At 45.3% G+C, this 118,453-nt stretch overlaps 1 protein-coding gene across 2 annotated transcripts; it reads right to left on the reverse strand.

Moving 5' to 3' along the window:
- Window positions 1–40,827: 40,827 nt before the first annotated feature.
- Window positions 40,828–110,676, reverse strand: spop (speckle type BTB/POZ protein). 2 transcript variants are annotated; one of them, XM_076143290.1, is made up of 11 exons: window positions 110,611–110,676; window positions 94,723–94,858; window positions 75,558–75,805; window positions 74,243–74,364; window positions 72,352–72,503; window positions 65,147–65,274; window positions 53,323–53,500; window positions 48,406–48,461; window positions 45,926–46,048; window positions 44,752–44,894; window positions 40,828–41,840 (listed from the first exon to the last, which is right to left on the reverse strand). In XM_076143290.1, exons 3-11 carry the CDS (start codon window positions 75,633–75,635, stop codon window positions 41,696–41,698), a joined length of 1,125 nt encoding a protein of 374 aa, XP_075999405.1. In that variant the 5' UTR covers window positions 75,636–75,805; window positions 94,723–94,858; window positions 110,611–110,676; the 3' UTR covers window positions 40,828–41,695. The 2 variants fall into 2 exon arrangements, with proteins under 2 accessions (XP_075999405.1, XP_075999406.1); XM_076143291.1 differs by lacking the exon at window positions 94,723–94,858 and having other exon boundaries at window positions 110,611–110,665.
- Window positions 110,677–118,453: the final 7,777 nt, after the last annotated feature.

The following is a 118,453-nucleotide window of genomic DNA, read 5'->3' on the forward strand; positions in this document are numbered from 1 at the left end:
GTTACAGTTTCTCCTCTTCTCATGTAACTGAGAAGTGTTTATGCCAAACTCTTCAGAGGAGAGAGAGTGTGTGTGTTCTGCTCAGGGTATATATCAGGTGATAAACATGAGAGAGGGTAAGAGTAGGGGCGAGGGACCAAGAGAGAGGGAGAGAGACAGAGGGAGAGAGGGAGGGAGAGAGGGAGGGAGAGGGAGAGCAAGTGAGAGAGAGAGAGAGGGAGAGAGACAGAGAGGGGGGGTGAGAGAGAGAGAGAGCGAGAGAGAGAGAGAGAGAGAGAGAGAGGAAGAGAGAGAGAGAGAGAGAGAGAGAGAGAGAGAGAGAGAGGCACTGGAGACATTAAACAGGAGCTGGTAAAGGTTAGCTTTCTACCTCTCCATCACTGTCTCTCGGCAGCTTGTTCTCTGCTCTCGTGCATTTCTTTCCACCATAACCTTCATCCAAAATGGGTCTTGACATGATCTCCGTGAGCGAAGCTCTTCCTGCTGAGGCCAGACAGAGGCCCGGCCCGCCGCTTGATGGGATGAGACTCTCTCATTGGCAAACTGTCCTTCAAAAACTGCAGCCTGATGGATTTTCTGCCTGTAGTTTTGCTTCCATCTTTCTCAGCACATCCTCACTTCTTTCCTCTTTCTATCAAATCTCCGTCTCCCTCCTGCCTCTTCCCCCCCCCCCCCCCCCCCCCACACACACACACCAGCCTGGGCTTCTTCTTCTTCTTCTTCTGCAGGTTTGTTTCTGCTGACAGTCCTGTCCTTTCCCTCACAAGGCTGCTTGAGCGTCTTGATAAGGGGCGGGGAACCCTGATGCTTGTCATTATGTGCGGGGCTGTTCATACACACACCCCGCACACACACACACACACACCCATCCACCCACACACACAAACACAGACCAATCTTCCCTCCCCGTGCTCGTCACGGCCTGTGCGTTCTTCACATCGTTATCGCCGTTGCTAAATGACGAACCTGGCGATGTGCAGGCTCAGCTGCAGACGATGAGCAGCGCCTCAATCAATCTTCATTCGCTCCATCTTCTCCCTCGTCTCCTGCTCCGCCTCTCGTTGGGGCGCGAGGACGCAGCGATCTCGCCAGCGTGGAACTTTGTTTCGCTCCTTCTTTTCTCTTAGTTCACAGATTTTCGAGTTGATGGAGTTGAATTTTCACAGGAGGCAGATTGTGAGACTTGTCTGGGCTTTGTGTCCTGCTGGGCCCAGAGCTTCTGCAAAGCTACAAGCAAGCCTCAGGCACTGGAGGAGCAGCCACTGAAAATGGGACAAAAAGGAAAAACTAAACACTACATTTGCATTTGTTCCACCACAAAACGTTTCCACTACAGGTACAAACACAGGATCCCATCCCAGAGTTTCTATCAACGACCCCTGACCCCTGAAATACCAACTCCTCAATCAAATCATCTATCAAATATCGACAGTTTCAATCCAGCAATAATTACTACTTCAGTATTTGAGTGTTGGCTCCTAAGCTGGTACCTGCGGTGGACCCCACAGACCCCTACAGACCCCCACAGACCCCACAGACCCTATAGACCCTATAGACCCCACAGACCCCAACAGACCCCACAGACCCTATAGACCCTATAGACCCCACAGACCCCTACAGACCCCTACAGACCCCACAGACCCCACAGACCCTACAGTCCAGACCCCTACAAACCCCACAGACCCCACAGACCCCACAGACCCCTACAGACCCTACAGTCCAGACCCCTACAGACCCTACAGACCCCACAGACCCCTAGAGACCCTACAGACCCTACAGACCTCTACAGACCCTACAGACCTCTACAGACCCCACAGACCCCTACAGACCCCTAAAGACCCCTACAGACCCTACAGACCCCACAGACCCTACAGACCCCACAGGCCCCACAGACCCTACAGACCCCACAGACCCCTACAGACCTCTACAGAACCTACAGACCCCACAGACCCTACAGTCCAGACCCTTACAAACCCCACAGACCCTGAAGCTGATGTATCGGTATTCTGACTTCCTAATGCCACTCAGCTGAGCGCATCATTCACTGCTCTCTGACCCCCTAAGCGTGACCTGGACAGAAGCCTGCAGCAGAAGGTTTCCATGTTAGCGATGACATACAGTCATGAGGGAGTAACGGCCCGCCGGGGAGTTCCTGCCATTTGCCTTAGCGCTCCGTAATGTGCTGACCTTCACCTTAAAGACTTGAGCGCACCATTCTAACTTCTATTTTGGCTTTTAAATAATTGGATTATTGAGGTTGCATGGGCCAAGGGATTCTAATTCATCGCTGGATGCCTCCTGCATTATGATGATTAATGGCTGGATCTGCTCATTGGCTGCAGGTTTTCTTCTCTGACACAAAATACCGCCTCAAATATTATTTTCTATTGTGGGATTTTCAATTGAGGGGGAGTTTTGAGGGTCTAAATCATTCTCTCCGCCCCTCCTCCTCCACACACACACACACACACACACACACACACACACACACACACACACACATACAGCTGCTGGGGTAAGGCAATTCCTTTCACACTGAGGGATTTCTTTCTGCATCAAACAAGTCAGGCAATTGGAATTATGAGCAGGGTCAACGCTCCAGATGAAACGCTGCGACTCCCCACGCCTGCTTGATTCACTTTCCTCTGCACCCCCCACCCCCCTCCCCCGCCTGGCCACTGCCCTTGACTCCTCTTGACCCTTCCACCTTGGGAAGGGGGGTGGGTGTTAGAATTGAGTTATTCGCCGGTGCTGCTGTCACGGCGCGGTCGTAACTTTAAAAGCTGACCTCTCGCAAACATGACGGCCAGGACACCGGCTTATTAATGGAGGCTCTTTAACGTGCTTCTTCTGTCTCTGCCTCCGGCGCCAGGAAATAAATCAACTTTACCAGCATCTTCTTAATCTCCTGTTACATCTCTACAGCCCAGCAGGAGCTGACGGTTAACTGGGGTCAGGGGCGAGGGGCCGGGCTGTGGTCACTGTGTGTATATCCAGTGACGTGTCACTCTCCTTACCTGCGATACGGCCTGACCTATGGCTCACACACACACGTCTAATTAGGTTAGGAGGCAGCCCTGTGACTCCATCATTCACTGCCCTCGTGCACACAGGACGGATGCACCAGCCTCGATAAACGCCTACATATAGACATACACAAACACAAACACACACAAACACACACACACACACACACACACACACACACACCCCATCACACTCCCGCAAACAGACACTGAAGCACGTGGAAGTCGACGATAAGGCTCTGGAGATTTAGAGAAGGAGGGGGAGCAGCGGTGGTGAGGGAGGGAGGGAGGGAGGAAGGAAGGGAGGGAGGGAGGCGTGTGCGATGTGGGGGGAGGGCAGCATAGGACGAAGGCGGGGAAGTGGATGTTTTATGAGGCCCTTAACATTTACTTCGCTGGCGTTTCAATCCGCCGTGTCTATTAAGGACGGCTGCTCCTCCTACGTGTTCCCCATCCATCAAAGAGCGAGAGACACGCGGCCGCACACTGACGGACAGCTCGCTATGGGGGGGGGGGGGGGGGGGGGGGGGGGGGCAAGGAGGGAGGAGGGCAGGGGAGAAAGTGAAAATACATAGACGTGAGCCAAGGCGAGAAAGAGAAAGAGAGAGAGAGAGAAAGAGAGAGAGAGTCACAAAACCGAATAGAAATGGAAGTACAGTCGCAGCTCTGAAACGCTTTCCAGGACAAACAAAATGGTCGAGAATGAGCTGCACAAAGAGCTGAGGCAGCATTCCGCTTTGCTGGAAGGTGGTCCGCCGTCCGTTTGCAGGCGCAGCATGACACGACTCAGACTCGACGCACAATACAAGCAAACGCACAGTGCAGCATCACATTCAGAGGAGGAGGAGGAGGAGGAAGAGCGGGGAAGTCAAACAAGCTGTAAATAAAAACACACCCTGAGAAAATAGATGAGGTCTCTGCTCTCTTGCGACAGGGTGTGTGTGGAGTGTGTGTGTGTGTGTGTGTGGGGCCAGGCTTTAGTAATCTGTGTAACCCCTGCAGGTCACGGCTATTAATTACAAACTTAGCCAGCTACCTTTCCATTAATCTAAATTTAGAGTCTAGCCCGAGCACCGTCCTGCGTGACGCCGTGGCAACGGTGCTCTCTGCCAAACCAACCAATCACATTATGGATTTTCTGCCCTCTGGCCGCCCCAAAAAACCAGACCAGTATCTGCGAACTAATCATAGCCACAGTCTGACACCTTCAACCTGCTGGAGGCCAAGGTCAGGAGACCACAGAGGCCACCAGGACCAGGACCAGGACCAGGACCAAGACCAAGACCAAGACCAAGACCAGGACCAGGACCAGGACCAAGACCTGAGCGGGAGACCGAGGCAGCCAGAGCACCAATCACAGCTGGAGGAGGAAAGAAGTGCAACATCCAATCAATCCAGACGTTGTGTATTTCTGACCGTCCCGAACACACAACATCGGACCGGCTAATGAACACACGCAGCTAATGATGGTTCCAGTGATGAACAGCTGGTTTGCGTTGCTGTTAAGTCTGCCGTCGGCTTTTTATCTTAATTAAGCAGCGTGCATATGGGCAGCGATGCGCCTGGCGCCCGACGCTGCCCGGGCTCACCGGATGCACGTGTAGGTCAGGCGAAGAAGCGGATGGGGGATTTACTTTACAACGGATCAACAAGGAGAGCAGGCTGGGGAGGGGTTGAAGAGGGGGAGAGGGGGTAAATGAGACAGAGATGGAGAGAGGGGGAAGAGAGCAAGTTGCTGAAGGAGACAGAAAAAAAAGAGAGCGAGAGAGAGAGAAGGGAAGGGAAGGAGGAGGATGGCGAGTGAGGGTTATACCATCCTGTAACCTTGTGTTCCCCCACGGCCACACTGCCCCCTGGCTGCTGTACCCCCCTCCAGCAATTAATCATCTGATACTGAGCTTACTCAACCGACAACAACCGACACATCCTAATTAAGCGAGAGAGGAGAGGAGAGGAGAGGAGAGGAGAGGAGAGGAGAGGAGAATGGAGGAAACTAAAGTAAAAGACAATGGGGAGGAAACTGGAGAGGAGAGGAGAGGAGAGGAGAGGAGAGGAAAGGAGAGGAGAGGAGAGTGGAGGAAACTAAAGAAAAAGACAATAGATAAAGGAGAAGAATAGACACTGACAATGCAGAAAATGACCACTGGAGATATAACAAAGGGGAGGAGGGACAGTGGAAGAAAGGAGCAAATAAGAGAGAAGAGAAAAGAAGGAGGAAAAGAGAAAGAGAAAGAGAGAGAAAGTAAAAGAGAGGAGAAGAGAGCAATCCAGAGCGCAGGGCCGGCTCCTATGGATTGGCGGTGAACATAATGAAAAGCCGGTGCCAGCCTGCATGGAGGACCATCTATCTACCAGACTGGTGAAGCAGGCACCATGCTGCTGCCAAGGTTATTCCACCAGCTCAGAGCTCTGTGTGTTTGTGTGTGTGTGTGTGTGTGTGTGTGTGTGTGTGTGTGTGTGTGTGTGTGTGTGTGTGTGTGTGTGTGTGTGTGCAGACACGCGAGCGAGAGATAGAGAGAGAGAGAGAGAATGTGTGTGACAGACAAAAATAGAGAGAATGATGCATGTCTATATACTGAGAACCGTGTGTGTGTGTGTGTGTGTGTGTGTGTGTCTATGTGTGTGTGTGTAATGAAAAGAGGCTTAATCTGCATAAGAAAACACACAAACGTACATACTTGTATGTTACAGCAGTTGTTTAAGTGGTGTGTATGTGTGTGTGTGTGTGTGTGTGTGTGTGTGTGTGTGTGTGTGTGTGTGTGTGTGTGTGTGTGTGTGTGTGTGCATGACTTTTTTCATTCCAGTTTAAAAAAGCCATTTCATCTTTGGTTCCGGAACATCAGGAGACTTAAACGTCGTCGCTCTTCTTCTCTTCCTCCACTCTTGTCGTTCCTAGCCACCTGCCAGCCAATTAGCTTGAGCAGGCAGAGGCAGCTGTCCGCTCGCAGGTGGGACGTCCATCCCAACATGTCCACCACCTGGTCACGCTAATGGCTCTGATCTCAGCGCGTCGGACTGGACCGCCAGGAGTCAACTGTGGGTAGAGATCATCAAGAAGGAGCAGGAAAGAGCAATGTGGTTCCCTCTAGTGGTGGCATTGGGAAAAGAACGGAACGGGGGAAGAAAAGTGTCCGACACGCACGCTTACACTTTACTTAAGAGATATGGCTGATTTGTGTGAAAAGGTCACGAAAAAGAACAGAGTCTACTAAGAAGCCACCTCTGGATATCTACGTAAACATCTCCTACACGCAGTGAAGGGTGTGATGGGAAAATAAAGACTGCAAACACAAACCTCACAATCTGAACGAGGCATCATGCAGTGTAGCCTCACATCTCGCCCAAAATTGCGAGAGGCAGAAACCAGAGCGTTATCAAATCTTGCCTCTTCGTCTCTTACACTAATACAGAACATGATGCTGCCCCCTGGTGGACACGTAAACGTCTGCACCAACGAGAGCGACGCCTCGAGCACGTTGACGCGCAGACAGACTTTAACTCTGCGACTCTTTAAGCTCGTGTCTGGGATTGCACGCTTCAGTCTCTTGGCTCTCAACCCTGCCGCTCTCACTGGCTGCATAATTCATGAGAGCATATTGTTACATTAGCGCCTTAGCTGCCACAACACAGCAGCTATTCATCTGTGTTGTGTTTCTGTGAAATGCACAATTTGTGTACTTTTATTAATTTAAATGACCTCAGCTTTGTGTCCCAAGACCACGACACTGCAAGCGCTAATGAAGGAATGTTGTTGTTGTTGTTATGTGATGCCTTTTTTCATTTGGAGGTATCAACAGGCCGCAGATTGAGCCTCAAAGGAGTCACGTTGCTTCTCACTGTCAGCGGCGGCGTTCGCTCCGCTCAGCCTCGTACTTTCCATCGATCCCTTTTCACCTCCCGTCACGCCGCACCGTGAATAATTACCTCAGTCTACAGGTGGAGGCGGCGGGGAGATGCGGCGGATGCTGTGGCCGGACCCCGGCAAAAGGCCTTCTCCTCTCCTCTCATCTCCTCTCCTCTCGTAAAACACCTCAATCCTTTTCCACTTTTATAGACGGAGGGGTAATATATGGCTTTATTTACGAGGACAGAGCCTGACAGATTTAATATTTTAATTCGGTTTTATGACTTGAACATAGGGCCGCGCAGGACTCTTTATGAGCCTCGCTCTGCCACCAGCGTAGATGGACGGAGGAGCGCCGGGCGGAGACGGGAGGGCACGGAGTGACAGATACAGCCATCCCTCATGTATCTCTGCCTAAATACCAAGCATATCTCTGCCTGCTCTAACCTCTGCCCACAGCCCTCCTCCCCCGCATGTCTCTATCATCCGTCTACAGGCGGCCTCCTCCTCCTCCTCCTCCTCCTCCCATCTCCCCACAGCCCATAACTCCGGCGAGAAGACATGGCCATGGAGCAGACAGTGCAAGTCTAATAGAGGCGAGATTGATGGTTCAAACGATTCAGGGCTCGTACTGAGGGGAGATTCATGTCTCAGACAACTCAGAGCTATTGGTTTAGAGATTGATGAATCTGAAGATACAGCCCTAAACTTTCTAAGCTTTTCATGGCTTCAGCAATAACCTGCCAATACTTGCAGAGTTCAGGGTTCAGACTATTAGCAGCTGATTCTGTATGGAGCTATGGGGGGAGGGGCGTGGGGGGGTTCTGAGGTTTGATTGATGAATGTGATGATTCAAGCTCTTCTGTGCAGATTGGTGGTCATTTCAAAAGCAGAAGTCGAATAGTTTTTCACAGTGAAAAAAAAAATTCCCACACCAATCTAACGCCATGAAAAGTTTGATTACTTTTAATGGAAATCAATAGGGTTTCAGCGCTCTCTCTCTCTCTCGCTCGCTCTCTCTCTCTCTCGCTCTCTCTCTCTCTCTCTCTCGCTCGCTCTCTCTCTCGAAGAATTTTTAATCAAGAGAAATTCATTATTTTACCGTACCAATTGAGAAACCCCCTACCACACACACACACACACACACACACACACACACTATCCTCTGGGTTGCAAAAAAAAAAGCACCAATATATCAAAGATTCCCAATAAAGTGCCGACCAATTTTTGCTCTAACGTTTTTCGCCAATTAAGACATTTATCAAGACACACACACTAACCATCTTAAAGGTTAATTCCGTGAAACTTTTGAAAACGAAACTTTGAGAAAGACACTGTGGTCTTCAAAGCACCACATGCTGTGGGTTCCCATGGGAACTGGCAAATGAGCGTCTCCCCGGCCTCACCCTTACCGCCCAGTGTCGGGACAACACAGTGATTATCGATTTGTCTGAGGGGCGAACAGTTCAACCAATCAATGGCTCTTTGCGTCCCCAGAGGATTGTGGGTAAGGGGAGGAGCAGTGTGTGCACGGGCGGCTGTCAAAGTGGCAGTGCCAACACAAATCACCAGCTTAATTGACAGACCTCAAATTGGTTTAAAAGTTCTCGGTACCCCCTCGGAGGCCGGTGCCAAGGCGGTGTGTGCCTTTTATAGGTATTAGTGTCATTATCTCCCTGGGGAAGGAGGCGAGAAATCGGCCAGAGGCTGATCGGGCCGGGACAGCGGCAATCAAAACACTTCACAGCCCTCAGGTACATACATTTCACACTCACTGCCTTTTCCCCTGCACAAGCTATTACTGCTACTTATGAAACCACTGTTGAGTGCAAGTCAAACTACATACTGATTAACCTTACAGCACAAACCATCACAGTCAAATCAGAGCAGAATGCTGCCACTAAATATACCAATATATAAATTCTGCCTTCAATAAAAATATTCCACAGAAAATAAAGTTAATCGAAAACCAAGAGCCAAGCGTTTCAGGAACATTCAGATCACATCTAAATCACCAAACGGCACATAAAAGCGAGGCATGAACGGGGCCATATTGCTCTGACATGTGTGTGTTTGCTCTGTGGACAGTATAGGCAGACTGGCTCAGTGAGAATCTGATGTTTAGCTGTGGGCTTTCTTCAACACTCAACAAGTCACATGGTGATCAAACAGAAGGCCAAAGATGGGTTGGCCCCCTGCAGAGGAATAAATAATTAACAGGCCTTTAATTAAACCTATAAGCCAGCAAATGACCCCGGGACCCCAGAGAGCCGCGGGGGGTAGAGGGAGACATATTTGGAGATTGCAAGTGTGTGTGTGGGTGTGTGTTTGTGTCGGGAATATAAAATTACAGTAACAAACAAGGGGGAGACGGTGGCGTGACGAGACGGTGGCGTGATGAGCCGGCGCTGTAGCACAGCACTGGCCCGGCTCATTTACGCTGACATTTCAGCCGAGCCGTCGCCCCGGGAAGCGTGCATGGAAGGAGGAAGATAGAGAGGCACCTGACTGACCGTGGCGCCTGACACCTCCAGGTCCATCTGCACTCAGGTGGATGAGAGAGGAGAGAGAGGAATCGATAAGGCCGTGGCTTGATAGAGTGTTTGTGAGTGGCTGCATTTCCACCTATTGAGCTTTCGGGGGTTTCTAATAAAGGTCCAGATTTATAACGGCAGCTAACTAATGGCTGAACACTTGACATGGTGAGCTGACAACAAGACAACCGCAGTGTGTTAACTACTGTGATAAGTTACCACGCCGCACGGGGGGAAGATCAAGATTACATCCGTCCTCCAACTTTCTTTTAATGATATTTATAAATTCCACCTTGTGAAATCCCGTCTGTCACATTTTTCCAAATCTAATAACGGATTGTGATGGACTTAAAGATTTATTTTTCATTTGAAACAAGATGAAGAGACCCTCCTATATAATCCAATTACTTCCCCATTTCTGACATCTCCAATTAGGCTCATAGTAATGTCAGTCTTTTCAGCTGCAACTGCAGCAAATATTACGAGACACCGAGCATAAGATCTAAAAATGCCGTCGTTTTCATCAACCTAATACTGCGGAAATAGGAGTGAGATCATCATTCTCATTGGTTACGGTGACAGCACTCTCATTTAATCAAATTAAATCTAAAGAAGCGTGTCAAGCCACACACCGCCTTCATATTCTCGCACGCAACTACCCACCCACCGACACCAACACACATGCAAGCACACACACACTCACACATTTCCCTCTTCTTCTTCTTCACATGCCTGCACACGGTTATATCCAGGCTCTTTCTTTTGCTTCCCAGTGGCACAAACACTCCGAAATCTAATCAATCACACCCTCGCTCACTCACTCACACACACACACAAACACACAGGGCAAAAGGTGCTTAAGCGGTCTTGCTCTGAGTTCACTACCTGACCAATGACATCCATTCTCTTCTCCATCACTCCGTGGGCGTGAGCGTTTGAGCCATAGCACGGAGCAGCTCTCTCTCTCTCTTTCTCTCTCTCTCTCTCTCACTCTGTGACAGAAAGTGCGTGCCCTCCCCAACACACACGCGTCTCTTTTAAATGGTGGTAAAGAGGAAATTAATCTCTCCCTGGGCTGCCGTGGCAGGATATTAATCGAGCGGCTTCACTCATCTCCTCATCTTTTCTCCCTTGCTTGATAATCCCTGCCTCATCACCAGCATATGCAAACCACAGGTGGAGGAACAAAGTAATTGATTAGAAAATGAACCTCCCCTCTCCTCCTTTTTTTCCCAACTTTTTTTTCTTTTGTGGGCCTCTCTGTGCATTGTTGCAGTCATATAATTCCCCTGTCAGTCAGAATAATGAAGGCATTTAAGTGATTTAAGTATGTTGCCACTGAGAAGCAAAATCTGAACCTTAAATTGAGCCTTGGTGGGGCTTAGCTGTGGATAGTAACTCCATAATTACAGCCTCAATTTAACTAAATGATGTTTGAAATCAATTATAACATGTAAGGTTCTGTCATTACCTGATTTTACTTTGCTTTGTGATCAACACAGACGTGTAAAACAACACCAAGGCTAAAGTAAACCTGTGCCCAGAATGAGGCCATCGCCCCCATCTCGCTCCAATCGCTTTTATTTTGAAAGTGCCGCTACACAATAATGGGACACATCGTCTCAAGTGAGTGACATCCAAATCTGAGATATCATTGACAACAGCAAATAATCTGATACCAATATACTTACTTATATAATACATATACTTGTATACTTTAACAGATAATGCATTTACTCTGAATTCTTTACATTGTTTGAAATTCCCAGAACAGTATCAGTATAAAATAATGGCTACAAGACATTTAGGACAAAAACTAGAGGAACATTCATACTTCTGGCAAGGTCGAACAAGCCTGGACATCTGGATCTGGATCAAATTGCATCAACTGAGGGTCTATGGTTGGATAGATGTGTCTGTTACCATGACAATTATTACAGTGTTAGAATTCAGTCTGTAACTTTCTGAGATAACTTTGTGCAGCGCCTCCCACTGAGGGAATCTGATTTGCACAAAATCTCAGGTGCGAGTCGCTGCCTTGTTGTTCCCCTCCAGCATGAAAAAGGTGTAAGAATCTAAAACCTAAAGGAAGGACGGATCAACCTCAGCATGGACATTTCCTGGTTTCTTCCCTTCCCTGCTGAAAGCTCGCTGCCCATTCCGCTTCATGTCCAGCTCACAGAAATACAGATATCAGCATATTAATTTGAAGCTAATAGATACAGAAACAAATACCAACAGCAGCGTTACTCTGCACCACTAATGTAGACTAATTTCATTGTAGGAGAGAACACATTAGTTCGGCGATAATGTCCCCATCAGCCTTAAGTGCATCTTCACATAGTGGCTGCTGCCTTGCTTATATTAATAGCTGCGTTATTCCACAGGAGCTCCTAGCCGTGGAAGCCGAGGAGCCTCCAGTGAGAGTCGATAAAACAACAAGATTCTTATCTGGGCGTCGTATTAACCCTTGTGTTGCTCTGAGGGTTTACACAAGCCTTACACAGCGAGCGCCCAGGTTGCAGTGTAGCGCCTCGGGGAGAGGTATGAGGCTGATAAAGCTAAGTTCATTATCTCTTACTGACACATTGGTCAGGGGGTCAGGCTTAATCTGAGCCCAGAGGAGCCCGGTCACTTGGCCACAGCGTGACCTGGCTCCGTTACAGCCCTTAATCAGATCCGAGGTTAATGTGCTGCCTCTCTATGATAAAAGCAGGGAGAGGAGGCCTCGCTGGGAGAGGAGTAAGCACCCTCGCGCTTTCCCCCGGAGATCCCACACTTAGCCCACACTGCTGAGCCATGACTCAGAAGAAAAAGAGCGCAGTGCAAAATAAACATCATTAACCCACAATTAAAATCCTGTTCTCTGTCCTGACATCCTTTATTGTTCTCATATCTCTGTCCAATTACAACATGCTGGAGTGATTACAGCTGCATTAAAAAGTAATGAAGTTATATGAGCGGCGCCATTTCCACAGGGCAATCTGACAGAAGGTAGAGAGGAGAGGAATCACCCCGGCTGCTGTAGGATCCTCTCATCCCTGCCCATGAGGTGAAATGTCAACTACACGACACCGCAGCACTCAGGAACAGCCACAATTCAACTGATTCTCCCTCGTGACAAACTGCAATCAATCACTCTGCCTCTTGGGTAGCCATTATTTTTTAGCTTTTTAACTGGATGCCATGATCTTGTAGCCATGGAGACAGGGTCTTGCCCAGAGGCCATGCAATTTAAATGGCTGCCTAGTCTCCATAATGTGTGTTAACAGATATAAGTCAGAAACACACTTGGTGAAACGGTCAAGGCCACTGCAACACAATTAACTGCAATGTTATGATGGCTACCATTGGTTTGAGTGTGTGTTCCAAATGTAAACAAAGGAGTCACATGACCAACAAGAAAATAAGCTGAACTGTAAGTTAATCAAACACAAACTGATTGTGACTTTAAATCACCTTTCTGTGTGTGTGTGTGTGTGTGTGTGTGTGTGTGTGTGTGTGTGTGTGTGTGTGTGTGTGTGTGTGTGTGTGTGTATTTGTTGGTGGATGTTGCTGCATAAGCTCACGTGTGTGTTGTGTGTGAATGGAGGATGAATTGCCTGAGTGAGGCTGCTAAGCGAGGGTCAGAGATGAGAGCAAGGCAATTTGAGGGTGGAAATGAGCGATGTCCCTTCTCATTTGAGAACCACAGAGGCCTCAGCCTCTCACATGCCACCTCCTCTTATAGATCAACCTGCCCTTTGTGTTTGAGCTCCCCTATGCTGAGTTCATCTCTTGGTAGACTGAAGAAAGAAAGGAGGAGGAGAAGGAGGAGGAAGAGGAAGAGCAGTAAAAACAACTGTGAGACAGTCATTTTGGAAATATGAGCTACAGCCTGTGAAGACGATAATCTCCCTTTAGAGAAGAAGACAGTGGACGAGAGAGAGAGAGAGAGAGAGGGGAGAGAGAGAGAGAGAGAGAGAGAGAGAGAGAGAGAGAGAGAGAGAGAGAGAGAGAGAGAGAGAGAGAGAGAGAGAGAGAGAGGGAGAGACGTAGGACGGGAGGGAAATAAAGGAAAATAGAGAGGGAGAAAGAGGGGAGGTGAGAGAGAAAGCGATAGATTGAGCTTGTGTCTGAGCTGCTCCACACATGAGTGGAGCTCTGACACTGACACAGCACTGGTCCTGCTGGCAGCACACAGAGACGCTGCGGCTCGGAGGGAAACTCTCAAGTTCCCATGGATGGAAAAATGGATGGACGGCTGGATGGAGGGAGGATAGAGGTCTGCAAGGATGAAGACCGTCCTTGGACAATAAAGGACGGACGAACAGATCGATCGACAGACAAACACGTGGAAAGATAAACGAGAGGTCAAATTGGAGAAATGATGATTTCTGTCAATTTTGCTTTATTGGATCAGTTGAGCGGAGAGAGGAAGATAATAGGGGTCATAGGTCAGATTTAAACTCGGTGATTGGAGTGAGCCAATCAATTTCACTTATTCAGATGTGCACAGATTCAGTAAAGAACTCAAGCACAACAGAAACGGATTCTCACCGTCTGCTCTGTTGTGATCATTCAACAGTTCCTCACACACCTCCAGATTGATCAGTGTAAAGATCAGCTAATTCATTCATTCATTCATTCATATACAGTATAAAGGTCACAGAGGTTGCAGTACTGAAGCCTAAATGATGTCATGTTCTACTGAGCCTCTGATGGTTGTGTGGCACATGGTGGTACCAGTGTTTACTGTGGAAGATTGTTCGAGAGCGAGCAGAAATAATACCTGGCTAACAACACGGCCATACAATACAATCAGAGCCCTGCAATAACAGCGGTGCACATGATGACTGGGATTGGTAACACGGGTCAACAACAAAGGATTCCTTGATAAGCATCAATCAAGCTGCTGGGCCTCTTGGGGCTTTGATGGAGTGTTGTTGTTGAGAGGCTGGCTGTGGATACAGGCTGGTGGGGAACAGATAATGGTCTTCAGTGAATCACAAGAGGTGAACCCCAGCTGAGTGACGGAGCGGAGGAAGGAAAAGAGGATGGAGGCAAGAGCAGCAGGGCAAATGAGAGGAACAGAGGAGAAGGAGGTGAAGAAACGCCGCTGAGACACGAAAAGAATGGCGAGGGCTCGACGAGGAGGGAGGCTCAACTGGGCCCTGCAACCCCCCCAACCCTCCCAAGCCCCCCATCCCACCGCACCCCTGCCCACCCGCCTCCCGGTCCCCTGCTGGACCGCCAGCACACAGACAGCCAGGCACCATGACGGACACTCTCCCTCTCTAATGAGTCCCAGTCACAGCTGAACACACCGCTGTGTTTTACAGCGTCGACAGAAGGCCCTGCCACCATGAAATACCGACTCCACAACACCACAACAAACACAGCGCCACGCAAACACACACAGGAGAACCTCAAGTCACACCGACAACATTCAAGAGTACTGTGTGTTTTCAAAGGAAATAATCACACAAAGCAGCGTCTGTAGTAAAGGATTCATTTATTAGTCAATTACTTAGACTCAAGATAATTATTAATATCCCAAGTGGCTGCAACTTGAAGCTGATTGGCTGAGAGCCTTGCACTCTAAATTCAGCTGCTGGAAAATTCTTCTTCAGCATTTGGTAAAAACTTTCAGCAAGTGCAATCAAAGTGCATTCTCTCCAGGAATTGCATTTGTAGTCTTAGTTAATGTGCAACACACTTTTTGTTATGAATTAGTTTTAGCAATTGAGGGTCAGCGTTGAATTACAATAGACAAACAGAAATACAGACTGCTGAAGAATCAAGGAGAAGAAGGCACCAAAAGCTTCCATACTTGACTTGTTTCCTTCCTCGACACCGTTCACAGGAAGCCAGCCTCTCTGCACTGTTGGTTGATGTGTTAACACACTTTGAGCGTTTTGTTTTTGAAGTCTTTTGATGACTTTTTTGTGATAAATTCTAAGATCTTGACTTTCACTGTTATTCGTTTCATACTGGGAAAGGTTTAACGCAGGATCTTTAGCTCGTTGCTATTTGAGGATTTTTAACAGCAAAGTACAAAGTAACACATTCAGACTGACGATAACTGATGTCCTGCTGTAACACAATATATTTCCTATTTAATTATGTTTGTTTGTGTCTTGGAAGTGTATATGAACTGTTTTTTCAGCCTCTTGCCATTGCAAACAACCAGGACACCTGCGGCGAGTTCCCAGCAGGCACTTGGTCTGCCTTGCTTTCGCCTCTTTGCCACCTGTTCTGCCTTCGTCCCCAGCACAGCCGGCCACATGCCCGGCACCAGCTTGTCTCACAGAGTCTTCGCTCACATTTCACATCCACTAAATCCATTCAGTAATCTCCTTATGCGTGTGACACGGCGCTATCAGAGGAGGCTGTTGAGGAAACTGTCAGAGAATTTGACGTGCGCTCCCTTGTCACAGTCGCTTTGCCTCAGTCACGTCACTCAGCCCCGCTGTGCCCCGAGGGTCCCGCTGACAAGCTGGGTACGGGCAGGCGGAGAACGCGTCCTACAGGGCGCTCGGTCTGCCTGTGAGACACGCATACGGGGGCCCTCCACGCAAACACGCCGGCTCACACTAAACAGACGTCCGTTCTCGCTCCCCTCCAGCTTGTGGATGCGTTCTATGATCCAGTAAGTGGTATTGATTTTGTGGCTCACGAGTCTTTGTTGCCCTGTGTACATTGATTTTGTCCGTCTTTGACGTGTCAGGCAGGGGGTGAGCGGTAATACGAAAAATACACCCCCCCCCCCCCGCCTGCCTCCCTCACCCCCGCCTCTCTCTCTGCCAGGGGAGCCAATGAGGCAACGCAAGAGCACAGCAGGGGGCCTCGCCATTAAAGCAATGCCCACCGCCCAGCCGCATTAAAGTCTATTATTTTCAGACGACGAGGCTCTTCTCGCGCAATCGTCTCCCATCACGCAGGGGGTAGCCGCTGCAAAATCCCGTTTCTCTAAACACCCTTCTCTAGCTCCGGCCTAAACACACCAACACAAAGCAGGCACGCAGCATCTGAGCGTACGAGTGTAATCTAGTCTTCACTCTCAGTCTCCTGTGGGTGTCTGTGGTTTGCTGTGCCAGTGAAATGAAAGCAGGCCTCTCTAATAACAGCGAATTTAATACCAGCACTAGTCCCTTAATGAGAGTGCCCCATGTTTGCTCTAGGCTCATATCCGTAGCACCAGTGGGAGAGGAGGCGAGAGAGGGAGGAAGGAGGGAAATGTAGTTAAAATTTCCCATTAGCATCACCTCCAGGGCAAACACGCAGAGTCCCCAGGCGGCGGTGGGGGTGGATGTGGGAGCTGAGCCTGTGGTGGCATGCGGGCCACAAGATGCCCGTCCTCGCCTCTGCTCAGCTGGAGCTCTTCAGATGGCGGAGAGCGCCACCATTAATAACACACCGAAATTACTGTGGCGCTTATTAGAAAACAGCACGGCACTGGAGATCAGACGGGAAGCGAGCCGCTTACAATGGAGGAGCCGAAGCCTCAGAAACGGACGGGAATGATAAATGACGTAAAACAAGGAAATAGATGATAAATTCAATATTCTCTGGTATCATTTGATGGCGGGTGGGGACCGCGGCGTCGGAGATCAAAGTAGGAAGCGGTGCGGGGGAGTGAAATCATTTTGGAGCGTCTCAATGTGCATATTCAGAGGCTCTGCGTAGTATTACAGGAAAAAACACGTGAGGAGGATGAGGAGGAAGGAGACAAAGGAGAGTGAGATGTGCTGATGAAACCCAGGTGACGCGGGTGGGAGGATTTCCACCATGTAGCCAACGATCCTTTAGCAATTAGCACGTCGGCCATAATAAGGGGACAAAACTAAACAAAAACAAAGCATCGCAATCATCTCTGCTTTAATAGTCTCGGTGAGGTCCCCTGAGTGTTTGCTAAACAGAGTGATTGCAGTGGAGATTTGAATATTTAATAACAGGAAGAGATTGGAGAGGAGCGGCGTCTGGGGACAACAACAACCCGTTTGGACTCGCTGGGCAAATGAGGGAAACTAGGCTGAGCTCATTGAGTTTGTCCCTGTGGTATTAATGAATTTTAAATGAATTTTAGGGAATGGTCATAAATACACTTCAACAGCAGCGAGCAGGGGCGAGTGTTTCCTCCGCTATGTAGCCACTCCTGATGTTTCTCTCTCTCTCTCTCTCTCTCTCTCTCTCTCTCTCCCTCTCTCTCTCTCTCTCTCTCTCTGACGTTACAGGGAAGATGGCCGTCAAACCTCAGCGGGAGACAGACAGAGAGACAGACAGAAGGATTGGATTTTGGATCTTTGGATTGGGAAAGCTGTCTGAGGGAAGATGTGATAGAGACGTTCACTCTCTGGCAGCTACAGAAGAAAACTCCTCTCAACTCAATATGTTTGTCAGTCCAACACATCCATCACACTGGGCCTCATTCTCACCTACGCTGCCTTCGCCTCATCAAAACAAAACTAAACACACAATGCAAATTGTCTTTTCGTAGTTCGATGCGACTGTTCAACTGGTCTTCTTTCCCGGTTTTGTTCAAATATGGCCGTCCCCCTCCCTGCCAAAATCTGGATGCTTACTCAGATCTGTCTGGCTAATCCGCATTCTGGCCTGGATCCTTATCCAGATTTGGGCCAAAGTGAATTTTAGGGAATAGCCATAAATATACTTCTGCTTCTACCCATGGTGGGATCAGTTGTGATTGTTTTTCTATTGAAATTGGCTTATTACCTGTGGGGAGAAAGGAACGAAACAAACAAACAAACAAACGCTTCCATCCCAGGATGTACCCACCCAAATTTATCTTTGCTTCACAAACAAATAGCTACAGGGAGAAACCCTACTCAGTGGCGGTAATAACAATAATGATTATGTGTGAGCTACGCACTGAAGGCATTAAAAACACGTCATATATTCTATATTTACTAGCTTGTTGGACTTGAGTATTTTGCTCTGTGTAGCTTCCAGTAAACCTCACAGCCAAATATGTGCAAACTCTGAGATTTAAGCGGCAGACGGTCCAATAACACATGGTTAATTGCACCAGCACAAATGTTTGATGAGTGAAAACACACACATAACCATATGCATGCCGGTATGCACGCGCACAAACACACACACACACACACACATGCACAGAGAGAGAGAGAGAGAGAGAGGGATGCTTTCTTGCAACCCCAGTCCAGGTCTATTAGGCAGGCATGAGGCATTCGCTGTGGGCCAGGTCTGGCTGGGCTCCCAGGTTAGAGGACGTCTCTTCCTGGCCTTCTCTTACCATCTGCTCCATCCAGAAGGCATGCACCACTGGGGGAGGCGGGGGGCGTACATACAGCCCACAGCAGAGGCGAGAGAGAGAGAGAGAGAGAGAGAGAGAGAGAGAGAGAGAGAGAGAGAGAGAGAGAGAGAGAGAGAGAGGTGGAGCGGAAGGGGACGCTGAGGAGCAGGCTGGGGTTGGAGGGTGGTACCACAGGTCTGAGAGGGGCTGGAGGTGTTCACAAGGCTTGATGAGGGCGTGGAGGAGGCTGGCGTCTGGGCCGGGAGGGGGGGGGCGATAGAGGGGAGCGGGCAGGGCAGGGCAGGGCAGGGCTCAGGTGCCCCGGTGGGAGGGACAGGGTCGTCTGTTACCTGTCCACCTCCGACCAAACCATCTGCTGCAGGGAGAGGGAGAGGAGGCGGCGTGTGGAAAAGGTGAAGATCGAAAAAAAGGATGCAAGATCCAAACTTGTGTTCCGCATTTAGGCTTTAATTAGTATTTCATATTGTGCTCAGGCATGTTCGTTTTTCTAACTAGGCAGGGTAATTGAGAAAGGGAAGGAAATCATATTAATGATGGATTGAGTGGGTGAAAGAATGGGGGGAGAGAGGGAAAGAAAGAGAAAGGCATTATTCTCCCCTGCATGGATATGAGAGTTTAATTGGACGCAGTGCGTTCGCAGGGGCGGAGGTAAGAACCGGCGCTGCTGCTGACGAAGGGAGTTTGGGGGAAAAAAAATTGGGTTTGAAACAAGAGGGAAATTTCCTCATTGAAATGAGAGATGGAGCGATACGGGAGAGCAAACGCAGGACAAAGAAACGGGTCGGGCACTTCATCTGAACATTACTTTCTCCCTCTGCCAAATCCCGCTCCAAATGAAATACGGTACGCCACAGAATTGGCAATAGAAATTTATCACCGCGTTGCCCACTGGCATTCTGATCTCTCATCCACTGGCGTTATAATTGACACTTCAGGAGAATGCAGCCAGGACGCCCAAGGATATAGAGAATGTATATCCCTACTTGTCTATCACGGCTTTGTCCTCCTTTTGTCCCGCCGCCGCCGCCGCCGCCGCGTCTTCCTCCGAGCCAATTGTGTGAGGAGAAGTAGACGGAGAGGACTGCTGAAGGTGAGAATAAGAGATTCAGGAGGTGAAGCGATGCTGGGACTGAGGGATGGACAGAGCTTAGCAGTGGATTTACACAGGAGGAGCTCATCTATCAAGCAGCGAATGAGGTGAAATTTAGTAAAGCCTCAAATGGTACCGGCACCGCGACAACGATAGCCTCCGTCGCCCCGCAGGTGCTTTTTAAGGAACTCGGGAATATCTTCAGGAAATCCACAACTTTCAGTCACTCGCCACCAAGGAACCACCACAACTCAAAACACCAAACACACCAAACTCTGATTATGTGATGCGTTTGAGGCACAAATGCAAGTAAGGCAGAATTAATAGGATTCCACTATTCTGTGAAAATGCATAACACGTTGCATAATTCCGCTTATTTGATCATGGAAGCAAAATGCGTCCAAGCACAATAACCTATTGATACGCTGCATAAATCAATACTGCTTAAATCAATGCTTACTGGTTGAGTGTGTACACAGTTACAGTTGTACAAACAAGGATCAACACGGGATTTTGGCAAGTGGCAAGCTTAACCTGAGTGTTTCATTGATTTAGGCCAATTACCATCTAATTGTCATGTTTATACTTCTTTATTGACTTTATCTGAGTATAATCAAAACTTCTTAAATGCTCCTGGAAACTCACTGCCTGATCGGAGAGACGGGAGTTCCATCACGTGGAAAACATCCCTTTTTAAATACAGGCGTTTGGCAATGTGCTCACTGACGCTGGGAATCACTCTTGATGCGAAGCAGAGACAAGGAAATTACAAAACAAATCAACAATTACAATAGCTGGAGCGTCTCCAACAGACGTGGCAGCATAAGCGGTACAGTTGAGGCTATTCTGGGACACCGACCAAAGCGCTTGGCAACGTTTCCTTGGCAACTTGAGACAATCGCGTGGTCCTTCAGGAAGAGAAATGGCCACCAGAAGGTAAGTCGTGTGTTTTTGTTGTGGAAATGGCACAGATTTCGCTTCCATAATCTTCCATAATCGCCGCACTTGAAGATCTGTGCGAGGAACTTCTTCTGAATGTTTGTTAAAAACCGAAGAAGGGATCAAATTCAGTGTTTCAGACTTTAGTGTTGTCATATTGAAAGAAAGGAATAGAAATCTTTGCCAAGTGATGCCAATTGATCAATCACACCGCTGTGGTTGGGGCACTGGTGACGGCCTCCCAGTTCGGCCCGAGGGAGAGAGGCAGAGTCCCCATCACACAGCACAGAGGTACGGCCAAGCAGTGACGACGACTGCGTGAGCAGGGGAAGCTGCCTGCTCCAAATTGGGAGATAAATAGGAGAAAAAAAACCCTGAAAAATAACAAAAATAGCTGTCAAAAATCCCTGAGGTAACATCCGAAATCATGTGGAAACAAACACAGCGTGAACGGAGGAAGTGCTCCATAACTTCCTTACTACTGAGGTGATCTAAATTAGTTTCATCTCGGCTGTAGCAATTCAAAACGCAAGCTTTAAATTACTGTCTACACTTTATCACATCACGGCTGCAGACATCAGCAATATTAACAATTTGTGGGCGAGCTGGAAGCTGTCGGGGGTGCCGCCACACCTCGGGCCCTGACAGGACGGAGACAGACACGATTTACACTCGCCACAAATATCACCGCAGGCTATATTTCCACTTGTCCTTCTTTTTCCAAAAAAACAAGAGCAAAATCGTAAAGCTCCAAGAGATAACAATGACATCTTCCTTCATATTTAGCACTCAGACATTTATGAACAGAGCCGAGTATTAATCTGTGGAATTTTTTCATATATAAATGTCATGTTTGTTACTCCGTGTTGATGCCTGAAACAATCACACTGTGACGCGCCCTGAGGCCTGTTCAACACAGCTTTTACATTTGTTCTTCTGAACTGAGATCCGGGCGAAAACTCAGAGACGCGATTCGCCCTCCAGCAGATGCCACAGTGTTTATTTAGAACAACAATAAAGCCATGAATTACTCCTTTAAGTGCCTGTGAATGAAACGTAACAGCAAACCAGTTCACTTCACAGAGAAAATTGTGTATTTAAACTTGTATTTGTGATCAATAGAGACTGATTTGTTCAGTCAGGAGGGATCAATGGATCTGCAAAGACTGCAGCAACTCTGTTCCCGAAAAAGAAGGAAAGAAGTCACAAAAGCAACAGAGGGTGGAGTTTTGTGTTATAATATATTTTATCTCTTCTTACGAAATTTATGTCACATCCCCGCTCTAATTTCCACAGTGAAAAGGTGACTTTACCATTTATATCAGTCACAGGCCACAAATATTCAAGGGAAGGAGGTAGGGGGGGTTGGGGGACTGGGGGGCGGCGCCTCCATGCGACACTGTTTCAAGATTTACAATCGCGAGCAATGAATTAGAAACAGCAATTTGCATTTATTTTCCAACGTTCCTGCTGTAAAACTAGTGTGTATTACATGCGATGCTGACTGACAGGATGATATTCATTTGGAAGGATTGACATGCAGACATGTGTAAGAGCAGTATTTTCTTCCTTCAGGGCTTAAGTGTCTGCAGCTCCTAGACACAGAAATTCAGTCAACTCACCCACAGACAGAGCTGACAGATGAGAGGCCACCAGCCTCCCAGCCGGCGGGCAGCGCCTACGCCAGGCATGGCTGCTGATATCCACTTTTAAGCATCTCTCCCCTGCCGTGCCACAATTAGCAGTCATTAGCAACTCTGGAGAGCGGGGGAAGGGCAGGAGGGGTTGATTTGGGAAGGGAGGCGGGGGGGCATTATGGGGGGGTGGGGGTGCAGACTGCATCGGCACGGCGAGAGCTCACAGGGCTAATCAGGTTTGACTTTCCATCCCTCGACTGCAACCTGCACGGTGAACACACAACCAATCTAACTAACCCACAGTCACTGTGTAAGGTGGGGGGGAGGAAAAAGGGTTCACTCAAGCCACAACAATCAACTCCAACTGGTCTGGAACATTCTCCTGAATACCGGTCAGATCCCGTGTGTGTGTGCGTAGTACACGGGAATACCATACAGAAAGCAGGGACACACATTGACTGTCATGTAAAGATTGAAACCGATGAGATGGAGTACTTAACACAGTGGAGAAATCCCCCAGGATCAATACTTAGCCAGAGTTATTACTCACTGTATTACATTTATATTGGCACCAAGGCTGTGAGAAACCAACGCCATGAACCGCATGAAATTGATGTCAAAGGTGAGTGTGTGAAAGGGGCATTAAAGATAACGTGGAAGCAAAAAGCAAATCAAAGCGAATCTTGACGTCAATTTAGCACCGCCAGTGCGCCGCCGCAAACCTACACACCGGGCGCCGTTAGTTCTAGACTGTAACCTAATGGATGTAGAAGAAGAAGAAGAGTCGCAGTGAGGCATGACAGTGATGCATAGAGGCAAACTAAGAGGACGGCTGACTGCTCTTTTTTTCCCTGGCATGACACTGGCAGCTCGTCCTTTGCCGTGGCCTCGCCGGCCCTCTGAGCAGACGGGACGGGGGCCATCTCGTCTCTCCGGCTGTGATTTGTGGGTCCGATCGCAGAGGCGGCCACTTTTACAGCCGCTATATTGTGAGGGCTAAGCAGAATGTGGCATGTGGAAGTGACTAGCGTGTGTATTTGTGTGCGGTTGTGAGGTTGTGTGTGGCAATCTATGAAAGGAAGACATTAATCTGCTGTATCATTTCATGCTGGGACAGTCCTCCCCCCTCCGCGCTCTCACACACACACACACTTGTCTTTTTGGTTGCTGCTATATGGTGCTCCTGTCTGCCGTAATAAACAGCTTATGTTGGAGAACTGAATTTAAACCAGGGCCATCTCGCATATTTCTGTACATGCGAGCAGGGGGGTTTGGGAGAGAAACACATCAATAAAGATGACACCGTTTAAGAGCCAGACAACCTTTACAAAAGAGCGCCGGGTTTAATGGGCTCGGCCGCGTGGCTCATAAACCACAACCGCATCCGACCGCAGAGGAGACCGAGAACCAGCGCCGTCTCTCACACATGGGGGGGGTGTTGGTATGTGTGTGTGTGTGTGTGTGTGTGTGTGTGTGTGTGTGGAGGGGGGCGAGGCTGCTGCAGGGGAGGGCCGCCGCAGATCTCTTACACGACGCTGTCACAACGGCTAGAAATCAAAGCCGTTAAAGAAACTGCATGGCAGGTGTGTACAGCGTCATGTGCCGTGCTGTTTGTGTGTGTGTGTGTGTGTGTGTGTGTGTGTGTGTGTGTGTGTGTGTGTGTGTCTGGCAACTCAATTAGATTCCAGAGGGTTGCTTCATTTAAGTAAATTTTAATGTAAGTTAAAGTGTGGATGTGAGAAAATGCATCCATTCATTGGTTCCACACTCTGCCCGTCTCGTTGTCGGATCACGGTTGGGTGGTAAAATATGTCCCCACTTCCCGCGCAGATCCCCTCCCCTCATCCATGCAGGCGCCCTGACTGACCCATAGGAGTCACTGTTGCGGCGACCAGGACCCCAACCTGCTCCTGCCTGAGATTGTTTTCTTTCTCCTTGTTATGCATCAAATGGATAGAAGCGCTTTCACCTCCTCCTTTGTGCAGTTTTGTGTTGCGATATATAAAAATACAGCTTTGAAACAAATTATCTACTTGAGTCTCACTCAGGCTCAATGTTCACAATGAGATAATGTAGAAGACGGCGGCGGGGGGGAAACAGTACCAACAGTAACACTTTATAAACCCAAACCACACACTGACTCCCAAAATCATCACACACAAGCAGGAGCAGAACATTTAAAAATCTCCAACTTTTTAACCATCGTCTCCCTGGCCACCTGCCTGCAACGCTGCAATAATTCTCATTAATATGCAAATGTAGGAATCAGATTGGTGTGTTGGATTGAATTAATCCCTGCCACCTCTTCTACTCGTGCTGTAATCACAAATTACAGACAGGCGTCTGACAGGAGGCTAAAGCCTTGAATCCTGTTAGAGGGTCTTTTGCCTCAGGGGAGAAATCCCAATCAAGCACAACTGGTCAGACTCACGGATACCCAAGCAGCATAATAATGTAGCACATCTTCCTTCAGCTTCAGAGGGATATTAATTTTCCCTTTCCCTTTGTCTTATCTCTCTGTCCGTGTAGTATCGCCGTAGAGCAGCGAGGCCGACGCTGCGGCCAGTTTGCTGACGTGTTAATCAGCGGGCAATTTGTTCACGTTTAGCAGACGCCATGTTTGTGGAGATAAACCGTCTCTGTCCTCCCGTACGGGTCCCCGTTTCATCTTATACTTAAACTACTTCCCATACTCACAGTTAGCTGGTTGCTTTCTTAGTTAGTGACCCAACACGTGATGAGACACCACAGCTCGTTAGCAAGCACACTGTTTTCTTCTGTTTGTTTGTGTGCGTCTAAACCTCTGTCAGGTAGCACTGATGCATTTGTTAGCGTTAGACGACATCCATAGCACCCTTGAGATCGCTCCTTCCCGTCTTCATAAATACATCCTGTAATAACGTCCCTCTTGGTTTTTATTGCTGTAATTCAATGCCACAGTGTGTTTGTGTATTTGCGTGATAATATCATCTTATGCAAGCACAAATCTAATTTCAAGTGCACAGTATACTGGGTTTCCGTAGCAGCCTCGCCCACGCCCAGATGGATGTATGATAAACAATCGGACGACACAAACATCCTCCTGCACAGCTCCAGGTAAGAACCGCAGACAGCCGAGATGCTTGCTGTCAGAGTGATGCTGCAGACTGAGAGCTTAAAGTTGTGTGCGTGTGTGTGTTTGTGTGTGAACAGCATCGGTGGTTACGTTGTCGAGGAAAGAAAGGGAAATATAACAGGCCTCATTCAGATGACAAAGCGGGGACAGACAATGGGCGTAGCGGCATTATTTCAACTCCCCTCTGACAGTGCTCTAATTTAATGAGGCGCACTGTGAGCGCTCGGTTGAGTCTTCTGTCTCACTTTGTCTGGAGCAAGGTCAATCTGCAAACACAAGGGTACGGCGAGGAGACGACAACAAAACAAAGCCGGCGGAAAAAAAAAGTCAGATTACAAACCGCCGACAGTGTAAACAAGGACGGCCGCTGGAAGCACAGAATATCCCAATAATTAAACTGTAACAGCGGACAGATTTTACACAATGTTTGCTGTGTGAGGAGTAATAATAGCACTTTACAGAGGAGACAACTCTCAGCCAGATTATTAAACGCCTTTGTTCACCTCCCCTGATGTGTTTAAGTGTGACATTGCGAACGCCGCGCTATCACAGTCGCAGTGACAACATCCGAGGAACAACACTCTCCTCCAGACGAACACATATAGACTTCAGAGGCTGTAAATCCAGCCTCTTGGCTTCACCACGTCCGTCCTCCATCCATCTGTCTGTCACCGCAGACACGCACACCATTCCAGGCAGCAGTCGCCTGGCAACATGGCTCAGTCTCTGAACATATTTCCCAGTTCGGTGTAAGATATACACTTTCAGCTACAGTGTTATTTCATTAGAACAGAGCACGTGGGTTTGTGTTTCTGCATCTCCATCTCCAGCCACCTGCTTTTATTGGAGCCTGCCCCCGGAGTGTTTGCTGGGGGAATATTAAAGAGACCACTGCCGTTGAATGGGATATTATAACATAATTAGCAGGGGTTCCGGGCTGGCACACTGTATGAAAACAGATGGCCTGCTAATTCTATTAGCGGGGCAAAAATGACCGCGTAGCTTTTAGCTCTGGTGGAGCACTGTGACCTTCAAGCCCCAGGAAGTGGCCCCGGTGCACGGACCCCCAAACTACTACAAGACACTTTTAGTGACCCCGAACGTTTCCACTTAGGCTTTCTAATTCGGGCAGGACCTTTATGGAAACAACAGTACATAATTCAAGATGTCAAGCTGCCTCTGTGCACTTAGAGTCCCATTTTGCTCCGTCTACGTCATGTATAGAGACTCAGATAATGCTCTTAATGATGTTTTACAAAATTTGGTTAAGCTAAGAGGATATTTATTGAATACATTTAAGGACGAAGTGCTCATTGGCAGAGAAATCGCTGGACCCTGACTGGTCCACAACACCAGCTGCTGCAATTCAGATATGGTAAACCTGCTGAGTGGAAGCTTTCCAGGTCAAACACTGCAAACTCGCCTCTCTGGATGGGTATCAATAATTCTGTAAGCCAAACGTACACTAGCAAAACTGAGAACACAACATCGGAATGGCCGTTAATACGTGGACAAACTCCAAAGAAGAACTCAATTTAAGTTTCAGTTGCTGTTGAAGGTTTGTTTACATCGTTGATGTAAATGCAGGAATCAAATCAGTCTGCCTTATTCCAATTATTGACTGGTTATTTTTCTCTAAAAGTCAAACTCATTAAATCATTTATGTAAACGTATACCTGCAGTGTTTATAATTAAAAACATTACTGAGAGAGCACTTCTGAGTGAGGGGAGTCAACCAGAACTAAGTCAATTTGTGCACCATCAAGTGTAGGAGTAGTTTATCTAACTACTCCAAATAATATATGCTGTACTTAAATAAGGCCTTCATCAAACATCTGCTGCAATTGTGACAGAGGCACCTCTTTAATGAGCATAATGAATGAAGACCAGATGTTATCACTTGGCTCATCTATTTACAGTAAAGACGGAATAGAATACAACAAATCAGTGATTCTCAGACTGGTCATACCTCCACATTGTCAGCATTGGAATCCATTCTTCCTCCTCTCCCTGTTTCACTTGCGGTGTCCCTCAGGGATCGATTCTGGGCCCGGTCCAAGTCTCACTGTGCTTGCTCCCTCTCGAGTCCTATGACTAAAAACACAAGGTATGTTACTTTCATCTTTACACTGATGACACTCAGCTTTACTCACCTATAAATTCAAGCAGCCAGTTGTTCATCAAAGACAATTAAATTTTAATTAATACTTTTATATCATCTTTTCATATTTTTGCAATTCTCTGTACACTGGAGTCAGTCCGTTACTTACGAGCTCGCCAACAACTCGGTGCAATCCGTGCCGGCAAAGGTGACCACATGATGCCCATTATGTCTTCCCTACACTAAACGCCTGTTAGTTGTTCAGAGATGTTCTCCTGCTTTAAATGGGCACCATCAATTATTCCTGACCTCCTCTGCCACCACTCCATTTCAAGGTCACTGAGAGGTGTTTGAAGCTAGAAGGCATCCATGCTCCATAACTATTAACACTTTCAACCTTCATATTAAAAATATCAAAATGCCTCTTCTATGAAGTATTTCAAATCTCATCTGAAATCATAACTGCATATTCCATCCCTACAATAGCCCATTTTTGCCTTTAAATGTGCTTTATAAGTAAACTTGGCTTGGCCCACTGGTACTCCAGTAGTGGAACTCGGAAACCTTGTGAATTTCTACAGCAAATCAAAATAGGTTCTATCAGTTTAATATGCTGCGAGTGACTCACAGATCAAACAGGCATCATTAAGACATCGCTAGTTTGTCCTCTTGCAGTTTAAGATTCATGTTGAACATTTCCAAACTATGGGAAACAACCTACATTGAACGTTCTATGTGGGTGTCATCAGATTTTCACACTCATACTTGAAACTTCTCACCATCATTATAGCGCAGACGCTCACGTGGGGGATTTCTGTGATTTCTCTTACATTTGGCGAGGCGGCGTTTGCATGTCTGGGTTTGCTCAGAGGCGGTCCGAAAAGTTTCAGATCTTGCTGTAATAAATGTAGGATGGAATAACCACTGGCGTTGTTGGATCCTCGTATCTTTAACGTCTCTCCATGCTGTAACATTAACAGTTTTTCCATTTTACAACCCCTCGGCCATGGAGGCTTTAAAAACATTGCAGCTCTTAAAATAATATAAGACTACGAACCATTACTGATATTACATATAAAGAATCGTGCTTTTATGGCGTTATTACAGACTTATGAAGATGATATTCGTGGTTATATATTTTCATGTGGACTGTGGCTTAACCCTGGGTGGAGATTGTGATCAGATGAATCCTGCTCGAAGCGGTTTGGTGTGTACTGAAGCAGAGAAACGTTATGGGAACAGCCGTACTCGCATGGGAGGAAAGCGTGTGTGTGTGTGTGTGTGTGTGTGTGTGTGTGTGTGTGTGTGTGTGTGTGTGTGTGTGTGTGTGTGAGCGGCACCTTGGATCTGGATCTGCGTCTGGCCACACAGCCAACCCGGCACTGCCCCGAATACAGAGCCAGAGACTCACATTTCATCTTTAGCCCAGCCTCAACGCTTTCACTCCCAGGTTTTCAATATGCCGTCCTTCATCCTTCATTTCTCAGAAGATCCCATTTACTCCCTCCCTCTGTATATATCTCTATATATCTCGCCGACACATTTTTCCCCTCTTTTTCTAGCTGCCCCTCCTCTGTCCTTTCGCCGTCCCTCGCACTCTAAAGCAATCATCCTTCTTCCTTTCACTCTTTATTTACATGACACCAAGGTTCTCTGGGAGGCAGATGCGGATGGCAAAGGGTGGCCTTTTACAAAATGGTTCAGGTTTAATATCTTCCCCGCACTTTTCATCACAATCCAAGTGCTTTATAGCAGAACAAACACTCCTCAAGTAATCGCATCGTCCCTGTGTAAATATCGCAGGCCCAGTCTCATCTTTATTTTATTACCACCTTTATCACTAAAGACCCCCAGTGTGGACCAATATCATTTAGTCTTGAGGGCCGATGGACGGTGGTCTCATATCGCCAGCCCCCGGCCTGTACAAAACAAAACAAAGGAAACACAAAGGAGCGTCTCTGTATAGAATATAGCATAAACACATTTAGGCTTCTAACCACTTCGGTTTTTGCAGCAAACAGGAAACCTTTGTGTGTGTGTGTGTGTGTGTGTGTGTGTGTGTGTGTGTGTGTGTGTGTGTGTGTGTGTGTGTGTGTGTGTGTGTCAATTTACTTCTAATAGCATAGCAACATGTCCCGCAGTGAAATCACACCATTTAAGGTATGTACAGTACAGACATAATACAGGAATTACACACAGAATAATTCCCTGACAATTTGCTGTTTCCCATGGACTACATGTTACACATTCATGCAACACACAGGAAACGTTACACAATTGAAATTGTGCGTGTAGACTTCACGCAGCACAAACACATGAAGGAAGTCAAACCCATAGCTGCTGAAGCTGCTGCCCTGAAAGCCTCATTTCACTTTGTTCCTTTCCTGTCATAACATGTTTATGTCATTATGAGACACATATGTATTTGCCGGCCCACGCACACAATTAGACACCCACACAGTGTTTCACAGTCCATGGGCGGGCTGCCCGGTCAGAACAGAGCTTGTGTTTCAAGAAGGAGTCGTAAGAAACAGCACTTCAAACAGAGTGTTTTCCTTCAGCGTGCACAGAGGTGCTGTGGTAAGGAAGAGTAGGAGTGGATGTGCTTGTTTTGTGCGTAGCGTTGCAAATGTTTCAAAACAAGAAAGTGAAAAATCTGCAAAAACGATTTCAGATCTGTTGAGCTTCAGCTGGAAGAGCTACATTTGTTTATGTAGCTTCTGTTTTTTGAGACGGAATACCGCAAAGTGACTACAGAAGAGGTCAGCTCTGCAGAAACACAAACAACAAGACGCCTGCATCCTGGAGAACACACCGATTGTATCATGTTTCTCTAAATTATCTTAACTGCTTTATTGGATCACTGCAGCTTCAAAGGAAAGAATAGTGAGATGACACTGCATTTACAGTAAGAACATCCAACAGCAAAACACATTTAGATGCTAAATCTGACCGTTTTTCAACCACATGGAATTAAAATGCAACAGACTTTACAGCTGGAGGACGAATATGCTGCCTGAAAGAATTGAAAGTTAGAAAGTGGTGGCAAGAAACTTCAGAAGAATCACGGCCACAGCGTCAACATCGTCCGATGAGGCGTGAGAAGTTACACCTGTAACTCTGTATCTACTTAACATACAACACACCCGATGCGGGTATATCGTATGTTAAGTAGATACAGAAACACGATGCAAATTAGCACATACAAGACACTTCTTCTACTTCAGAGTCTACGTGAACTTCCTGACAGGCAGCACAGATGTTGGAGATTCGAGCAGCTAAAACTGTCACATACTGCTGACTCACCACACACACACACACACACACACTCACACATATATGTTTGCATGTGCACAGCCCAGAGAAACACTTGTGAAGTCCTCCGCCATCATCTCTTCACAGCCTCTACCCACTGTTACTCCTTTGTAGTACGTGTCATGCAGCCGGCTGTTTATTAACGCGTTCCCAGGAGTCATGGGGGAAGCAGTCGTGGTGTTATAGAAGGTGTTGTGGATACTGATTATTGTTGTTGTTGTTGTTGTTGTTGTTGCTTAGTGCGAGAGATGTTTAAGAACAATGATCCTTTGCAAACAGGGATGTGAGTTTTGTCTGCAGAATTTGTGAAAGTAAAGTTGAGGAAAAGGAAAAAGAACACAAGGTCACACAAACACGTTTCCTACAGTCCTAATGGAGATTTCAATGAATCTGGAATCAAAGGAAAAGATTTTTAACAATATTTTCAAAGTCTTTGTTCTGAAATCCTATTTAGAATCAAATTTTCTAGATTCAATGTTGGGGGAAAAAGCAAGTCCATTCTGGAAGCACAGACCAGTTAGCAGTTAACAGTTGCAGTTCCACACTAGCAGCTCAGCCAGACGAGGCGTCATCTTCGCAATCATCGACTAAAGCAACAGCCAAGCAGCGATTATTATCCCCGTCGTTGCACTCGCACCTTTTCGCCGCTACGCTGGCTGTTACGTCTTCGCTTATTTATTCACTTTGGATCTCACCGTGATGCGGCATGTAAACACAACACACCACTGCTATTTCCTTTTAAAAGATCTATCATTAAACAAAATTCATCTCAGTGAACAGTGGATGCTTTGGAAATGGGGCCACTCACACACACACACACACACACACACACACACACACACACACACACACACACACACACACACACACACACACACACACACACACACACACACACACACACACACACACACACACACACACACACACACACTCAAGGCAGTGAAGTCCTTCTAATTCAAATGAGGAGGAACTTGAAGAAGCACAAATTCTGTTCCACTGTCATCTTCCATTGTGAAGGATTTGCAGGCTCCTTTGTTTGTTGCCTTTGCTCTCTGTGAGCTCTGAACATTGTTTCATCAGAGCCGCTTTCAGAGAAAGTGGATGTCTTTACGTAAATGACCTCTCACGGAGCTCTCTTACAGATTGACCACTTTATTTTCTTATCAAATAAACAAGAAAGTGCCAGACCTGGGCGACACGGCTGGATGCTATCCGCTCAGCTACGCTTCTTTCTCCCTTCGCAATCGAGATCCTGTGAAGACGAGAAAATGTCAAGGCGTGCTTTGTAAATGCATAAATGCTCCAATTTCAACAAAGGAATAAAGTGGCACCGAAAACAAGCAAAATACCATCAACTTTAGGTTTCTGATGGAATTTCTAACAAGGTGAGAGGCGCTTGATTCATACCAGTCTGACTCAGGAGTGATGGGAATGCGTGATGACTCCGGCTCAGACCCATCAGCTCATCTGAGAGCGACCCCGGGACGTCTGCGGAGAAAAGCAATCGGGACGCTGAAGAATTCATGAGGTCGTGGGAGAAGAGTCGTACCAGCAGCTCCCGTTTCCCAGCGAGCCCGTGCATCCCGATCCCGCTAATGACGGGTAACGGGCTGAGTGATTGACACACACACACGTCTTTCAGAGTGACCTTTGTGCTATGTGCATGCTTGTTACATTTATGAGGCTGTGTTGTCTGCATGGACAGTGTGTGTGTGTGTGTGTGTGTGTGTGTGTGTGTGTGTGAGTGAGAGAGAGGAACAGCAAGTGGGATAAAAGCGGATCGAGCAAAAGCTTCTTGAAGGGCGAGTGACCTCATACATCATGCTGGTGTTTCTTTGCACAGTGGCGAAATGAGGGATTTTCAGTCACACACACACACACACACACACAGGTATACATACTGTCCCAAACCATAGAAGGTCAAGCTATTGTGGGGATAATGCCTGTAACCATGACACCGCCAAGCTCGAGTCCATCCAAAAGCCTGCAAACAGCCCGACAGGCCACAGGTCCCTGTCTATGCAAATAACAAACAAATATAAAACATAAGATTTAAGGTTTGATTGAACATTTAATAAATTCACATTCATATTTACATCTATACTTGTCTGCCTGGCATAGAGCACACACACACACACACACACGCACACGCACACACACGCGCACGCACACGCACACACACACACACGCACACACACACACACACGCACACACACACACACACACGTAGCTCTGTCTCAGCTATCAGTCAGTAATCTGGAGATGTAGCAGAAAGCTCCTTTGCTTAGCACAGAGATCCTGCAGAACTTCATCTGAGGAAAAGTTGCTGATTAGCGACGGAAATTATCCTATTAACACAAACGATTTTCGCGAGCTTTGGCATACAAATGAGTCACTTACAAAAGTTCCATCTGATATTACTGAAAAACTTAGTAAATCATTTAATTGTGAGATTAAAACAGGCTAATTTGACAAAGCGGCACTAATCACAGATGACAATGGGACGGCTCTGAGTCCTGAGCAGAGCCGTGTGTTCTCATTTATTTATATATTCTTAATATGACAGATGGAGGGGATAGCAGGGTGTCAGTGAGAGAATGAGCCCGACTACACACGAGGAGGAAGGACGCGGCGGGAAGGTGAATAGATGTGAAAACGTTCAAAGGGACGGAGAAAACAGCAAATAAACTGAGAAATGTGCGCCTGCGAGATTGTCACCTTGGGTTCAGAGGCACGCCGCCACGTTGGAGCGACGGCACAAACGTTGCCTGCTGAGGCGAAAAACGAGCACCCGAAATTAACGTGCGACCCCGAGACGATGGCGGCGGAGGGGCTGGACTGTGATTAATCAGTGACAGCTAACCACTAATTACAACCCCCAATCAATTACCTCAACACTCATTATCTAGTCAACACACCACCTGGAGAGCAATAATGCGCTTTACTTGCTGCGGGCAGAAGCAGCATGTACACACACACACGTCACACGCTGGAATGGAAAGTGTAAGCGGCGGCGCTCAAAAAAGGAAATGGCCACCGCAGCGTTTAGTTTGTATGTAATCTATACGTTTTCATAGAGCTGACACGACACTACTAACTTAACAGTAGCTACCGGTGCAGCCACTCTCCTTGCGCTCCCCCAGCCTGCATCACTCCTCTAACCTTTTATACTGCGCTAGCCTAGCGCCGTGGCCTCGCAACAAGTTAATCACATGAGCCCGCGACAAGACGTGAAAGCGGTCCATCATGGTGCAGAGATCCATGCGTGAGGAGAGCCAACCCTCCTTGTAATCCTCCTTTCTCAGGCCTATGTGAGCCTTCTGTGCTCTTAAGATTCTCTCATGCATGCAAATACATACAGTAGTGTCCGACTGCTAATCCACTTATAGAAAGGAAGGTGAATATGCATACGGGGGTGTGTGTGAGTGTGTGTGATTGAGTGTGGGAAAGGGGTAAAATCTCTGCTGTGGCCAGAAGCCTCCAGCCTTCGCTTTACATTTTGAGCGAGACTAAAGATTAAAGCTCTTCTCCCAGCAGCTCTCTAACAGAGCGCAACCCAATTACACCTTGCTGGACCTGCACGGTGAACCAAAGGGGGGAAAAGAGAGAGAGAAAGAGAGAGAAAGAGAGAGAAAAGGAGACAAGGAAAGAGCAGAGAGACAAGAGAGAGGAAGCAAATGGAGATGAGGAAGGCTGGAGGGAGAGACGAGCAGCCCGGGGCGGGACAGTGGAGGGAAAAGGACAGAGGAGAGAGGTCGGCCCGGAGAGGGAGCGAGGATGAGAGGAGCGGAGACGGGAAGAAGGTGTGATGCAAAAGAACACAAAGGAAGGCGGGAGAATATCAGAGGAGCGAGGAAAGCAAAGTCAAAAATCTCCTCAGGGGATCAAACTCATCAAACGCTGCGACAGCCTGTGTTCACTCAGAGGTTGACTGGATGATTTTCCACGCAGGAAACTCCAACTTTGGGAGCAGATATCCTGAAATATGACGTCAACAAGTGGCAACGGGTCCTGATCGCCCTGGTGTGTGTGTGGGTTTACACCACAGGACCCCAAAGCAGCACAGGGTGGACGGACCGTTCACACACTCATTCATCCCTCGGTTCGGTCAATCAACTTCGACTACAACCAACAAAAAATCAACCAATATATTACTGTGCAATTCAGATTGAGTTCAGAGGATGAGGATGATGATGATGTGGGCTTTGAGAGACGACTTGAATGCATGGCTGCGTCATTTGGATGGACGCCTGAGCTCAAACCCCAGGGAACAAAACAGCATCGAAACAAATTTACTTCGGTGAAAGTGCGTCAAAACATCAAAGCAGCATTTGTCTCTTGTGCTGTATTGATCATCCAGGGAGCAGCAGAGTGTCAGAGGAGGAATAACAATGGCACACAGCCCCTGATGGAGGATAAAGATCTCCTCCCCTCCCTCTGTTCCACTGGCAGGTATAGGGCTAAATAAATAAGGCATGGTCGTGGGGGTCGCCCAGCCGTGACCTTTCGGCCCATTTGCTCTGGGTGTGCAGCAGGAGTGCAGCCTCAGCGAGCTGCTTTCTCAAACTCCGGAGGGTGAATTTTAATCAGCGCCGTGCCGCCGGCTGAGGCACTGCATCATGCCTAACGAGGCTAAGAAAGAGCTTTCATTTACCCATGCACAGGTAACAAATGGAGCTCATAACACCAGCCTGTTTCAAGTCTCTCTGCTTCCTTCTGTCGCTCTCTCCTCGCCCAGACCTCCATCACACTGTCCCTGATTACTTCCCTCGCTCTTTCACGTGAACGCTGTTGTTTTAAAGATGTGATATGATGCTTTTTGTCATTTCCCCATCGAGTTTCTTGTGAAATGTAGACAGGAAGTGAAACCAGAAAGACAAACTGAGGCCCTGAGCTGCCCAGAAAACATGATTATGATCAGTTTGTGTGTGTGTGTGTGTGTGTGTGTGTGTGTGTGTGTGTGTGTGTGTTTGGCCTGACATAGCAGGCACTTTGGGACAAGGCCTTAAAGAGGCAGTGCCTAAAATTGACGGTTTTCACTCGAGTAGCTGTGGATTGGTCTACAGCATTATAAATAAATGTATTATTATTATTAGACATTTCCAATGACATCATCCAGAGAAAGTTACCATTTGCCCGCTAATCTAAGTTTCAGTACCTTTAGCTCAAGTTCGTTCTTTATTAAATTACAGCTTTCTGGGCAACAGAACCTGTTCCAGGTCATTTGTTTTGTCATTTCAATCTAACGCTCATTAGTCTTAGTCACATTTGTCTCACATTGTTTGGGTGAATCCGTCTCCATTCATTTGTCTTTTGTTCCTGCTTTCATTATGTTGGACAGCCATAAGTGGAGTCGGACAAAAATTGGGGAAAATGATGCATGTGTGTGTGTGGATCATCAGAGGAACCTTGTTTCCTCTGGCCTAGGTTACTCTCTATTCCCTGCTGCCTCTTGCTGTGTGTGTGTGTGTGTGTGTGTGTGTGTGTGTGTGTGTGTGTGTGTGTGTGTGTGTGTGTGTGTGTGTGTGTGTGTGTGTGTGTGTGTGTGTGTGTTGTCCTGATGAGTTCAACTCCATCTTGGCTCCACAGGTCTCATTACAGCCAGGCCAGTGGGGAACATTCTAATAAACAGATGAATATGACACTCTTACGCACACGCACACGCACACACACACAAACACACAACCTTGAGAAAAAAATTACACCGGGGACAAGTACAAAATAAAAACCTTTCATTTGATTATTTCAGGCAAAATAAATCACAGCCTTCAGACACACACACACACACACTAGCACGCACACACCCTCGCACGCACACACACACACACACACACCACCCTCATACACACACACCACACACACACACACCCCACCCTCCGAGTAGGAATAATAGTTATACAATAACATCCACAATAAAACACACACTCCTATAGATATAGATATAAATATATATATAACGGTGCTCCTTGTTAAGAAAACAAATGAACACACATGCACGCACGTACACACACACACACACCCACACAAACACCGTCATGTACCTTCCTCTGTTGCACTGTGCACAATAAGTCTTGCTTCATTAAAGCCAAATCTCATCCGCGATCAGTTTACAACCACAGAAGTCGTTTGAACCGCCGGGGAAATACAATTCCATTCCGTTTCGGGGTTATCTTAATATATGAGCTCGCCTGAGCCACACTGGTCTGCAGTTATGAGGCAGGCAAACACCCACAGCAGCACAATATTACGTCTGCACGTTCACGGGACAGATTGGAGAACACAAAGCAATTAGCAGCTCATATATATGTGTAATTGTGACTGTGTGTGTGTGTGTGTGTGTCTATGAATCAACTCCTGTGGCTTGGTTACATCCGGTGTTATTAGCTTTGGGTTGGCTGTGTGTACGCGTCGCCTAATCCTGGAGGCTTAGGGAGATTTCACTAAAGTGGCATGAAACTGTATTTTTACTATCCAACATTTCCGAGCCGGCGCCGGCCGCACCCGGGGGGGCCGAATCCCTCAGGAGTAAATCGTTTTATGAGATTTAATTCGCCCGGACGCGGCGAAGGAGGAGAGACAAGACAAATGGACTACAGAGAAGACAAATCTCTCAACACTGTCGATGTCTGAAGCGCCCTCGCCATCCATCCTGCATCCCTCCTTCACTCGCATCTGTCTGCACCTATCCGCCCTGTATGACACCCGATCACTCTTCGTCCCTCCATACATCCATTACCCGTGTCATCTCATCCCTCCATCTCTCCGCCCCAAGGCCTGAGCTCCCCTCGCTTGTCAAAAGAGATAACATCTAAGTGGATTACGTGAGGAATATATAGTCTACTATCTCCACGCAAAGGTTATAATAGAGTATCATTAATGCTATATCGCTAAATGCTGTTTTGATGGCCGCCAAACGATAACAGCTTGTAGTTTTAGGACTGCGGTGCCCAGCAATCAAATGAGTGATAAAACATCTAATTTTTACAAGCCCAGCGACTCGGGTTTACACAAGAAGATACCTTCTTCTTCTTCTTCTTTGTCTGGTAGACTACTCTGGTGACATAGGATTCATTTATACCTGGAACTTCACCTCCTGGAAGAATGTGGGAGGTATAGGGTCAAGGTGAGGATCAAGATCAGGATCAAGGTCAGGATCAGGGTCAGGGTCAGGATCAGGATCAGGGTCATGGTCATGGTCAGGGTCAGTCCTGTTTAGTTCCTCCTTGTTGTAAGTCACACGTGGATGTTGCCTCTCCACTTCTGCAGGGATGAACCTGTACACGTGTCCCATAACATATCTAAACATGAGCGTCCACCTTTCTCTGGAAAAGAGGGCAGACATTACATTTCAACATTTGATAAAGACTTTGTCACAGCACTGAAGATGCTAACAATTTTTGCTGACTGATCTGTTTTTCTACTTATATCGACCCCTCTGTGCTTTTGCCGCCCTGCACCTGCCTCTTTTCACCTGTAGGAGTCACCTTGCGATCCTGTGATCTCCATGCAGGTACTCAGACCGACCGGTAAGAGTGGGCGGATTTGTCGGCTCTGCCAGCTTCCCACCCAGGACCACAACATATCCAGTGTCCTCAGGAGTCTGCGGGTGCTGCTGCAGCTCCGACGCCTGTGCAGCAATAACTGCCATTTTCATGCTAATGAGGTTCTTTGAGAGAGTTGTTGTCAAGAGGGGGCGCCGTCATCAAAATAACTGAAAAACTCCCAACAAAATCTCACACCCCACCCAACATGTTCCACTTCCCTCCCTCCTCCTCCCTTTGTCCTCCCTCCTTGTCCTCCTCCTGCTGGGGCCGTGCAGAGCAGCAGGCATCAATCTCAAGACGCGGCTCTTCCTCCTCTTTAGTGGCGGTGGGCCGACACAGACACAGCTTGTCACACACATTCATAGCGCTGACCTGCCATGCCTCACTCCCCTCTCTCCCATAAAAGGGGGAGTGAGTGATAGGGAGTCGGGCAGAGGCAGGAGAGGAAGGAGGAGGAGGACGGGAGTGACAGACGCATACGGCATGCATAACAACCGACTACGCCTCTTCACATGTATCGCTCCATCTATCTCGCCCCCGACTGTCTCATCTAAGGCCAATTGAGTCACACACACACACACACACACAAACACACATACACATCTTTACAAAGACGCAGAAGGTTAGCTGCGCAAGCCGACTTCATCAGAGCTGAAAAAACACAAAAAACATGCGACATCTCCAAATCCAGATCACATGATGAAGGTCACACAAGCAGTATGGAGCAAAGTTAACAAAGCCTTAACTCATCTCAGGGACAGACATGCATGTCCACTCACACAGCACCATATGCCTGCCACACTAACACTTTTTTACGACTACGAATACACACACACCTTGACCTTTACAAGGAAATTGTCAGACACAGAAGTATTAGCTGAGTGGCTTATTTGAGAGCAACCAGGCACTATAAAATGTGGACCATCAGACCTCCATGTTCCCTCTTTAGATTCTTTCTAGCCGTTCAACAGCATTTTGTAAAGTTTTAATGAGAAATAACACATTGATCCACTTCTGTTCTCTCTTCACGCCGCACCGTGGTAACCACTGAGTGAAAACGGGTTGTTTAAGGACGCTCTCTCTCTCTCAAAGAGTGTTCTGTTCGGACTGAGCAGCTGCGACACAGCAGATGCTGTCTTAACTCTCGCTCTCTAGCCTTTACACTGCAAATGTGCCATCATATACAGCGGCATCAATACGTCTCAGAGCAAGTCATAGAATAATAAATACAAAAATAAAATAAAGGCAGCTTAGCCTGTTGGTGTGTGTGTGTGTGTGTGTGTGTGTGTGTGTGTGTGTATGTGTGTGTGTGTGTGTGTGTTGCTGAATGCATAAACTCCCTCAGACAGAGTGAGGGAACATAAACCATATCAATTCACCATATCAATTTAAATCAATATCATAATAATTTTAGTATTTTGTAAATTGCAAAAAATGTTAAGAAAATGTGTTATTTTTTGTAGTTTGGAGCATTTTGGAGATACCAGCTCCATAGCATTGATCCTAATGATCCACAGAACAACAACACACATGTAGGTAGATACAATGTCCACAATTGCCTCAGAAAATGATTCCTTCGACATTTTACCCTGGAACATTCTGTCATGGATCACAATCCTTTAGTAAATTCCGGGTGCCCCACAACATAAAAAAGCCAGTAGAATTTTGTGGAGAAACACATGCATGCTGTTGTCAGGAAAAATGTCCCTAAGAAAAGCGGCGTCATTACAACATAACACAACTTTGCCTGGGAATCCTGCAGAGACTTTCAGCTTTTACCTTTACTTACATTTTTCCTTTATTCTGAAGATGAGATACCAATATGTGTCTAATCCGGACACGATCACCAGAGTTTAGCTTTAAATAACTTAAATTAACTGCAGATAATAATTGGGCCGACCTGCATCTCAAGTTATGAAAGACAACTCCACAAGGATTCCCGAATTATTGGTCAGCCTGGCTGATGCGTCTCCGTCCAGTACAGTCGCTACGTTTGATGAGCGTGCGGACAGTGGCAGAGTATCCCTGAAGACCCGTGGATCCGGAGTTGACTGCATGAGCCCGGGCGATTTGCTCGGCTCAGAGATGAGCTTCTCTAAAGCCTGCTGGGCCTCGACTCCGGTCCACACACAAAAAGTCCCTGTTAAAATACTGTCAAAGAGAAACATCCAAACCAGTCTGAAAGCGAGGCCACAAAAGAGCGAGTCAAACAAGTCTAGGCATAACACAGCTTGATATGATCCCAGTGATCACACGAGGTGAGAAATAGAAGAGCGAGATTGACTTTGATCATGACGGGAGCAGATTTGGAATTGGAATTACTCACAGATCTGTCAGCAGCGACGTCAGGGAAATGTTGGCGCGTGGAGGACTGAAAAGACACCGACATGCCACAAAAATGTAAAATAACTGTATTTCATATGTTCAGAGATCAAAACATTATTCACAAATGTACAGCCGTGAGGAATACACTGCACTCAACAGATGGATAAAAACATTTCATCCAGATGGGAGTTCAACTTCAATATGTGACGACAGTCTGAGAAATGAAAACGTGTGAAGCTTTGTCTTAATTAAGCCAAAAATAAAGACTTTTTGCTTTTCTAAGGGACACTTGACTGTTGGTGCTAGAAAAGAAACAACACTTCCTACAAACAGTGAATAAATAAAGAGGAAAAATAAACTGGGAAAATTGTCCAGCATCTTTTGGTTGATTGATCCTCTTCCGCTCGTCTTGTCCACAGACACAGCTTCGGACTTGAACCTGAACTTGAAATATGAGAAACGGCACAAAGAACGACAAGAAAACACGTGAAATCTATTCTGAGGGAATCTATTGAACGACTTCTTTTCTACTGAGACGATTTGTTCTATCTGTGGCCGGCTCACAAGGAAAAGGGTCTGGAGTTCCAAAGTTGTATTTGGAGCGTGTGTGGCATTTGAGGCTTTGAGCTTGTGATCCATGAATTTCCAGGTTCATATCTTGCAGATCTTCATCATTGGGGACAAGAATGTAGACGCCATCTCATCCCCGCCTCTCCACAGGTGGGCTTTAGCTCCCGCGCGGCATCAGTCCTGTCACTTTTCTGCCCCTTGCAGAGTTGGTGCGTCCAACTCTCCCCTCACCGTATGACCAAATCCTGGCCGTCAGTCTCGGGCTTCTCTAGGTGCCGTAGGGACCGAGAGGAGGACCGGAACGAAGGAGCAGTGAGGTCACCAGTACAGGAGAACACTGAAGGGATAGGACAGGAGTCTTCCTCCTGACCGCTAAGACTGTTTGAGGCGTTTTCTCGGGGGGCCCAGGAACGGGCACTGAGCCGAGGCCAGAGAGCGATAAGCCTCGGCGACCAGCTGAGGGTGCGAGTCCACCATAGACTTCCAGCCTGGGGTCTCCAACACGTCTGCTGCGTGACTGAGAGACAGATAGAGGAGGAGGGAAATGAAAGAGAAAGAACAGAATGAAAGAGAAGAAAAGTTAAAAATTACAGTAAGAAAGTAAGTTAGTGTGGAGTTTACCTTTATTTATTTATTACCTGTATTAAAACTCAACCTTGATGAATAAAAACATACCTAAGTTCCCAACAACATATTTTAAACCAAAATTCACAGATAAAATTCATTTTGTCTAAATAAACCAAAATAACATCTGGGAACATTATCAAGTACCAGACTCCAGTTCTTCCCTGCTTGGTTCTGGATAGCAGACAGCTCATTTAAGTGTGTGTTATCTACATACACACAGTCTGACTTTAGGTCAGGAGGGAGCTGCATCACGCTCATGTGCAAGGTAACGTGGCATATTCCCTTTACTTGTTTACTGGAGCCTCGTATTTTTTGTTTGCTGTTGAAGTTCACGATATGAGATATTGACAGTCAACAAACTTTGACCTCGGTGCATTCATGATCCATGCGTTTTAGGAGCTTCTGAAATGGAAGGCAGAAAGTCAATACGAGTCAAATAAATCTTATAATTCTAAGTTTGGAGTCTTAACCATGGTCAGCATCTCCCACCGATGAGTCCACACCCCCATGAGGCTTCACCCTGTGGCAATCTGCACCCTGCCCCGGCCCCCTCAGGGTGCTGGGCTGCACTATCACGCACACCGCTGTGTGGCCTTTAATGACATTTTTCCTGTTTTATTGTGTGTAAATAAACAACAGCATGTGTGCATCTGTGTGTGTGTGTGTGTGTGTGTGTGTGTGTGTGTGTGTGTGTGTGTGTGTGTGTGTGTGTGTGTGTAAAATTGCATGTCACCTCATGGTAATGTTGTGTCTTTAGAGATGTGTGTGTGTGTGTGTGTGTGTGTGTGTGTGTGTGTGTGTGTTTGCTCGACACAGCGGCTCCAGACTTCCAGCCAACCTCTGACCCTTCGCTCTGCGGAGGACGTGGAGCCGTGCTCACAGTAATGGCCGGCGTGCTCTGGCTGAGGCAGCAGGCCGGCAAAAGGGCGCGAGGGAGAGCGGCCGCAGCGGGAGGGGAAGGAGAGGAAGACGGGAGCAGTGACAACAACAACAACAAAAAAAGCGGGAGGTGAGGGAGAGTAATGAGTCTGCAGAGGGGAGCGAGGGAGGGACGGGAGCGGTGACGTGGAGGTAAATTAAAAAGCGACGAAACTATGACCTCCAGTGCGAGGTAATGAAAGGCAAAGCACCGCCGCTACAAAACACAAAACAACTCTCAACAAAAGCCTTATCCGCTCCCCCTTAACAGAGCAGAGCCTCACATTATATCAGCTCCACACCACTTACTGTGATTTATACAGCAAATTTACAGGCCTTAAAGATTCCTGTTAGCCTAAAAAAGTAAACTCTTTTGTGCAAAAAAAGAAGTGGATAAAGAGAGTTTAAGTGGCTTTACTCTCCACTGCATCCCAGGAGAGGATGAATAAATGAGCAGCAGGCAGACGGAGGATAAAAAGGACTGCTATTGTCTTGACTAAATGAGTGTAAGCTGTTTGTACGGACTGGTCTGGAAGGAGGTTGAGGTGGTGCTGTTGGGAGGATTATTGGTTCCTCTATGTCGTTTGTTTTCTATATTCGTCCTCCGTATTGATTTTTGTTTTGTTGCTCTTGTTGCTGTCGATTGCGTCCACGGGAGGAGGGTTGAGAACGCTTTGCCGGCCAGAGTCCCCCGTGGCCAATTTCCCCACCACAACAACAACACTGTCGCAAATTAAACTGTCATAACGCCCATAACCACAATTAATGACTGGGATTAGGGGCAGAAATCTGCATTAGTGAACACCTTGGGCACACAGGAGCACTTATGCACAGGACAGCAGAGAGAGGAAGAGGAGGTGGAGGAGGGAGGGAGGGACGTGAGAGAAGAGCCAAGGAGAATGGAGCCAAAATAAGTGTAACTCAAGTGGATGGGGTAAATCAGCAAAGACGGTGAGGGTTTGAAATTTGAAACTGGACTGGACGGGCTTCAAAATTTCACGTTTGGGTTCTGTGATGCAGCACGCCGCCCACATATCGCACTTACGGGTTCATAAAGGTCAATAATCATGCAGGAAGAGGTTAAAGTAGCCTCGTGCTCGGGTTAGCGCTGGGGCTACTTAAGGCCGCACTCTTTGGGTTGCAGGTTTGGGTTGCGTTCAAATTCTCGTTTCTCCCGCCTGATTCTTTCTTACTTAAATTTAGTTTAGCGAGAAAATCCTTCATAATGTGCCGCTGGCATTGAAACAGGATCATTGTGCAGCGAGCTCAGCAGGCCCTGACAACAATGAAAAGTGACGCCCGAATTTCATCTCATAATGCAATTAACTGGAACATTTCATAATTAGTCTTTTAATGAACGGTAGGCTGTGATCGGCAGCTATTCTGAACTTTTGTGTAACCGAACAAAGGCAAAAAAAAAAAAAAATGTTCCATTGTAAGGGTCTGACTGTGTAAATCAAATACCCATCCAATTAGTTTAATCTGGCACTGGGAGTGAGTAAAGCGAGGACAGACGTGTGAACAATGCCACGGAAAAAGTGCCTGGCTCAGGGAGGGGAGGGTGCAGCGCTGCGGCGGCAGTGACTGAGAGAAGGCTCTTTGTTCTAACTGGGCATTCAGCTCCCCGATCAATCACCTCACAAAGGACATAAAAAGTAGTCATTGTTGCTAACAGGCCCTCACCTAAATCTAAACTAAACAGGCTGCTTGAAACATCAGCAGCCCAGTGTCGTTGTCTTGAGAGGAGAAAATTGCTCCCACTGCAAATTAATGACTTCCTGTGACAAAGAGCAAAGTGTGTGTGCGTGTCGGGGCGTGTGTTTGTGCGTTAGCGGGGAGGCCGTGCTGAAGCTGGAGGATCTTGGTGGCGCAGAGTAACTCACTAGTTGATGAAGTCCACAGCCTGTGTTTTGAGCTGGTCGGCGCTGTGCAGGTCAGCGAGGATGAGGATCTCTGCGGCGTTCTCCACGGACAGGCTGGTGCACAGCGCGTCCTCGCACATCACCTTCAGCCTCTCCAGAGCGTACTGCAGGCGCCAGAGAGCAGTGGGGAAACGGCAGAAAGAAGACCAGATTACCTCAACAGTGCTGGCACAAAATCCAAACTGGAGTTAAAATAACGCATAGAAAAAGAGTGAAATATAATTCAGATTGGTGGAAAGGAAAATCTGTTTTAGACAAATACTTTACAGTGATTATTAGAGCTTTGACGCTATTAACAATAATGATATTATACATATTAATATAATATGTGCTGTCTGTTGTGTCTTTTCTTCATTTCTGTTTTATGCACAAAATTGACCTAAAAGGACCTTTGACTGAGCTGCACGTAAGGTAAGGTAATAATACATAGCCAGAATTAACATCCACGGTTCCATGGTTAGTCAAATGATAAATCACGTTTACATTAATATGCCTGAATAAAACAAACCAGTCTGTTAGTAAGCATAAAGCTGATTTCAGTAGCGTTGTGTGTAGATGTGCTCTCTCGCTGACACACACATCACACCGGCTTTTCTGCAGACGGCATAGGCAGACGGGTTACGCAAAAGGGCACTGTGGGGGGAGGAAAGTGTGTGTGTGTGTGTGTGTGTGGGGATGGGGGCTGGATCCTGTTTTTGAGGCTCTACAGCATCGACAGAGGACACAAGGAGGCACAAGGAGCTCACGGGTTGGTGGAAAACGAGGTGAGGAAGACTGGAATATTAAGAAAGGCGCAGGATTTAACTGTGTGTGTGGATAAATGGACAGACGACGCTGAGAAGACGGGGCCGCCGCTTCCTTCAGACAGTGACGAATGGTAGGCACTGTGATTGTGTGTATGCTCTATCTATACCTCCCACAGTGTGTGCACGGTCATGGATACAGGCGTACACATACTGTGGCAGGCGCACATTTCCCTGTGTGTGTGTGTGTTTACCTGTGAGTGTGTTGTGGTTGAGGAGCATTTGAGGTGTCTGAGGTGTTTCAGAAGCAGTATGCATGCATGCTGGCTTGTATGTAAATGATCGTCAGACACACACACACACACACACACACACACACACACACTCTGTACCTTGTCAGCCGCAGCCAGCAGGTCGTCAGCCATCTTGTCCAGGTTGGGGGCCTTGCCTGTGTAGATGAAGCACATCATCTCTTTGAAGACATCTGGCTCCACGTCATTTATCTCCACACGGTTCTGAATGGGAGGAGAGGACGGGGGGAGAATAATACACACCGGGTTTAACGGAATAATAAAAGGCAAAGGGAAGGAAAAGACGGAGCCTTTGACAGCCGCTCACAACCACAAATAGCATGAGTGACGTTTACCAGAAGAATATTCAAAAGCTCACCTGAATTAAACTCTCTCACCCTGCTTAGTGCACACAAACACACGGGGACAGGAGGAAATGTGGCAACACACAAAACAACTTCCAAGTGACAAAAAAAAAAGAAAAGAAGCCTGAATCTCCTGAACAGTCCAAACACGTTTCAGCAAAAACTCCAAACTACATTTTGATAGATTTATTTTTTTTAATTCTTCTACAGCCGAATCCCGAAAATTAATCCCGAGCATTCACTCCTTGTCAGTGCCTGCAGCCAGCAAAGTAGGCTTTATCGCTTGTTGGCACAGTGGCGGTAACCTGAACCTTTTCCCTCCACTCCGAGAGGAACAAAGCAGTAAACCAATTATAACGCTGCTTTGTCGTCGCCAAGGTGACCAGCGGGCATTTTAGCAGGGTCAGCGCGGGTGTACCGACAGCTTAGTGCATTTCTGTCAACTCTGACCACTCAAAGACAACACAAACACGCCGCTCCAATAGAAGGAGAGGCCCAAATCAGTTGCCACTTAAACGCTACGCCGCCTATTGTGTGTGTGTGGCGTTAAAGCAGATTCTGGCCTGGAAAAATAACTGTCTCGGGGTTTTCTCTCCTGTTCTCTCCTCGTGATTTCTGACGCCTAAGCAGTAAATGCGTGTTGGAGAGCTAACGTGATAAAAAATGCAAAACAGTGGCGCGTAATAACATTTGGGTGTCACGCGAGAGGAGTCGGTGTAGGGCGTCTTTTGAGCAAGGGAGGGCGGCGGGGTTACAGCGGCGTCTCGTAAACACGGCGCTCCTGTAGTTACAGCGTATCAAGCGCCCCTCTATTCGCAGAGCAGTCCTCTATCAGACTCTTCCTTTATGAGCTCATTTGTCTTTCCTCTATAGAGTGCTGCAGAGGAGTGTTAACCCATCTATCCGTGTGTCTCAGAATCGTACGGGGACGCGGCCCACCATCTCTCTCTCTCTCTCTTTCTCCCTCCCTCTGATGAAGACGCCCACTTAAACAGCAATTAAGATGCATTTCCCGGCTCTGCTTTATAATTCCCCCCCTCTCCCCTCCGTTGGAGCTGGGCAGCAAGCATCAGTATTCCGCTGACATGACGGGCGAAATCGCAGAGGTTCAATCTCGCTGCCTCCTATCAGATGAACGCAAGAGTCTGTGGCAAGAGGGTACACACACTTAAATACACTACACTGACATATACACACGTGTGTGAGAGAAAAGAGCCAAACCGCAGTGATGTTGGACACCACCCTGCCTCCTTTTATCCCAATTTGGAATGACAAATTCCCCATGTTTTCACATTGTACGGCACCATCTGCCACTATTTACCTGCAGGAGTCGGGGCACAACCTGTGGGAGGCCTCGTTTTTTATCCTCACCCATATTTGGAACAGACAACAAGAATGTGATTGGTCAATTGTTATCATGCAAAAGGAAATGTCGTATATCTGTCTTGGTGGGTCACTTCTGTATTAGCAGGGGACGGCAAAAGACCAGTAGGAGTCACTGGTGCGGCCGCAAGGGCGACTTCTCCTGCCCGACCACACCAAGCAAGACAGACGTGCATTTACAATCAATGTATCCATAATATTAATGACAATCATTGTGGCCAGCACAAAACTTTCAGACAACTTCAATGGAAAACATTGAATTGTTATTGCTTTAATATGGCAGCATAGATAAATAAATGTAAACCCTTTCATGTCCAACTGTTTTTAAAAAGGACCTGCAGGTCACCGTGTGACCTTTGACTTCTACTCTCCCTGGCAACACCACTGTGCTCACAGAGTAGCAACAGACCGTTACAGGTGCCGTCTTTATGGCCCCCGGGTGGTCAAAGAAAAGAAAAGGAACTTGGAAAGAAATGGATCTGTTCGGATTTTACTATCATTACTTTCTGTGTCAACCTCAAGTTTGGCAATTTTGACATCATTCAACATTTCACTTTATCATGCTATAAAAATTAAGAAACATCAAATACCCTAGAGTAAATCAGTTAGTCTGCACTTGATGATGAAAATGCTTTGGTTGCCTTAACATGATTAAATGAAGGATTGGTGGTAACAGTTTTAGTCAAAAACACATGTAGGGACACACTCGCAGACACACTCGAGCGTGTGGAGAGGTGAGCACCAGCTTATGCAACAGTGAGAAAGATTAGAATTAAGACTTACTAGCCACTGAGGGAATGGGAACAAGTGAACTGGATCAAGAGCTCAACTCACCTTCTTACTCTCTTCCATCTCATGCTCAAACATGGCACTGAACACGGGCGAGCGAGCTGGGAGAGAAAAAGAGAGGGAGGGAGGGAGAGAGAGAGTGAGACTTCTTTCATCGTAGACTCATAGGGAAGTCTCAGATATCTGTTCACAGCCTGCCATAAGACCCGGAGACCACAGGGGATGGACCGATTGCATGTTGTTTACTGTAGACTATATGATTCGGAACCATGTTATAATGCATCTACAGCAGTTCGACAGCAAATACAATGTGCCTTCTCAATATTTCCACAGACTGGAGCTCAGCTGGAGGGGTTTGGGTTTAATCTCCAGCAAAGCGCCCCTTCCTGCTGGCTCCCTCATCGCTTGGGTGTAATGACTGTTCAGTATATCGAATTACATAAATCAATCTGGCTTCTATTATGTGAAATCGCCGCTGTACTTGCATGATAATTCAGCACGGTTGAAATAATTAACACATTTTTCCTCTGCAGTTCTGCTTAAAGGCCCGACACAAAACGATTTGCTGATAAATGAGGCTGATATAGTCCAAAGAACGAATATCGCCATTGAGATGATTGCAATGTGTGTTATAAGACAATAACTATCACTTTATAAAGACATTTATATCCAGTAGTGGTTTTCCTTTTTCCGGTATGCTGGAAGTTGTTTGATTATGTGTTAATTGAGTAAAGGATCACTAATGAATACAGTGATTTAAAATGAACAAACACATTATCAAGTACACGTCAGAAAATGTAATGTGCTACTGCTGTAAGCACAAAATGTGTGTGTGTGTGTGTGTGTGTGTGTGTGTGTGTGTGTGTGTGTGTGTGTGTGTGTGTGTGTGTGTGTATGTGTGTGTGTGTGTGTGTGTGTGTGTGTGTGGTGTATTAGGGAAAACTTAACACTGACAACTGTTCCCTTAGAATTCAGTTGTCCTGATTGATATTCCTCGAGAAATATAAGTTAGTTAAAAGTTGAACTGAACGGGGGAGATTCATTTTAGGCCCGGCGCTGTGGATCCTAATTGGCCAAGAACAGCAGGTCTTCCATATGCAAATGACTCCAACCTGCTGAGTGAAGGAGTGTCCAAAAAATCAGAGGGTGCAAACTGGCCGCACTGGACGGATTTCAGTGATTCTGTTTGCGACCGGGAACAAAATCCTGCTGCTTTGCATTTATTACCTTTACCTTTACCTTTTAAACTGGAGGCACAAGAGAGAGGACGTCTGAAAGTGATGCAACACATTTCCCTACTTTCATTACCATAGCAGCCAGAGATAAAAGCAATATTTGACTAAGCAACATTGAAATACATGGTTGAATAACTCAATTGACTCCCACTGACATTAATCAGTGAGCAGTCTTACAGCACATTTTTGTTTGTGTATGTACGGTTAAGGTTTGATTCACGCTCGGCAAAGATACAGATATGATGTCTTCCTCGTGTCTTCAGACCTTGTTTTCTTATTTAAATCGACTTATTTCAGTGCAGCGAGAGGAAGAGATGATGTTTTCGTCTCCTAACAATCGAGCTGGCAATCACAGTCACGCTGTGGCTCTATATGGAACCAATAACATGGAAGTGTCTGCATGGAGACGTCACTCAACAAACACTGCAGAGATTTCCCCCTCGTCACAAATCCGACGCTGAATAACACTGAAAGTTTAAACACTCAAAATGAATTTTTCATTTGTTGAAATGACAAATTGTAAAGTGAACTTCCTGAGGTCGGAAGAATAATTTGCTAATGTGAAAGACATTACCTCCATTTCCACAATGGAGCCTGAGTAAAGAAGGAATGATAAATAATCCCAGCATTTGATTTATTTTGAGATTCAAATATTATTTTTGTTCAGCTGTGGTTTCTTTTTTCTTCATTATGTCTTTATCACCAGCTTCCCATTCAATTTACAACAACCTTGTCCTTATTCTACATTTTGACAGTGAAACATTTGGCCTGTCCCTGGCTATTTGCGGTCTTTCATTTTCGCCTGAACAGAACCGCAGCTACTGCCGTGCAGCCAGTTGCTCCATTGCCAAATGTGCTTTATTTCAAACCCAGCTGAGTTACGGCGGGCAGACAGCCCTGTAAATCCAAATTTACATGTCAACAAAGGAGCACAACAACCACCTGATTACGGTAATTGAAATACATAGGAAACAAATTGATAATCGGTGACATCCAGCTCAGAAATACTTCACATATTTGACAGTGAAGCAAAATCAGTCTTTTCATGCTGGTGCCAGTGTCTTTCCCAGTTGCTGTGCAGCTCTGTGAGTAGATCAGCAGCGGGGCAGCAGGCCAGAGACGCTGCAGTTGTGGCAGGTCGGAATGACACAGACTGACAGGCGAAGGCGAACGTTACGATGGGAGGAAACACCCGGCGATGGCTCGGAGCGTCACTGTGTAAGGTGCAGCCTGTCCAAATTTCCATACGGAGCTGCCGAGCTTCATAAAAGAAGATTTTTATGGCTGCTATATTAATGCGAGCCGCTGACCCACTGTGCTGCATATTACTGTCGGCAGTGACATTACAGCAACTCGCAATCACAGTTGATTAAAAATAAAGTGGTGAGGAGCCAAACCTCTGCGCAGCCTTCTACAACTTTAATTCTAAACTGTTTTAAGTGGATACATTATACAGATTTACAACTTATTTACATGCAGGGGTATATTTTAAAAGCTTTCCTATTCATTAATGCCAAGAAGAAAAACTGCTGATTCACTTCAATCCGTCCTGCTGCTGTGCTCGCTGAATCAAAAACCATTTCAGCCACTGATCTATTCTAATTGGAAATGTGTGTGAGGCCCCAGTATATTACCCTATAACGAGCTTGTTCAGGGGCCTGGGAACAGACATGCACATTTTAAATAAGCATTAACCTTCAGAGGAAGCAGATCTTCTTTTCTCTTCTTTGTTTTTTTGCTTTTTACACAGGAAGTGAACAGTGAGGAACTGAACTTGGGAGCGATTTGAAAACAAATGTTGAGCGAAGTTTCTTAACCCTAACCCCGACCGACCTGCCAGGTTTGATCCAAATCGGGTAGAAATAGTTTGACTTACAGCTGTGAAAGACAAACAAACAAACAACAGTGATTATGATACACTCCCCTGCTGTGGGTACAATTACTGTGTGCCCAGTTGTGCTGTAACTTGGGGACAAACCTACTGTAAGTCTGGCTGATGCAGCTAAATATGGGTGAGCTCATACTGCAGCAACAAAGCAGAGGGGTGGGTAAGAGAGCGAGAGAGCGAGAGAGAGAGAGAGAGAGAGAGAGAGAGAGAGAGAGAGAGAGAGATACACACACAAATAGAGGGTGGGGAAGTTATCTAAAGAGAAATGGAGGTAGAAGACGGAGGAAAAGTAAATGACAGACACAGACAAGATGAGTTGGGTACACAGTAAAATTAGAAGGGAGGGAAAGAGACGAAAACAAAGTGGGATGTGGCGAGAAGATGAGACAACCTGGGTGAGAGCTAAAGCCTGAGACAAGAGACGGAGACGTGAAAAGGGAAAGATGGAGAGAGGGGAGGAAATAAGTGGGAACTAAGAGAAACCGGAACGAGAGAGAGAGCAAGAGAAGAGAGATGGATGAGGAGAGTCAGAGCGACACCTCTTCCAGGATTGGCATGAAGATCACATGGTCCATTGGAGTTGCTCTTCCTCCTTTGTTTGATCCCCCCCACCCTCACCCCCACCCCCACCCCTGTCACCACGGCGATTAACAGCCGGGGAGACTTGACACGGGAACAGACGAGAGGAGAAATAACAAGGAGGAGGGACGATCACCCGGCCGAAGAGGAGGCGAGGGAGGGGAGGGGAGGACCCCAAACCGCAGCAGTACATAATTAAAATGGCTCCTCACACACACATTTCAACAAATCCAATAACGAACAGCCTCGGCTCGTCCGCGGAGACGCGTCGCTCAATCCAGTTCCCACAAACTTTTCCACCACCGTATGTGTGCTGTGATCAACATGCCAATAATGTGCAACAAGTGGCTCAGGCTGTGTGTGTGTGTGTGTGTGTGTGTGTGTGTGTGTGTGTGTGTGTGTGTGTGTGTGTGTGTGTGTGTGTGTGTGTGTGTGTGTTTCCAAAACTGATCAACACAGGCTGCGGAAGGAAAACACACACACAAGGCAAACTTGGCAAAAGCCGCCGTGTTTTGTGGAAATCCAAAACATTTAAATGTGTAATCATCCCCGTGGTGAGGAAATGTATTCATAAAATTATAATTCAAATTAATGAAGTACATCCCTCCAGAATCTGTGTTATATTATTTTTAAAAAAGCATCGGAAATAGACTTGACGCCTCCATAGAAACCAGGAATGATAGCAGCTCACATCATGAATATGTAATGAAGCCATTGTGAAAAATAAATGTGTATCAGTCTACAGAATCTGCCCATGACAGGCACCATTAATCGGGATGTGTGTGTGTGTGTGTGTGTGTGTGTGTGTGTGTGTGTGTGTGTGTGTGTGTGTGTGTGTGTGTGTGTGTGTGTGTGTGTGTGTGTGTGTGTGTGTGTGTGTGTGTGTTCACACCACCTGGAAGTAACTGTCAGCAGAACGTCACAATTAAAAGCAATGATTCAGGAGTCCTGACATGGAAGATTTCTCGACACTCACCTCGCTCCTAATTAAGTTTATTTTTACACTTCACACGCACGAATTTAGCAAGCGACGGCGGAGTTTGTGTTTTATCGCCAGCGACACATCAAAATGTCAACCAGAACCAAAAAAAGGATCAAGCAATTTTCCTGTGACCCGCCCTGGCATTTTAAGAGCTCACATTTTGATATTATTTACTACACTTGACCTTAGAAGTCTGAGGAAGTACAACTCCATTTTCCGAGGTTTACCACATGAAGCCGGTGTGCGTCACCGCCCCCGTACCGGATACACACTCTCACCTGCTAGGATGGCTTTGTGCGACTGGAACTTCTGGCCGGCGACGCACAGGGAGCAGTCGGTGAACCTGGAGTTTTCCCACAGATCCCCCAGCTCCTCTGCCAGCCTGCAGTCAGGAACCTTCACCATGTTCATCGTGCTCTGGCCCGAGACGTTCACCGAGTCCTGCACCACGCTCACCTGTAAAACAAACACACGCACACACACGCAGGTAACGTTTACTGTTTTGTTACTTTACCAGAATCCGTTTCGGGGGCACACAATGTCAAATCAATCAATCAAACCTGCTGCGAATGATTAATGTGGCTTCCTCTGCCTCGGCCATCAATACATCAGACACTCAATTAGGGCTGTTTTCTTCCTTCTTTTCCACGTCAGATTGTACACACTCTCAACAAGCCAGGCACTGAAGTCAAATCGTGTGTGTCTGAGTGTGTGTGTTCTTGGAAGTGTGTGCACACAAGAGTTGTCTGTACGTCTTCCCCGCTGACTTCGCCACCTGTTCCAGACAATGTCAACCAGACTCATTTATCTCTCAACAGGACTCCGTGCGCACACACGCACACACACGCACGCACGCCCACAACACACACACACACACACACACACACACACACACACACACACACACACACACACACACACACAGATATGCACAATCACACACACGCCCACATAATCACACACGCTAATTACGAGCCAATTTCTGAGTCTATCTTGTTTTTACCTGCTCCGAGCAGCTCCATACTCAGAGCCCTGTTTACATGTACCAACATATGAGTTCTATGAGACAAACGGAAAGATAACAAATTAATAAACTTATTTCCATTGTTGTTTACATTCTCTAACACACTGAGCAAGACTGCAGCCACTAATGATACAAACCTGGGAAATAAATAAATCACTGAGTCAAAGGAAAAAATAAAACCTTATTAAATGCAACTAAACAATAAAACTGCAATACCTTCTGATAATGTGATATAGGCTTACATTAACAAACTTGACATTATAACAATGTAGAGATAGAGGATCTAACTTTTAATAAGGAGTAAACTTTTTAATCATAGCAATGTCAGATGGTAATGTCTTACAAATGGACTCGTTTTGATTCGTAATTAATTACATTTACAGCCCATTAAAAATGAAAATGTGCTTTAAAGCTATTTGCCAAAAATAAAATAAAAATGAATCAGAATATGTTATTGCATTATCTAGCACATAATTACAAAATAGATTTAACTACATCACTGACCTGTTGTGGGTTATAAAAATGTGTAGTTATGACAGACACACACCAGATAAACAAAACTTTGACGCTAATCTTTCACTCTGTTTTCATTGCTGAAAGGACGTAAATACATTTAGTGTGCCGTTGTCAAAAGAAAGTCCGAAAATCCCCACAATATCCCAGTAAAGTGACCTTGCTGCCAAAAGCCTCGGCCAGGAAAGCCTAACAACCAAAACCCCACAAAACAACATTCAGGCTGCTTCTCTCATCCAGCCCATCCAACCATCTGCCCGCCTGTTTGTCCAATGCCACATCCATCTTTCTATTCAACCTGCACAAAAAGAGTCCTAGAAAAGGCGGAGGAGCACATACAATAGTGAAGTGCGTGGCAAGCAGGAAATTGAATGTCAAGAAGTCTTGTTTGTACCTGATGGAGGTTTTAGGGAGGGGGGGGGGGGGGGGGGGGGGTAAGCTTGAAGGGGGACAAGGAGACAGACAGAGAGAAGGAGCAGCAGAAGATAGAGATGGGTGTTTTTTTTTAAAGGGAGGGAGAAAGAGGAGAAAGGGAGGGAGGAAGAAAGACACAGGAGACAAGGGTAATAAAAGGCAAGGAGGAGTGCAGATGCAGAGATATCACTCGATGGACAGATAGGGAGAGAATGGAGACAAGTGGAGGGGGGAGTAGGGTGGAGAGGAGAGGATGAGCGACGGGGGGCCAGTGGTGGGATCTACAGTTCAGGATGGCCTCTTACGAGTGGAAGCTCATCTCGCTCTCGGAAATGACAGTGAGAAGAAAATGTGACTTTCCTGCCGCATTCTGACACACCTCTGTGCTCCTGTGTGTGTGAGTGTGTGTGTGGGTCAGGTTTCCACGGCTGGATCCATTAACCACACGCCTGGGATGCAGGTATGACTTTGACTGACTGACTGACTGACATACATCTATCTGCTCACACTCGCAGAGGAACGCACGCCCTCACACACATCCCACATAAGGAGCGAGTCGGTTATTCCTATGGAGGCGGTCCAAGACGTCGGCAAACTACCGATTAGCCACACGGAAACCCTTGCGGGCGAGGGGAAGGAGGGGCGCCGTATTACGGAGGAAAGTGAGGAAAAACAACAGAGACAGAGGAACAGACAGAGAGACAAAGAGACAGAGGGCATAGGACAGAGGTTCACTGAGCTCCAGTTGGAATGAAAAATGGCTCTGGGGTGGTGGAGGGGAAGAAGAGGAGGGGGAGGAGGAGGAGGAAGAGGAGAGGCAGGGAAGTCCAGCGCCGTGTCCTGTGTGCACACTGAAAAAATAAATAAAGCGAGTGGAAGGGAAGCGGTGAGTTCGGTCAATGTGTTTGGGTATAAATAGGCCAATTAGCATGGTGGAGGCTTCGCCGGGCTGAGACGCAGCGTGGCAGAGGCGCTCTAATTACTGGCTAACTTGACCAATTATTCCACTGTTTAACCAGGCAGAAACTAAATCACAGCACCTGGTTATTTAGACACACTGGCTGCCCTGACAGTCCTCACACCATTAGCTGTCAACTTCAGTCATTGTCAACCTCATCCTCCGCCTCTTCCTCTACCCAAACGCTCCCTCCCCATTGTGGAAAGAGTGGACGAGGATGCAGTTGGTGTCGTGTTCGCGGAATGCAGCATACAGAAGCGTGTATGTGACGACACCGTCAAGACTAAAAATTGGATTCATATTCACAGGAAATGTATCAAACATCTGCCATTAGTCAAGGAGTAAATTGGATGTAGGTGTTAGATTTATAGATTTAAACGCTCAGGTGAGTCATTATGGTTCATGGCAGCGGTGTGAAATCTTTATCTGGACAGTAGTTCTTCTGACACAAAGTCCCATACCTGAGTGACCCTGGCTGACCTTTATCTTTGTTGCAACAATGATGAGAGGGACGTTTGTTCTTACTGCCACCATATTATTTACCATTTGCTTTAGGTATTAAGATCCGTGGCTACGCTCTTTTGAACCTTTCCGGGATTCACACAGTTAATATTGAGTTGCGCCACCCAGATGATTTATTCCTAATTCATCAATCTGTTTCTGCCCATTGATGTGTTTGTTTATGGTTACACCGTGTGTCGCCATGCGTGAAATAGTTTGAAAAAGGGGGGAAAAAATTAAATCAAACACGATTCGTTCAGTTCTGGAGCATTTGTTCTCTTTCGTCCTGAAGTCTCATTTTTCTCTGTTCAATCCTGTGCATACTCAAACGTGTATACACTGATTGAGATTGGGGACGCAAACAGACGGACTGATACATATTCATACTGTCACTTCATCAAAACACACACACACACACACACACACACACACACGCCGCCACAGCATGAAAATGAAAACAAGCTGTGTGATTTTAAAAGGAAATCTAAAGTGGTTTTGTTTTTTGAGGTTAATATACGCCTTGCTTCCTTCTTGCTGTAAAAATTAATTGTAAACCATTTGCATGAATATAATTTGCATATTGCTGCATTTTACAGACACAATTTGGTGCAGACTTGCTCATAATCAAAAGCATATTGCTGCTGACTTCATGAGTAATAATTACTGTGGACCATGCTCTGTAGAGTCTCTCAAAATTTGATAACACCACATGCCGGTTTTCTATACGGGCCCTGACCCAACCTGTTTCTCAGGAGATGCAGACATTTCCTAACTACGCCTTAAATGTTCCAGAAGGTCTTTGCACTCAGATTTGAATCATTATGACATGTTGTTATCACTCAGGTCGCTCCTCTACCACCGTACCAGGGTTTTGAAATTTCTTGAGAGCTCATTGTTGTACAGTAGAAGTGTTCAGTGTGCTCCAATCTCATCCTTTCCCCCGATTTGGAGTGGCCCCTCACTCTAGTAGTCCCCCCTGATTCTCCCCTCCACTGTGCAGGAGTCCAGCCCAACCAGTAAGTGCTACTGGTGCAGCGAACAGGGACTGCAGCCCTTTGGCAGCCTCTAACCACTGGGGGCCAATTGTGAAGTGGAGTCACTGCGGTGGCGGTGGTGGGCGAGTGCCTCCTATAGTTTAATTGGAACAAAAATGTAGTATTCAGCTCACAATGTTTGTCTGAAAACAGAGGCACTTATGTGTCTGCATGCATCCCTGTGGCTACGGCGGCATCAAACATCTTGCAAATGTCTCTCTATATATTCATACCGTGTTTCAATCCAAACATCACACCAGTCTGTAAATTAACTGCTATTGGTGTAACTGCTTAGTTGGAACAAAAAGATCATAACCAGAGTGTACAATGGCCTCAGTATGGCCTCATGCAGGTCTATAACCCACATATTTCAAGTAAATCTGCAATCATTTCAGACTTAATCTCATATTATGCTGCTCACAATTCAGGGCAATACACTCGCACAATCTACTCTTACCAGAAGAGAAAATTAGATGGACCCCGAGTGTGACCATTAAAACAACACAAACACACACAGAATACATACACATTTTGCAAAAGGCTTGATAGATCTGTGATCACTAAAGCTGCCGCCTGAAACCTCCGGGCACAACATTCATCACCGTTTTTTTTATAATGCGTGACTCACTCTGCGATCTCAGCCAGCCAGAGCAAACAGGCTTGATGTCACAGATCCACTCTGCTGCTCTCCCTCGCTCCTCTCCACCTGCTCTCTCTGTCTCGCCCTCTCTCTCTCTGTCAGAGGTGGTCCAAACAGGTGCAAAGACTACAAAAAAAGCGCATTTTTTGTTGTATTTCTCACTCAAATACAAACAGACCCAGAGCAGATATTTTAGTTGATAGAATGTGGTCAGGAGCCAAAGTTCCTATGCCCTCGAATAACTGCAACAAGTCCCTGGACTGTTTGATAGTGAGAATAACAGCACAGTCGAATCTGACCCAGACAGTATTGCACCAAAACAGCCCCAGATCCCAACGCTATTAAACAAAAGCTAAAATAAAAACTGCGTTCTGTTTCCTCAAAGGCACAGTAACAGCAGCTCGTGCAATAAGTCCGTTCAAATTGCTTACCATTGTGCTTTGAAACAACAGACCCCAGTGTTTCCATCATGACTAGCAAAAGCCATTAGCAATTCAACCTATAAGTGGTTATTAAAACCTTTTATGTTTCATGTTCTGTTCATGCCGCGTCTCTGAGGTCGTTTTGTAACATGAAACATTTTCCAGATTCTTTGGAACAGAGGGATGAAAGGCAGTGTGCAGCTGAGGATACTGGTTACTCCTTGCGCACATTCAATTATTGTACAGCTTTGAGTATGACGCCATTGTACGCAGCTGTAAATGTGTAACAGCGGTCATTTCAGCTGTGTGTGTATTTCAGCGGCTCAGGCCAGAGATAGTTGGGAGGATCCACACAGACAGAGGCATATTTCATGCATGATTTGAAGTCAAGCAGCTGAACGAGCAACGTGCATGCACTGTGGCCAGATTTACATCCAAGTGCGTCTGGCTTGGTTAACCCTGGTCTTACATTTGCACATGTAGACACTAGACACACACGCGCACACACACACACACACAAGCTCGGAGAGAAACAGATAGATTACAACTGGCAGTGAGCATGTGCCTCTGCGTGCCGTCTGTGAGCACTGGCCACTTGGGTCCCTTTTAGGCAGTTTTGTTTTCTCTGCTGGAGGAACAGAGACACTAAAGTGAATAGCTTCCAGTCTTCAAGGCTCCATCTAAAGTGCTTGAAGGAAATGTTTGGACAGACAAAATAAACATGTAAGCAGGGGAAAGTTTTCCTGTTTCTTCATTTTTCTGCCGTCTTCTCTCTGGGAGAAGCGACGTGCTTTTGATGGGATTTAAAAGACGTGCTGATGTGGTGTTCGTGCAAAACTGTTGCGAAGCCAGTATCAATTAAAGCATCCGCTGTGGCTCAAAAATGAGTTTCAACAAGCAATCGTTGTATAAAATCCAATTGCAGGAGCGGATCAATTTGGGACTCACCATTTGCTTGTTCCCTTTGTTTCTGTCTGGCACTCAATCAACATTTATCTGTCCGTCTCTTTGATTAGCTCTCCAAGCCCCTTTTGCATGATCGCTTTGTTGATGTAGCTTCCCTTTCCGGCAATAAAAGACCGCCTTTGCCGACCCCCCTTTGCCTGCACAAACTCCCAAGTGCCCAGACCTCTATGTGCATCCTTTCTTCCTCACCCATCCCACCTCTGCCTCTTTATCCTGCTCAGAGAACTGTTATGTGTGTGTGCTGCTCAGAGTGCATGGAGGGAGCAGCTGGAGCATCTGCAGTAGTCTCCTCTGACAGCAGCACGGCATATGGCGGAGCCCTGTGAAGGATGGGTGCTGTCACCCGGCAAAGTGCTTACCCACAGACAGGAGAGGCAAGCTGCACTAACACTATGAGGAAGAGGAGGAAACAACTAAACATCAGCGCCCCACTCATTTATTCTCCCACTGCCGCCACACCCCAGGAGGGACAGTGGTTGGGCCATAAAGGAGACGCTTCCAACCAGAAAGCAGTAGCTAAGACACCCGTCGCAATACATTAAAGTAAATCGCATCCAAGATCATTTATCTGCAGGAGGTAAACCAATCAGGAGTAAAACAATGGCTCAGCCTCCATTTTACACTTGTGGGTGATGATCTTCATGCACTCAATGAGGTCTTGTCACAATTTGGCGCGTCAGGCTGCCACGCTGATCAAATTTGCATTTTGGTACAAGAGGAATCAATGAGAAGAGAAATATCCAGCAAAAAATGTGGAATATGTGGAAGAACATTAAACTGGCTGTCAGATCTAAATTTAGTTGCGGATGCACAATAAAATGAGTGTGATGGCATTTGGCCTATAGATGGCCCCACAGTAACATCATTAATTGAAATGGTCTTAACTCTGTGGTCATTACTCACTCCCTTTGCACAATTCATTCATTCAAACCCCATTAGCTTTTCAGAGAGGTTTAAGGTACTCTAAATATCACAACCATCATCCACTGATAAGAATTGGAGAAATGCGCAGCTTGGTCGAGGTAAAGCTGTATTTTCATTTAGAAATACAAAATAAAATTCGACAGCAGCCCTCGTTGTTTTGGCTGTTGAAAGCTGATGGTGTGGTAATTGTTGTTGTTTAAGGAGTGTTCACATGTTGGACAAAGAAGGACACAATAAACTGCCACTCCAGCCATTATTACCTGCATGGGAGTTGGTGGCCAATGATAAATCATGCTTCAATCTAATCTAATCCTAACCCGCTTCCTGCCTTCCTGATGTCAGTCTAGTTTCCTGGTGGTTAAATGTACTTATAGCCGACAGTGACATCATCAAACTTCGCATAGCCACTACAATGATGTCATAGAGCTAACAGCGTTGCAACAATGATGTCATGATGTCTCCAGAGGGACCTTTACCACTGTGCCTTTGAGTTGCTCCAAAGCAAAAGTCAAGTCAGAGTTAACAGTCTCCAACTGTTTTTTTATCAGCTGCACTTGGTAACTTCACATGCGGTCTGTGCCCTCTATGTTGGAGATCTCGGGGTTGGTTGGGCCCCTATAATAACCCCCTCCATGCTCGAGTTTCTGACCTCCATGAGCTTTGGTTTGTATCCAGTCGCTGTGTTCCAGTTCACTGATTAATGGTCAATACGAGGCTCTCCTCCCTCAAGCACCTTTTCTTTCCTTGGTGAGTCCTTGAGCCCAATGGAGATGCTGAAAGTGGTTGAAAGGCAAAAGGAAAGATCTTACACGTTCGATGCGCCATAGCCATGTGTTCTGCTGCAAATGCACATAGAGGCCATTTTCTTGGACCTACAGTATGTGCATCACACAAGAAATATGTTTAGCGATAATAAAATCATAAATAAACCTAATTTGTCTGCCAAATGGCCAGATGGATCAATTTAATCCATGCTGAGATGAAGACAGATGTAAAGTCTTGAGTAATAGTATCAAATATACCCTATGATACGGCTGTTTTGAGGGATGATACACTTTGGGAAGGAAAAGATGTCCTCCTCTGCAAAAGAAGCCACACGTGTCCAGCAGTAAAGGTGCTGGCGTCTACTTCTGGCTAACTACAGGTGGACCGCCATGTTCCTCACAGCATTTCAGCAGCCAATTTAACATGACTGACAGTTAAGTTTTTCACCGTAAACTTCTCCTTTCCAAAACAGCCCCTTCCTTTCCCTTTACTCAATCAAAACAGACTTCCAGAGTAGTGATCCTACAGTGTCAGTCAACACCGACTCTGCCTGCAGGCAAATCACGACTGCACAAAGTTAACTTGTTGAGAGTCGGACCTGCTGGGAGCCACGGGGCCCGTGTGGGTTTGGTAATGCTTGGAAAAATTTCATGCCATCCTATTTTATCTATAGGATTACAGCGAAATAGTAATGGTCTGACCTTGGAGCGAGAGGTTACCTGGAGCAGTGTCGGGAAATGAGAGAAGAAGGGAATGATAGGAAAGAGAGTAGAGGTAAGGAGAGAGAGGATTTAACCTTTACCCCTGCGTCTCATTAGAGGAAAATAAGAGAAGGGGGTAAAATCCGCCTTATCAACACATTCCATGTATTAAAAAAAATGAAACGTATTGGTATACTCTTTTTTTTTTCCCTCTTCCTATGTCTGCTCTCCACCCCTGCTGCTTGATGGCACAAAGAGTTGCCCACGTATTCCTAAAAAGTCCTTCCCTTCAATCTTCCCTCACTGTGCATCCTTCCCCCCGGCTCCTTTATCTCTCGCTGTCCCTCACACTCCCGTTTTGACAGCCAACGCAGCACCTTTAATGTGAGCTATCTCCTCATTAAATACTTGCAGGTGTCTGAAGAGCTTTGGCAGGGAACAAGAGGGGGAGAGATTCAAGGAGAAGAGAGACGGGAAGGGAGAAGTAGAACAACGGCTGGAGTTGTTCAAGCCCTTTCCGACATGACATACAGCCAGATTCCCCAGTTTGAATTACAAATGTCTCTGAAGGCAAACGAATGGAGCAAAGGGACTGAGGGAAGGCAAGGAATGACCTGCATCCCCTTTCTACAGTGATCCGGCCCCTCCTCATAGTCTATTTGACGACGACACACTTCTAGCACGCAGAAAAGAGACGGGGAGAGAGGGGAGAAGGAGGGCAAAGAGAGGGGATGCAGGAGTAAAGGGAGGCAATGGCGAAGAAGTAGACAGACGGCAAGAGATGAAGGAAACGGGCAAAGGGAGGAGGAGATTGGGTTTTGAAAGACAGATAAGATGGAGAGGGGGAGAAGAGGGAGAGGAGGTGATAAGAGATGTGAGAGCAGGGGGAGAGGGAGAGTGCTGTGGGCTCTGGGGTGCCGGACTCTCAGATGCAGGACCGGACCATCTGGACGAGAGCAAGAGCCAGGTCTCTGATGGTAAACATTGGACTTTACTTTCAGATGGAAAAGGACCAGGAAAAGAGATTCAAACACCCGTCTACACTTTCAACCACCACAACCCCCACGCCCTCCTTTGCACACCGTCCTGTCCAGACGTTGAGATTAAACACGACCAAAGCCGTGCACATTATATATTTCACAGAGCGTCCCACTTACACAAACTCTCTGACTGTCTCTGATATAAAAAAATGAACTCTGTCAACCGTCAAGCACCATTCTGCTAACGATTTAAAAAGGGAACACGTGGTGAAGCAATGCAAAATGAACTTGTGCACTTGTTAATTTTCAGCATTTTATATTTCAACCCTTTTTCCTGCAACTGTTTCTGTCACTCTAATAACACTTTAAAAGCTGTTTTCTTATTTTCTTGGCTAATTTACACTCATTTGTGTTCACACATATGGCTCTATTAATAAGGTTTGCTTTGCCTTGCCTGGTCATTACAACAGCTGCCTAATGACCACAGAGAGCCAGTTATTTATGGGGGAAGAAGTGGTCACCGAGGAGTTGAACCAGCAACTGTAACACCTCTGTAAAGTGGAATACACAAAGGTGGATTCAGCTGGATTCAGACCTTTCAAGAAGTTAATCCTTCTCTTCTCCAACTTATTCACACATACAGTAAATAAATGTGTATGGATAACACAGGCACAGGCACGCACACGCACACACACACAGAGAGAATGTATACATCCACACAGACAGAACTCCAGCCCACAGCCCACCCGCCTCTGGAGAAAGACTGCTGCCCCTCCTACTCCTCTATCAATAAACCCAGTTTGGAAACACTTTAAACAGATTTGCACATCGCTGTGCTAGAAAAAAGGGAAAACTTGAAGCGGTGCTCGTCTTCGTACCCCCAGGGTTAATTAGAATTGTTTTAAACAGTCACTGCCATGCTTTTTAAACATTTATGGCGGTAGCATTACAACTAAGGCATTAACATACGCAGAAAGTTTAACCTCTTCTGTGCTCCCTGGCTACATTGTGAGGAGCAGAGGGGAAAGGACGACAGGGGACCGTTGACCTCTGCTGCCCCCTGTGTCGCAGCTGGGAAATGACAGGGGGATTTTCAATGAGAAGCATCAGCCAGCTTTACATCATTGGGAATCAGAGCCTAACCACCACGCCAGCTGAATGACAATCAGCCAGTATGCTGGTGATGAGGGAGAGATCTAAAGCCAAAGACTGCATACTACCAAAAAATATATATATACTACGGGCTGGCAGGGACACACAAAGAACAAGTTAAGTAGGACTATATAAAAGGAATGTTGTATTGAAATTGCTATAATTATAATTAGATTAATAATATTTTAAATAAATAAATCTGAGAATTTTAAATCCATAAACTTAATTATTGACTTCATAAATCTGGCAAAATAATCCAAATAGTCTGTTTATTTTGCCATAACTCTGCAAAGTGTATTGTGAATTTATGTGAAAGAGGTCATCCACCATAGCTTATATAGCTTTTCATTAACTACCCCTATTTTTCCACAAAGAAGTAGTTGTGTCCCTCGCTGCAGGCCCAAACTCTCCACTGTACGCTTCATTGCACTTCATAATAAACATGAGCAAATGAGCTTCTGGTCGGGTCCTACAGTCCCTTAAAGTAAGTGAACAAAACAATATGTGAGAGATGTAACCCAAAACGCTGACTTGGAGACTGGAGTGTGTGCAAATGGGGTATGGCCTTGTTAAGTCCAATCCTGGGACCACACACAGAACGGTGAGAAATCTCCACAATCCATTTTTGGAATCTTTCGCCTTTTATTGAAATGGCCATAAAAGGGAGGATCACAACACCAGGACGCTGTCAGGAGGCGGATGTTACATCTATGCTCCTTCTCTCCTACGCAATAACCATAGCAGTCCCTAAGCTTTGAACATTATTTAGTGTCACATACTTAGATTAATTGTGGTAAAATTGAAGAAAGCGTTTGATGTTTATAAGGCCTATTGCATTTCATTGGCAACTTAAAAGTAAATGGAATTGAAAAATCCTGGCCTTCGTGTAATAATTTTGAGTGCAAATTTTCACGTCACCACTTAAGTTCCTTTCCAACTTCATATCCAAGTGCACACACACACTGCGTGAGTTTAGAGTCAGCATATTGCGATACAGTTTAAGTCTTTTAACCGAGAATGTAGTGTCTACTCCAGTTTTGGTTTTTAGATTCAACATAAACACAGATAAATACCCAGATTTTTTTTCAAGTGAATACCTCATCCTTACCTCGCAGAACAGTGTGAGTTTGTCATCAGGCAGCAGCCCGTTGGCTTCATCCAGAAGGAAGTCCCGCCTTATGAACTTCTTGAAACCCCAGTCCTTCCCTTGGACAAAGCGATAAGCCCTTTGGCTCTCTGAAAAACAGAAACAGGTCAATAAACACAAAGAGACGTGATTATGTGGAGACATCCACGACATGATTAAGGTTTGCATGTGAGAGAGGGAAAGTTTGTTATGACTCCTGGCCATAGGCTGTGAAGAAACAATGGTGAAACAGGCTGGGTGCAGGAAGTATTGCCTGCGGGGAGCTTTTAACACTTCAGAAGAAAACAGAATCTCTTGCTCTTTCTCTCGGTTTCACCCTCTATCCTCATGCTGCCACATAAAGACGAGCAGTAAACATGAGACAGAACTGCTGTGCCACTTTGGCCAAGAAGTGAGAAATTGCAGGGATCAAAGCGGCCCAATTATCATGTGTTTATGGAGTGCCAATTATCTCTGACAGTGGCAAGGAAGGATTCTGTAACACTCAGTCACACTACAAAGACACAGGATAGGTACTGGAGTGCGTACTATATTCACACTGTGGGGGTGGTCACAGCTATCGTCAACAGTACACAGTCGCAATTTCTCACATACAAGAGATAAATATAAAGGTTATGGACTATGGCTGCAGCACCGATAACAGCCAATTAAAGCTAATTGCTGATAAACAAATGAAACAAAGGTCCTACAAAGCTCCGTTGGCAGGATGTGACACCATTGTTCAGAGAAATTACATCATTCACCATTTTGTTGATAAGAGGGAAATGCTTTCTCAGGCACTGCTCTGGGATTTCCGATGTGAATGACAGATATGGAATGTGGCTAATATCGCTGTGATATTCCTTTGTATATTGTTTATTGAGACATATTCATGGCATCCATTCCTATAAGACAGCAATGTCTCCCCACAGGATGAAAGCTATACGTCTATTCTCCAATTGCCGTTGCTCAATATGAGTCTGCCTGTTGAGGAACTGCATATGAAGGTGGTTTGTGGTTTGCAAGCCGGCATAAATCAATTTACAACAATATAATCTAGGTCTGCTTCTCAGAGAAAGCATTCCTCTATTTACGCCAATTAAAAATAATCTATTTATTGCTTTAATCACAGTGTATTGAAGCTATAATGTGCATGTAAATGAGCCGAGTGAAAACATTATGTTCAAGGATGAGTGGACTTGCAAATGTGTGTTCATTCTACCTGAGAGAGACGCACAGGAGGTAAATGAATTTTGTTGTACACAACTTTTGCATTTTTTAAAACTTCAATAGCATATATCAAACATCACTCATTTCATTCTCCACAACTGGACCTGTGCTGGAGCAGACCTCTAAGACTCTTTATGTATACATGCATCCTAAGCCCTTTCCAAACTAACATTGAACATTTCTTTACGTCTCAGACGACAGGGTTGTGTTCAAGGAGATGAAAGAAAACGTGAAAAATAGGAGTAGAATCGTTTAAGATGCACTGAAAATCCTCATCAAAAATCGTATAAAAATCACCAGCAGAGGTGAAGCACATTTATCTATACTAAGTGGAAATGAGCTTTTGTGCCAGTATCCCTCTCAGGAGAATATGCTAATTTAAAACAGCAGACAGCTCATAGGAGTATTATAAGCCGGGAGTGACACGCATGGAAATATGTGTTGTGCAAGAGATTTCAACACGTTTACTGAGAGAAGATTTAAATGTAAATGGAATCGTAATTCTGGGGGCCTAAAATGTTTTACGGGGTTGAACCCAAATATTGAACTATATCCAGTCGACTTAATGGTTTAAAGTTTTAAGAGTTTCACAATACCTCAACCTTTATCCAGCCACAATAAAGGTATTATTTACATGATTGCAATAACCGGGGGGTTACCGGGTTTAGGCCTACGTCACATAATTGTAATTCACACTCTCCCCAGTGTAAATATTAAAATCTTTGCACATTGGAACCATCCTGTGACATGTTTGTGACTAATCAAAATATTTTGGTGTTGGACACGCCTTCGGAAAGGTCCGTGCCTTCTGCATGCAAACCACGCATTGCTCTGCAGTCTATGAGATAGACTTAGAGATCCCAACAGGAGATCTGCTGACAGATCACAGCGGGAAGCACTAAGATGAAGTGTCAACGTTGCTGTAAGATCCTGTGTCAAATTCCCCCCCATTTGGATCTGAGAGTGCAGGGAGCCAGAGAAGGGATTGATGGTGGGGCGTAGTGCATATGCAGTTATTCCCACCACTGCTCATGCGGGAGGTCCTTCACTTTAATCCCTGCCTCTAGAGACTATGTGTGCCACTAAGCAAAGATGCTGACAGTAACCGTAATGGATGCATGCGTATGTGTAATGAATGCATATGCACATGTGCACGCAAGGATGCACCCACGTCCACAAAAATTACAAATCTATGCACCCCCAGAATTTTAAACAACATTTTTTATTCATTGTTCTTTCTCTTCCTTCTGCAGATAACGGAAAGGAGTGCTTGTGTATCCATCAGACGCAGAGTTTTGAGACCCAAGATCTCTCATCCAAAGCCAAACAGGTTTGAGCAGATATTCAAATGTCTGTGGCCACGGTACACTGTACTCCTTGTGGATGGGCAGACACAAAACACAAGCCTTTGCATCTGATCTCTTAAGGGGGCTGTGGAAAGTCGTTATTCTATCCCTCTGCTGAGTTCCACCCATCTTTTCGTGTCCTTTAAACAGGTTAAATAAAAGGGAACATGTGAGACCAAGACAACGCCACAAGGCATCAAAATGACATGTGAAGTCGTGTTATTTGGGTATGAAACAACACTGTCAGTGGTGAGCGAGGACTTCCCCTGTGGCCGCGTCTAAAAGCTGAACTAAGGTGTGAGGAGGAAAATATGGAGAGATAGGTGAGCCGAGCCAAGAGGAGGAGGTGAGGAGAGGTGAGGGGGAACGTTGAAAGAGGCTGGAGCAGAGATACAGAGGCCAGAAAAGGCGAGAGAGGTGTGACTTCTCCAGTACTCACCCATCAAAGTGAGGCCTGAGTGTGAGTGAACGTGTGAATATGTACACGCGTACACACACCAACGACGAGGGTGTGTGTGTGTGTGTGTGTGTGCGTGTGTGTGTGTGTGTGTGTGTGTGTGTGTGTGTGTGTGTGTGTGTGTGTGTGTGTGTGTGTGTGTGTGTGTGTGTGTGTGTGCTGAGCTCAGCTAATGCCATGCCGCCATCTCCAGTGGGGCATCAGACCCTGCACTGGCGGAGAATCAACTTTAGGTCAGTCCACTGGCACTTGCTCTTTGAGTGCAGCGGCCAAGGTGGCAGGAGTGCAAAGACACTGCCAGAATACCAAAAAGAGTCGGCTGGTGGCGGTGCGGGCGGGTGCGACTGTGATATCCAACAGAAAATGTGTGAGCGAAGGTGACAAAGACGATGGCAAGGAAAGGGAGATTAACAAGTTCAGTTTGTGATGAGATTTCTTGTGAGGGCATTTCGATCTCACCAACATTTGTGAAAAAGGTTATTACAGTCCCTTTGTAGCGTTTATATGCGCTGCGAAATAAAGTACACAGGACATTTTCCAGACAACATTTACCGCATCGTGACAGATTTGGATCCATTCTTTGAGATGGAAGACCAGAGTGATGACCCCCCTACCGAAGGTGACAAGGAAGGTGAGAAAAATGAGGCCTGAGCTGCAGAGAGACAGAGAAGGAGGATCCAGGGAGTGATGCCAGGCTGTCTAAGTGAGCAGGGCATCCGTATTCAGGCAGTGACTTGGAGTATGCTTGGCACGCAAGGTCGCCAGAAGACGAGGCGGTTTGCAAAATAAGAGCCAATGCAGCAGGCTGAGAAAACGGTCAGTCTCATAAACACGCACCAACATGGTGGTCCAACAGAATCAGTGACTGTCTATTTTTTGGTCCATCTGTCCCTTTGCTATAACTTTGTGTTACACAGACCCAACTCGATCAGAATCACTAGATTAAACATTATTTACTACCACCATCAGATCATCCGCTGCCTCATTTTGTTACTGAAACTGAAAGTGTGTGCTGTTATTCACATCTAGAATATGTGGATTTCACTAAAACAAAGAAAATGAAGAAAACAAAGAAAACCAAGAAAACCAAGAAAACCAAGAAACCTGTAACCAACCGTTTCTCTCTCCTGTAGTCGATGTCTGTGCCATTTCCCTTGTTTATATTATTAACCATTTTGAGGTTACACACACACACACGCACACTATCAGTAAAGGCTTTGTGCTCCACCTTCCAGTGCAGGCTTCGTTAAAAGGTACAGCACAGGGTTACCTTCCTTTAGTTGTCAACAAACAATACCTAATTCTATACTATACAGTTGTAGTTATATCTACAAAAACAACCACCTATAATCTCTCATCCCTTCACACACTAACTGCTGAGGAGACAAATATACATACAGTTTAAACATGACACGCAGTCTTTCAGAACGAGCTCTATAAGCCAGTGTCAGCAGAAACATGTCTATTGATGTTCTTCCTACCCGTGTCAATACCATCTGATTATGTATAGACTGTTCAATAACTTCTACTCTATTAGCTTCTCGCCCACAAAGGAATGTCTGATCACCATTAGTTACTAATCCCTACCGTCTCTGACAAGCTCCCACCCGGAGTTGCAATTAATTTAAACAACACGTGCAATGACTCTCCAACTACAAAATAAAGAATATCCTACAACCAAAATCCTGCTGTAACTAGACTCTCTGCTTAAGTCATATACGCATAAGCTCACTCAGCCTTTGGCTACAACACAACACAAACCACTGTCTGTAGGGGAGACTTAACAAGGAGACCATTTGAATACAAAACAGCTTGTGGCAGAGGATGAGAACTTTCCATCTCTCCTCTCAAAGCTGTCAGAGGAAGACTCTGCAGGGGGGCAGATGCTTTCCGTAGCACTGGGAGAAGGAAGAGGGTGTCAGGAGACAAGTTACAGCCCGCCCAGCAGCCTCAGAGGAGAGAACCAGCACATTAAGCCAGAAAGAGAAATGATGTGGCCAAGTCGAGACTACAGGAGTATAGTGTGGGGAGGGGGTGGTGGGCTGCCTGAATCTATCTCCATTAGCAAGTATGGAGCATCAGAGCATGCAGACGCAAACACACGCTGTCTAGTGGTGGGCTTAAGGGCTGACTGATGCAGATGGGGAGTTTCGTCAGATAATTATGAGCTTTACCAGTCTAAATCCACAAATCTGCCATCATACACAGCCTTCAAATCTTCAGCTGTCTTGGATGCCTCCTAAAGCAATAGTGTACATTTATTCTAAACATGCAGACAACAGCCTACATTTAAAGGAAAGTCAAATCATATATATCTTAGTGTATACGGGCTTTGATTTGCATTGATGACCAAAACAATATGTTGGCCTCGTCCATAAGCTACAACAGACAGATAATTCAAACCCGCAACTCAAAGACAAAATTCTGCTCCGGAGCTGTTGAACTCCGTGCTGAGAAATTCCATCACTCAGTTTCTGACATCTGCCTGCAGTAGCAATTGTGTTCTGCTCTACTTCAAATACTGTGTATTCATGACAGTTTCAAAACTTTTCTCTTTATTTGCTGATTATTCAGTCATTCCTTCATCTAGCTATACCGTTTTCAGCTACTCTGCCTTAATATGCATTGTATTAAAAATTGTTCCCGTGGGGAATGAGAGTATCAAGAGGCTGAGCTGTGACCTGACACACAAACAGTCCACCACAAACCACCCAGTTTTCTTAATTAAGGCACTTTGTTTTTATTTGGCCTTTTTTCTGAGAGGCCTGGATTAAATTGGATTCTAAATGATCCAGAACCGATAGAGCAATCTTTACTGCCATATTCGTAGATGGAGTGCTCACTAAACTGTCACAAATATGCTGGTGGTTGGGTAATTTTCTCCTGTGACGAGTAGAGTGAAAGTGGAGGGCCCAGGTCTCCCCGGGGGGATTTTGGGGAGAGGGCATATGGCAAGAACGGGATGGAGATGGGGGTGTGTGCACCATAGAGCACACCATTTGCAACAAAACCCCCATGAGACACAAAAGCAGAGAAGAAAGGGAAAATGAGATCTTCACTTCGCTCATTGTTCCCTACATTAGGTCTTTTTCTGTGGTCATTTAGACCAGCAGTGCTCGTGAAATGGCCAAGCAGCAAAATCAAACACCTCAGAGTGTAATATCTCAGGAAAATCCTCTCCCCATTACACCATAGCCACCAGCGTACAGTGTGAGGGCCTGGAGAGAAGCCTTTATGAACAATTGCAGCAGTGAGGTTTCAGTTTCTATGGACCTGCCACTGAGAGTAAGAGACATATTCCAACATTAAAACACATGAGTGGAACAGAAAGAAATATAAACCAAAAGAATGTGACACTGTGGATGTTAAAGTGAGGTGAGGGAGGTCTAAGTGAGTAGATAAGGGTACACACAGGCTTGGGCGGTGTCAAGTTCACATAGGAGAATGTTTCTCAGCAGGAGGAATAATTTTCCTTTCTACCCAAGCAGTACCACAGGGGGTTGTACAGCTTCTCTGCATACACCTCTGACTTAAACACTCATCAGCCTCCTAAGTCTCAACTCTTCCCTCCGCCCCCCCCTCACCCACCCTCCCTCCCTCCCCCTGCATCCGGTGCGGTACACTATGGGGTACAGGCGGGGAGAGGGGGAGGCAGCCAGAAAGCCCCGTAATCAGGAAGCGGTCACATCTGGCCCGCGCTAATTCAATTCCACACAAGTTTGCTTTTCCTCCCAATAACATAACCTAATTAAAAATAAGCAGGAATTGGGAGGCGCATTCGTTTCCAATTCATCAGCGGAGAGAGACGTGGACGGAGACTTCTAAAAAGGTTGGCTCTTTTTTAATTAAAATCAAAATTGCCCCGCGCTACTTTGAATTATATATTTACTCAAAATGAATCCAACCGGCAATGATTACACAGGCCCATATGGCTATCGATATCTCATATTATTAGACACACTTTGACTATTAGACACACTGCTTGCCTCCTCATCACAGCCACACAGGTATGAGAGGAATTTAAACCTTTTATACTTTGTGATATCCTCCAGTTTCTCGTGAACACAAATTGCTTTAGAGGGCGGCATTCACTAGGTTTTTGGGTGTAAATATATATAAATTCCCAATGACAGGTTGAGAACTGACAGACTTACCCATGGCTTTGGTCTCTTCTCCCTTGGCATTGAGGATAGAAAACTTAAACTTGGCGCGCACCTCACTCTTTGGACAACTGACCAAGAGCAGGTAAAGTGACAGATAGTCTTTACTCTCCTCATCCAGACCTTTGGGGTTCACTCGCAAACACCTGGAGGCGGGAAAAGAAAGACGGTGCTATGATGCATTTTTCAGTCGCAACATCAGTTTTTGATTAGTCATAGCCGCAGACGTTGTTTCAGAATGATTGCGTAAAAAGGCTTTTGTTGTTTTGTTACCAATCCTCTATTCGATGTGTTAAGAATCAAGGTTTGTACAGTCAGATGTGTTGATTTCATGCACAGGCTTTCGCTAACAAAACATCGACCTCCTGAATGACTTTACTGACCTTGAAAATAAGACGGGAAATTCCTTTACCAGTATCAAGTCAACATTCCAGGCAAAATGCACCCACTTACTTTCAAAACAAAAAGTTATGAGCCAGCATTATACCCATTATAAGTTCTTTTTTTTCTTAACACTCCATATTTTACTCCAATCATCTGGTTGTACTAAGGTTGAACGAGTGTTATTTGGCTGTTTAATATCCATTAAACATGCTGACAAGGAGCATTTTCATACAAGCATAACATAGCACATCTGGTATGTATAGAAACACTTGTATATACTCGCCTGTACCTGTAGCCTGCATCCTTCATTATTTTCAGAGAGAATAGAAGGAAAAAAAACTTTACAAACACTTAAAAAAAAAAACAAAGTAACAAGCTAATGTGGTGGCCAAGAAAGATCAGAATCAGTCTATTGGGGTCAAAATGAATCAATAAAGTATAATTATCAAGGTAGATCATTGCCCAGTGAGACCAATGCTTGCATAATTAACTGACACATCAAAAACGACTGAAGCGGTAAAATAATTGCCAGTGACTGAACAAAGCCTGTGCATTCGTGCTTTACCTTCCTGCACAACTGCAACCAGAAAGGATATTTCATATTTTCATCTCACGGAAAACGTGCTTGTTACATGCCGTTTCTTTGTTATTTCAGTGCCTATGTGGCCAAAATGTATTTCGCCGACCCGCAGCGCACCGCTGTTCCTTGTGCTCTAACAAGCGCCGACAAGAGCAACAATTTCCAAGATGTAAGTGAGCAATGACACGGAGGGCGAGAGGGGAACAGTGCCTGGTGATTTCACCCAGCTGTGGTAAAATAGCAGGTAGGCAGCTTTGTTAGGCAGCTGGGCATTTGCCAGCTTCTCATTCTTCCAGACTGCAGAGAATTTCATGCTAAGTATATCTAAAATGAACCTAATGGCCTCAGCTCATGTGTCAGTTACTTAGTCTTTGTGCCTATTCTAATTCCATTTAATAATCAAGCTGAGGCCCAGCAGCCCTGTAATAATGATAATAATAATCTTTATTTGTATCGCAGCTTTCTTGAAATGGATGTGGCTGAAAGTGCAGCTCTGACAGCCCTATTGATTTTCTCCCAGTGTGTAAAATGTGGAACAGTGAATTTAAAAAACATTTTGTATTGGTTTTCATTGAAGAATATGCCAAAAAATATCAAAGCTGTCAGCTTAATGTACAATCTCGCCATGCTGAATGTTATGATTTATATATACATTTATCATAGTATTTGTCATGTGTTACATCTCCGTATCCTGAACCTGTCACAATCTGCCTGGTACAGAGGAATCCAGCAAGAACTGATTTAAATATCAAGCTCAAGAGCTATGACAACAGATTCTATATTAATCCAGAAAGATTGAAATACAGGTTAACACTGAGTAATATAAAATAACCTGAATTATCTATATTCCTCCTGTATAAGCAAAGACCGCAGTTCTGTTACATTTTCAAAGCTAAGCTAAGACAAAGAGCCTCCACTGACCATTTGAGTTTGTCGTTGGCTCCTGATGAGAAGGTGGAGCTTTTGATGACTTCCCCCATCTCCTCGCGACAGAAGCTGAAGTTGTTGATGGTCCACATGTAGGAGAACTTCACCACTTTGATCTGCGCAGAAAGACAGGGGAGTGGGTGAATCTTTTTATTTATATATTTACCTATTCTATACAGGTAAGTGGTGTTTGGTCAGCCTGGACTTCAAAACCGCACATCAAAACTGCCTTTCATCTTAATAAACACTGACAACAAACAGAAGGAGAGAAGAAAGGGTATTATAAAAGCTGCACCAGGAGAAAAACAACAGTTTTGTGAGTACACACACACGAGATGAAAAAAAAATCCATCATCAATGAAATACTTTATCTACTTTGTTTTTAACAGGCGAGCTATGTCTCAACTAGTAGAGCTTGTACTGCTTTTCCAACAATTAACACCTTTTCAGAATAAAGGTAACCTTAATAAAGACAAGAATCAGGGTACATATTCAGTGTGTTAAACATTAGACCTGGGACAGTGAAGGCAAGTAGGGAGCTTTTTCCCAATGCTTTCCCATAAGGCCATATAAAGTGCAAAGCTACTCTGATGTATCCCCTACTGGTCAGTGCATGTTCTAACCCTGAATTATGGCCACAGGGTAGTGCCTGAAAGAATGACACTCCAGTTACAAGCTGTGAGTCACGCTTAGGGACGAGGTGAGAAGCCCTAACATCAGGGGCTGGGTGTAGAATCCCTGATGTTGAGATGCGGGCGCCCGATCACAGACTCCTCCCGGACACAGATCCAGATAGGTATTCCAGGCACAGCCAACTGGTAAAAGACCAAGTGGCAGACCCGGAATACACTGGAGGGATTATCTATCCCATTTGGCCTAGGTATGCTTGGTTTACCCACGAGGAACCACTTTGCTTAGCATGTTGACTCAGATGCGGGCCCTCTGGCAGATTCAATAGCATTCCAATTACAATGCGTTATGAAAGCATTTACACCTGGCTTCAACATGAAACCCCACCATCTGGACAACAAGGGCACATGGATGGATAGATAATTAACTTTTTCTGGATTGGCAGATAGCGTAAATGGTCACTGTGCTTTGAGACACTACCGATGGACAATGGTTTTGTGTCTCCTCTGTAGGCTATTGTGGCATCACTTCCTTCAAATGGCTCATCATGTAATCAAATCCTCCCTCACAGTTATGGTTTGTTATTAAGATAGAGGCAACTACCAAATAACGGTTAATGGAGCAAATTCCAGACCAACACACACACATAAACACACACAGGTGGTGCATCTTTCCTCACCTGAGTATAACACCAGCTCTCAGCAACAGGCCCGCCGGACATTTCCGCCTGAGGAGGTGGGCTCGGGACTCTGGACATCGCCAGCTTTGATGCAGAGCAGAGCCCGAGCGGGGCCTGAGCGCCAGCCAGGCGAGGGGCGAGGTACGGCGGGGAGGAGAGGGCCGACAATCAGGAACGGCGGCCACAATTTAAAATGACAGCTGGCGTACAAACAACCACGGAGAGATAATCCAGTACACCCAAACAGCCTGTAGGGACACACAAACACAGTCATTAAAATAACTTGACCTTGTGTGCGTGCTGGTGTGTTAGTGTCTGCTTTTGTGTGTATAAAGGCAACTCCTAATTGAATGGTTACTCTAATTGAGCGGTATTTCTCTGTAAGTAGGTAGCTCTGAATTCATTTGTTTTAAACAGAGTTTTAGCATTCAAAGCACAGCAGCGGCGCACACACTGCTACTTGGAGGGAACCCTTCCATTATCCGTGCATGGAGTCTCTTTTTTTTTTCTTTGAGAGGAGCTGAATGCGGTGCCAGCCATCTGATTCCAGCCAGGCTGTGCCCGTCCACCGTAGCTCGAAGTGAAGGGCAAACCTTAAGACTTTCATCTCAAGCCACAAGGATCTGCTCACACAAATACACACACAAGGTCACGCATTACTTTCAAAAGGTAATGCAGCTAAAAAAAAAAAAAAGGTCACAGTTTTGTTTACCCATTTCAAGGATTTTCTCATTCATAATCATAAAATCACTCTTCACATTGTTTCTGAGGTCAAGAGAAACCTGCTCAATATATTTATCTCACTTTTGCTCCGTTTTTAAACTCTTCTAATGTAAAAATGGACATGCAAGAGTTTTAAAGCCTCATTTCTCTGCTGATCAGAACTTATCTCTCCTACTTTCACCCCATCTCTTCTAAGGTTCCTCTTCAAGCGTTTCATACCTTCATCACCATCACCAGGTCTCCGGATCTGACTTTTCTCATTCAACCTGCACGTTCCCTCGGTCTGCTGCCAGAGAAACCCCATCACACTCTGCTGCTTAATTAGCGGATGTTTGAAAGAAAAGTTCGGAAACTACAAAAACTTGGCAGTAACCAGGCATCACACTGAGAACATGGAAAGACAGAGCGTGGAAAGAGGAAAGGGGTAAAATGTGACAGGGAGGCTGTGTGATGGCATGAGGCTGGGAGACGAGAGAGGCGACACCCAGACCTCCGCGGCTTCAAACACAGACGCGACTTAATTAACGTTTAGAGATGATGCCTGCATCTGATCTTCCTCCATCCAACCCCCCACCCTTTCTCATTTTGTGCTATTTGTATCTGATGAAAAACACTGGTGGCATTTTCGCTCGGTAAAACAATAAAATATTAATCACAAAAGTTGGAAGAACAAGGCAGCACTGATTTGCAATTTAAATTACCTGAGACTTCCCGGCAATTAATTATTGTCTATAAGAGTGAGTGGGGGTGTATGCACACTTTTTTCATGTGCGTATACTTGTGTGTGTCATCATTTGGGCTTTCTTTAACTGCATTTCTTAAGCTCAATTTACCCACGTTTTGTCTGGTATGCTGTCCTTAAAGTGCATCATGAACGCCCGTGTAATCACAGGATATCACTTTAAGAAAACATGACAACACTGGCAGCACTGCTAACAGCCTCACAGCTTTCTAAATAGACCCAGATGACACTTAACCAGAATAAAGCTTAAGATTTTTTTTCTCATCCTTTTCATGACAAAACATCAAGAGAATAGCAGCAGGAGGACATAACTGTGCGAGTAGCAGGAGATCTGCTAATGATAGGACTCCCTCAAGAAATGTCCTGGGACAGCTAATTTGTCAGTGACAGTGTGAAAGGAAAGAAGACTAATAGGTGATAATGCACACAGCCTAGACGGGAAAAGTCACATGTGTGGCAAGCATGCGGTGCGGCGAGATGCAAAGATTTTCCCTCCAAAGACAAAGTCAGGAGGTAAAAGGATGTTGCTGTGCTTCAGATAAGGTCTGAGGATGTTAGTGTTGAAGCCATTGCGATTGCTTCCTCAGCACCCCACAGGTGAGATAAAGAGTGGGGTGGGGGGGAATTAGGATGAGGGTGGAGATGCTTCCAGAGAGATACACAAAGAGAGGAAACACTCATTCAAACAAAGAATCAGACAGAACCTCGTCATACTGCACACAGAACTAGGGATGCATACAGAAGCCACCATTTGACCGACACTGCATGAATGTTTAGTTTTTGTTCCGGCTCACCGCAGAGGTTCTGATTCCAAACTATGGTAATTTTCAAGCCTCATTTAAACTTGTTTATATTAGAAGGTTTACTTAGGCTCAAACAAACAATACACATAATAAGCTTGCCAATGGCTGTACACACTGCCAGGCTTTTTTAATAGGTTGCAAAAGACTGCACAGGTGTTGATGATACTGTGTACCCCCTGCTTTACAAAGAGGCAGGGACTTGGGTGTCAGTATCTTATAATCACAATAACGCAAGCTCATAACGAATGACTCTAGAAGTGCAATTTCCTCTTGATTTCATCATCAAAAGTTACTTGCAACCCAACAGGGGGAGATTAAGCTGCTGCTTCCAGTTCAGCCGGGAACATTCCAACAAATTGGGTTAAATGCCGCCCAGTGAAACAAAGGCAGGTTGCTTAGGAAGTGGTTGTGGTTCAGACGTTTACAAAGCAACAGTGACTTACATTCCTGGACATAAGAGCTAGTATTACACCAGGTGCGTTGCTCATTCCTATGCTTCAGTCGTGCTTTTAAACCTAATATGAGCTGCCAAAACATTTTACCGTTTTATCTGATGAAGACCTTGAAATCAAACGAATAAGGCGTTCCAACACTGAAGTAGTTTAAGTGCTAAACAGTTGTGGAGACAGCCTCAAGTACAAATGTGCTCTACAAACATACACAGGTACATTAACATGATAATGAAGGAAGCAGCCAGGCACCCGGCATCTAGCGCATCATTATCAGCAGCTCTGGCTCAAATAAAAACCAAATTGGGAATGCCAAAATAAACAAGAAAAACAGTATGTAGTTTGTATGACTGCGTGTTTGTTTGTGTGAGTGAGTGAGTGAGTGAAGGAGTGGCGGGGGATGAGCCCCCTCCATCGCACATCCTTATCCTTGTCTCCTTTCAGAGAGGGGAGTCAGATGAGGAGAGAGAGACCTGGAGCCCATTTATATTCATTACAGCTCAACTGTCTTCTCTCACTCCGCCAGTCCGGCTTCCATCTCTCCTCGTCTCTCTGTCACCCAGCTCAGCACACCGGGGAGGAGAGTCTGACAAACCTACACGCAGAGAGGTTCGGCTTCCTCGGGATAAACAACAGCTAAGCAAGGTGCGGAGAACAAGAGGAGGGCCGCCAGCTTTCCAGACACTGACCAGACTGTTAGAGCCGCGCCACACGACCTCATGCCACACATGGGCTCAGTACACGGTGCCGAGGTCATGATGTAATCATGCCTGTGCTGCAATAACGCCTCCATCTGTAAATTTTGCATGATGTTAGAATACATTTCTGTGCATACGTCACCTCCATCTGTAAATATTTTCTCTTTTTTCCATCCGAGCACATGATAACGTACCGATGAGGGACTTGTCACTGGTAACATTGGTTTCCTCCTGCAAGTTTGTCTATGAAGCTGTAATATATTTTTCTGCAATAGACTCTGCTCATGAAATGTAATTACTATTACTTGTATTAGCTTTCGCATTCATCATATGCAGAGAAATATGCTTATCTACTGTAAATCCAATGCTCTGCTGCAGTGATGTACCAATTTTCCCACGGGGATCATTAAAATTTAATCTAATGTAATCCTAAATCATAGTTTAATGAATTATGTTGAATTCCAACAACGAATCAAGTTTGACTTGCATACCAACTCCTTCCATAATCTGCCTAGCATACAGAATGAGTAGAGAGTGCTGTGTCACTATGGAATGAAAATATAACATTGATTGCCGAGTTACAGGATAATAAATGTGTTGTGGATTCCGATTTGTAACGCCACATTTATTGTTACAATGCATAACCTTCTGTGTTTCATCAAATATTGATTTGTGTGATTGTGTACAAGTCGATCAATATTGTAATACGCGGTGGTGAGCTTGAGAATGTGAAGACAAACCGTGACCACTTTGCTTACACGTGCATAAAACATAACATGGTCATTTTACTAAGTCTATTAGAGGTCTATTAGAAGATCAGAGGTTATGATGATGAAGATACGGGGTGTGCCTGCAAGTCACATCAACAGATTTGTATGAAACTGGTAAATAAATTCCAAAAACCTACAGAGGTGACATATGGCAGGAACGTCAGGCGGCCCAGCCTGCTGAGAAAAAGAGGGTGAAAAAAGAGAGAGTATAGGAACAAAAAGCCTTCTGGAACTTATTATGTAAAAGTAAATAAACACATTATACATGCAAGCGTACACACACACACACACACACACACACACACACACACACACACACACACACACACACACACACACACACACACACACACACACACACACACACACACACACACACACACACACAAATGAAAGACAAACATCAAATACACAATACCACCCACTAGCCTCTCCCTCAGGGCTCAATTTCCTGCTGGGAGGAAACGAAAGGAACAGCATGTTGCTGAGACACCGCCACCAGGTGGACAGGGGGTGCACCTGCACCGTTTAGCTGCTGCGGAAAAAGCCTGGAATCTCAGCAGGGGTCCCGAAGTGTTTCAGAGGGTCACCTTGTGTGACAATAGGCAGTGAGGAAAACAGTGAGACACAGAGACGGGCTGCAGTGTTCAGAGAGATGAGCTACAAAGACTGAAAACGTGCCAAAACGCTGAGCCTGAGTGACAGCGTGCTGCAGCTTTGAGCATAAGCGTGACGCATTACAGGACGTAATCAAATGGCCACATACTGGCTCTGTATTTGAAAGCGTAGAATCCCCACTCTGCTGCGAACCTTCAGCTCTGGGGTTATTGAAGCCATTAGAAGGTCAGATTCCAGTGAATTTAGGCAGGAGCACACAAAGTCACGCATGTGTAGATGCATCCCAGGCATGTAGCTGACCCCTCCATTCTAAAAACAAACACACACAGCTGGCTGGGAATTCACTTCCTGTCAAGTAAGCACCGACACAGGGATCCATAAAAGCCAAAAAAGCCAACACTTGGTTTTGAGAGCCTCAGGGGTAGAGCAGCAGACAGGCAGACAGTCACGCAGAGAAGGAGGTAGAGCAGTAGTGCCTCTGACTTTAATGACAGGAAAAATCTAAAACCTATGAGAAGATGCCGCAGGTGAGCCTGGCAGGCAAAACAGGCAGCGGTAAGGAGACTTGCCTTTCAAAATTGAGCAAAAGCTACACAAGTGTAAATAAGGTCGGATGTGGAGCAAGACTGAAACAGAGTCTGTCCATCTGGCCCGAGGCACCTGTGATAGCCCTTACATCACTCGCTCAAAGAGAGGAAAAGGGGGCAGAAAACAGGGGTAAGTGAATGCAGGGAACGGCGGGCACACATGCATGACAGGGCTGTGTGTGACCTCATCCCAGGTTGGGGGGTGGGGGGGTGCTGAAGTGTGTCGGCTCCAAGGCAGCCTTGGAGGTGTGATGGATTAAGAGGCGCTGGCAGATGTGGAGGCCCTGCCTGAACCATGAAGCAGGAGAAATAACGTCAGTATCCCTCTCCATCAGGATGGGAAATAAGACGGGCAAGAGCGACGCCACAACATGCTGCATTGTTGTGAGAAACTGAAATGGGGGGGGCACATGTCAAAAGACCTGCAGCAGCTTCTCCAAAAGTTTACCTGTTCATTTTTCTATCATCTCAACCCTGCTTCTTTCTTTCTCTCCCTTTTCTGCGAAACTCTTCCTCTTTCTTTTATACTTTTGGGCACATAACGATACTGTATAAACAGCTTCACTCCCTCCTCACGATCCATTTTCTCTGCTTCAGGTGAAATAAAACTGAGATGGATAATATCGATTTGTCCGGCTAATAAAGCGAAAATTCAAGAAGAATCGGAGCCAAAGGAAGAACTTTACGTTGCACTTCACAGCACCTTGTATATTGATCAGTACACGCATGAGGGGTAATTAATTAATTAACTATACTTTGACATCACCTTTGGCTATAAACAGTCATTCAATTGATGTTTCCCACTTCATTCTCAAGAGTGTTGCTTTGCAGTACTGCTCACACTCGCACAGAAGACTCAGCTGTTTCTAGAAACCCAACACTGACACAAATGGAGCATCGTACAGAAAAAAACATCAGAATTTACAGTCAGTGCCAGAAGCAACATTGTCTGTAATGCAAGGGTGTAAACAAGCCAACAATAACACTCTCTGTAGCATATATTTATTTCTCTTAAAATGCGTGCTGCATAGGGGACAGAGCTGTGGCCAAACCCTCTTCAAATGAGAGAAAACATCTCATCTCTCACCTCAATATTCATCATTTAGCAATCACGGCAGACACAGAGGAAGAAAGTAATTGGCCAATGCAATCTTTCTTCTTCCCAGTCCGCCATGGTTACTGATCTTCAAATCTGGTCTTTGCTCTTCCCCCTGCGTCGCTGACCAGCTGCTGTGTGGCTCCGTGTCTCGGCATAGAAGTGAAATTCTGAATGTAAACAGCAGCCGCCGCCTAAGCAGCATTCACCAGCCCCGAGCCCGACGGCAAAGACTGTTTATTCTCGGGACTCAATCACAGAATTGTTGCCATAGATATCGACAAGATGCAGCAGCAATCCCACCTCTGGGAATGTGGAGGAATCTTTAAGAGCTTTAGAACTTGTATGCATCTTTTTTCTCTGTGAGTACAGGAATATAAATACAGGAGCAAACGCCCAAAGACTGTGGAGATGAGCACAATTACCCAATGGTCACTGCCTCTATTATTGACATTAACATGGCTCCTGCTATTCTTAAAGATGCCCACATTGTTCTGTGTAAATCTGGCATCAGGCTTCCTCCCACGTGGCCTGTGTCCCTGGAGTCTGTCTGTCCACTGGATAATGTAAAACGCATCATTATTTTTAGGAGGCCCATCTAAGGGGGGGAATGTCAAAGGCGTCGTCAAAATCAGACAACCAAGAGAAAGCTTTAACGCCGGTGGTGATATATACTCAAAACATCAGCAAAACTACATTTAACCACATTTACGACTTACTTGAGTTGCAGGACTACTCAACCGACGAAACATCTTTTCACACTGTTGTTAAACGTCGTGCTGTACATGTGAATTTCAACTGGCCATTTGGAGAAAATGTTGCAAAATTAAATCAGCTAGCCCAGTACAGTCTTTGTATCATATGAACCCTGTCTGTCTCTCACCCAAGGGTTCTCTAAACTCAATCTCTCAACAGTAAAACATTTTACTATTTTGGCTTTGCACATTCGAAAAATATCCATTTAGCTGGAAAACCAATTTTAGCACCACCACATCACCTTATAGCAATACCTCGTCTTCCTATGGCTTTCAGTCTTCATGAATCACATTAGACATGCAAATTAGCGGCAACACACTTGTACATGTTTAATATAGGAACCCTCTGAGTAGATTAGTGTGTGTGAATTGTATCCTGAATACAAACACCCAGACAGCTAAACCCTTACAATCTCTTACAATTTTCCCTTGTCTGCTACTCCAACGTGATCAATTATCACTGTATGATCACAACAAAACACTTACGCGGCAAAACAGGCCTCCACCTACAGAAAAGCACAGACACACACACACAGAGCGCAGACAGAGACACAACCACTGTGTATATCTGAGAATGAAACTACAGTGGTTCTGTTCAGCCAAAATAACAGCAGTGAAGTCTCTTCTAAATGACAAAATCTCCCTGCCTGCTGCCGCTCCACAGCTCGCTCACTCTTTGTTTGTCTTTTCACCTGCCACTGATGCACAGCGAAGTGGGCTCGGCCATCAAATATAAATTTTCCCACAATATATTTCTTTATTCCCCCCCCCCCATCTAAGCCGCTCGAGCACACAATTCGTGCCAGAACATTTACATTTCCCCGGCTGAGGTAAAGCTTCCTTAACCTTCATCCACACGACTGTGCTCTTGTGTATTACCCTCCCTGTTTATTTTCTGCCCTGCGGAGCCGCGCGGCATGAAGTTTCATCTTCACAAACTGAGCAGAGCTTGAAGCGAAAGGGAGGAGTGAATGGAGGGAGAGGGAGTTGTTTTGTTACCTCACTCGGTGCAATGATGCAACTTATAATTAAAATGCAAATAGAACGACAGGGAGTCTCTCTTCACCTTGTTTTCACTTTACTTCCCCAATCTCAAGGGAGGCCCATCTCTGCCCGAGATCTGTGTAAGCCACTAAATCAATTTTCATATAAAGCACTGAAATCAATTGGAGATTTAGGCTATGCAGAGTTACAAGCCGGTGCTCAACTAAGAGAAAACTTAAGATGCATGCACAGACACATCTCGCCTGTGGCTACAAAAAAAAACTTCCACTTCTCAATGATGATGTGTGAGGGATTTTTAAACCCCATGTCGCTAAAGTGAAGGCTAAAAGCAATTATTTTGGCAACAGGAAAACACGGGCTTGTCTGACAAACCCGACACAGGCCTGTCTCTGTTTTGACTATAGCTTATCAAAATAGGAGCCTCAAACATCCTCTAAGCCTCAATCTCAACAAACAACAAAGACAAACGCTGTGGAATTGAATCATTTGTGGAAGTTTTATTTCAAAAGTGTGTGTGACAGAAGAAACAGGGGAAGTGAAGAGGAGGGCTTTTTTTTTTTTTGTCCTTCAACTTGACTATGTCACGCAACACATTTCCAGCTCAATTATCTGCATCCAGTGGATTTCAAACACATTTTCGCGAGGACCAGAGAGCTTGGTAATTAGCTCTGACTCATAAGGAGACGGAAAAAACAAAGCCCGTTTTTTAGTGCTATCTTTATCTCCTCCACTTGTGTCATCTCCCTTCTCTCAAAGGACGGCGACACTCAGTCAGTGTTTATGCCAACAGGTTTCAGGTTCTACACACCAAAGACTGATACACACTACACAACAGGTACCTTGCACCAAAAAGTTTCAGAAATGTAAAACAACTCCATGGTAGATTGGGTCATGTTACTTCAGTATCTTTCAAACTAGCCAATTCCCCTGCCAAGATTTGTACACTACTCTATCAGCATCACCTCGGCTACATATTCATGGTGCTTGCATGCTTCTGGCTCTGTTTGTTTATAACTGCTCTTCTCCAGGCAGAGCTTGATAAACTAGCCATGAACACAGTCCATTTCACATATTCTTCTTACCAAAGCAGAGCTTGTAGATGTTGACATTTCACACTTAAGTAGCATAGCCCGCTAAAACGGACTCCATTTTCAAAATATTTCATGATTATATTACAATTTCCAACATGAAAGCAAGACCTGTCAGCCCCCCATCACCCTTCTCATCATGTTGTTTCCATTTTAATAAAGCTCGAAAAAACATGTGGGCTTGCTCTGGCACAGAAACATAGCCTTAGGTAGAGTACGATCCCCTGATACCCACAAAGGCTCTTTTCAACAAGGGGCAATTTCACATCCCATCGTGCTTCGTGCAAACATCCCCCCTCCCCTTCCACGCAGGGCTTCGACCCTTACTTTCTTCATTTTCTACTCTCCATTCCCTCCCTTCCCTCCTAACAATTATAATGACGGTCTGCACCGGCAGCGGTACAAGTCACTGAATTTCTGAGATGTCATCTTAAGCAGAGGTAGAGTGAGTCAAGTGAGCGAGAGAAGAAAGGGGGAAAAGAGCAATGGTGTGGGCAACCTGAGAGCGGATCCACTCCATTAAAGTCTACTGTTGCTTGGAGGGAATCTAATGAAAAGAGAGGGATATGAGAAAGGGGAGAATTTTCTAAAAGTATTATCTTACAGCATGAAACAATACTGACAGAGGTTTGGTCTTTCTTCTCCTCTGTCTACATCTCTCTGAAACAGAAAGTGTGCGTGTCTAAAAAGATGTGAGGGAGTCGCTGGAAAGCCACAAAGGAGCCGCATATCAATCACAACAAACACCTCTTTGTTAAATAATTGTGATCCTTCCCGTCAATAAAGTACACATGCTTCAGATCAAAGGAGCTCCACAAAGAGCACATGCACATGTCCGCGCACACAACACACAACCTGTACCGGAGCCAATTAAGATCAACTGTTCACTTAACTTGTCATGTTGTCATATCAGTGGGGCTCGGGGGCAATTTAATGCCATGGGGGTAGACGAGGTCAAAACTGGCATTCTTCCACAAAGCAGCCCCTCTTTACCTCAGGGGAGCAATATTCCTGCTTCTTACCAGATGTCACAACCAATTTATCTCTCCCTGGAGAAGCTTTCATCTGCACCCGTACATACACCTGCAGCCTGTGAGCCAGCATACAAGGTCATCATTCAAAGGTGGACCTCGGTTATCCTCTGCCGTAGCCTCTTTTTGATACAACCGGCACGCCAAGGTCCATCAGCAAGCAAAATCACCGTTTACACGGGGAGTCAAGAGTCAGGCAATTTGAAAACCAAAGCTCAAACTGTCGGAAAAGCAAAATGCGATGAGGTGTGGCTCCATTAGCGTAGCTGTGGCGACTAAATGGGCTTTCTTAATGTGAAAGTCAGACACATCAACCAGAAACCAGTGAAGAAAGTGACTTTCAGAGACGCATACATACAAGGCAAGATGTTTTTCTCCTACAAATGTAAGGCCATAAGCCCAAAGATGAAAAGGCATGTTGTAATAAACGGCAGCTATTTAATTTAAAAATCAAATGCAAGGCAAATAATTACGATATATACACAGAATGTAGCAGAGGTTTAAAGATATTTTTCCGTTTTCTTTCAGCTTCTCTAATTCAATACACCTACAGCATTCACAGTTTGTATAAGAGGCGTTTCATAAGACCACTGAGGAGGTTGGGTGGGAGACTGGGAGACGAGACGCACAATGCTCTCTGTCTTATTGCTCTTTTCAGTGAGAGGAATGGAGAGGAAAGGTATCCGCACTAATAAGTTCAGCTCTATCCATCGGCTGCACTCGGTACGACAAGGGTTACTCCACTGTGTGCCCCGACGTCATTCTGCCTCCCAATTACCACATTTACACACACATACAACACGCACGCACACACACACACACACGCATACATTCATTTATATTCAGGAGGAATTTTAAAAGCACACCATTACATTCATTAAAGATGGATAGTCTTTTAAAACCATAAGTGATCTTCTCACCTTTTATACGTTGCTATCTATACATTAAAGAGCACATTCATTATACAGTGAGAGGAGGCATCTCACTCTGCAAAGTGTCAGGCAGTCTTGATAATAAAAAAAAAGGTACATTTTGTAAATGCAAGCAGGTGCGAAAAGAAGATAACTTAGTAATAAAGCAGGAGATTTAAATTGAATATAGTCACTATTTACAGCATGTCACAAAAAGTGAAATAAATGAGATTTGGGCATTTCCCCCCGAGGAATCTCCCTGTGATAAATGTCATTTTCACTCTTTAACAAAATAAAAGCATATAATATTTAAGAAATCACATCACTCTAGAACGCTAACAAACAAGCAGCTTACTCAGAAGTGCTGATTTGATTTTGTATGGATTCAGCTGGTCAGATAGTGACGATACGAACGTTGACGATACTGATGTTCTAATGCTTCGTGTTCTTTACAGGGTTTCTACACTTAATAGACAAGCAATTTCCAGACCAGACTAATAAGCAAAACAACTGGCATCAACTTGATTTGTGTGGACTGCAGCTTGGAGAATCACACACTTCTTAGATCAGCATACACTCGGCACACCATGTGGCTTCCTACGTCTTCAGCTTTATTAGCCATGATGTATAGAATCATATCATAATAAATAGCAATGTGTTATTAAAACAACATTTGTCTGGCATTTAAACTCGAGAGTTACTGCCAGCTGGCGCAATTCACTCTAGCCAAATAAGTTTGAACAAGAATGAAGAATTACAAGATCAAACATTACATCACCGACACAAATGTCAGAAACGTGTTCAAATGAATTTATGATTACCTGTATACGCATTGATGACAGGAAATTAGATGGTGGATTAAGCAGTGAAATTAGTTCCAGCCTCGGAATGAGGAGGTCAGACATCAGGGTCAGACATCAGGCATGGAGAAGAACCGCTGACGCTTCAAATTATAAGCAGCCAGCTGAAGTATTTGAGGCATCTAATCAGGATGCCTCCTGGGTGCCTCCTTAGGGCAGTGCTCCAGGCATGTGGAACTGGGAGGAGACCACAGGACAGACCCAGAATATGCTGAATTAACTGTATATACCCATCTGGCCTGGTCTTGGGATCCACCAGGAAGAGGTAGATCCCAACTACACCCAGACTCAGATAAGCAGTGGACCAAATATCTATAGTGTCGTCCCTGCTTGGACTCTGGAATTAGCAGGTCTTACCACTCGACTATTTACTGAGCCTTCCTGCTAGTTGTGTGTAATGTGTGGCCTTTGCGTGCTCAGTTGTCCTCTGAAACCGCAGAATGTCAACACGTCATATGTGGGAGACTGGGTTCAGACCCACACACTTCCATCTGTAAATCTGTGTGATCTACTTTTTTTCCCCCCTTTTGTCCTGATTTTATATAACATCTCCCTTAAATTCTTTTCTCCAGGCTGTTGCTGTTGTCGGTAATTTGAGCTATTTTATGCAATTAGTGGCATTTGAATTTCACATAGATGGCTTTTAACAATTTCAAGAGTTTCAATATTTACATAATTTCCAGGTGACATTTTCAATATTCGCTCCCTCAAGAACCCTGGTTGAGATAGCAGTGGGCGTCGAGTGTCTGCAGTCGTATGTCTCGGGCTGCTGGCACCTACTATAAATGCCAGCCCCTCTCCGTGTTGTGCGGAGAGAAAAAAAAACAACTTAGAAAGTGTCAAATCCTGCAACACGTCGGGACTACCTGATGCCAGCCAACTGTTAATGTGTGTGTCTGAAACATAATGTTTCCTACCTGGAAGCAATCCAATCCATCCAATCCACAACACTATTACGATAACACCCGCAAAATAACTGCCGGCTTTAGTAAAGGTAGCAAAACCCTGGATGTCACCCTCTGAATCGAAGCCTTCCTAATTCATGTTAAGGTTACACGCTGGCCCCTCAATATTCTTTGCAGAGCTGAGGCTTTTTAAGGGTCATCAGATGGAGCCTGGTGCCGTAGCCGTTTCTGAAGGCGGGAAATGCCAGGCTGATAAAGCTGCTAGACTGCAACAAACATGCACACATACACATACACGGTGACATTTTAGATCTCTGCAGTGAATCTGGGAGCGTAACCAGCAGTCATGCTCGAAAATCCAGGCCTGCCTAATTCATCTCTCTCTCTCTCTCTCGTTTGTTATCTGCAGGTCCATTCCTGCGGCTATCAAACTTTTAGACCTAAAACTCATCGTCTGTGTCTGTTCTGCAATTTGAAATCCCTCTTGTTAACCATTTCACACGTTTAATTTTTTTATCCAAATGGTGCCGCCAAATCAGTCACATCAGGCTGCCTTTAGCGGAGACCCCCTGAGATTTTCACTCTCTAATGAAGTCATTTGAGTTTGGAAGACACATTCCTATCTCTGCCTGTCCAAGCAAAAGCGCCAGAGACCCTTTCTGCTCCAGCACATGCCAAGATGGTGGCAACAACAGATAACGATGGACAGTCGGCTGGAGTTAGATAAACAGAAAGACAGACAGAAGGAATGAACAAACACAATAATAGGAAGCCATCTTGCACTACTCTGTCCAAATATTAAAAGATACAGAGTCAGTAATAAAGGAGGGCTGTATGAGAGCAAGGAAAGAGAAGAAATGAACAAACAAACATATACAAGGGACAGGCAAAAGCGCCTGCCTTTGTGTACACTGATGTAGACGACAGATTTTGTCCACATAACTGGATATAAACAAGGAGGGATTTTGTGAGATGAAGCAAAGGGTGGATGTCAGGACACACAGAAACTAAGAAAGCAAACAAGACGGGTAGAGACACATAAAAACAAGTCAGGCTTGAGTCAGTGCAACTTTAGATAAGCAAGCTGGACTTGTCATTAAGACTTAGCTGAGCGAGTATGAGTGAAGGCTACAGTTTGGCAACTTTCATCAGTTATTAGTCCAGAATTTCTAAACACTAGACATTTCCCACTAGTGCTGACTGTGAGACATCATTACAGTTTGTTTGCTGTTGGGAATCAATTCCAGTAGCTGGCTGTAACTCATGAGGAATCACAGCTTCATGCACTGTGAAGAAGCAGGGGATTCATTTGATAGTTACACACCCAGCACTCTTAACCATGTGAATAAAAATGTTTATATCTAAAAGCTTGTGCCCGTTTCTATAATACTGCCAAAGGCTGCTGAAAGGAATTCCTCTTTCCTTTTTAGATATTCACAAACATCAATACTAAACTTATCGTTGCAACAAATATCAATACTGTACATCCTTCATAAGCTACAGTTAAATAGCACATTCAGGTCTACGTTCATCTATTTGGCAAATGCTTTGATCCAAATTGTGAGCCATGGTTGTGTGTCCTCATCTAACCGTTCACTCTGTGATGAGATGAGTGAATGAAATTCACCGCAATTGTTTTCTGGAATATCACGGATGAACCGAGAGGTTGTCTGAACTATATTTAAACTCCATCCATGCCTGAGTGCACAATTAGACACAGTGCTGCTGTCAAGGAGCAAACTCATTTACATGCAAGCAAGTGACTCCACTAAGCACCGACTATCCAACCCGTGTCTGTGAGCGACAACTACAACTGACAGCCAGCGGTGGTTTGGCATCATGAAAAAAAGGAAGACGGACCACAAAAGAAAATAAACCTAGAAAGAAAACAAACTAAATAATACTCAAAGAACCTGAAGATACACAAGACAAACAGACTCCAGACATCAGGGCCCAATCAAACGGAACCTTTCTGGACCGGGAATGTAAATAAAACGTAATTATGAAGCAGCTCTGCCACGCTGAACAAGCAGCTCTGAGAGCCGAGGGGAAAGAGACGTATCAGTGGATGGAGTCACTGGGTTGCTGCGGCAACTGGAATTAGAACCTGGGATAATTAAATTAAGTAAAACGAGTTGGGACTACCCAGGTGAGAAAGACGAGAAAGTGAAAGCGGATTGGAGAGACTCTGTGTGAGAGTTGCTTATAGTTATCGCATTGATAAGTGCGTTGTTGTAGTTTTATAAAGACATGGCAACTTATTCAACAGAGTGGACAAACTTCCCAGACCAATGTTTTCCTGTTGCCATCGTTTCAATTAAAAGCACACTTGCCTAAAGCAGCAGGGCTATTAGAACAGTGTGAAAATTGCAGCTACAGCGCCGATATTTATAGCCCAGACATACAGAAGTGTTCAAAATAACAGCGTTCCTTTTCAAGTTATTAATTAAATCCATTATATACTGTATTTGTACAGCCCTTCATCACAGTGGGTCTCTCCACACTGTAAATGTAAATGACACTTAGCCGTCCACATGAAAAACCTACACGGAAGCTCCATTCGGGGGGGGAGAAGAAATCTTTGAGAGAACCAATTATCAGTAAACAGCCACGATTGATTGGGAATGATTTTACAACAACACCATAAAGTTGGAAAGGACCTGTTTAACCTCGACTGACAGACATGAATTTAGATCTAAGCAGTCGTTTAAGCACGTCGAGGTTGCCAGGAGACAGATAATGCCAATTGCAGGCTGGCAGTTTATAAGGTCTGGATGTTAAGACCTAAAATGTCAATAATGCTCCCAAAGGAAGGCATAATTAAGGCATAAAGATCTAAAAGGCTTGTCACATATGGCTGGCCAGCTGTCACATCTGTCTGTTCATATTCGTGCCGGTAACAACCAGGCCCTATACTTTAAAGCAGCAGCAGAGGATGTAATGGCTGAGCATTAAATGCCAACTGACTGAGCTACAACTGAAGGCTCGTGCAGGAAAGCACTGCGAAGGAAGGAGGAAAAGCCTGGCATTTGCAAACAATACACAAGCAATCTCTGCTTCAAATTTTAGACGCTCGCTCCCAAGTGGATTCTCTGAAACGGCTCCATATTCCCTGTGGTTCTCCTTCACACGTTCCCAGTGTTGGGAGTCATGGGAAGCGGCAACGCAGAACCAACAGAAGAGCAGAGTATTTAAGAGGGAAATATTTCACTCTCCAGAATACCTGAGAGTTTTACATTTCCCCTTTCCTGCTAGTTTCCTCTTTTCAGGGCTGGCGCAGTGACGATCCCTCAACTGACACCGGTTCTTTTGCCAGGGAAAGAGAATTGATCTGCACGGATTATGAGGGTATCAGATTTATAGCCTTTGCAAAGCTACAGTCAGTCCGCTTCTGTCCGAATTAATAGATATGTTTATTTATGACACCAAAAAGAACAACTGTATCCACAAAAGTCAGGTTGGAGGAAAACTCTTGTCTGTCTGTGCAGCTTTAGTTCAGCATGATGGACTCGGCTCTATGCTTGCACTGAGCTTTGCCACTTCTTTTCCGCTCCTTTAGATATATTCCACTTTTTGGCAGCGGTATGGAGGACATATTTCACTGCAACTTGAGTGCCACGGTGCCCTTGGTTTATCCTGCTTTGCTTGTTTTTTGTTTTAACCGACACTGCACACTGTAAAATTTGTGGCATTATTTGATACCACCTGGGTTCCAATCCCATTGTTCACATCAGCCCAGATGAAGAACTAAAGAGGTGCTTAAGTGTTGATTCACTCTGTCGTGGACTGACACAGGACAGGGTGAATCAGAGGTAAGTCAGGTTCTCCCTATCCTTTAGGTGCCTGCTGTGGTCTGGGCTGTCGGTGTGTGAGGCAGGCAGCTCTCGGTGGTGACTGACAGGTCAGGTGATCGCTGTGCTCTGCTCAGGCGTGCAGATCCAGCTCCTCTGACTGATCTGAAGTGGCTTCAATTAAGTAGAGCAGCCAAGTGTAAGGGAGGGGACTGAGGGGGTACGCACCCAGACGAGCCTCCTGACAGATTTGGGGGGGGGGGGGCAGAGCAGATGAGAGGGTTCCTCTGACAGGTACTCTAATACCCAACCAACTACAACCTTTCTCTGTCTCCTCTTAGCTAGTTACTTAGTACCCATATGGAGACACTTGTCCCCTGTGATTGCAGGAAATTGTCTGGAACTACAGGGTCAGCAAGGACCGTCTATCACTCACATATACAGGTGGACACACAACACACATAAACACACTTTAAAATGTACACTGCCGTAGTTTCATCTTCATTTTCTACATTTAAAATTTGAGTTAGGGGCCACTGTTGGATATTTAAAAAACAGAGATTTCAAGAACACCAATAATTCACATTTTTCTATTAATATTACAGCCTTCAATATTGTAGTCAGTGGCTCACATTTGTGAACCCACATTCCAGTGATTCTGCAACAAGCTCTGTCTCTATGGTAATTTTGGATAGGAGGTCATCAAAATATTTGAGCATTTCTCAACAAACTCTATCCACAGATTCCATTTCCCTGCTAGCTACACTGTGCGGCAATGTCAACGTTGGGATATAAAGCCAAATGTTAAACAGGTAAACATCTGGAGAGATCAGAACAGATGTTCACTCTGCCTGACTTTGTAATCTCACAGCATGAGCACAGACAAAAGACTTTCTCTTGTTTTTTTCTACAAAAAAAAGTGTCGTGTGGCCTCTAACTGAGCAGTGTGTGTTTTTGTTCAAGATCATTTTTCCTTCCAGGTCTGGTTCTTCTTCTCTTCTAGTTTTATATTACCTAATTAACGTAGAAAAGTTTTTTGAAGGAAGCCATGAGAGACACCGACCCACGCAATTTCCCCTGAAGGATATATCTTATTGTTTTTTTGGCCTCTCATGTTAGCACATCCCCCACGCCTCTGCCCTCATTTCCTAGTCCAAAAGCCCGATCTCCCCTTTTCTCACCTTCTAGTCTTTTTATGGAGTTGGGTGCAATTACCACTTTTAAATGGCAGGTGAATATTACCAGAAACTTCCTCCCCAGCTGCTATTTACATGATCAAGTGTCTGCAGTGTCCTCCATCCTCTTGCTGCTTGGTATTCCGCCACTGCAAGCGTTTAGATCCTCTGTCACCTTCATTGTTGAAAGCTCGTGCTTTCTATTCAAACCACCTTCCTTATTTCTCACTCTGGACCCTCCATTTCCTCTAACCCACTATTTGCTTCACCCATATCCATCTCACAAAAAGGTATCTGTTACTAAAAAACACACTAAATCCTCATGTGCCTGGCATCAAATTACTCAGCTACAACTGATTTAAACCGAGTCTAGCAGTGGAATTAAAATTACTAATACACATGCAGGAAAATATATACAAAAACTGCCATTTTACTTGCAACTTAGACAAATGTGAAAGTAAAGTCAACTATAGGAGTGCGTGTGTGTGTGTGTGTGTGTGTATGTGTGTGTGTATGTGTGTGTGTGTGTGTGTGAGTGAGTGAGTGAGTGAGTGAGTGAGTGAGTGAGTGAGTGAGTGAGTGAGTGAGTGAGTGAGTGAGTGAGAGAGAGAGAGAGAGAAAGAAAGGGTGGGACTTGTGTAGTAAAGCACATTTGCCCGTGTTTTTTCTCTCATTGCATCTGTCTCCCTCCCTCTATGCCTCTCTCCGTCTGTCTCCCCCGTGTTCAGTTCTCATCAGTTTAATTTAGCTCACTGTGAAATTTTGTGGGACTTGAGTGCGTTCATACAGAATTTCCCTGGAGCAGTGATTTCTTTCAACATGATATTGGACCTTTATTTTGTAGCTCACCCGCCTAGGACAAGCAGTGGAGACTGATAATTGGCCATAGGAAAGATCTGCCAGGGCATTCAGGTTGATTCACATAATTTGTTTGAGTAATCGCCCCTGACATTTCACAGCGTGTAGAAATCTACCAGAAAGTCGGAGGTATAGAAAACCACCCGTCGTCCGAATGTTTAAAACATTGTGAGGCCTTGAGGCTTGACAATATGCAGCCTCTATTCCTGACACCCTTCCACAAATTGCCATTTCCGAGTATTGGTACAGACTGATGCTCCCCTTCCCTCGCCCAAGATCTTCACCCCGTTTGGTACTCACCTAGATCAAAGTCCCTCGCACATCTGTTCCGCGAGCTGCTGCCATGACTAGCCAGCTGGACTCTGCCCGTCAGGCCTATCTGTCTGTAGGTGTGTCAGTGCTCTGTGTGTGTCCAAAGCTTGAGCTTCTTGGCAAGCTGCAAACACAAACAGTGGAAAGGATCAACAAGACTGTAGTTGTGAGAGTGGGTGTGGATGTGAGCCAGTGCCTTATCATATTCTTGCAAGAGACTCCTTGTCAAGTTGACTGTGTGTGTGTGTGTGTGTGTGTGTGTGTAGGAGACTTGAATGCTGAGTATTTTTTTGAATGTGTGTTTTTGGAGTGTGTGTCACAACCAACACAGAGTCAAACACAAAAGGAGGAATGGCAACAACAAAGGTCCCCAGCCGGATTCAAACCGCAGACATTGCAATTACACAGTATGTATCCCAAACCACAGTTTCACCCAGAACGCCCCAAGGATCCCACCCTCTTCTTTATGCAATTACACCCGGCATTAAAACACTAATCTCAACACAGACTGTAACTGGATCCCATCCAAAACGCATTCTAAGCCACAGGTATAAACAAACCTATAAAGGAATGTAATCTCATTTTAACAAATCAAATGAATGTGCTTATAGCAATGAGATTCAAAGCAGGCTTAAGACTTGCTTGGGTATATTTATGCTAACCCATAAATATGGATAAAAATCTTTGTGGTTCTAATTTAGATGTTCAAGCTGTATGTTAATGTGATGAGTAAGGGCCCCAGTGAGAGCCCAGTTACAGTGCAGCCATCTGACAGAACAGACCCACGGTGGCATTGAGGTATGCTCAGGCAGCCTCATTAAATTCACCCCAGTCTAATTCCCTTTCAAACATCACATCTACCTAAATAAACATGCGCCTGCCAACCATAGAGGAGCGGCGTCTCCCGGCTTTGACTGGTTGTGTTTGGCCATCCATTATGCTATAAAGGTCTGTGAAATGTAACAAAATGTTTCAAGTTAAACAGCCACAGCAATGCACTTTGGTCTTCTAAAACAGCGAAACCATGCAGATGCCTGACATTTAAGACGTTTAAACTAAAAAAGCCGGCAGACTTGGGCCAATTTTCTTTTATACTCTGTTCATAAAGTACAAAGGAGCATTTTAAAATAGGGAAGGTAGGGCAGCAGAAGAGGAAATGTGAGTCACAACTTGCCTCAAAAGTGAAATAAATTCTGACATTAATAAAAGGCTAAACATTGACTTACTGAGTGAAAATAGGCTCCTTGTTATAGATACACTCTTTGTATTCAAGGCCAGTATTCATACTGCCTGTAAACATTTACCTCAGAGGAAGACCAAAGCTCCTAAATGAATGGATTAAACATCTTCACTTCCCCGTGTTTACACATACATACCGGGGAAATGTCAATCCGATGCTAAATGCAGAGGTTGAATCCTTGAATGGAATGTCAAAAAGCCAGCAGAGATATGTCAGTGGGCCCAGCACAGGTTGATCAATATCTCACCTCAAATGAATGTGTGATCTTTCTCACTAATTCAACAAGCGGGTTGTGCAACAAAACAGAGAATCCGACTCAACAGGCCACATTTCCAAACCCTGTTAAATAACAGTGTGTGTGGTCTGCTGCACCGTTTTCAACAAACACTTTGTGTAGTTGCCTTAAGAAAAAAACCATTCAACAACAGCGAAAAAAGGACAATGCCAAAGTAATTAAATTAAAGTCTTTGTAGTCAACTATCAAACACAGTGACACCTTGTACAAGTCCGAGCATTCCAAGGAAGTCCCGTCGGAGCCGCCCTCTTCCCAGACTCAATATAAGATCCCTTTAGTGCTGACTGACAGCAGCCATGATTTATCCATTCATCTCACATCACAATGTCTGTCAAATTCTGTATTCACTCAGTGTGCTGGCATGCAAACCAAAACTGCAACGTAAGGCTGTAAAGCGATTAAGACAAACATGTGGAAAAATGGTCGGAATCAAGAGGATTCCGACGTTTGCTGAGGCACTGCTTAGTTGGATTGTGAGGGAAAGCCTGCCAGGTATGTAAATTCATGCAAATTATGAACAATGGCCATTTACATGCTTGAGAAAATTCTGTCTGTTACGCTGAAGACCTACGGCCCAATGTTGATTGTTCCAATTTCCATTTGATGCTGGTGTTTTTACATGACATTTGAAAGGAGCCATTTACTGCCTTAATCTGAGGATCAGAGTTTTAGTGTGCTTGGTTTGTGTGTTTGTGTGTTTAAGCCATAAAGGGGCTGTTTGCGATGCACAAAAACAAACATGAGTATATGAGAGTGTCTAAACAATTCACAGGAAGTGAGGTACGACCTGGTGCTTGTACCAACCTCATGTAAGAGGATGGGATCTGACCTTCACGCCTTTGCCATTGTCCCTTTCTTGGGTTGTTTGACCCCCTTGACTATGTCACTCTCCAGTGGTGAGATGGGGTGGGGTGAGATCACAATCCAACTAGTGCTGTCGTGGTGGCATACAGTGATATGGTGATAACTTTCAAAAACCTTTACAACCCACCAAAGAAATGTGGGCGCATCAAGACAGCGCGGGCGGTCGAGGAAACGCAAACAGGACGGAGCAGCCAGACAGTGAGGGGGTTAACAAAAACACAAGGGCAAGAAAAATAGAAGGCAGAATAATGAAGAGCCGACCAGACACAGGCAGAATGAAAGATAGGTCGATGTACCACAAGCTGATGAAAGAGAGCGGCAAAGACACAGGGCGCAGCAGCACACAACAGAAAGAGCAGAACAGGAAAAAAAACACTAAAGGGACAGAAGACAAATTAAGCAGAGGGCAGAGAGGGGCACAAAACGATGGGGGTAGAACAAAGAATGTCAGACTTGGTTGTTCTAACAAAAGAGGGGAGACTTAACATCGCAAAAACAAAAAGCTCATTCCTCTCCATCTCTGCAGGCGAGACTTAAAACGAGCCGGAGTGTTGAAAGGAACGGCGCGTCACAGGGGGGCTTACATGAAGCGCTCGGCTACATCCAAAAGAAGAACCACAGAGGAAGAATAACTAACACAATTAAGAGCGTAACTGTCATCGCGGCGAGTCGACCCGGTTCAGCCCACACGTGGACACCGAGCGATACACCCATTGTGACGAGAGATGAAAGGACGCTAATTCCCCTAAACGCCACGGCGCAGATTAATAGCGCACAGCGGCGACGTCAAAGGCTGAGAGGCTGCGACACTTCCAACACAAGAGAAACATGAGACACGTGCGCCGAATCCTTCCATCACTGCATGCTCCTGGCTCATTTGCATCCTGACAGAAAAGCTGACATTTTAAATATCATCCTGCTGACTCGCAATCTAAGTGCACTTCTCTAACCCGCATGTGCATCAGAAGAAGAATTATGTCCCAATCCTGAACCAATCGCATGTGGACGGACACTCTTACTCGCATAAAATACAAACTAAATTTAATGAGCACTGGAGCTCCTCTGTGATGACATTTCCCTCCTCAATTTCTCCATCTTTTACAACCAGTCATTTACCCTCCCCTCCTTTCCTCCGTCTCCTCACTACCTACCACCTGCCTTCCCCTGCAGCCCGCTTGCTCACTTCCTCATTCTAAATCCACTTCCCCCTGCCATCTTTTTTCCTCTCGCCGTCCAAAACAACAGCCGTTCTAGAAAGAGGGCCATCAATCTTCTTCAATGAGACCCGAGTGCAAGAGAGTGCCAAGGCTACAACAGATTACTATCGCCTTACCTCCATTCAACGCTGGATAATGTATAGAAAGAGAGGCGGGGGGAGGAGGGGGAGGGGATTTGAGAGAGATGAAAAGCAATAATCTGATATCGCAGGCCCACAAATTGGATAATGGAAGGTTTTGGTCAAACTTCCAGCACTGGAGTCAGGTCAAATCCATCCAAACCCAAAAACTGTAATCCCGACTGGCTCTGGGATCAGGTAAGGAAAAAGAAGTACAGCTGTGAGGAGCTGGAGAGTAAAAGGAAGCACAACAGAGCAGCAGAGATGTATCCTTAAGTAGTTATTGGACAGTCAGAGTGTGTGTTTGCACGTTGTATAAAGTGTAACACCATTCAAAGCTTTGCGATTCAAGGGCAGCGTGGAGGCAGTGCGAGTGTGCAAGTGTGTGACCGAGCACTCGCAATCACTACTCACCAAGGTGGGAAAGCCTGAGCTGTGACCTTGTAGCCAAGACAGAGGTTTTTTTTCAAAGCACTGCCTCACTGCCCCGTATATTCCAGTGGCAAGTCTCTCTCACACACACACACACACACACACACACACACACACACACACACACACACACACACACACACACACACACACACACACACACACACACACACATACACATACACACACATACACACACACACACACACACACACACACACACACACACACACACACACAAGCTGCACCAAGGCCAAGTGCCCATTTCTGAGAGAAGCCCGTGGGAGAGAGAAAGAGCGCAAGAGAGAGAAAGAGCGCAAGAGAGAGAAAGAGCGAGAGGATAGACGGTGTGGAGGAGAGAGAAACAGGGTCTGTTTACACTGACTAGGATCTGGATTGTGTCCTCGTCACGTTTTAGGTAAAGGGAAGCAGCTTTTGCAGAATTCTGATACTCATCGAGCCATGAAATATATACACATTATACATTATGAGCTAACTTCATGTTTTATATCCTTCTTTGGCACTAACAGGCTAGCATTGATGCCATTCTTTAAAATTTGTTTTGGCTGATATCCTCACATATTTCATTCTCTGTAAGATCTGCTCAGTCTTTTGGACTCCATCCACATGTGTATTCCTTCCATTTCCATTCCATTCCCTCTCAGAAGCATATCATCATGGAATAGGAAGGGTAACGTGTCATATGTGGCAGAGGGGGGGGGGGGGGGGGGTGTATGTATTTACACCTGTATTACATCTGGCTGACATGCGTCTCAAACGACCACAGGCTACGTTTAATCATCCAAATAATCATAGTCATTATACTCTGTGGATTAATCGCCCTAGAAACGATCCAGATACTGAAGACACAAGAACTGACCAAGTGTAAACTAGGTGGAAGAGTCCTGTGGTTCTGCGTTGCACGGCAGCGCTGCGCAGACGAGGCTCTGTGATCTCGCACTCAACCAGGGACCATGGCACGACCCCGAAGTTAGTGCTGACAGCTTCATTAACAACTGAACATGAGAGCACCAACAGCCCTCCTGCTAAAGAGAAACATACATGTGGGGGTTTATCAGGCATAATGATCTCTGCTTGCATTGTTGACAGCGTTGTTGAGGAGGAAGGTTAAACTTAGAGCCGTCTGTGAAGTAGTCCTGCAGGAGCAGCAGCAGCAGCCTTGCTCTGACTGAAGAGCGGTGTAGTGTGGCTGTTGGGCCTCTGGGCTATGGAGTGATGAAGAGGAGGAGGAGGGGGGTGGGGGGGTGGGGTGGCTGCAGCAGGGCTCAGCCTGCCGCTTAAGACTTTGACACTAACATAATCACTGATAACTGATTCGGCTGGTGAGGAAGGTGCGACATTAAAGGATAAAAACGGCAGAGGTAGCGGTGGCGGCATAAGCGCTCAGGCTTAATGTGAGCTGATGCCACCGACTCAGCCTGTCACAACCTGTCTAATCACACAGGAAGGGGTGATTCTGAAGACGTACACGTATCATCAAATATCTAACAGCCCTGGACCCGCTCGGGCACCCTCAAAGGGCCTTTGATCAGCAGTGGGCCGAGCAAAGAGACAGGGCACATGAGCTAAGTACAAGGCTTTCACCCAGACAGGCGGAATACAAACACGGAGGGATGGAACGACTGACAAAGAAGACACGTGTCCTTCCCTGTCACAGGACGGCCCTGAGATATCATACAATGGGACAAAGGCAACGGCGTGTACCAGCGACCGGCGACAGGGTCCAAACAGCATCACAGCGTATCGAGCTAAAGCTGGGTAATAACCTTGTTCAGTCCAGTGACCACGACAAAAACAGGTAATATTGACTTTTACTGGCATATGAGTTTATTTGTATTTTCTTTACAAATTTAATTTAGCTCAGAGCTTGGGTGGAGAGATGTTCAAAGCTGACATTTGGCTGCTTTCAGAAAGAAAATTGGATGCTCTTGTGAACAGAGAAAAGAGAGCGAGTGAGCTACAATAATGGAATAGAGGTGATTACAATTTCATTATATATTTATATGTGTGTGTGTGAGTGTGTGTGTGTGAGTGTGTGCGTCTGTGCGCGTGTGTGTGGATGTAGACTGTATTCTTTAGTCACCAAAAGAAAGAGATTGCAGAATGAGATTGAAAAAAACAAGCATCTGAAATGTGTTTCCTGCACAGTGTGTTGGGACTCAGAGTAGAAATCTGACTCCTCTGCATTGAAAGGTGATCAGGCGTCTAATCGGGACACACACACCCCCTATTCCCCTCCCTGGGGAGGTGTTCCAGGCATGTCCCACTGGGAGAAAACCACGGGGGAGACCAGGAATACACTACATCCCATCTGGTTTGGGAACCTCTTGGGATGCTCCATGAAGAGCTGGGGAAGGTTGCCATGTTGAGGAACATCAACAACACTTGGCTTAGCACGCTGCTTTCAAGACAGGGACCCCGGATAAGCAGTGGAAAATGGATGTAAGCCTTGTGATAACCAAAACTTTGCATGGTCAACGAGTCAGGCAGCTAAGTGTACAGTCAAGAGTTATCTCATGTTATTCTCATTCCTTTATAATGAAGTAAGAGTCTTACCTTCTGCTGCCTTCACTCTCTCACATAATAATCTGCCAATATGCAGAAAACTCCGATAGGTCAAAGCAAATGAAGACTTGAGTCCATCTCATTTTTCAGGGGTAATAAACCATTTTAACCTGTATCACTTGTGATTTGAACAGAGCTGTGTTCTTGACGTGGCACCAGAAGGAGCACTGATTCTAGTCACTCTCACTGCTTTGTTATTATCACGTAATGGAGACACATGAGGTAAGTCGAGCAGCAGTGACTGGGGTGTGCCTTTCTGCTGAATGACCTGATGAAGACGGAGGGCTCCCTGCAGCCTTACAGTCACAGAGCTGATAAATTGGCCGGCATCCACCCTCGGCCCGACTACAGCGGGGATGCGTCTGTGCGCGAGCATCAGCGCCGAATGGCTGGAACTGACAGTATTAAGCGGGCCAGTCCTACCGGTGTGAACACAAAGGGGCCAAGAGTACAGAGAAGCAGCAAGACCTCCATTATGTCACCAAATAGAGGAAACAAGAAGAGCCAGTGAGAAACTGCAGCACCAAGACACTCACCTTTCCAAAATTAAAGGTTTCTGACCTTGTACCACCCCCACACACACATCAGCTCATGTCGAGAACGGCTGGTAGGGGATCAAAGATTTTACAGATTGCTTCACAAAGCCACAGGAGCGCCATGAGATGGTAGACTGCAGGGGTCGGATATCTTACAGAGGAGCAAGGGAGGAAAGACTGAGAGGCTGGGAGAGAAAATGAGCGGGCGATGGCAAATAAGGGGGAACCAGGGGAGGAAAGAAAGCTGCAGGCTGCAGACGGAGGGGAGAGCAGAGGAAGGCTGGGATGATGAGGATGAGAAAATGCAAATGAGACCCTGCCAAGAAGAGGAAATGGAAGGGGAGAACGCGAGAGATTACAAAACGAATTGTTGGAGGGGAATATGAAGAGACGGACAAAACCGACAGTGAGACGTGTGGCAGCAGGGACTGAGCTCATGAGTGGGAGTGGCAACACATGAGACACCAGGCGCACACATCATGCAGCTCCCATCAGATTCTCCCTGTTAAAATGGGCGGTGTGTTTTCTTGTATGTCCTTCAAACGGAGGTGCTGGCAGCTCCAGACATCACAGCACAATCTGTTCCGAGAGAGAAAACAACAGAGCCGCGCCAAATGAAAAGATACGGAGGGGTGGTGAGAAAAAAAAGGAGGACGTGTAAAAAAAAAAAAAAGGACAGAGAGACGGCCTCTGGAGAGACGGCCTGTGGCGAGGGTTCGACACAAGCCAGGACCAAAGGGACGGGGAGGAGAAGAGGAAGTGCCAGACTGAGAGGCAACTCGGTAGGATCCTCTGCTCTCAAGACTCCTGCCCCTCCCGCCTCTCCTCCACCAGCAGCTGGAGGCTAAATTTAAGTTCCAGCGGGAGCCACAACAGAGGGAGCAGAGGTCTCGTCATCCTCAATTGCTTCCCAAAACAAACCCCTGGGACTCACATCTGTATCATAAACAGAGGAGCCTGCCAACCTCACAGAGCACCCTTCCACACATGTGTACCAAAGCTGGACCACCTAGAGCGGGAACGTTCCTTGCCTCGACTTTCATGCTTATATCTTAAAAGTTTGCAGTCAGGCAAACTGGTAGATGGTGGCAAGGCGACTGCCAACGTGAAGAGAAGGAATTGGAAGAAGAATAAGGCAGAACTTCATGCATAAACAGCCCTGCTTAACGTTGCTATTCGGTCATAAACAAGTTAATCTCCGACCATTCCTTAGATTTGGCAAATGACATCATCCTCTGCCTTAACAGAAGCTCCCCGGTGTCCGAATCAGTCACTTTCTTCTGGCAATCGTTTCTAAAGAGAGTCACTGGACTTCTTAGTCATCGGCTCGCCGGCTCACTCGTCCTGAACTGTCCCGGTCCCTGTCCTCACTGCTACAGCACTTTGTCCCGCATTCGGGCTTCATGCGCACGTTCTCACGTACCGAGGTCCCGGATCAGAGCAGGAACTTTTCCTGACCCGATATGCGAAAAGGGCAGAGACACCTGATATCTACACACTGAACAAGACAAGCCTTCAGAAATGTGCCCCCCCCCCCCAACACACACACACCCACACACACACATATGCTCCGCACAGTTGCCACAGAGCAGTGTCAGCCTCCTCTTCATGAATATTCATCTGCCTCATTAACACTCAAGTGGGGAGACCCAGCATATTGCATGAGACTCCCCTCACATGGAGAGAGAGAAAGAGAGAGAGAGAGAGAGACAAAGAGAGAAAGTGACAGACAGACAGAGAGAGGGAGAGAGAGAGAGAGAGAGAGGAAAGAGGAAGGAGAGACAGGACATGCAGCGACTGTAGACGAAGCAAAGAGGAAGAGAGGCGCAGCCAAAAAGGAAATGTCTGCTTTTCATTGCCGGAAAACTTTTTTTTGAATCTCAGGAGTGGAGGGGAGATGGAGATGTCTTATATTGTTCTGGGAACCAATACACTCTTGTCTCTCCCCTTATGAAGCCAGACTAGGGCTTGTGAAAGCAGCGTCAGCAGCAGGGACGGCACCCAGGGAGCACAGACCGGGAATTACACACCATTCTACCCTGAAAATCCTCCAGCAATAGAAGCTTTAAAATAGCTTCAATTTCTGCCGCTTAATATCTGGATTTTCACAAGAAGTACTAAACTGTGTGGAGATGTACTGTAAACTGAAACCACACACACAGAGTCATACAGCAGCGACCATTGTTAAATAAAAACACACACACACACACACACAGGCAGGCGTACAGATCCGCTCGCAGACAGTCGCCGCGTTCACACTCAGACTCTTTGTCTTTGAGGAGCTCGCCAGCAGATACACAGGCAGACAGATAGCAGCGCACATAGAGAGGATTATTTTCTCTTTATGTTGTAATGCCAGTGAATCTCTTAACAGGAACTGCCAACAGGGGAAATCTCCAATTCGGCAGCTGTGTCCTCAGAGAGATCCTGGAGACGGTATAAAAAAAGAAGAAGCAGATTCTTCTTCCCTGACTTTCCTCTGCAGCTTTGGCGATACTAACGATTGGGGGGGGATTGGGCCGACACCTGGAACGCCGCCACGCCCAAGTGACCGCGGACACCGAAGAGCCCCGGACAAGAAGCGTTACAAAGAAAAATTGGACTAGGTCGCTGAAAATTAATAGTTCTGCTTACAAACTTCCCCCGCTCCAATTTCATATTCTACATTCTGTTACGGCCAGTTTTTGATTTAAAAAAAAAAAAAAAGCCTTCAATTTCAGAATGGTATGAACTATCGATTTCACAGCCTCGGGTTTTCACTCTCTCCTCCGCCTCCACCTCCACCTCTCTCTCTCTCTCACTTCAACACACACACACACACACACACACACACACACACTTAAAGGGAAACAGGGGTATGTTTTTCGTGGGGTGAACGTGGGTTATTTCCTATGAACCACAGCCAACGTTAATCAGACAGACAGGTTACAGGCAGACAGACGGGTTACAGGCTACAGCAGCATCTGTCAAATACTCAAATATGACATAGGACCAGCTGGCTCACATATGCACGTATTAGCTTATTGCTGAATCTGACGGTAAATGGTTTGCCTCCTTTCTATACATTTCTGTTGTGTTTTAGTGACAGATTTTAAAATGATTGCTGACCTGTTTGCCACTTATTTACCATTTAAATAATAAACTTTACATTTTAACCGTACACAGTGTAGAGGGGTTCAATTCCGCTCTCAAATCCTTAACTTAATGTGAGGAAAAGACTTCATGTTTTGCATCATGTCAAAAACTAATAACAATAACCTGCAGTTCCTAACCTTCCATTATTTAGGCACTATATAACAGTATACTACAGATAGGATGCCACGTAAGCAGAATATGAACGTGATATGTTGTGTATATTCAAACTATTTACTCTATTTACTGTAGGAACGGATGATATTGTAATAATGGTGAAATAAAAGCCAGTGAAATAATCCATTAGATCTATTTATAGATTTAAAAATGAGTTCCATTGAGTTCTAATGGAACTCACCATTATGACAGTTTCATTCTAACAAAGATTTTCTTCATTCAGAATAATAGCAACATTCCTCTTGTGTCATGCATTGAGCACACTGCTGTCCTTGGACCCAAAATATCTTCCTCAAACACCAAATCCAACAATATTTGAGCTTTGACAGACTGAGATGTGGCGATTGAACCATCAGGATGGGTGTCTGAGTTCCTGCCTTCAGTGCCAGTGCAGATCAAAATTGGTTCTGACTTTAGTGGCAGTGACACTTTTAACCAGCAGTATTGTCATTAATTCATATTCAGATAGCTTCTCGGGGTCACGAGCTGTGCTGAGCAGCCTGGCAGAGACCAGGGACCTGACCAGTTCAAACCACAGGCCCAAACTCAGCATGCATGCATGATTTAAATACATCTAAATGGCAGATGGCGAGAGCGCTGGGTTTGCTATTGGCTCCAGGACAGAAGCAGTGATTTAGGAGGAGAGAGGATGAGGCTGCGCATTGGAGTTGGGAATGGCCTGGTCTTGTCTTTTAAGATTACTTTTCTTTTTAAAACATCCTCTTCATCTGTGTCACTCCTTCTCCCAGCTTGTTATTGGAAAATAGCTCCGTGCAGGAACGGTGGAAAACCATTCGATGCCGGCACCGCGCATCAGTCACACGCTGACACACACACATGCACGCAGAAAACACATTTCATCCTCCAAATCCAAAACAGCCAATAGCACTGGCAGGCATTTGCGACCCCAATCCATATTTCAATTTCCCTCCTCTCATGCAAACTAATTCAATACTTGTTGCCTTCCCTCACATGCGATCAGCAATGTGAGAAATGAGCTTCTTCTCATGCTGCATTTCTCAAAAGCCCAATCAGAGACATTTTTGAGTGAGCCTCTGCCTATACCAATTATGACTTACGAGGACTTCACATTGCAGATTCTTGGATGTGAGATTTGTGGGAGGAGAATTATCTCTTTGCAACAGTCACACACGCTGTCGCACAAAATGTAGATACATTTTCTCCAGGATTTTGCGCTCACAAAGCATTTAGCCAAAATTAACTACATCTAAAAGCCATATTTCACAAGCTGACAGTCCTCATATGAAGAGATTAATTACTCTTGTTCTCAAGCCAATTAAATAAGCATTAAGCAAACAATGAGACCTCAGAGGAATGGAAGGTGCAACTATGACACAGTCTTATTCATAACTGCGTCGTCAAAGTATAAATCTACCAAAACTAAATTTGCATGCACAGTTTTTCCTACAGCCATCATCACTTTAGATTTGTGGACTCTGCAAAGCCAAAAGTTGCAAGTCCAAAAGCTACAGAGAGTAACGACATCGACCGCAACTTTCTGGAGCTGCTTCACTGGTGGTGAAGAAGAAGACGAAGAGGCGAGGAAGAATCAGCAAGCGGCAAGCACGATTCAAATAAGTGTCGCATGAAAAACTTCGGCCGTCGATTTCTTTAATTACCAAGTTATTGTGTCCAAAGTGGTAAGAAGTGTTTTAGGTAACAATTAGTAAAAAAAAATTGCTCGGATAACTTTTTCCTACAGCAGCAAAAGCGATCCTCCGAAACTCTGCATGAAAGTATAAAGAAGTCTATAGTTCTGGACACATAGTTGGGTGCAAATGAGTCAAACAGAGATTTGGTGCAGTGCAGTAAAATTTAATCATCTCATCCATTGAAATTCACCATTCTATATAGTTTAATGTGCCATTTAGTCACCTTTGAGGAGCCTTACTTTTGCAGCCTTGCAATTCATTTAAGGAATTTACTTGGCCGAGTTCACATTTTAAGGTTTAGATGCCGAATTGTGCGTTAAGTGCCTCTGTGCGAGAGAAAGAAGCCAGTTAACGCGCACGGAAAAACAAGTACACCACCGCGATGCGTTGGCGTTAAAGATGAGTAACATGGCGGCAAATCTCACAACTCTGTGTCCGTGTGAAGGGAGAAGCAAGCAGGTAATAGCAAGAAATTTAGGGGCTTAAACGGCGACAGCTTTACGACGCCTGAGCGGCCTCTACGACTCCATTCTTGTCAGATTCTATTAGCTTGGCCTCCGCCGTGTGTTTCGATTGGCTCTTAGCCTATTCCCAGCAGTTACAGAGGCACCTCCCGTAAATAAAGCAAATGGCTGAATCTCGTAGTGTATTGAAGGGGGTGGGGGCTGGGGTCCATCTAACCGAGTAGCTGAATAGTTTCATACACAGAACCAAAGGAACGGACCCAGACGCCTAGAGGGAGAGCACACATCAGTAAGAGTCCACTAGTCTTTAAGAACACAAGCAGCCAGGTGGGGTAAGCACTTAAATCAAGACAAGTGGGCTCGTCCCAGTCCACACACACACACACACACACACACTCCAACAAACAATAGGAAAAGAGTCTCTGTGCCAGCTGCCACGTGGAAGTGTGTGGAAAGGCCACCTGTCTAATAACCGTTTTCAATGCGTATAGCTCAGCAATACCAAACTGAGCATCTGTCTTTCCCCTCCAAACTAATCTTGTTAACAACATGGCTCATTTTTTGTCACTGTTTCTCAGTTAAACTATTTATTTTGGTGGCCCGTCCCAATTTGCCAGCCGTGTTATGTTAAGGGATCAACCATTATACCAAACAAATATGTCGAATCTAACTCATGAAACGTTATTCACACAGGGTTAAATATGTACCTGTGTGTGTGTCCATTACAGAATTTTAAAAAAATATATAAAAATGTTGACCTGGATTCCCCCTTATAGATACGAACTTGCAGATCGAGAAATGAAAGTAGAGCAGAGTGAATCCACAGCAGCTGTGACTGTGGCTTGTGTGTGAGTACGATCTGAAAAATACTGTTTACCAGGAAGAGCAGAACACAATCACAATTTACAAAACAAATTAATAAGGGGTACTGCAAAATAACCAGCCCACAAGACAAATAAACAAATTATACAACATGAGCACGTTCAACAGAACTGATAAACCCGATGATGACAGTAGAATACAAATGAGTAACACCATGGATACGGGATATATTATCAATAAAAACTAGTTATTAAAAATTGCCACAAGCTGTGAATTATTTTGCAGCTGCTTACTAGAATTCACATTATTTTCTAGCAGAAAGAAAAATAATAATTTAATCTTTGGAATTGGTCTGAGCCACAGACAATTGATGGTCAATAATTAAATCATTATTGATATTGATCTGAGTCTCATGACTTATTCAACTGCTGATTCTTAGGGACGCAGTGAATGAATGAAAAGACACTGATGAAAAGACACTGATGCATGCAAGTAATGTTTGTGTGTGTGTGTGTGTGTAATGGTACAAGAGGAAAAATCACAAAAAATATTTCAACATTTTGATGCAGGCTGTTATGAATCACACAAAAATCCATTCACTGAAATGAAATGAAAGAAAGAAAAACACACACACACACACGCGCACACAAGCACAAACCAGCTGAACATTAGCACGTGTTTGGATTCATAATGGTTGTAACTTCATGACGAATGTTACTGTGACATATTTTAAAATACATTTCCAGTTATGTAAAAATATTCTGATGATGAAAAGTATTTGCTGCTCAAGTCTATCCTGACAAGTAACAAAGATGCTTATTCAACCATCACAGTAGAGTTTACAGGTGGAGACAAGTGAATCAATGACAACGCCACACAATCCAGCTAACAGCCTTCCTGAATAAGACCCTCCTCCCATTCACATGGGCATCATACAACTGGTTGATCTGAAAGTAGTTTTAGTTTAGCCAGTCATGCTTGGGGAAAACGCATTTGTTTCCTGATTTGCTCTACAGCAGACTGCCCACTGAGAGGACTGGAACTGCCCCAGTGGGCTGTCACAACTTGGCCAACACACTGTGAAAAATGTGAAAATGCCAAATAACTGTGGGACCGGGCGAGCATGCTGTCAGCCTAGATGCAGCTGTATGGAGAGCTAATACTACCATGAGAACAAGGATGATCTTATTAATATACCTGTTCACAAATGTAAAGTAGATTTACGCTTAAAATTTTAATGTGTGTACGCTCAGATTAATGTGAACTTCTGCAAATGTTATGTAGAAGGGGGTTTGGCTCTATTATCAATCCATTCATCCATTTTCTGAAAATGTGTGGATTGTGTGGGATTATTACGTGCAGCTGGAGCTCACACATGTGCTGCTTCATTGTGATATGTTACTAAAACTCTGCTGACGTTGCAGGTATTCACTTAGCATAAGACAAAGAAGATGAGATTGTCGCATTCAGCCATGTTTCTTGTGTATATTTAGCGTTTAGGGCTGGGGAATGCTTGGCGGTTGGAAGTTGGAATTTACAACGGGTAAATTCCCTAAGTTTGAATGGAACACAGGTCAGTGAACCAGTGCTGACATCATCAATCATGCTGCCCATGTTGTATTATTCAATATTTTTCTAACGTGAAATCCTGTATTATACCACTAGCCAACAAGGTGAATAATGGCTAGTGATGGAAAAGTCGAAAATCAAGTCTTAACCTGAATAAAGATTTGAGAGGATTTCAATTTGGAATATATTATAATAAATCAAAACACAATAAAAGCCTCATTAGTAAGCATCCTTTATGCAGGACTCTTCACCTTCACTACACTTCAGTTCAGTTTGGATGAAAGTGCAGCTGCAGCGGCGTCCTGCACTGCGCATGGACATGCAACACAAGTGTACGACCACGCTCACTATGTGGCAGGATACCGGGGCTGAGTCGGAGGTTCCGGCACATCAAGCAGTCTAACCGAGGGATCACTATCTTGCATGTGCCTGTTGAGATTTACCCACAAACAATTTTTACCGTGACGTCCAAAACAACTCAACAGACCCCAACATGACGGAGATTATTAAATATGGCGTTTATCAACTTGAACCCGCCAGCTCATCAGTGTCACCGAACTACAAATAACACATTTGAGCGACACTAACCAGCTAGCGTTAGCCAGCTAGCGGCCAATATTTCAGCTCTATAAAAGTGTTTACAGCGTCAATTGGGATCCAAACTTTAATAGTACGGCATTTCAGAGAGAATACAAAATGATGCAAGCGATGGGTGCGTGCAAAGATTAGTTTTGGAGCTTTAAAACTCACCTTGCTGCCGTTGTTCCACAATAGGGGATGAGGGTATTTGACAGGAGCACTCGACTTCCGGGTTAGTGCCGTGACGCGTTCAGGCACCGCCCAATAAGCGGCTCGCCATGCTGGGATTGTTTTGGTTCTGAATGGCGTCTGCTCCACTGAAACCGTGCTTGAGTTCTGACCCGAACCGCTTCAGATAAAACGAACCGTAGTTGAAGACATTGCTGCACAAACTATGGTGATTTTACATTCCTGCAAATCACTATTATTCCATTTCTCACTATTATTCCATTTGCCATCGTAGACTTAAAGAGCAATGCCTGTTGAATGTTTCTTTCCTCTTATAATACACAGACACCCCCCTCCCCCCCTCCCCAAACAATTCATGATTTAAATATTCAGCTTGACCGTAAGAAAATCACTGTTGGTGTAGTTAATTGGTTAGTTTTCAAGATGCACTTCTATATTAACTAATTATTTGTGCTAAATACAGTAGATGCCTCAACGGTGCCTGATGGATATGCAGCCCACTTGGCTTGATCGCACCTTGGTTCCACAGATACTGAACAGAACAGGTCCAATAACAATAGCGTTTTAGGTCTGTTCTCTAAACAAACAAACAAAGGACTTTGAAAACATTCCCAAGTTAATGGAAAAACAGCTCATTAGCCGAGCACTAACCAAGCAACAGATCTTGCACCAGTATACTCTGCAAATCTGAACTAACTAGACAAAGGAAAGGTGCAGTGGTTCTACACTTACTGGCAGGATTGTGGCTTTGGACTCTGGATTCAGTACCTGGCCTGCTTCCCTCAGACTTTCACCTCCTCCAATAACATGTAAGGATTCTTGCTCTGACTTCATTTTTTCAGATAATGACATCAGATCAGATGTGGAGGGTTATTTGGATCGGAAAGAAAAGGATTTGCATGGAAGTCGAATGTAACGTGCCACCATTGCTTAACACAGAAGTTCAACAACAACAACTGTGTTGAACTTGAAAAGATGTTACAAATAAATAGCAGATATATCTGAGATAAATTTTTATTTCTATTTGTATCTTTTTTGATGAGCTCAGAATTTTTCAGTCAATCTTGCACTGTATGCAAATCAGTCTTGATAATGAGGTCATGAAACCTGATGATCCCCATGATGACATAAGGGATCCAAATACCTAATTTGAGATTTGAGTGAGATCGCTCTTATATGTATATGTATATACTATCGATAAAGCCTTCATCATTGCGTCATTCTTCATCATTCTACAGCATGTGGAGCATGTGGCGACACAAAAGTTTACCATAATGATCAAAAAAATCTTGTCAGTCGTCAGTAATTGCTTGGCTTATCCACAGAGATTTGACATGGAAGTTTTTCATGGGAAATCTCATTAAATTCACAACTTTGATATGTTTGAGGGCTTGTGGTCCCAGTAAACTAGATCATCACAGCAGGGTGTCCAAATGAGCAAAATATACAGAAAGTAATGCAACAAGCAATTAAAATGTAGACAGAGCAATACAATAAATAAATAAGTGTGTCGTGTCTTTGTTCCAATTGGCAGCGTTCCTGGTTTGATGATGTGCCATGACAGGATGTGCTATAATATGATTATTATCTTGAATCTGGATCTTAAATTGGTTATATAAAACTGTGTACAAGCTTGATGTGAGTAGGCAGGGATGTACACATTAAGTCACCACATGTGGGAAGCTGCCCATGTTGGTTATCTTGGCAATTTCCCAATGTAATAAGAATAGAGTAACGAGATTCCCGTCTTTTGAAGATTCTTATCACCTACGTCCAACTTCGACAAAACCAAAGAATTTGCTGTGATGTTCATCCAAAAGGTTGTCTGCAGGGGTGTTTATAAGGAAAGTTAAATTAGAGAGATAAACAAAAATGGAAATGGAATCTGGCAACTGAATAAAGAGGAGAAGAGAGAAGTTAGGTTGTTATGACACCTGGATTGTTTTTCTTCCTGGGATTATTTGATCTCTGGAGAAAAACTACAGCAGGATGGAATTCATGCCTTTTTCTCGCAGGTGGAATTAGCTCTCATACTCTGCAAGTCAGTTTTAATTTATACAGATTTATGTAGATGTCGTGACATCGTGAATAATAATTACAAAAAACATTTTTACGACCCATTCTTTAATGCGCATCCCTGACATGATTGGTAATGTGGTAATGTTCCCAGCCAGTGGTGTGTTTCACTACATGAAATTGTGTTAGTGTGTGACAATCCCAGCTTACTCTACAGGTCTGGCACCGTGTTCGGCAGTGTCTCAGCTCTGGAGTTTAATGCAATTATAAATAAATAAGCATGTGGTCGGGAAGAAGACAGAGCCCTATGGGGACAAGCTGAGAGAAAATAGAGGAAGTTTAATTAAAGCTGCAAAACTGCACTCCCACACACAGAAATACACACTGTAATATAGACAAACCAGTGTGTGTGCGGGTATGTGCGAGCGCATGCATGCCCTTGCCGTTGCACACATTTGCATACACGTAAGTCTATGCAAAACCACACAAAAGAGAGATTGTGAGCATGTGTGAATTGCATGAGCGTGTGTGTGTGTGTGTGTGTGTGTGTGCGTGCTTGTCGAAGTACCTGCATCCAAGTGTCTACAGGCAAAGCAATATATGAGAGAGGAAATTATCTGTTGGCTCATCCCACGTTATGTTATCCTTCAGAGAAGTTTCCCCCAGATTTCTTCATCACACAGTTTATGGTGAAACCCGGGTTATCTTCCCGACTACACAGACGAAGGCGCTTTGGCTCCTCCAATATTTCTCCTCCAGTCACTCCACCCTCGTTCTCAAAACACATCAACAGCCAAACGATCTGGCGTATGGCGCAATGTTTTTGCTAAGTTATTTTCTGCAAAATGATTGAACTGCCAGACCCCTTACAATTACCTAAGGGGTGCAAGCAAAGGCACAGCCAGTAAAAGGCTGATGAGGGAATATTGAATTTGCACTTCAATTAGAGTGCTTATAAAGTGTGGATTACACAAAGGACTCCAGGGCCACAGCTTTCACTCAATTACCACAGTGCACTACGGGAGGAGGGACAGCAGTAAGGAGGGGGTTCTGGGGGGTGGGTGGACAGTGAAGGCATTGGGGTGGGGGACAAGGTTGAGGAACCAGAAGGAAGAAGAAAAGGAAGAAAAGGACACAGACGTAGAATGTTAGCGTGCCAGAAATGATCACGAGGCAATTATGACAGCGGAGGTCACGCACTGCGAGAAGTTTCACTATCTTTACCAGCTAAGACGACGCGAGCCAAGTCTTTAATCAGGACAGATCTATGCAAAGGTAAAGACAAGGATTAAATCAGGAGAAACAAGTGGAACCAGAGCCCATCCGTGTGTGACTCAGGTCACGGCGATGTTCTGGCCTTGGATTCTACAAGGACAGCTGGAAACGCACGGCTGTCTGAGGTGTTAAATTTCCCGCAGCCACGCAGTCTTACAAAGCTGCACTTCAGCCATTTAAAGTGCCGCCTATCTGCTCTCATTTCCATTTGGTGTGTGTTTAAACAGGTCTCCTTCAGGTTGGAGGAGACAGGGATACGTACGGGAGCTGCCTGGCTTCAAAAACAGCCCGGAAAAAAAAACAACCCACCACCTCAACATTGTGTCTGGGCCCCTGAGTAAATTCTCCAATGGATTATTGAGCCAATGAGTGGAAATCACCGACCATTTAGAGTGGATTTGTCTGCACGGCGGTGATAAACCGCAGCTCGCCTTTCTACGGCTTAGCTCCACCAGAAGCTTGAAGGACGTGCGTGTCAGAGTAAACAGGACGCCGACAGCCCAGCAGAGGGGAAGTGATTGGTTGGCTGGACTTGTAAAGATAATGCCAGATGATATAAATGTGAATAATTAATTGTTACAGGCCCTTAAGAGGGGGTTCGTCATGTTTGTACACTGGTTGTGATGTTTGCACGCGGCACACAGAGACTCAGAGGCTTCCAGGGGGAAATGTGTCGAGTATAAACAGAACCAAAAGACTTTTATTATCCTCTGTCAAAGTCTGAAATCACTTAAGAGCTATAATAACTTACATATGGAAGTTATGTAAACACAGCGTGACAGCGTTATAAGATACATACGGGATGTTGTGTAAATTAAATCCGACAGTGTTATAAGATGCAACTGGCAGCTACATGAACTCTCGTCTCCTGCTAATTGGATATGTGGCTGAACAAATAAAGGAAAACCTAATAGCTCGCTGCAAAAAGGGAGTTTACGTGTGTGTGAGAGTGTGCGTGTGTGTGCGTGTGTGTGCGTGTGTATGCGTGCATGTGTGCGTGTGTGCAACTTTTATCTCCCAGACTCTGCCACTGTTACTGTCTGTTTAGATCTCTCTCTCTCTCTCTCTCTCTCTCTGCATCCACTCTTCTCTCTCTCTCTCCAACTCTCTCTCTTTATCTCTCTCTCACCCCCCTTATCTCTCTTTGTCTCTCTCTACCTCCCTCTCTCTGCCTCCTTTTGTACATCTTTTCCTCTTTCCGTCTATCTATATCTAGCTCTCTCTCCACATCCTCTTTCCGCCTCCCTTCATACATCTCTCTCTCTCTCTCTCTCTCTCTCTCTCTCTCTCTCTCTCTCTCTCTCTCGCTCCTCTCCACCTACTGTCAACACTGAGCGTGCCGGCTTCCCACAGGCCCTGAAGGAATCTCTAACACCGCACTCACATAATCACTTCAGACCCGGCTGTTTAGGCCGACATCTCCGCTGGGACTCACCAGCCGCTCGCTGTGGGCCAAATCAGACCGGAGAGTTAAAAAAAAAAAAATCAACTGCGACAGTGTAACAAAGAAGTGTAAGTCAGACAAAAGAGCGTGACATGGCGGACTGGTCCTTTCCTGCTTTAACGTCACGCTCCCCACCTCAGGTAATGGGATGATTTGCTGTCCTCCTGTATGAGCAGAGACTTTAAGAGGAGCAATACACACCCACATATTGTGTACATGTGGATAATGCACGCATTCGTGTGTGTGTGCGTGCGTGTGCGTGTGTGTGCGTGCGTGCCTGTGTGTGCGTGTGTGTGTGTGTGTGTGCGAGCGTGCGCCTCTGGCAGGCCATGCTTGACTCCTTAACCTCAAATTCCATCATCCCTTCCAAAGAGCAAATGGGATCCCAGAGCTCCATCTACTTATATCAAAGAAGCCGGATTTAACGACATGTTTAATGACTCCTTACAATGGCAAATTGGCTTTATTTGAAATCTCCAGCATCGTCAGAAAAGAGCCTCCCTTCCTTCAATTAGAGGCATCCTTTGGAAGACAGACTCCATGTTCCAAACCAGGATCTTTTATTTCTTTTTTCAAAATGCTTAGTCTCTCTCTAATGTTCGACTTGAACAGACTGGAAACACATCAAACTATCAAACATTTTCAGCAGTCGGAGAGACTGAAGCCTTTTTAGATTGAGAGAATGTGGAGTTGTGAAGTTGAATACACCTACTGGATTCAACTCTTAGTGTGTTTTATGTCAGTAAGTAACCTGTCAGGATATGTGCTTCACATTTTTATGAATTAAACTTTTTTTCTCTACATTTTACAACTCAAGTCAGTTTCAGAACATGACACATGTCACACCTCAAGTTTTGTTAATTTGACAATGTACAACACAGAATCGTGTGATATTACACTGCAAAAAAGATGGTAAACATGTCCCCTTTAATGTCTAAATTAATAGTTAGATGTCACAAAATATGAGACAAATGCATCAACAAAGGATGCTCGAGCTGTCAGAGGCTGAACGAAACAACTCACTAAGTGCTCACATACAGAATCATGGGGATCATCATCTAAAGTACTGCTCATCAACAAAGATGAAAGCCTTTTAATGATAATTTGAGGAGGAGAGGGTAGAAATCTCAGTTCACTTGCAGCATTGTTAAACAAAAACATTCACAACACAAAAAACAGGTTTAAAGTTTCACGCAAATGCAAAGTTTTAACCTAATCACACACACACAAACACACAAACAGTGGTCTTCTGCTCTCGCTTCCAAATTAGGCGACGATCAAGGACATTAAACAAAAAAGTGGAGCTGGGCAACATTCTGTCAACACACACTCCGCCTCATTCATCCTTTAACCACTTCCCCACTACCTTGGTGGTGCATCAGCAAAGGCCTCTTACTGTTGCATACAATTCCCTCGTTCCTGCTCAGTGAGCAGCGACCGCAGGCACACCACTATACCGTACCAGGCTTATCAGTTTTCACTTGGGGCATAATGACCTCATGCCACCGGTCGAAAACAAAACCCTCTGCGCTCGGTCCCCAAATGAGGCTGCCTCTGGTCATTAGGGAGCCGAGGTTTAAAAAACACAGAGAAAACAAGCACTGCTGTGGCTATTAAAGATGCCATCGACTTTTTAATTAAGTCTCATTAAGCGCCTATCAGTGTGAGTGTGGTAATGTAAGACGGCGTAAGGCCAATTCTATCCCATTCCTGTGCTCTTTGAGGCTTTACCGATCTGTTCTCATTTCACGGTATCAGAGAAGGTCTCAGACTGTAACACGTAGAACATTTCAGCAATGTTCCCTAATCCAGTTCCACCACATGAAATTATCTCTTTCTTCTCGTCTTAACTACCAGTTACACACTCTGTTATTTTCTACGTTTTTTACACAGCATGGTGCAGCTGCCATAAGTCACCTATTTGTGTTCGGTGTGTGAGAGAGAGAGAAACTGAGGAAAAAAGAGATCAGGATAAAAATGCATCATGACCTGGATTGACTATTTTAAGGCTCTGACTCCCTGGCCAATGAATGGACTTTGGATCCCTCCTTTGATTCCCTCTTTAAAGGAATGATCCATAAGGGAGGGGATATTGGAAACCCCACACACACCTCACACATGGTCCAGGTCGCAGTGACCTCAAATCTCCACCCGCACAGCTCCACACAGGCCCGGGCGACCACGCAGGGTGCACTAACAAGGTCGATCTCCTTATCTACAGTTGGCACACAGCACCTGCGTCTAACGCTGCACAGTGGAGACGTCAGAAAGTCAACAAAGAATTCCAACTATTTGCTGTGAACTTTACAAACGTAGTTATTTATTACAATGACAATACAAAGAAACCAGAGACCAATCAAATCATAAAGTCCTGTATCTGCATTTTACCAAATGTCCACAGGGGGCAGATACAAACCGTTAGGCTGATGTCACAGTGATATCGTCTCAAATCCAACATTAACTGACCCACACGTAGTAAAAAAACAAATGCTAGCATAAACCTCAAAGGTTGTAATTAAAAGTAAGACGTGGGACTTATAATATTTCCAACTCACCATTGCAAATTGCAGCGGGCTATTAAAACAGCCATAAACATAACAGCCTCTGCTGCTCAATGCCTCTCAGAAGGAGACAATAACATAAGTTGAAGCTCCATCAAGAAATATTATTTTAGATCAGTGTTGAATAAAATAACTTGTTGTGTAATATGAAACGGTTGCTGCTGCTGCCTGCTCCCACTGAGGATCGACGCCCCTGTCTGCAGGTATTTACAGATTTCTTCCAGTTTCAGCCGGTTTGTCCACGACCTGTCCAGTATAAAACAGGTGACGGCTAACATGAAAGCCATAAACGTCATATGAGATATACCTTTTCACCGTCTGCACCCTTGAACCTAATTGGCTAAGGTTTGGGGTGTGATGTTTGATGGTACAGAGTTGAAATCTTTGTCGTGACTTTTAACCTTTGGAACTCCTTTGTAGCACAGAGTATGTAAAATAGCCTAACATGGCTTTGATGAGCACATTCTCCTAATCATTGCTATTCCAACTTTAAAAGCATGGAAAGTAAGCCGAGCTCTTGCTTTGATGG

Source organism: Genypterus blacodes, unplaced genomic scaffold, assembly GCF_046128005.1.
Source record: "Genypterus blacodes isolate CSIRO-AG114 ecotype Tasmania unplaced genomic scaffold, CSIRO-AGI_Gbla_v1 ptg000022l_1, whole genome shotgun sequence".
Taxonomy (NCBI): domain Eukaryota; kingdom Metazoa; phylum Chordata; class Actinopteri; order Ophidiiformes; family Ophidiidae; genus Genypterus; species Genypterus blacodes.

What these genes read in the sequence shown, in the direction of transcription:
- spop (XM_076143290.1), bottom strand. Translation starts at nt 75,635, where the DNA reads ATGTCCAGAGTCCCGAGCCCACCTCCTCAGGCGGAAATGTCCGGCGGG. An exon ending in AGAAGAGACCAAAGCCATGG is followed by an intron (nt 65,275 to 72,351) that starts GTAAGTCTGTCA and finishes TCTGTTTTTCAG; the next exon opens with AGAGCCAAAGGGCTTATCGC. An exon ending in AACTCACACTGTTCTGCGAG is followed by an intron (nt 53,501 to 65,146) that starts GTAAGGATGAGG and finishes TTTGTTTTACAG; the next exon opens with GTGAGCGTGGTGCAGGACTC.